Source organism: Canis lupus, chromosome 13 (genome assembly GCF_003254725.2).
Source record: "Canis lupus dingo isolate Sandy chromosome 13, ASM325472v2, whole genome shotgun sequence".
Taxonomy (NCBI): domain Eukaryota; kingdom Metazoa; phylum Chordata; class Mammalia; order Carnivora; family Canidae; genus Canis; species Canis lupus.
This window is the reverse complement of record NC_064255.1, coordinates 5,736,536-5,880,714: the sequence shown is the minus strand read 5'-3', so window position 1 is coordinate 5,880,714 and position 144,179 is coordinate 5,736,536. Positions and strand designations below refer to the sequence as shown.

Genomic DNA, 144,179 nt, shown 5'->3' with positions numbered 1-144,179 from the left:
AACTTGAGAATCATCTTCCCAGTTAGTGAAAAACCATTCATAATGTCATGTTCTCTGTCATTGATATTAGAAGTAGAAGGGAAGTACTTATTGTTTCATCTTGCATAAATAATAAAGGTAAGAAAAAGACAACAGTATGTATATTTGGTGCCAAAGAAAATATGGAGTTAATGTCAAGGAAAACTTAAATCTATAAAAGATACTCTGATTTTAACAATTTAGTAATTTTTAAGTGTTGTCAAAAGTATACTTTAAAAATATAAATGGTTAGGGACGCCTGGGTGGCTCAGTGTTTGAGCGTTTGCCTTTGGCTCAGGTCATGATCCTGGTCCTGGGATCGAGTCCCCCTTGGGCTCCCCTTGAGGAGCCTGCTTCTCCCTCTACCTATGTCTCTACCTCTCTCTCTCTCTCTGTATCTCTCATGAATAAATAAAATATTTTTAAAACATTTTTAAAAAGGTAAATGGTTACTGATGATGAATTCTGCTTTCTTTTATTTCTACCTCTAAAAGGCTATTTTCCTGCAGTCTGACAGGTTAAATTGCATTTATCTTTGTTGTTATTACCATTGCCAACACTATTTCTGTTTGTTTGCTTTGGTCTTTGGGTAAATTTCAAAGTGTTATCAGTGATGTCAGCAAGAATAGGAAAGCTGCAGCCATACATTACCCTTCTCATTATTGAATCTTATGTATAAGAACACTTTTGAAAGTGAGCTGTTGCTATAGGAGAGGGTACTGTATATGCTTTAGTATTTTATTAAATGATAGTTCTTGTACCATTTTGTCAATAGTATTAAGAAAAAAACCATCACCTGTAATCATTTCTTAATTATAACATTATAAAGAAAACTTGAAACTAGCTATGTAGTTTTATGTTAATTTTTGTTAGAAGGTAGTATTCCAGTACTTAATATTCAATCCACATGAATTCACTTAGAAAAGTAATACATACTGTAATGCAAACAAAGAAACGTATGAAGAACAAAAACTAACGATTTCCAGCCTTTCTGTCTTGGAGATGGGGTAAGAGGGTAGGGTAACAGTGATAGCAGTTTATTTTGTATCCTTCCATACATTTTTTTACACTGTAACTTGGACTCACAGAATACTCCAGAGGTCACAAATTCAAATTCTAACAAAGATCAAGAAAGTAACACAAACTAGGAGGATGAGGTATCAGCATGAGAATGATAGTAGAAAGTCCTGAGGCAGTTGTTTACCTAAGAAAAAAATGTGTCCTTCTCCCAAAAGAGATCAGCTCAGTAGGTTTGCATGCATGAATATGTATAGACAGACACTAAAATGTTTTCAAGGGAAGCCAAGATACTTATTATTTTTAGGTAAAAACTCAAGTTTTAATGTTGGAATTAGGTAGATCTTGTTTTGAACATATCCTTCCCACTTACTAGCTAAAAAATCTTGCACATCTTAAACTCAGTTTCCTCATCCATAATGTGGGGATAAGTAACTATTCTTAGGAGGAAGATTAAAAATAATACCTCATGAGTTCAGTACACTACATAATGCTTTATAAATGTTGACTACCTATGATTAGTAGTTGTCTGACTTTAGGTGTGTGGGAAGGGAATTGACTGCAGAGGGGCCCAGAGAGCTTGTTTGGGTAATGGAAATGTGTGTCTGGATTGTAGTGGTGGGTGTAGAACTTTATGTGTTTTTTAGAACTCATCAAACTGTATACTTGGAATTAATGAACTTTTTGCATGCAAATTAAACCTCAACAAAGCCAATTCTTTTTAAAAAGGTGACTGCCTTTCCCTTCTCTCTGTACTTCAGTTCCATCAACTATTAAAAATAGAGTTGACATAAGACGTTTCCAGCACGTTTATCTCCTAGTATCCCTTTGCAACCCCAGTCATAGGCCGCCACATTGCAGATTTTACTTGCTTAGAAACAAGAAAGAACGAACTACCTTTATTTGTCACTATTCTGTTATATTAAACTTACCTCGTATTGGATTTATCAATTTGGGTACTGTGCTTGGTACATTCAGTAAAGCAGGCCACTTGTCACTTTTTAGAAATGTTATAATGGGGATCCCTGGGTGGCGCAGCGGTTTAGCGCCTGTCTTTGGCCCAGGGCGCGATCCTGGAGACCCGGGATCGAATCCCACATCGGGCTCCCGGTGCATGGAGCCTGCTCCTCCCTCTGCCTGTGTCTCTGCCTCTCTCTCTCTCTCTCTCTCTGTGTGTGACTATCATAAATAAATAAAAATTTTTTTAAAAAAAGAAAAAAAATGTTATAATGTAACCAACAAGCTAATTACCTTCTGTTGAGTATAAGCTATGAAACTTAACCAAAAAATTTAGAAGCAAAAACATTATATAAATGAGAATAAAATACATTGTAGCACCCATTGTGTATGCATGTGTGTGTATACACACTCATCCTAACTCATTTTATGAGGCCAGCATTACTCTGATACCAGGAAGAGAAAACTACTAATTTCCCTTATTTATAGATGCAAAAGTCCTTTACCAAAATACTAGCAAACCAAATCTAGCAATATGTAAACAGGATTATAAACTATGACCAGATGGAATCCTTCCCAGGAATGTAAGTTTCAAAACAGGAAAATCAATCAGTATAATACACCATATTGATAGAATAAGTAACAAAAACCATAGGGGAATCTTAGTAGACACAGGGAAGACATTTAACAATAGCCAACACCATTTTCAAAATGAAAATGCTCAATAAACTAGGAATAGAAGGAAACTTCCTCAACCTAATTAAGGGTATCTATGAAAAACACATAGCTAACATCATACTTAATGGTGAAAGACTGAAAGCTTTCTCTCTAAGACCAAGAGTAAGACAAGGATGTCCACTCTCATTTCTTTAATCAGTGTTGTATTAGTTCCAGGCAGGGCAGTTAGGCAAGGAAAAAAAGGCATCTTAATTGGAAGAGGAGAATTAACACTATCTTAGTTTATAGATTTGACGTACTTTGTACATAATGAGGGACACCTCGCTGCCTCTGTTGGTAGAGCATGCAACTCTTGGTCTCAAGATTTTGAGTTCGAGCCCCACATTAGGTGTAAAGATTACTTAAAATTAAGTCTTTAAAAAATAGCATGAAAAAGAATAAAATACTTAAGGATACATTTTACAAAGTGCAGATCTTATACTCTGAAACTACAAAATCTTGTGGCTAGAAATGAAATATGTCCTAAAAGTGGCAAAACATCCTATATTTATGTATTTGACATAATATTCGTTAAGAATTAGTATTGTTAATACTCCTCAAATTGATGTACAGATTTAACGCAATCCCTATCAAAATTTCAATTCTCTTTGAAGGAATTGACAAGCTGATCCTAAAATTCATATAGAAATTCAAGGAATCCAGGGATCCCTGGGTGGCGCAGCGGTATGGCGCCTGCCTTTGGCCCAGGGCGCGATCCTGGAGACCCGGGATCGAGTCCCACGTCGGGCTCCCGGTGCATGGAGCCTGCCTCTGCCTGTGTCTCTGCCCCTCTCTCTCTCTCTCTCTCTCTCTCTCTCTGTGACTATCATAAGTAAATAAATAAATAAATAAATAAAAATTTAAAAAAAATAAAATAAAAAAAAAGAAATTCAAGGAATCCCTAATAACAAAAACAATCTTAATGAAGAAGAAATTTGGGGGTTCATGTTTCCTGTTTTCAAAACTTAATGCAAAGTTACCAGATGAAGACAGCATGATAAGTGAAACAGAATTGAAAGTCCAGAGATAAATGCTTACATTTATAGTCCGTTGATTTTCAGCAACAGTGCCAGCATAATTCATCAGGGAAAGAGTAGTCTTTTCATCAAACTGTGATGAAACAACTGGTTAACCATATGCAACAGAGTGAAATTTGACCCCTTCCTTAACTGCATACACCATTTAACTACAAATGGACCAAAGACCAAATGTAAGTGCTAAAACTATATAAAACTCAGAAGAAAGCAAAGGAGTAAATCTTTGTGACCTTGAATTAGGAGATGGATTGATTCTTAGTTATGACAACAAACTGCGAGCAACAAAATTAAAAATAGGTGAATTGGACTGGCTCAAATAAAAAAACAAAACAAAACACTGTGCTGCAAAGGACACCATTAAGAAAGGGGAAAAGTCAAATTACAGAATGGGAGAAAATATTTGCAAATCATGTATCTGATAAGAGGTTAATATCCATGATATATAGAGAACCCCTTCAGCTCAACAAAAAAAGACAAATCCAGTCACATATGAAATAGACATTTCTTCAAAGAATGTAAAAAAACAGTAAATACATGAAAAGAACTCAGCATCATTATTCTAAATTAGGGAAATGCAAATCAAAACCACAGTGATGCTATGTTATGCCCATAAGGAAACCTAAGATAAAAAGACAAACTATAACAAGTGTTGGTGAAGATACAGAGAAATTGGAACTCTTCACACATTGCTGATGGGAATGTAAAATTGTATAGCTATTTGGAAAATAATTTGGCATTTCCTTATAAAGGTAAATGTAGAGTTACCAAAAGACCAAGCACTTTCATTCTATGTATATACTTGAGACCTAAAAACATATGTACACACAAAAACTTAAACATTTATAGCTGCATTATTCACAAAAAGTGGAAACAACCCAAATGTTTGTCAACTGATGAGTGGCTGAGCAAAATGTGGTTTATACCTACAATGGAACTCTGCTTGACCATCATAATGGAGTGGATTATCGATTCATGGTACAATATGGATAAATCATGAAAACATTAAGCTAGGTGAAAGAAGCCAACATATAAAATCACATATGATCCCATTTATATTAAATGTCCAGAATAAGCAAACCCATAGAGATAGAGACAGAAACTAGTTGTTCTTAGGGGCTAGAGGAGGACAGAAAAAGGAAAAACTGCTAATAGATTCTTTTTTGGAAGGAAAACAGGCAAGTGATAATGGCAATGGTTGCATAGCTTTTGAACATACTAAAACCCACTGGATTGTATACTTTAAAAGGGTGAATTTTATGGTATATGAAGTATATATCTCAGTCTCTTATAAGAAGTATAAATCAGGGCGCCTGGGTGACTCAGTTGGTTAGTCGTCTGCCTTTGGCTCAGCTCATGATCTCAGGGTCCTAAAATTGAGTCCCGTGTCAGGCTCCCTGCTTCTCCCTCTGCCCCTCTCCCTGCACTTGTTCTGTCAAATAAATAAATAAAATATTTTTAAAAAAGGAAATATAGGTGTATAATTGTTTCTTTTTTTTTTTTTCCTGGAGTTCTGAATCCCTTCATATTTTCATATTTACTCGTATGAACCACAGGAGTCACAGGTAGGAACTTTTGAATTCTGATAATCTTTAGGGTTCTTTTCTAGTATATTTTGTGAATTCCTACATTAGTGATTCAAGCTATTTTAGAATAAAAATTGTTTCCATTTATATGAGCAAATGTCACTGAGATTTTCAACAGTAGGATTCATAACTATCTTGCATGTTCTTCAAGGGATTGATTCATTTTCTGAATACTGAGTACTTGTGTTAGTTTAGTATTTATACTTTGACTAATAGTTAATTGTTATCATACCCTTTTTTGAAGACATTTCAAACATAAGATCTTACTAATACCACAGGAAGTCTAAACATACAGAAACTTCATATTCCCAAATGTCTGTTAAGAATGTGGTTTGAAAATTAAAAGTATCTTTTTCTAAAAAGTAATTTTATAAGTGATTATTACTATTATTTTAAGGAGCAGGTAGGTTCAGACCAGTTCATTTACCTTTACCTTTAATTATGGACTATTAAATCCATAATGAATGGTTGTAATTAAAAAGACTGAAATAATATTATCCAAATACCAGTAAACAAAGCAGGAAAACATCTTTATCTCCCAGTGGATTCTTAACCTTTTTTTCCATGAAACATCTCATTATAGGTCTTTGTTAGACATTATAGAGCCTCTCTTGAGAAGAATGTACTGAATTTTTCATACACTTTGAAGGAATTTACAAACACCTTGGTCTAGCAAACATTTAGGAAAAGTGTGTGTATTGGTTTGCTTGAGCTGCCATAACAAAACATCACAGACTGAGAGGCTTAACACAAATTTATTTTTTTCACAGTACTGGAAGGCTAAAAAAGTCTAAGATCAAGGTGCCATTAGAGTTCATTTCTTTTGAGGTTTCTCTCTTGGCTTGCAGTGTCTTTCTCAGCATGTCCTCACATGACCTCTTATCTGCACAGATGGAGAGAGAGATTTCTAATATCTCTTAAGGAAATCAGTCTTTTTAGATTAGGTGACCACTTTATGACTCTTAACCCTAATTATCCCACTTGTCACATAGGGGTAGGGGCTTTGACATACAGATTTTGGGTGAAATAATTCAGTTTTAGAACAGTGTGCTAGTCTATACCTTACTTTGACCAGACTGAAAGAAGTAACCATTGGGGTGCCTGGGTGACTCAGGTCATGATTCCAGGGTCCTAGGTTCCAGCCCCGCATATGGCTCCCTGCTTAGCGGGAATATGCTGCTTCTTCTCCCTTTGCCCCTACCCCTGCTTGCATGCTCTCTCTCACTCTTGTTCTCTCTCTCAAAATCTTTAATTGAAAAAAAAGGTAACCATGTTGTAATGGCTTTTTCTTAAGTAAAAAGAAAAGAGGGGCAGCTAGCTGCCTCAGTTGGTAAAGCATGCGACTCTTGATCTTGGGGTAATGAATTTGAGCCCTATGTTAGAAGACATGAGATTGAGCACAATCAGAGCTTAACACCTAAAGATTCAAAAGTAATTTAGAAAAAAAAAAAAAAACAGAAAACAAAAGTAATTTAGAAAAATACTAATATGCCTTCACAACATGAAAATCTGGAAAGAAAGATAGATAGTCTAGGGAGGTTATTAAGATCTCAGAAATAATTTCTGGTTATTAAAATTCCAAACAGTCCCAAAAGTAATGAATGGCAAAGAAATATAAAGAAATTCAGTGGTTGCTCAATGACTTCAGATTAATGAACATATTCCCAAGAGAGAAAGGATAATAGATTGTAAGTGTTACTAATGTAGAGAAAACTCAGCATTGAGTTGAGCAAAAATAACTAAGAACAACAAAATGGTCTTTGAGACATTTATTTATAGAATAAAGAATAACAGAAAGGTATATAGAACTATTGCTTAGGCAGATAGTTAATGCTGGTAATGTTTACATCCCCTCTAACAACATGTGCTCTTTAATCCCAAAGGATAATACTGAGTAACCATTTTTTAAAATCTTCTTGAAGGATACAGGTGCAGAGATTATAGGAGTTCCTTCAGGTATTCTAAACAACTTTAAGAGTTCTGATTTAGATGTGAAAGTGATTCCAAGGAATGAGAAAAGGGAAGAAAGGTCAGAAGACTGGAGACAGAAAATGCAATTTTGATTTTCCAAACCAGGGAGTGAAAAGGATGAGAATTCCATAAACCAGCAGTTAAGCTATAGTGCTCTAGGGAAGATTATAAATAGAGAATAGAATATAGGAGAATATAGAAGAGTCTATAGGAGAGGAAATAGATCTTTAAGTTATATTATTTTTGTAAGAACAAGTTTAGAGAAACTATTTCCTTTTCTGATTAATAATCAAATTAGTAGAAATGTTGAAGACAGATGCTTGTTAATTTTTACAAGGGTCCTGAAATTGTCTTATACTCTTTGCACAATTAGAAAAATTTGGTCTGGATATTAGAACAATGAACTTAGGTTCTCCTGAAATGTACCAGCAGTCAGAAAATCTCCAGGCAGAAAGCTAGTATAATAATAGGACTCATTTTAATTTGTTTCCCTTCTCTCAGAGATTATAGTCTTATACTGTCTGTTGTCCAGTGTCTGAAATTTTTTCATGTTTTTTTCCAACTTTTTTAGTTGTTCATAGCAGAATTACTGATCCCATCACTAATTATTCTGTCATGAACAATAGCAGGAGTTCTGGGTCAGAGTTTTTAAATACCATTTTTTGTTGCTACTAAAAATGAGTCTCTATCTTCTGACTGGCTCTTGTTTGTATTAAAAAGGCTCTTGATTTCTGTATGCTGTATTTTATATCCTGCTACTTTACTAATTTTTAATACTGTTTGAAAAATAATACTGTTTGAAAACAGAAAAATATTTCTGTTGACTGTTTTCAGTTTTCCAAATAGATATATACAATTATGTCATCTACAGATAGATGCAATTTTACCTCCTTTTTTTCAATTCTTAGGTTTATAATTGCTTTTTCTTGTCTAATTGCATTAGCCAATAGTAATAACTATGATGGATCCACCTGTCTTCCATTCCTATTTTTAGTAGAAAAGTCTCTAGGGCTTCCCACTTGAATAAGAAGCTTGCTAATTTTACTTCGTGTTTATACATTTGTTTCTGTTTCATGTATTTTTTGTTATTTTCTCAATAGATTGTTGACTCTTTGAGACTAGGACTATGCCTCTTTCTTGTGTACTGACCTATTCGTCTATTTGAGCCCATATGGACTACGTATCAGATATGGACTAGGTATCTCTTACTATATGTTATATTCTCTGCTAGTCACTTGTCAGCAAAACAAAACAAACCCAAGCTATTTCCCATCACCACATCACACCACCCCCCAAGCCCTGCTGCCAAGATTAAGATCTGGTGGGAAATACAGATATGACACAGATAACACAAGTGTGGTAGATTTTCAAAAAGCAACAGTATTAGATACTATAGGAGCCAATTAACAGAATGACCTAATCTAGTATGGGGAAATCTGGAGATACCTGTCTAAAGAAATAGTATTAAAGGAAAGTCTAAAGACAAGAGAGAGACAGCTGATACTTTTGTAAGAGAAATCCGTTTCTGAAAAGAAGAAATAGAATAGAAAAGCAGATCACAAGATGAAGCTTTTGAAGTGGTTTGGAAGAACCAGACTGTGGCGTCTGGTAAGCCCTATTAGGATTTTGGGCTTTTTCCTTTAGTATAGTTGCAAAATAGAAATGCTGTTTGCTTTTGCGTGTATGTATGTATTTATGTTTGATAGCTGTTCTAACTGCACATAGAAAATGAGATTGTAGGTTGCCAAGTACATAAATACCTTGTAAATGCTGCTCATTAACTTTTGAACCAATGACTTTACCACTTACAAACTGTAATCTCTGTGGCAGGTGGGCTTTCATTCTGAAAGCTAAGTACTATTTTTTTTTTTTTGTAAACAAGAAATATATTCATTCTGAATTCTTTTTAAAAAGTAAGGAACACAAACTTCTTAGTGTCTGTAGATTTGACTTTTCAATTCATCCAATTACTAGCTTTTTGAAAAATTTCTAAATTGCTAGAAGTTTTGGTTTTCTTATCTCTAAAATTAACTGTTTTAAGGATGAGCTGAGGGAAGGTTTGTAAAGCACTTAGGATTTGGCTGGCACATATTTATCAAATCTTAGCTGTGTTTATTAGCTATTCTTTAAGAACTTCAGTTCTTAAAAAGAATAAATAAACAGAACATTACAAAGTAATAGGGATGCAGAACATAAATTTAGGCATTCTCTTAATAAGGACATCCTGATTGTTTAGGTGAGTAAACCATATCTTAGGAGAAGTAGTTTAATTAAGGTTCATGACTAAATAAATAGTAGAGCTAGGGATAATTTCTGGTTCCAGAGCTCAGGCTCACCATCGTATGTGGTGTGGCCTCTTTTCTAAAACAGTATCTCTTTTGGAAGACTCTTTCTCTCCCATTTGTTTGCAGTCAGAAACTGAAAGCCATCTTGCATTTTGGAAAGAAAAATACTTAAAGAGGGAGCTTGATCACCTTTGGTATTTGGTTAGTGGAACTAAAAATTTTAAGTAGTAATACATTATTTTCTGACTTAAGTGATGATAAAACTTTTTCTTACTTGAAAACTTTTTTCTAGTTAATTTGTTGATCCATTAATTAATTGGTTACTATTGTATAGTTATAGAAGTAATGTTTTATCAGACTATATGTTTTCTAGTACATGTTACCTACCTCTAAAAGGGACTCCTTGCAAGAATATCTAGCATGGGGATCCCTGGGTGGCGCAGCGGTTTGGTGCCTGCCTTTGGCCCAGGGCGCGATCCTGGAGACCCGGAATCAAATCCCACGTCAGGCTCCCAGTGCATGGAGCCTGCTTCTCCCTCTGCCTGTGTCTCTGCCTCTCTCTCTCTCTCTCTCTCTCTGTGACTATCATAAATAAATTAAAAAAATTAAAAGAATATCTAGCATGGCTGCATTTGAACACTGTAGGTATAGTAAGGAGATAGTATGTGTATATCCTCATATGTGTGGAGTTGTCTTCTCTTGGGGGGGGTGGAGGAAGGGCATTAGAATGTAATTTGATTTGGGGGAGCAGTCTGCTTATAATATCAAAATAGTTGTGTTATATAACTGTCATCTTTGTAAAAATACTTTTTAGAATGGCAGTATAAATAAAGTAACTCACTTAACTTGATGTGATACTCATAAGAAAGAGGATAGTTGTTTGATGTTAACAGAAATTTTCATTGATTTTTTTTAACTTCCAAATAGGATTTTTTTAAGGTAGAATAAATCTACGGGAAACTAGCAGTATCATGTTTTATTGTTTATCAGTTTTAAAAATCATTAATATTACATTTATGAAATTACAATATTTTTTGCTATTTGACACAATATTTATGAGACCTTTGTTTACTTAGAATGGTGGGAGATGAACTATATTCTCTTCACCTAATTTTTTAGTAATATTAATAAAAACTGAAGAAATCCACACCTGTTGTAACAAATTCAGTCAATGCTGAAGTGTAGAAACTAGATCTTCCTCTCTAATTCTAGTTCCAGAGTTTTTCTTCTACAATTTGTGTATACCCTAAGACTCTTTTATATATGTGTGTGTGTATAATTTGCTTATATAAATATATGCATTTAACTATGCATATATCATTTTAACGTTAAAATTAGATCACATTTCTAATCAGATCACATTTTAATGTTACTCTGAAACATATAGCTTAATGTACATATCTTTCCAAGTTAGTACATAGATAATCCATCCAGTTTATTGAATATTTTATTTTATTTTATTTTAAGATTTTATTTATTTATTCATGAGAGACACACAGAGAGAGATAGAGGCAGAGACACAGGCAGAGGGAGAAGCAGGCCCCATGCAGGGAGCCTGACGTGGGACTCGATTCCGGGTCTCCAGGATCACATCCCGGGCTGAAGGCGGCGCTAAACTGCTGAGCCACCAGGGCTGCCCTGAATATTTTATTATAAAGCTATATTAGTTTATTCGTTTGAATGCTGATGTAGGTTTAAATTGAATTCTTTGTTTTTCTATTTTAGAGAATTTTACTAAGCATTATAAGATAGGTAGTCTCCATTTTAGAGATGAAGTTAAGACATAAAGAGGTCAGGTAACTTGACCTAAATTAAATTACATAGCAAGTAAGTGGTAAAGCTAATATTAAAATTCTGCCAATCCAGTCCAGAGTCCAGTCGTAAATACTACGTTATGTTACTCTTTTCCTTCTGCCTATCCTTAGTCTATATACTGAAATTTTTAAAAAATCAATATATGAAATATATTTAATATTAAAACTTTCCTGAGGATAATTTAATATGCAACCTTAAGGATATTGGAAACGTTAGGGTCACAGATTATGCAGCTATAATTTGTGGTTGTATTTAACATACAAGTAGAAGGTTTAAGCCAATGCTACTCAAATGTTAATGTGCATACAAATCTCTGGGAATAGGGGTGCATCTTGTTAAAATGTACATTCAAATTCAATAATCTGGGGTGGGGCCAGAAATTGCATTTCTGATAAGTTCCTGATGATGCCAGTACTGCTGATCTGCTTGTTGAATAGCAAAACTTTTGGCAATTGATACTGCCCTGTGGCAAATCTTGTTAGTTGTTTTATTGAATCAGTTATTACATCATTTTATTTATGCCACCAATTTTTATAAGTTATACGTGCTAAAGAAATAGGTGAGTAGTTTCTAGTTTGAATTCTGTGTATGTAGCATTTAACATTGCTGGGAAAAATAAATCGTGGCTTCTGTAGTATTAATGCACAATACTTAATTACCTGTAATCAGATTTATTTATGTACTTGTTACAGCTTACACATCTATGTCACCATTTCTACTGTGTCATTTTTAATGGAAGGGAAACATTTATTTTCATTTTGAAGGCCATCACTGTGGTTGAACTAAAAGGTTGTTTTATGGCTATTATTTTCTTCTTTAGTAATAACATATTTTACACAGTTATAAAAGTAAATACCTGTTCAGTGCTGTGTGCCACGCACTGTATCAAGTGCTTAATTGACATGACTTGACTTCATCATCATGACCTCCCTCATTTATTCATTCATCAGCTCTTTGGGCACCTGCTCTGCTCTAGGAACAGTGTATGCAGTGGTGAGCCAAGTAAACACAGGTTCTGCCTTCCTAGAGCCGAGTGCACTGGGGGGTGCTGTATAGTCATCAAGCACTCATGGAAGTGCCATGGTTGTAAAAGACAAGTTGTTACTTACTATGCTTGCTATTGTCTCTATTCTTTCAACAATCAGAAAGAATCTTCCCCTTAGCCCTCTGAAGCTTCTCCCACCTAGCTTCCTCCCCTGCCCTACTGCAAGAATTCTTTCTCTACTAGCTGGATTCCTGAGCTGTTGTAATGCCAAATTCACCTAATGATTGGAGGGAGACTAAACTTTATAAGTAAAGATGAGCAGTTTGTACAAGAAAAGCAAGAATACCTGAAGGGACACTGTTCACATTCATTGAAGGAGAATATCCTCAGCACTTTAAATGGTAGTTTCAAGTGACTCTTAGTAACTTATTTCAGTTATTTGCATGCTTCCATGTCCCCAATTTTGTGATAAGAGATAGAGGAAATTGGTGGGTACCAGAGTAGGGTACAATTCTGTCCCTCCTCTTAAGCCTGTTAAGAGTTGTGGTTGAGAAGAGATTGAAAGATTTAGAAGACAATGTAAGACATTATTACATTTTTTATGTACCAACATGTACCATTCTTATGCAGTAACCACATTGTAGAATGATTGATGCATGGTCTTAGTAGAATGTTGTTTTTAAGAAGTATGTGATTCTAGGAGTCCCTAAATGGCCGAGTCACTTCAGCATCTGACTTTTGATTTCGACTCAGGTTATGATGTCAGGGTTGTAAGATCGAGCCTTGCCTTGAGCTCTGTGCTAGGTACAAAGTCTACTTGAGGTTCTCTCTCCCTCTCCCTCTGCCCCATTCCCTGCTCACATATGCTTTCTCTCTCCAAAAAAAGTATTCTCTCTTTCCTAATAATAGTTCTGAATTCTCTTTTGATACAGATATTTTTTTTCTGATATTAATCAGATGTATATATTTGATCTTCATATGTATCATGCTGCATTGTTGCAATTTCCAAAATGTTTTGTTATCCCTGCTACTACTATAATTTGCCGCTTCATTGTATTGTTTTGAAAGTTATTATAAGAGACTTTAGTTTCTGAATATTACAAAGTAGCACTATATAATTTTCTTTCAGAGGTAGAATCTGAAAAACTTTTATAAATTTTATCTTGGAAATTAGTTTATTATTATGTTTAATTTTAGGAAATGGTGCTCTTGCAGAACATTCTGAAAATGTGCATATTTCAGGAGTGTCAACTGGTAAGTCATTTTTTTGTAATGTTTAAATTTCATGCATGACTTATATGGTAAATATTGAAAGCCACCTGGTATCTTACAAAGTGATATTTGGCTATAAAAATTATTACTGCTTTTTGCAGCATGTAATAAGGAATGAAGTAACTGGAACATGGGGAAATTCTCATAAGATAAAATTGATACTTGCATGCCCATGGATTGATTATACTCTTCCAAACAGATGGCATAATTATTTTTTCATACAAACATTGAAGCAAAAAAAAAAAAAGTTATCTCAAGTTGAATTAGTATTTTCTTTCCTTACAAAGTTAAGTGAAATGAAATTTATTAAAATGTAATTTTAAATGCTATTTCTAGTACTAGAGCCTGAGAAATTAAGCATTTTGCTTGATTTTTTAATTTGAGTACTGCTATACATAAAATTGTTGTTCTTGAGTGCACGATTTGTATGTTACTAAAAAGCAATGCAACAACATATTTGTACCCATGAAATTCAGAAACTTGTTCAGATAAATGTGTTTTTCCCACTCAGAGGCTAAGACCGTATAACTTATTAATTATGTATAGACCTATAACTATTATAATTTTCATTCTTTTGTTTTGTTTTGTTTTGTTTATAATTTTCATTCTTAATATGCCTTTCTCAGCTTTGTTTCCATTTTTGCTGTATCAACTGTAATTACTTAGAGGAGCAAAGTCTTTTATTTTTGCAAATACTGAGATAGAGTTTCTTACCATTATATTATTATTTCCCTTTACTCTTGGTAAGTTTTATGTGGTTAAAAAATATTACACTTTGTGTATTTATCAATGTACTGATTAATTTATTCATGTCATCTTGTACTTTGGTTATTTTTTCCACACACGAAGCAAAACAGTTTTTTATTTTATACCTGATTTTATTTTATTTTTTTTAAAGATTTTTATTTATTTATTCATAGAGACAGAGAGAGAGAGAGGCAGAGACACAGGCAGAGGGAGAAGCAGGCATCATACAGAGAGCCTGAGGTGGGACTCGATCCAGGGTCTCCAGGATCACGCCCTGGGCTGCAGGCGGCGCTAAACCGCTGCGCCACCAGGGCTGCCCTATACCTGATTTTATATTCACTAAGTTAATAGACTTAAAACCTCTAAGAGTTAATTTGCAGAGCCAAACACATGGACAAGTATGGTTTTCTGAAAATGAAAGCAAGTGCCTTCATAGTCAGCTTAGACCCTTTCACAGTTTATGTCGCGGTTCTCTTGTCCTCCAGTTGTGTGATTCTACACATCAAGCAAAAATAAGCTTATATGAAAGATAACCTTAATTTTCTCCCTTTTTCTATTTTGAATAGCTAATGAGGATTGTGATTATGTTTCCAAGTCGTCACTATGAAGTAAGAAGATTGTATACAAACATTTGAACTTACACAATCAAATGACATTATCTAATTCAGGGATTTTCAAAAATTTTGGTCTTAGAAGGACCATGTAAATCTACTTGGACTTCCATAACAAAATACCATAGACTGAGTGGTATATATAACAGATATATTTATTTTCTCATAGTTTCAGAGGCCAGAAGTTCAAGACCAAGGTGCTAGAAGGATTGGTTTCTGGTGAGATCTTTCTTTCTAGCTTGCAAATGGCCCCCTTCTTTCTGTGTCCTCACATGGCCTTTCATCAGTATGCAGAGAGGTTCCTGGTGTCTTTTATTCTTCTTGTAAGGACCCTAGGTCCTATAGGATTGGATCCTACCCTTATGACCTCATTTAACTTCATTTACCTCCTTAAAGGTTCTGTTTCCTTTTTTTTTTTTTTCTATTTCCAAATACAGTAACATTGGACTTCAAAAACTGAGTTTGAAGGGACCCAATTTAGTCCATAACAAGGACTTCAAAGACATTTTTTTTTGTGTAGGTTATAGTTACTGATATTTACTGTATTTGAAATTAAAACTGGGAAATTGTTTTAAAATGCATTAATTTATTTGTAAATAACAGTCATGAATATTGCATAAAATAATTTTATAAAAAATGAACTTTCCAAAACAAAAACATCAAGAATGGCATTGTTTTATAATTTTGCAGTCTTTAAGGAACGGCTTAAGTGAATATAGCTGGATTCTCATATCTGTTTCTGCATTCAGTCTTTTGTAATACGTTATTTTGTTTGACATATATGAAGACAATTCAGTTGCACATTGATGTGTAGGAAGTCGTCAACCCCAATTTTTTTTTTTTTATTTTCAGAAGATTTACTTGAGAGAGGGTGCAGTGGGGAGGGGTGGAGGGAGAGGGGGAATCTGGAGCAGACTCCTCACATACCAGTCACCAGGTCTGGGTGAGGGCCACGTGAGGACCACAGTCAGCAGGTACAGGTGAGCCCCATGTGGGACCCAGAGCCACCAGGACCAGATGAGGCTCAGGTGGGGACCAAAAAGACCAGGTCCAGGTTGAGGCCCAGGTGGAGCCCAGAGGCACCAGGTCCAGGTGAGGAGCAGAGTGGCTCCTGCTCCTCACCTGGTCTCTTTTTTCCTCGGCTACTCTCTTTGACCGTGCTCAGTGCTCTTGTCCAGTCATTCTGTGCATTTTGGAAATTGTACTGACAATTTTAGAAATAATTTTCACTTGTCTACAGTTAGTGTTTCCAGGTAGTTTATTGTGCAAATCAGTACACTTTCAAAGTGAAAGGGTACACTAGTTGTAATTGCTCTGGCACTACAGACAGAACCACGATGGTCCTGGACAATGTAGGATATACAGTCGCCATATCTGTAATGAATAATATTCACTTAGCAGGTATTAAGCACCTAACGTCCTTACACCAAGAAGAGTGGGAGTAACTAATGAGTAAAATATTCTTGTCTCAAGGAACTTATTTAATGGAGGAAATAGGTATGTGTAAAATGTACCTCTAATGTCTCAATGTGGTAAATCATATGATGAATAATAAGCGTATTAGGTAAAACGATGAATTTATAAAAGGCCCATTTATAATATCTAGTGAGTAGTAAATGACAGAATTAATTTTTCTTATTTTATTATGAATAGCACCAAGTAATTAGTTTCTTCATATGAATTTTGAGAATTCATGTGAATTATGGGAATTATTTCTGATTGATAATATATTTTTGGTTCTTATGCTTGGGATAATTTGTTTCTATTTCTAATAATTCATTTTTGTCTTCCTCCTTCTCAGATCTTTGCCAAGAGAGTTCAGTCAGTCCTTTTGCTGGTTCTTACACTACGGGTTTTGGCATAAGAAAACATAAATTTTCAAAAAGTATATATTGAGTGATGTATTTTTTATTTTTATTTTTTTACACTCCGTGATTTTAAAATGGGGAAAAATTATTGGATAAAATTTTATTTTCTATATGTTTTTTATTTAGAACTTTTCATTGTCCAGAATTTCAAATCTGCTTTCATATATATGATAAAGAGAAAAGATAAATGGTATTTTTATAAATCTAATAATATGTGAAAATCATGAAATTATATCCTACACACTGCCAAGTAATTTAATTTTATATATTGAGAGAGTAGGAAGGCTATTTTAATATTCTTTTTAAAAAATGTCTAAATCAAATGTCTCATGTTCTTTAAATGTCTAAACTTTTAAAACCGCTAAGTTCCCGATCATCTGCTTCATAAAATGAGACATTTTTTGGGTCAGACTGATTTATAACAAGACCTTTACATAAATTAAATCTATTTGATTTTTTTTAATTTATCTACTTTAAACTAAATTTTACTTTTTGATCTGTGATACTTATTTCAAACAGGGTAATTTTAGAAATAATTTCATAATGCCCTCTCTATTAATTACTTCCAAATCAAGATTTTTACTTGTTTTTCACAAATTTTATTTATTCATTATACCAGGTTCATTAAACATTTAGGAAACATGGAAAAAGGAGCAAAAAGATTAAGGAAGTCACCCATTAACTCTGCATTATTAGTATAATTAATAACAGTATTTAAATGTATTTGTCCTTTTTCTGTGCATATCTTAATTATATATGCATTGCATTATAACTGATTTTGTCTTCTGCCCTTCTATTTAACATTTTATAGACTACATTTTTTTCATACTCATTATTTTAATGCCTGTATAGTTTCCATTCAGTGGCTATGTTGTGGTGTTCTTAAACATATCAATGGATTGTTTCCAATGGATTCTCCCTTCTGGGTCATGTTACAAGGGACATATTAATATATATCTAGCCCTTTTTTTATTCTGAGACTGTTTTTTAGCATAGATTTCTAGAAGTGGAAATTACTCTATCAAATCAAAGATCATAAATAATTTAACTTAGAAACCTTTTGAGAGATTGCTTTCAAAAAGGATTGTACCAATTTGTACAACTATCTGCAGTGAATGAGGACACTTACCTTGGGTATGATCATGTTTTTTTTCATTTAACTTTTCTATGTTTCTATTGAAGTCCTAACCTTTTATTTTCCCCAGACTGTTCAGAAATTTAATTGTTTACTTCTCTTTTTAACTCATGGCCTAGAGTTGTGACATTGCAAAGAATGAGAGAATGAGATTGGCTTTCTTTTATGGTTAGGCAAAACTACCCTGAAATTTAAAGAAGATTTTGGTTGCTAATAGGAACAGATGTTGGAGCTTGCTGCTTTCTCAAATAGAAAGTTTTTACATGTGAAGATTATCACATTGTTCCCAATTCATCATTGATGCAGCTTCTAAATGTTCCTACCTTATAACATCTGTAGCTGAGGTTAGCTTGATCTTGAGTCTACTTTATATTTAACATGGAATTTTTTGTGAAGCAAAGCCACATTTCTGATTGCTGAGAAAGAGAATATCAAGTTTGGAAGTTTCTTTCTTAATACGCATATTAACTGAATTAGCAGAATATATAAAATAGACTTCAAGTAGTTTTTAAGTACTCTTCTCCCTTTGTTTTGTCAGAATTTTTATTCTATTAAAGTCATCACCGAGGCATTTGGGTGGCTCAGTCAATTAAGCTCTCAACTCTTGGTTTTGGCTCAGGTTGTAATCTCAGGTCATCATCTCATGGGTTGTGGGATTAAACCCCACTTCAGGCTTCCTGTTCAGTTGGGAGTCTGCTTGAGATGCTTTCCTTCTGTCCCTCCCCCACTCACTCATGCACACATGTGCTCTCGCTCAAATAAATAAATAAATCTTTTTTAAAAAGTCATCACCTTTGTGTATTTGCATTTAACAATTTGTATTTTAGTACTCAAAGGCCTACTACGCTACTGATCCTATAAGCCTTTAAAACAAATAGTTATTAATTGTGGCCTTTTTAATTAGGATGTTATTTTCTAAATTGCAATTATTTTGCTTACAAATTAATTAGTAATATTTTGCATTAGTGTAGAGCACTATAGTAAAGTGGCTTTTGTTTTTAGCTACTGTTTTAGGCTTAAATACTATAATGTCGTATTCAAGTTTCCCTGGAAGATCATCCAGTCTGAAAACACTTCTGTTTTCCTAGAATTTTCAGATCTTTTCAAAGAAAATAAAACCTAAACTATAATTATTTGATAGCAGTTTTCAATTATTTTTTAAATATAGAGAAGTTGCATGAATAAAGCAGGTATGAGTGGTCCTTTGTACCTTTCCTATGTGATTTTAATATTTTCAATTATTCAAATACTAGACTTCCTACTAAATTTACTAATAAGAATTTCACCAGTTCTTTTGACCAATATTATATAGTGTATCTTTTACCCATGTTTTAAATGAAGAAAGGGAAGAAAGTTTATTATACTTTAGGTGATTTTGAACCCATTAGGATTTTTAGGATTTCAGAATATAAAAAAATAGAACATAATGTAAAGCCAAGAAACTCTCCCTCAAATGAATAAAGTGAATAGAGAATACAAGACAGAGTACATTTTTTAAAAAGTAATACATGTTTTAGGATACTATTAATTTTTAAAGGCATCGCCTGTATTCAGAGAGTTTATGAGATGCTTAAGCTTCTGGAGTAGAGCACTCTTTGAAACTAAGTAATGGTAGTATTATAATTTTATGTATTGTACTTTTGTATGTAGCATTGCATAGTATATAATTAAATATTACAGTGTTTTATCATACACTAATATATTTTATGTGAAGCATAGTTCTATATTATATAATCATAATCATATTTCATGTATTATAAAGTCTTTAATTGCAAAATTGCATATTTTATAGTATAATTTTATATAACATTATTATAAGAAGCAGTGCATAAATTCAGCATCAGAACAGGAAGTGTAAACACCAAGACCATCAACAGAACAGTTTGTAACATGACAGAAGTGTGTGATGCTTAGATGGTGGAAGCGAATCTCACCCACTGGGGTGAGTGGGCCAGATCCAGTGAAGGTATTAACACATTGCAGTCAAACATTTGACATTTTCTTTTTTACTCTGTAACTTTTTTACTCTGTAACTGTAAAAAGAATAATTCTTTTTCTACTTTGAGAATAATTTTTCAAAGTATGATAGCATGTTAATTATTTGTGCTTTTGCTAAAGCCTGAATTTGAATTGGGTGTACCATGCAGCTGTTATGCAAAAGCCAGTCACTTGGCAGATGAGCAGAGTGGACTTTGAATTTCAGTTGATTAATAGCTCCATGTCAGTTAAAGCTGATTTGATCTTAAGCTATAGTACTGGAAATACAGTATCCAGAACAAAGTAGATGAAAGTAGTAGTAGTAGTAGTAGTAGTAGTAGTAGTAGTAGTAGTAGTTCTTCTTCTTCTTCTTCTTCTTCTTTTTCTTCTTCTTTTTCAAGATTTTACTTATTTATTTGAGAGAGTGTGTGTGAGCATGAGTGAGGAGGAGGCTCAAAAGGAAAGGGAGAGACAGGCTCCCTGCTGAGCCTGAGCAGGATCCCAGAATCCTGGGATCATGACCCAATCCAAAGGCAGATGTTTAACTGACTGAGCCACCCAGGCACCCCTGGAAATGCTTCTTTACTCCTCTTCTAAACACATTCTGGATCGTATATTTATTTCTGGGTATCACTCTTAACAGTTTACTAAGACTAAAACACCCTATAAAAAAAGACGTGAGTATACTAAAAAACTATGTCAAAACTGATAAAGATGGCTTAGAAAATCATGAGCATCAAGGCCAATTTATGTTTGCTCAGATGCTGATTTCTGCTTTACCTCATCTATTTTTCTAGCAAGAATTGCACAGTAAGCTTCAAAATTATTTTTTTTCCTATTCAAGAAATAGAAGTAGTAGCTTGCTTAGCATTTTAGTCTTCTGTAGTACTTAAATTGGAAAATATAGGTACCATATCAATAGTTTTTATGTCCTTACAGGAAAAAATTGCCCTTTTATGCCCTTAAAAAAAGGTATAAAAGGTTGAATCTTCTCTATTTACCTTATCTTATGCTTTGCTGGCAAAATTCAAAATTACTCTTACAACTTAGAAATTTTAGGATAAAGCTGCTTGGATGGTTCTTTTAAGGTTACTCTCCTTATCTTACTCATATTGTGCTATGACCCTTTTGGAACTGGAAAAAACCGTATGGCTTTTTTTTTTTTTTTTTCTGTTTTTCCTCCTTTTCCTATATTTTGTGCCTCTTTTGACTTTTTAAAAAATACATTTTATTTTACTGCCATGTAGCTTTGGATCATTATGTTTGTTTGTTCTGAACATTAGTGACCTTTAAGAAACTAAAGAGTTACCTGTCTTGATTAGAACTAAAGACCACATGAAATACTTTGGTCCTCAAAAAACATTGTTTAAAATAATAGGAATAAATATATTGCTGCATTCATTCTTCTTTTTTTTTTTTCCTACATTCATTCTTAAGTATCTGTGCTAATGCAAAGGAGTATTCATTTAATTATAAGCAGCTGGATGTAGGATTTCTTGCTCAAAATAGAAATGTGTGATTTCTAGTACTAGGTTTGAAAATAATGAGAGTCCTGAGTGGGAGTGATAGATTAATATATTTTTTTTGCTTGTGCTGATTCTTATTTTTTAAATGACAATTAAAAACCTTCCCATCTTAGACTAGTAAATATTGTTGTTATAGTGCTAGTAATTGTTTCCATAAAAGAGGAAGTTCAGGGCAGCCCGGGTGGCTCAGCAGTTTAGTGCCTTCAGCCCAGGGTATGATCCTGGAGACCTGGGATCAAGTCCCGCGTCAGGCTTCCTGCATGGAGCCTGTTCCTCCCTCTGCCTGTGTCTCTGCCTCTCTCTCTCTGTCTATCTCTCATGAATAAATAAATAAAATATTTTTTTAAAAAGAGGAAGTTCAGTTTTCTGACTTTGCTGAAAAAATTGGAGTGAAATGTGGAGTGCATCTAAGGGAATACTCCCCATGTCCAGTGTCTGTCTCTTTCCAGTTCTGTCCACCTTCAGTGTGTTGACTATTCTGACATTTATACTGTGTGAGAGCTCAGCTCACATACTGGGTATTCAAGGAGTCTGGGCAACGAAAGGTCAAAGAAGTCAAAACACTGGGATGGGCAACAAACCTAGTAAAGTTCCAAGAAGAGAACTTTCAAACTGAAGTCGTTTCTTCGTAATGATGGGTTTGTTTCGTCTCCTGTGGAGGTTGTCAGGGTTTAGCTATGTCCTATAGGACAGTCTGACAAAGGGCCATTCTTGCGCTTTGTTCATCTGCAGATTCTAATGCTTACTTGATAACTTACCCGGTATTCTCAATGGCCCATAGACATTAAGAATACTATCATCTTCTGTTAGTCCCCTAGTCTTCCCTCCTTTCCCCCTTCTCTGTTTTGCTTTCTTTTGAAACATCTCCATAAGCCTTCACTACACTTACGCTGCCATTCTACCCCATGCCCTAAATGTCTTACCTATAAGTAAGTATTTGTTTATACAGGACCAAGAGAACTTTTTTCCAAAATAGATTACTTTTTATCTTTACTGAAATTCTGTTGAGGCAGCTCCCTCTATCTTCCTGATAATTATTCCAAGTGTCATAGGGAGCTTCATAGGTCAGTAGTGTGTCATATTGGTTAGGAGTGCAGCCTCCGAAGCCTATTGCCTGGGTTTGTATCCCTGTTGTGACACCTACTAGCTTTTTTGTGGTCTTAGGAAAATTGATTTCTCTGTGCCTCCATTTTTTTATTGTCTGTTAAATCAGAATAAGAAGAAGAGAATTATAGTACTAAGAATTAAATAACGCTAAGAGTTAAAAGGAAGTGCCTGAGAAGCGCCTGGGTGGCTCAGGTAGGGTGAGCATCCAACTCTTGATTTCAGTTCAGGTCATGACCTCAGGGTTATGAGATTGAGCCCCATGTTGGGCTCTGTACTCAGCAAGGAGTCAGCTTGAGATTCTCTCCCTCCCTCCTTTTGCCCCTCCCTCCATCTCTCTAAAATAATTTTTTTTTAAAGGGAAGTACCTGACAGCAACATTATCATTAGTCATGGGATCCACAGGCCTGATCACACACTCTTCACTTTGATTATATGCACAGGCCTTCAACTCATGAACCATAAACCTCTGACTTGGAATAGGAATCTAATCTTTAGCCTTGTGTTATCATACTTAACCTTTAAATTTCAAACTGCTGCCCTTCTCCTAAATTAACTGGACCAGTAGGTGTCTGGTTTTCATGCTAATCATCTGTCTGCATATCCTAATTTTCCATGTCTCAACGCCTGGTATTGCTCGCACAGGCACAGTCTTTTTCCATGTGTCGTGTGATTTCCTCGTCAGCCTTAAGAATCTTCTTTCTCACATCCTCTGTGGCCATTCCGTAGTCCCCTTTGCTTACTGCTTCTTTATCTAGGAGATGGCATTTTTTTAATAACATCCATTTCCATTGGAATTAAATTCTTCTCAATAGTGATTTCAGCATTTGGAATTGCTTTTGTATTATCAGCCATAATGGAGTTAATATTTATAAAAACACCATATTCTGAAAAGTGAGACAGCCAAATGATAGTGACCACCGCTGATTATAAATGCTATCTTTTGCTTATAAACAGACTGAACATATTATTCTTCTTGTTAGTGAAATTTCTGTGAAGTAAAATTTTACAGGTTAGAGGAGCTTCTGTATTTGCTTCTTAGCTGACCTCTGTGCCTCACCAGTTTCTTTCTTTGCATCACATTACTTCTTTTCATAGAAGCCTACCTTGGCTTGACTAGTGTCTACGGAATTGGGTCATTAAATTTTTCTGATTTGGAATGTGTTCTTTCTTTACTATGACTGCCTACTTCTGTTTTGTGAAAGAAATGCTATGTTAATATAGTCAAGTAAGCCCTCGCTGTGCTATACTTACATATGGCAGGGGTGTTTTTGTATGTGTGGGTCTCTTTGTGTCTGTTTAATAATGCCATATGCCTGTGTCATGCATTAAAATTAAAGTGCATTATATTATTCAGGACTATATTGTTTTGTATGTTCTCTAAACTGTTTATATGTTTCTTGGATTAAGTGAATAAGCATATCTTGTTCTTACAAAACTGCAATTTCCATGAGAACATGAATTCTCTAAATGCTCTTCTTGTGTGCCTTCCATATGTATTTTATGTACTTCAGTGGTCAGTAAAGCATAGTTGATTTTTATTTGCATCTCAGTTTTGTGGTTTACTAAAACCAAAGCACAAAGATTCCATGTCACTTGTAGTCTCAACTACTTGAAGTTGTAAAGTGTCAACTCTTGTCAGCTTTGAAAAGAAACGCAGTTCTTCATCTGTAGAACAGGAAATTGTCATTTTTGTTTCCTTTACAGGTAGTTCAGCTCTAATCATACATTTCCTTGCCTGCCTCTTTTTTCTTAGGCTTTAAAACCGTGAAATCTCAAATTGAAGGGCATTTCCTTTGACATTATGTTGGAGTCATCCTCTCCTCTCCTCTGCCATGTTTCCTATAAAATAGAGGTTTTTTTAACACTTCCTAATTTTGAAATGATTTCTTTAAATTTGATCACTATGGTGCATTAATCTTGCTTAAAACCATAGTTCTTTGCTTTTCTTTGAGAGTATTGAAATAGTATCAGGTTAAACATGAAGAAGTCTTGAGTATTTCAGTTTTGCCATTTTCTAAACTGTGCAGTGAGATCTTAGTATTTTCCAGCTGAAAACTAATACCAAATCTTATTGAGAACACCATCAGAGAATCTCTACCTCTTCATTCCTCAGTTAATTCTCCCTTTCTCAATTGATAACCGGATAAGTTAAATAGTGTATATATTTAGTTTAGCCTTTGAGTATAACTTAACCACTAGCATTATAAAAATGCCATTTTCTTTCATTTTTTTTTTCATTCCAGTTGCCCTCTTAGGACCACTATGAATTAAATAGGCTTTTTAGAGCTAATCAGATAACCTATTTACTACATAATCATAAGGAGAAGATGCTGTCCAATTGGAAAGTTACTGTCTTTTGAATGAACATTTGAAACCCTTTAGGCAGTTTCTGTTTCATTTATCAAAAGTAGAGATAGTGAATTATCATCATCCAAAATGCCTGAATGCTTGTTTATACCTAAAGATACTGACCAGAGTAAATTACGTGTATATGTTTTTTGTAAATGTTGTATTCTAAGAACCAGAAGTTGATACTGGTTGTTAAGAGATCTATTAAGCAAAATGAAGAAACACAAATACAATCACTTCTGGAAAATCTCACATTCTACAAAATTAAACACTAAACTAACAGGGCTTATGAGAAAAGTAGTATTGGTACAGATCACTTACAACTATGTAGCTTTGTTAAGGATAGCCCTGACAAAGTAGCAATCCAAATGCTAATGCAGTCAAATACCCCGACATTTATACCTAAAATCAGTCCAGACTTTGCATCCATATCCTCTGGGCTTCATATTTACTCCTTGAAGACATTTACTTCTAATGGAGAACAATTTAATCAAAAATAAAAAGTGTAATTCAGGCACCTGACTGACCCAGTCAGTAAAGCATGCCACTCTCGATTTCAGGATTGTAAATTCAAGCCCCAAATTGGGTGTAGAGATTACTTAAAATTTTTAAAAAATATTTTACTTTTTTACTTTTTAAGATTTATTTATGTATTTTAGAGAGAGCCAAAAAAAAAAAAAAATAGAGCATGCACATGTGAACTGGGGGGAGGGATGAAAGGGTAGAGAGAGAGAACCTCAAGCCAATTCCCTGCTGAGGGTGGAGTCCAACGTGGGGCTCTGTTTCACAACCCTGAGATCATGACCTGAGCTGAAACCAAGAGTCAAACACTTAACCAAATCTTTCATATAAAAAGATATAAAATGAATAATGCTAATAGAAATAAAATAAACTAAGAAAAACAAAATTACAGGTGATGGTAGATATTTGAGCTGAAGGGTTACTATGAGTTAGAAATGGGGAATCATTAGAAGACACTGAAATAATAAACTCAGAGGGGCACCTGAGTGGCTCAGATGGTTAAGCATCTGCCTTCAGCTCAGGTCATAATCCCAGGGTCCTGGGATCCAATCCCACATCAAGCTCCCTGCTCAGGGAAGAGTCTGCTTCTCCCTCTCCTTCTGCCCCTCCCCCTGCTCATATCTTTCTCTCTCTTGGTAGCTCTGTGTCTCAAATGAATAAATAAAATCTTTAAAAAAAATAGAGGACTCTGAGAAAATCTTTTGGAAAATTGGGGTAGATGTTGGGAGACAAAGCAGGCCTAAGTGGTGATAAAGGCAGTTTCAGTATTTGGAAATTTCTGGTTTTAGTCTATGTTAAGTCCTGATTTATTTCCTATGCTTGGAAATCCTTGAAATCACCTGTAATATTAAACTAAATTTCCTTTTTATTTGAATTAGGTGACTATTCCTTTAACCAGCTGATGCCTAAGACAACAAAGATTTAGAATATAGGATAAAGAAAGATTTGGGAAATACACTGTTCTGATCATGTTGAATTTGAGGTTAGAATGTCCAGTGGGCATTTGACTACAAAAAAAAATCTCTGGATTAAAGATCTTAAACCCATGAACTATATAGATTATAGCTGAAATTGTAGGGGGGAATGAGACCTTTCATAGAGAGTGAGGAGAGTAGAATGGGAATGATCTGCAAACACCAGCCTGCCAGAAGCTAGCTGAAGAGGATGATCTAGAGCTAGAGAACTAACATAGAATGGTCACAGATAGGAGAGCAAGAAGAAATGATGTCAGCAAAGTCAAGGTAGTATATGGTATCAAGAAAAAACAAATCACTCTGAGATACTCCAGAGAGATCAACTAGGATGGAGATTGAGCATCCCTGGGATTCAGCAGTGAGGTCATTGATGCTCTTGCCTGCTAGCAAGATTTTTATGGAGTTAAGAATTGGAAGTCTGGTTTCAATAGGCCAAAGAAAAAATGAAAAGTGAGAAAATAAGGAAAAATTTATGAGTATATCCTGATGAGCCATCAGAAATGCAGTAGAAATATATCATGATGATGGTAGATGGGGGTGGGTGTGATTTAGGGCTGAAATAGACTTTAGGGTAGCAACTTATTATTTTAGCACATAAGGAAACCAAGACCCAAAGAGGTTTAGTAGTTTATACAATGACAAAGCCAGTGAATAGCAGTTAGAACAGATAGCATCTAGGTCTTACTATTCCAAATCTACCCAGATACAGATATATATAGATAGATACGTACATAACATACGTATATATGTAGATCTATATATGTGCAAATTCTTAACCCAAAAGAGACAGAAAACTTTCTTAATGGTTTCTAATGTTAATCTTACTCTTGGCATTTGAATTTATTCTTTCTTAGAGAAAGGAATAAGCAATGGTTGTTCTAGAGTATATTTATCTACATGCCCAATGTATTGTACATGCAAAAAATGTGTTGATAAAAAGCCACCAGCTGGATTTGAAACAAAATGCCAAACTCAGTCATGTTGCAAATGTGCAAAATTAAGTCAAAATACGTATTCATAACCAATTAAGAGAGAAACATGATACTATAGTTTTGTTTTTAAAGCTCTTATTCAATTAGAAATGTAAAATACTAAATCTTAAAATATGCATTCTTATTTATGGGTGGTGTATCTTATCCTTGGGCAGTTGTATATACAGAAAGTAAAGTATTCACAGTTTTTTTTGAGCCATCCCTATCAGAACATAACATACTTAGTTTTTGGTATAAGAGCACCACCTATGGGTTTCTCAGGTATTCAGGGGGGAGAAATTTAAAACAAAACCTAATAAAACCTAGTAAAATTCTTCCTAGCTTTTCTCCTATATCAGCTCTATCCATTTTTTAAAGGCTAACAAATTGTCTGCTTTGCTCTAAGTTATTCATTCCTACCTGGTTTTGTTTTAGTATACTACTCCCAAATGCTTTGGCAAGAGCTAATGAAGAAAAAAAAAAGTCCTTATAAGTGCTTTAGGATATCTTTTTCTTTAATTATTATGATGATAACTCATAAGAGCAAAGTTAAAAGCAAAACTCTGGCACTTCATTGTCAGTAAGCTCACATTAGGGTAAATTCAATCCTTTTCTAAATTATCATTCATCAAAATTTTTTTAAAAAAATTTTGTAAGGGAAATTTTACTCAAATTGAAATTTAACAAGAAAAAAATTGGAAGCTTCAACTCTAAGTGTTGAAGTAAGATGTGCAGTAATATGTGTAATAGGCTCTTGATATATTATATCCTTGTATTCTGTATTGTGAGGCTATTTTCTAAAAGTAATTGAAAACAAGATCCCTTTGGTGCAATGTACCCCTAATTCCAGGGTAGACCCATTTTAGACATGAACATTTTTTCTTCAGTAAAGTATACTTTTTTAAAATCTAGATCACATTTTTTTCTTCAGGAAATGGTTTATTCTGCAGAAATGAAGATTGATTCTTTGAGCAATGTAGCTTGCTTTATTTTGATCATTATAGATAAAAAAAATTTTAAATTGCATAATATACTTATTATTCTAACCTTATTGAATAGACTGTAACCTCTGTTATAAAGGCCATTTTTACAAATTATAATCGTAATAGGAATACTTGCCTATCTACAAATTGGGTGAACTAATTTTTAAACAGCAGAACTCAAAAAGCATCAAAGTTCAGACCACATATTACACTAGGCACTTTGCTTGCATGGATTCATGTATTCTCTCAATAACTCTTTTAGCTAGGTATGACTGCTAATTATTATGAAAAGAGAATCTTCTCTTTTTGGAAAATAGGCAGTATTATACAGTTCTGAGATGTGCTTGTTTAGTTAGGCATGTAATTTTTTTTATTCTGAAAATTGCCCCCCATTACTTCTAATAACCGTCTCTATACCCATAGTAGCTACTCTCGTCACTTCTAATTTGCTGCATCTAATCTGCTGCTATTTTAAAAATCAAATAATCTAATATGTTGAATTATATCAAGTAAGAAGTTCTAAGTTTTTAAATTTTTGAAAGCTTAAACATTCATCATGTATTTTTTTGTAGCCGAATGACTATTTTTTAAATTGAGGGAGAATAAATTGTCACATTATCTGCTAACTTCTGAATAGGTCAGATGTGCACTGTATGTATCAGTGTGAGAGTTCAAGGTAGTGCAAGGAGAATAAACCAGAAAAGTGTTGGTAGTAGTTTAAGCATGTTCTGTATTTCTTCATAAAATTCAGATATCTAAACATAATGGTATTTTAATCACCTTTTCAAGCCTTTATTTTTAAAATAATTTAGGAATCATTTATCACCCTGTAATAAAATTTGAAAATAGGAACAAAATAAGTTAAAGAACTACTTTGCAGTAATTTTGAAGTATAATGTTTTGCTGTCTTTATCCAATCATCCACTAACTTCTTAACAATCCAGCATCTTACTATTGTGTTTGTATATACTTCCCTGAATTATTTTGTTAAGAAGACTATTTTAAAGTATCCAAAAACCAAAATGGTACTCTTAAGGATCTAAACACAGTAGTTTAGTAACCATGGAACTTTATAGTTTATAATAAATAAAGAAAATGAATTTAAAAGGTGAGTTTCAAAAAAAGATAGATGGATCAGTTGATCAATAGCCATGGCTAAACCTAGTAAATTAATCCTGACTCTTTAAACTGTTATTGAAAGGGGTCCAGTTGGAAAACTTCCATGCCTCTCCAAAATGTATACTTAATTAGAATGAGATAATTTGACCAAAAGGGAAGAAAATAAAATATCTTACTAGAATAATAAAAGATCTTTAAGGTTGATGATACTGTATTTTATTGTATATGATTTGATGTCTGCAGTGTGGGTTTGTTTTTGTTTGTTTTTTAATCAACACTGATTTACTTACTGCTTTGTTTTAAAGTATAATAATTAGCTAAGATTGCTTTGGCTTCTTCCAGCTTGTGGAGAGACTCCAGAACAAATTCGAGCACCAAGTGGTATAATCACAAGCCCAGGCTGGCCTTCTGAATATCCTGCCAAAATCAACTGCAGCTGGTTCATACGGGCAAATCCAGGGGAAATCATTACTATAAGGTAATTCTGATACCTTTCTGAATTACTATGTAATATTTTATTACAAAATACAAAATCAGTTTCCCAGTATTATCACTCAGCATGCAGTTACATAAAAAGACAATTTTCTAAAAATGTAATAAACTATAGCTACCAGTACCATATTAAGGGTAGGAATAATAGCCATTCTTCCCCTACTATAAGGGTGGGTGTTTTGGATATTTTCTGATGGTGGTAATGGATTTCCACTGAGCCATCCATATTCTTTTAGACGACCTTTTAACAAAAGGTGCACATTTGCACAATAGCCTGTTAGGATCAAGAGTGTAATCTTTGTGGGACAAATAAACAAAACTCACTAATCCATTTGGAGATCTAGCCCATAACCTTAGTCTCATTAGTAGAGTCCTCTATCTTAACAAGCTAAAACATGATTATAGTGTTTATCTACGTATATGTATGTATATAAAACTTGAAACAAGCTGATAATGTGTCTAGAAAAATCTCTTTTTTTATAACTTTGAAACAAAAGAACTTATGCTAGGATACAAAATGAAAGATACTCCTAGGAGAAATAAACAAAAGTTTAAGATTCTAATAAATATAAATAAGATTAAGATTCATTTTAAAAACATTTAAAATTCTAAAAAAGCATTATGGGAATAAGATATTAAAGAGAAAATATTCAGTAGAACTAGATAATGCTTGCCTAAGGACATTATATCAAGGCTATTAGAAGAAAAATTTTTCCGGAAAGGGAGGAAAAAAAAAAAATACTATGCCTCAACAAAGAACTATGGTTGGAACTGAAACACAAATTAGAAAGTCATGCCTATCACAGAGGCAGTGTCTGTAACAACACAAAGGCATCTTCAACATTCTTTCATTGGTAACATTTTTATAAGTAAGAAGTATGGGACTTCAGATTTAGAAGAGACCTGGCAGGTCATAGGCTCAAATCCGTTCTTACATTTTTTAAAAATAAGATTTTAAGTTTAGCCTATTTCTGTGGGGGTTTTTGAAATACGATTAATGTATAATGTTATATTAGTTCAGCTGTATGACATACTGATCAGCAGTTCTCTACATTATTCAGTACTCACCATAATGTCACCATCTGTCACCACACAATGTTACTGTAATATATTGACTATATTCCCTATGCTGTACTTTTCATCTCTGTGACTTACTATATTACAACTGGAAGTTTGTACCTCTTAACCCCTTTATCTATTTCACCCATCTTCCTTATTTATATCCCATAACTAATGAGACAGCCAGTGTCTCTTGAGAAACACAACTGTGTTCTATCCCCCTTCTTCTGTGGAAGCCATAAAACAGGGACCACCAACTGGTTTGTTTTTCTCTGGTCCTTTCTGCCCCAAGCCACATCTTCTGGAACTCTGGAGCTGAGCTTGTGTAGAAACTGTTGTCTGTGAGAAGTGTTATTCTCTTGCCTGATGAACTGGTAGCATGTGCCATTAAGATTATCCTTCTGCAACAGTGCCAGTGTTGGAACTGGGACAGTATGCCTATTTTCTGTTACTTATAGAATATGACTAAGTATAAACATGTTTACAAAATAGCGTTTTTACCATAGGGATACCACACACTGGATTTCTTTCAACATAAAGCTAGAGTTTTTGGAGATTTTTATCTCTTAACCTAAAAACTCACCCCCAAATTTGCCACCTACCAGCTCAATTCCATAAAACTTGGCAATTCTTGCCAGCATGGAGGAGGCTACATGGAATATTGCCATTTGATTCTGAACATGTATTGGACCCTTGAGATTTTGCAGAGAAACACTAAAACCAAGCAAAATACTGAAATGGAGAACAAAATTAGATTTAAGTCATACATCTAAAGGAAAACTTCCTAAGTTCCAGAAGAAGTTAATGAATTTGGATTTACACAGCCTAATGAGATCAGATGGTGATTTAATACCAAACTTTAAAAAGATCACACACACACAAAGTTTCACTTGTGAATATTGGTATAATCTTAAATTGTTCAAAAAAAATTATACCATAATCAAATGCAGCTTATTTAGACATAAAAGCGAGTCACTATTAGAAAATTTTAAATTTACCATATTAACAAGTCAAAGAAAAAGTATATGATTATCTAGAATAGACAGAAGTTAAAAACCTTCATTCTTGAGTTTAAAGTCAAATTAAAATATAGATCAAAGAAGGAAACTAAAATTATATAAACAATATATGAGCAATACTTAGAGCTCTCCTTTATGAAACTGGTTAAAGATGGTAACATGAGAGCATTTTTACCTCACTCTCCTCCCTTGAAACTTACCAAAATCAACAAAAGCCGTCTTATCAAGAGGATATAGAGGATTGGATTTTAATTCCCTGCTTAAAGCCAAGGACTGGAGTTAGTGTGTTTTGCTCAAGAAAGTAGACTTAGGGGAGGTGGGAGGATGGGGTAACTGGGTGATAGACATTAAGGAGGGTACATGATGTAATGAGTACTGGATATTATATAAGACTGATGAATCACTCAATTCTACCTCTGAAACTAATAATACACTATATATTAACTGAATTGAAATAAAAATATTAAAATTTAAAAAAAATTAAAAAATAAAAAGACTAAAATATTTGCATTAACCACTGATCACTACCTGAACTTGTATGGGGCTGAGAGCTTAGAGGTGGGAGGACATACCCTTACAAATAGGAATATAACTAGGTTACCTACTGATTCCATGAAGGGATCTGTAATCATCCGAACCACCACGTAAAGACCATTCTGGAATGGAGACCTAGGTGGAAGTGGCTACGAAACACAGACGGGAATACAGAAGACAGTGAATTAGAAGGAGAGAGGGAGAACCAGAAAAGCTTCTACAGAATGAGCCTTATTTCCAGAACGTATGGAAAATATTAATAGTAACAAAAACAGCCAACAAAATCCAAACACAGATTTACTCCAGACATGATAAACTTTATTAGTTTTCATTTATTTTAATTCCAGTATACCTAACATACAGTGTTATATTAGTTTCAGGTGTACAGTATAGTGATTCAGCAGTTCTGTACCTCACCCAGTGCTCATCACAAGTAGACCGGGTTTTTTTTCCTTAGCCTTTTTTATGCTGTGAACACTTTGGTAGTTAGTGAAACCTATAGATCCCTTCCTAAAATGTTTTTAAACTCACAAATCATAATACATATTATTACAAAGGGAACCAATTATATTGAAGTATAGCTATCAGATATTTTTACAAGTATGTAATATAGTAATATATGCTTATTAACATATTAGTAGGTGATGGTTCTAACAACTGTAATCTCAATGTAATTTTGAGTGTAAATAGTTATTCTAGATATCTATTACAACTTAAATGTGTAATTATATGTGATTTCTGCTGGTGACAGGTAATGTAAATACTATCATGGTTTGTTTATATTCGTAAGTGAAGTGCCAAATTTCAGTTAGAGATTAGTGAAAATAAGATTGTAAATGTTTCCACCAAATCTGGGAATTTGAGAGGAGAATAGAAACACCTAATACTCTTACTTGGACTTTATTAGAACAAAAGTATGTTTTAGTGTTTGAACTACAACATCTAAAGATAACTACTGAAAAAATAGCAATCTTGAGTATGTGGTAAAGTAAAAGAAACTGTAAAAAATAAAAAGAAAGAAACCTATGAATACAAAAGAACACAAGGAAGGAGGAAAATGAAAAATCACCTACAATAGAAAGGCTGCTCAATAAAAAATTCGTTTAACCTTTAAAAGACAGACTGATCAGGTTTATTGGTTTATTGACTGGTATGATCCTCCTATAAAGGGCTCCTAAGAACATACTTAAAACAAAACAAGCATAGTTTAGAAAAGAGTGATAGAAAAAGATAAGCTTTGGAAATACTGATAAAGAGAAAGCTAGTGTAGGAAGATTAGGAAGATTAACATTAATGGGATTGAGTTTAAGACACAAAATATTAGTAACAAATGAAATAATCCACTAAGAAGATAGATTCATGGTAAACTTTGCTTACCTTGTAACACAGCCTAAAATACACGTAAAGCAGCAAAATATGGAGAATTATTGACTGATCCATTTAGTGAAAGTTTATAAACATACCTTTAATCAGAATTCAATAGATTAAACAGAAAAATAGTAAAGATAGATTTGATAAAAATTAACAAGTAGGAACATGCGTTATATATGTGTATGTTTATATTTATTTCAATGAATAGAGAATATAAATTGTTTTCAAAAACATATGGCACATTTACAAAAAATTGATTATGTATTAAACCACAAAGGAATTCTGAGTTCCATTTCTAAGATTTTACATCATTCAGATTGTATTCTGTGACCACAATGCAGTTAAATTAGAAACACAATAAAAAATGGGGAAATAACAACAAAATCCCTGTTTGAAAGCATATTCCTAAATAACTCCTGCATTAATGCTGGAATTCACAGTGGAATTCATAAAATATTTTGGTAATAACCATATTGAAAATATTACAAAACTGTTAGAACACATTGATAGAGTACTTAGCGAAAAAATTACGGCTTAAATGCATTAGCTTAAAAATAAGCAGGATGGGAAATAAATGAGCTCAGCATTTACTCAAGAGTTTTGAAAGAAAACTACAGGGTAAATCTTAAGTAGAAAAAGTAGTAACATAAGGCCAGGAAATAATTAAATAGAAAGAATAAATAGTAAGATTCAATAAAACAAAAAAAAAACTGGCCTTCTGAAAACCTTGGGAAAATAGACAAATCTCAAGACAAGACTGAAGAAAAAAGAAAAGGTACTACTAAGAATGAACAAAAATGTCTAGAATTAAAAATATAATAATAAAGATTTTTAAAGTCATAAAGGAATATTATGATTAGTTTATGGTAACACTGTTACACAATTAGATGAATTGGATCATTTTCTAGAAAATGCTTAGTATCAAAATTGATTCAAGAATTGATTCTTCACTAAAGAAATTGAATCTACATCAGAAGAAGGTTCTAAACCCAAGTAGTTTTACAAAAGGTATCGGTTAAAAAATTTTAGTACCAAGGACCAGGATGTAGATGCATGCTTTCACTGCTTATAGTAGAACTCTGAATCAATGAAACAAGACAATAAATAGAAATTAGTGATACGAAAAATGGGAAGGAAAAGATAAAACCCTCCTCATTTGCCAATACTGTGCTTATCTCCATAGAAAATCCAAGCATATATATAAAGATCACAGATATGAAAAAAAAATTTTAATGTAAGAAAGTACTTTTGCAGCTTTATAACAAATTTTACTATCAAAATAAAATGATTTTCTATTAAAATTTAAATTATCAAAAAGTGACTCAAAAAAAGTTTAGGGAAAGCTGATTAAAATGAAAAACATGAAGAAATTAAAAATTTCTACTCTAGATCTGTATTCTAAACAGGCACAGGGCATTGGTATGTGAACAGTGTCTTTGTTACATAAACTACTATAACCCATAAAAAAAGGAAACCTGAAAACTAATTTTACTTTGAAATATATTTTAACAATCCTAAATGAAATATTAGCAAACCAAATCCAAGACTGTATACATGAATAGATATTGATTATTTCTTTTGTTCTGGACAAGGATCCTGCTTCCCTCAATCTTAAATATTTTAGTGGATAAAAGTGTGTTAAAGGGATTCCTTAGCTTGAATCTGACTAGCCCTCCCATAAACAATTACCAATTTGGATATAAGTTTTTAAATGACTACTCAAAGGTACTGGAGACTAATCAGAAGCTGGCAGAAACTGGAGGAAATTAAACTCTTGAAAGAAGGAATCCAGGCAGCCCGGGTGGCTTAGCAGTTTAGCTCTGCCTTCAGCCCAGGGTCTGATCCTGGAGATTCGGGATCGAGTCCCATGTCAGGCTCCCTGCATGGAGTCTGCTTCTCCCTCTGCCTGTGTCTCTGCCTCTCTCTTTCTCTTTCTCTGTATCTCTCATGAATAAATAAATAAAATATTAAAAAAGAAAAAGAAGGAATCCACATTGATGAGATATGTTTGCTTCCTCTTAGCTCCCGATGCAGAATGCAGTAGCTAGAACTCAAATAGGCCGCCACAGTCTTATGGGCTTGAGGTGGTATATTGCAGGGTGGACTTGAGGCTGTCAGAGTAGCTGGAAATTAAAAAGACAAATCCTAGAACGGAGAGAGCCCCAGTGTAGGAAGCCCTTACTTATGCATATAAATTATTCTCAAATTCTTTGCTCTTTTCTGAACTGTGCATGCCTAAGAGACACTAAGGAACTTGGTAGAAAAAGCTGCCCCAGATTTCAGTGGCTGTGCACCAAAGCTGAGGCAGAGTTTGGAGTTGAAACCTGCTGAGTTTGAGGAATTTGGTAAATACCTTGGGATTTTATTGAAGTCACAGAAATGTCATACATTATAAGTAAAGACAATGTCCTAAAATTAGGAATTCACCTAAGACTCAGGACAAAGCTAAACAAAACCTCCACAAGTGCAGGATGACCAGACTAAATGTTCCATGCTTGATAAAACAAAGTAAGTGTAAGAATCTTGACCTGTCCCTGAGAACACACAAAAACTAATTCAAGATAAATCCTAGATATGAATGTAAAATCTAAAACTCGAAAATACTGGAAGAAAACATTGTTTAGTATCTTGGTGTAGGCAAAGGTATTTTAGAGAGGACACTAAATGCACTAAACATAAAGGGAAAAATAAATTAGGCTTCATCAAAACTAAAATTAAAAACCTCTGCTCATTAGAACATACCATGAAGAAAATGAAAAGGCAGTCCATATAAACTAGAAGAAAATATTAGCATATATATATAACAGAAGATTTGCATCCAGAATATAAAATTAATTTTTATAACTCAAAAAAAAAAAAAACCCAATTTTTTTTAAATGGGCAAAAGACTTGAGCAGACATTTCACAGAAGACATGAGGATGGCCAGTAAGCACATGAAAAGATATTCAGCATTGTTAGTCTTCAGGGAAATGCACATAAAACCACATTGAGAGATGTCAGTTCACACCAACTAACTAATGGCTAAGGTTGAGAGGACCGACATCACCAGCTACTGAAGAGAATGTGGGTGTGGCTATCTATACATATATCTTACATATGGACATGCCGCCAAATAGATAAATGTTTATACTACATAGAGGATTTTTAAGTAAGAAAAATTTCTGTTGGATGAAGGATGATATAACAAAGCAATTCATAGGAAAAGAAATAATAAACATAGGAAAAGGTATTTCAATTTCAGTAAATAAGGAAATGCAAAATGCAACAGTTTTTTAAAAAACTGACTATCCCAATTTGCCAAGGTCATGGAGTATAAGATACTTTTATAAAACTCATTGAAAATGAGTTGGTTCTGGGAAACAAACTAGGGGCGGTGGAAGGGGAGGGGAGGTGGGGGTGAATGGGTGACGGGCACTGAGGGGGGCACTTGACGGGATAAGCACTGGGTGTTATTCTGTATGTTGGTAAATTGAACACCAATAAAAAATAAATTTATTTTAAAAAATGAGTTGATATAAATATTTCTGTCAGTGTCTGTCATATTTCAAGTGGAATTTTGTCTTCTGACCTAGCAATTCTACTTCTAGAAAAATTTGTTCTAGAGAAGTATTTGCACATGTAGAGATACATGTATGAGGATTCCTTAAAGCATTGTTCATAATAGTGGGGAACTGGAAACAATCAAATTATTTGTCATTCTTTGTTGTAGTTAACTCAGAGTATTTACAGGGGAAATAACCTGATGTAAAAATTCTTGGATAAAAAAAAATTCTTGGATAATTAATTTCATTATCACAGTTTAAGGCAGAGGCAAGGAGATAAAGTCAGATATTCCCTTCTTGGTAGAGACATGATACTGGAAAATAATATTTTAGTTTCTCTTTTTTCATAGCAGTAGCTAATTTTATATGTGCTTTTGACTTTTTTTGCTGTGTATGAGACCCATATTTTGTGAACTACAAGGTAATGTTTGACGATAACATAACTTATGTAAAAAAAAAAAAAAAAAGGATTCCCCAACCTAGGGATTTTTCACTGATAAAGAGTGTTCATTTTTACTTTGCTCAGAGTTGTGCTGTTTGCTCTTCTGAAAATGTAAGCTGTAACCTTTCACTAAGCAAGCAGATGAACCAGTCTAATCTAAGAGAAGGCTGACTTTCTCTGTGTGTACTTTAGTTTATCAGATTATGGAGTGGTGTCTCTGGTTCAAATACAGGACAGTTAGGATATTCTGAATTAGAAGTGATTTTTCCTAAACACAAACAGAAGAAAAGGACACAAGGTGCCAGATATTGACTGGGGATTTTATTAGAATTATTTTAAAATCTGGTATTACTTATGAAGAAGTATTATATGAGAGTCTAGGAAAGAGATATAAACATCAGGGACATAGAAACAGTGTTGTTTGCTGATGACCTGATTGTATCTCCTGGAAAACACAGGAGAATCAGCAAATATGGAGGCTTATAATAAAGTCCTCAGTTATATTGTATTATTATGCAGTTTTTTTTTCCAAATTTACCCTTATTAATAGCGTTTTCTGACTTTTTATTTCTAGTTTTCAGGATTTTGATATTCAAGGGTCCAGAAGATGCAGTTTGGACTGGTTGACGATAGAAACATACAAGAATATTGAAAGTTACAGAGCTTGTGGTTCAACAGTTCCACCACCATATATTTCTTCACAAGATCATGTCTGGATCAGGTTCCATTCTGATGACAGTATCTCTAGAAAGGGTTTCAGACTGGCGTATTTTTCAGGTATGTTTTTTTAAAAAGGAGAAAGGTAACAGAATTGTGTTGTATTAAGTACCAAGTCACTTTGGCTAGTCTTCTAAAACAGTATCCATTTAATTGGCAATTGAGACTGAAGAAGGTTCAGGTGCCCTAGAGCACAATCTCAAAAAGGTGTTTTGTATATTCTAATAAAATGATTATTTTTATAAACTAAGGTCAGCTTTCTTTTTAAATATTTAAATACCTTTATTTTAAAAGTAACTTATTTTTCCCTCAAGGGTTTTCTGATACCCTGAAAATTAGTTCAGAATGTATTTTTGTGTCTGAATTACCATGGTCTTTACAGCTTCACAGAAAAGACATATTCCATTTCATCTTCATGGTTTCTAGTATCAGAAGTCTTCTTTTATTATTCTGAATCTTTTCTTTCAAAAAGTGTGACCAGATCATAGATATGTGAATAAGTCAGATTATTAGAATCATATATACGTTTTGCCAAAAATCATTTTACGTCTTCTAAAATTTGTACTTGTCTTTCAGAAAATATGCTTTTTCTTCTCTCTTAAAAATAGTCTTTGTAAGGGACGCCTGATTGGCTCAGGGGTTGAGCATCTGCCTTCGGCTCAGGGTGTGATCCCATAGTTCTGGGATTGAGTCCCACATCAGGCTCCCTGGGAGGAGCCTGCTTCTCCCTCTGCCTGTGTCTCTGCCTTCTCTCTGTGTCTCTCATGAATAAATAAATAAAATCTTTTAAATAAATAAATAAAACTATTTTTAAAAAAGTCTTTGTAATACTTAGCTTCTGAAGCACATTTTTTGTTCCCTATTTACCAATAAATAAATTGTTAATGGAGAAGTATTGTCCTAAACATTGTTAGTTTTTGAGGACCATAGGATCTAATGTTTGATTTTCTTCCCCTGCTTCATTTTTGGTGTATATTTAGGATGGTACACTACAATAATTGGAATTCTATAGGCATTTCAAGTTTTTTTTCCCTACTATTTTGATGAATAAATTTATACCTTTAGCTCAGTTACATGCAGTGTTTTGCATTTGTGTGAAACAGTAGAATTATAAAATGTGAGTGTTATTACACAACATTTCATTACATCAACTGTATATAAAGTTAATCTTATAATTTTAGCGGAAATTTGGATCTGAATAATAGGATTACAAAATAGCATATGCTGTATGACACAAGTAGCAAAATATTGTATATACATAAACAAGAACTAGAAAAGATGAAAAATATGAAAAAATAATTTGAAAAGGTGATTATTGGGTGAATTTTTTATTTCAATGTCACTCTGATGTATATACAATAAAAATTTTAAATTTTTAATCAGTATAATCTGTTGGTTTGTATATCTTAGATTATTAAATGTTCTGCAGTAAAATAGCTCTCTACAAAAGCAGAAGTGTTCTCCTCCCTTTTTTCCCCCAAGTTTTTATTTAAATTCCCATTAGTTGGGACACCTGGGTGGCTCAGTGGATGGTTGTCTGACTTAGGCTCAGGGCATGGTCCTGGGATCCCAGATCGTGTCCTGCATCGGGGTCCCTGTGGGGAGCCTGCTTCTACCTCTGCCTGTATCTCTGCCTCTTTCTCTGTCTCTCATGAATAAATAAATAAAATCTTTTTATAAATAAATAAATTCCCATTAGCTAATACACAGTATACTACTAACTTCAGGAGTAGAATTTAGTGATTCATCACTTACATACAACACCCTCATCATAGCAAATGCCTTCCTCAATACCCATCCCCCATCTAGCCCATCCCCCACCTACCTCCCCTCCAGCAGCCTCTGGTTTGTGCTCTCTTCACTTAAAGTCAAAATACAGAGGTCTTCATGGAATAAACAATAGGTGTTTAATAAATTATTGCCTTTAGAATATCAATTTGCCTTTAGAATCTAATCTGTTTCTTAGATTTTTTTAAAACTTCTATCACTTGGGCTCAATAGTTAATATTTATTATAAAAATACCACTTGCTGTTCTGTATCTTTTAAGGAGTATGTTTTTCCCTCTCCTTTCCTCTCCATCTCCGTCCTCCCCATGCCCTCCCAGGGAAATCTGAAGAAGCCAACTGTGCTTGTGATCAGTTCCGTTGCGGCAATGGCAAGTGTATACCCGAAGCCTGGAAATGCAATAGCATGGACGAGTGTGGGGACGGGTCTGACGAAGAGGTCTGCGCCAGGGAAGCTGATACCCCAGCATCTTCTTCCTTCCAACCTTGTGCCTACAACCAGTTCCAGTGTTTGTCTCGATTTACCAAGGTCTACACTTGCCTCCCTGAATCTTTAAAATGCGACGGCAACATTGACTGCCTGGACCTCGGAGACGAGATCGACTGTGACATGCCAACCTGCGGGCAGTGGCTAAAATATTTCTATGGTACTTTCAGTTCCCCCAATTATCCAGACTTCTATCCTCCTGGAAGCAACTGCACCTGGTTAATAGACACTGGTGATCATCGTAAAGTCATTCTGCGCTTTACCGACTTTAAACTTGATGGTACTGGTTATGGTGATTATGTCAAAATATACGACGGTTTAGAGGAAAATCCACACAAGCTTTTGCGTGTCTTAACCGCTTTTGATTCTCATGCACCCCTTACTGTTGTTTCTTCTTCTGGCCAGATCAGGGTACATTTTTGTGCTGACAAAGTGAATGCTGCAAGGGGATTTAATGCTACTTACCAAGTAGATGGCTTTTGTTTGCCTTGGGAAATACCCTGTGGGGGTAACTGGGGGTGTTACACAGAACAGCAGCGCTGTGATGGGTATTGGCATTGCCCAAATGGAAGGGATGAGATAAATTGCACCATGTGCCAAAAAGAAGAATTCCCCTGTTCCCGAAACGGTGTCTGTTATCCTCGTTCTGATCGCTGCAACTACCAGAATCATTGCCCAAATGGCTCAGATGAAAAAAACTGCTTTTTTTGCCAGCCAGGAAATTTTCATTGTAAAAACAATCGGTGTGTGTTTGAAAGCTGGGTGTGTGATTCTCAGGATGACTGCGGTGATGGCAGCGATGAGGAGAATTGCCCAGTTATTGTGCCTACCAGAGTCATAACTGCAGCCGTCATAGGGAGCCTTATCTGTGGACTGTTACTGGTCATTGCGTTGGGATGTACCTGTAAGCTCTATTCTCTGAGAATGTTTGAACGAAGGTCAGTATCAAGACAAAACTATAGTGGTTGTGACTTCACAATAAACATGGTCCCAGTATTTGCAACAGAATTTTTAGCATGATCAGCAATAGACTTTGTTTTATACTGTTTTTTGAAATAGATGAATATCTTTCATGATTTATGAAATTAGTGTGAAAATACTAAGACTCAAGAGGCTAAACACATTTTATAAACTAATAAATACTTAGAGTTATGAGGTGAGAAAAACCAATCTGTATTTACCAGTTCCTGTTTTCAGATTAATCTGTTTTATAGGAACTTTGCAAGCTGCAGTTCTCAGTTGTAATTTTTTAATCTGTGTTTTTATAAATATGAATTCAACAACTGCAAATATTTGAGAACCTACAGTGTTCAAAGCATTAAACAGATGAGTAGAAAAATGAATAAGGCATAATCTCATAGGTACTTTACAGTTAGGAGGAAGGCATTGGTGGGTGCAATAAGATGACAAAAATATAAATGCTGTAAGAGCTATAAAACAAAGTGGTATAAAAGTCAAAAGATACCTAATCTGATGAGGGGATATGGAAAGGCTTTTATTGAAGAAGTATCATTTGAAATTTGTAAGAATGTAGATAGGGGAAAGATATTATAGTTGAAAAAATGAGCCTGGGAAAATGCATAGAAGTAGGGATGCCCAGCATTGCTTGGAAAAGTAGCACATAATTCAGCTTGTCTGGAGGCTAAGATACATATGAAGGGCTAAAAGGTAAAACTTGGAAGATAAGGCTAGTGTCATATTGTGGAGGACCATGAGAGCCATGTGTCAGAGTTCTCAAGTAAGAAATGGTTAAGTATTAAAGGGTGACCTTCAGGGAGGGTTTTCTTCCATGTGGTGCAGGATAGACTGGACCTGGGAGACATTGATGATGGACTGAGAGGTCTCTTACGTAGGAGGCTGTTGTGGAGACAGTGACCCTATGTTCCAGGAGAGTTACAAATAACGGATTTAGCTAAAGATTTCATGTCCCATACGGCTAAGCTAATAGATGCACACAAATGCACAGTATCAAAGTAATCATGCTGCATCTTTTCTTTGCAGCATAAGAGCTCAGCGAAGAGTCCAAGGTCTTGAGTTGAACAAGCTATGTCAGAAAGTGTATTGGCGACTCATTTCACTCTTTTACTTATCTATAAAACTAAATGTATTGAACTTGATGATTACTTTCACCTAAAATCCTAACCCCTTATGTTCTTAGGGGTTTAAAGATCTAATACCTTTATCTTTTATGAGGATTTCTAATTCATTAAAACTTAGTGATCCAGTGTCCTAGTGTAAAGCCCCATGAGGATAGACTGTCTACTGCATCTTTGTATTCTCAGTGTAGAAATGGTTTAGATTTTCAATAAATGTTGGTTGACTAAGCTTTAAAAATGGTCAAGTATGTATAGGTTCAGATTGTTTCCATTGGTGATTAAAGAATTATTATTTTGACTTGCCTTTTTTTTTTTTTAACCATTTTTATCCCCCTGTTTTCCCTCAAAGGTCATTTGAAACACAGTTGTCAAGAGTAGAAGCAGAATTGCTAAGAAGAGAAGCTCCTCCCTCTTATGGACAATTGATTGCTCAGGGTTTAATTCCACCAGTTGAAGATTTTCCTGTTTGTTCACCTAATCAGGTATGTTGCAGTTTATGATTTCTGTTTCATAAAATGAATGTTGTATTTATATGTATGATAAAGGACTTTAGTCAATTTTTGCAATCAAGTCAAGGATTAAATATGTAGGAAATTTTGAAATTTTGAAATTTTAATCATGTCATTGTATTTCAACATATGCTACAAAATACAAAATCTTTCATTCTTCTGATTTGATTATGTGATTCTTAAGCATTTTACTGTTAGGATTTGGTACACTAAAATTCAGAAGTAAAGTTTAGTAAGTTATTTTCTATTTACACTAAACACCTAAAGATTAAGAATGAATGTTAAAATTAGTATGCTAGTAATGTATTACCAGTTCCTGTTTTCAGATTAATTAACATGCTAGATTAGCTAGTTAATAAGTAAAAGTAATTGCAATGAAGTTGACATTTCCACCCGACTTGAGGGAAAACTTCTTCACTGCTAGATTTTATATTAAAGTGTTTAAGAATTCATACCATTTTCTTTAAATAGTAACTCATTCTTTATTAATATTTCTGAATTCTTTAAATTTCTATTAGTACTTTTTAAAAAAAAAGTCCTTTTCAGGAATGATGACTAGGTGGCCCAGTCAGTTAAGTGTCAGACTCTTGATCTCAGCTCAGGTCTTGATATCAGGGTCATGAGTTTAAGCCCCACACTGTGCTCCATGCTGGGCATGGAGCCTACTTAAAATTAATTAATTAATTTAAAATTTATTTTTTAATGCATAAATTATACCAGGGTTCATAAAGGCATAGGGATGGGGCACCTGAGTGGCTTAGTTGGTTGAGTGTCCAACTCTTAATTTCAGCTCAGGTCATGATCTCAGGTCATGGGATCAAGCCCCACATCCAGCTCCTCTCTCAGTGGGGAGTCTGCTGGAGATTCTCTGTCCCTCTCCACCCCCCAACCCCCACATGCACTTGCTCTCTCTCTCAAATAAATAAATATTAAAAAAAATAAATGCATAAGGATGCATATATTTCAAGATGTAAATTCATCCAGAAATATTTGTAAAAATCGATAAACACTGTTTTCCCAGTGATTTAATTCTGTACAAAATGGAAGACCACTTCCTTTCTGGTAAATAAGATTTCTTATTATAGTCTATCACCTTTATTTGAGTCTTTTAGGAAATATCTGGTGAGAATTTGTGGGGTTTTTAAAAATATTTTATTTATTTATTCATGAGAGACACATGGAGAGAGGCAGAGACATAGGCAGAGGGAGAAGCAGCCCCCCTCTCCATACAAGGCACCTGCTGCAGTACTTGATCCCAGGACCCCAGGATCATGAGCTGAGCCAAAAGCGACACTCAACCACTGAGCCGCCCTGGTGCCCCTAGAATTTGTGGTTTTAAAAACATTTCTTCGGATGTAATTTGCTAAGTAAATCATTCAGAAGTTCCACTGGTTGGAATTTTGTGTACAAAATAGGAAAAAGCTATGTTCTATTGACCCTGATATGTGGAAGGTTTCTTTTAGGTAGGAACTCAAACAGTGGTTAATTCCACCCACCCACCCACTCTACCATCTGCCACCCACCACCCCTATACTTTATGGCTGCCTTCAAGAGTTTAGCCAATTATGGAGTTAGAGTTAAGCACAGTCTACACAAGACAGCTCTCATCTATATAGAAATTACAAGTTCAGGGCTTCCCAAAATGACTTTCAGTTTTGACAATTTACTAGATACAACCCACTGAAAACTGTTATACTCATGGTTATAATTTATTACAAGGAAGAACCTAGATTAAATCAGCCAAAGGAAAAGACATACAGAATAGGATTCAGGAGGGTACCAAACACAGACCTTCTAGTTCTCCTCTCCCCATAAGTCAAGGTAGTGTTACTCTCTGTCAGGTGTATGACAGTGTGCACAGAATAGTGCCAACTAGGGAAGCCACCCAAGACTCAGGATCCAGAGTTTTTACTGAAGCTCCATCACATAGGTGGATTAATTGCAAATGTGGTTGATCAGTCTCTAGCCCCTACAGAGTTTGACTGATACTGCTGATCCAAAGCACCTGCCCTGCATCACATTGCTGGTGTGGCTTGGAGCCTCCACCTCAGACACAGCATAATCTGTATCTGGCTGGCCCCAGGCCCCAGGCCAGGACATCCCGGTCAGAGATGACATTGTAAGGACTTAGAGATCACATCCCAGAAATAGAGGGCAAAAGTCAGACCTCACCTTGGATAAGGTTTCTTTACTACGTACTATACCATTCTTGAGGTTTATAATTTACCCTTAGGAGGGAATTCTGCTTCAACGAAGTTTTAAAATAAAATAGGTTTATGAATAGTAAGCTAGATTTTATTCAGTTTATAAGATTAAACTTCCAAGTTTAAAATTTTTGGTAACAAATTCTCATATTTTCACAATAGTTTTTAAAAAGAAAAATAATATTCCAAATTACCATCCCATTAAAAAATAGAAATGCTTTCTGAAGAATGCCTTCTTACGCTTCATAAACTGAAGACATGTATAAAATTATTCCTTAAACATTCATGTGATCCCCTTATAGAAATCTAATGTTAAATTAATTTTAATTAAACAGACCTTTAAGCAGAAAGCTTCACTTTACTATGATGGACTGTAATGTGAAAGTCAGCATTGTTGATCTTAATGGAAGATAGCTGCATAAAAGGGAAGCTTATCTGCAGAACCTTCTGTTCATGGCTGGGTGTAACACAGTGCTCACACAAAAGCCTTAGAACTTGAATGCTGAGTGGTGAGGACCATGTGTATGGAAAAGTTCCTTAGGGATGTGAACCATTTAGGTTGTTTTTGTTTTTTTTTTAATTTATAATTAGGTACTTCTTAATTGGTGAAAATTGTATAACAAATCTGTATATGCTGATATTCAGATTTCTTACTGACAATATGCTTTACTAAGACTAGATTTTTAAATACTCTTATGAAAGAAGTTTCTTTGCATTCTCTGAATTATATTCCTGAGTTTATGTTTTATAAGTAAATTTAATACCCATCTTGAAGAGAGATGGAGAACACATACCATCACATCTTTCCTTTCCTTCTTTTCTTCTGTGAGGGTAAAGGCAAGAACTAACTGTTCATATTTGCATCAGGAAATTGCATCATCATTGAAAAGGGAGTATATCAACTCACTATTCTTTCCTGGAAATACTGTGTTTTAAGTACCAGATGCCATAAGTGAAAATGTATTTGTTCCAAGTTTGAATACTTGTTTTTATAACCACTAGATGGAGCTAAAGACTTTGAAATAAATGTTGTATGCCTTAAAAATAATCCATAAACGTATCCATCTAAGAAAAAGTAACTCTTCAAAGAATGAGGATATGACAATTTATGCTTAACGCTAAGCTGTAGAAAATAAAACTTAATCTTTAAAGATTGAGAAGAGCCCAAATGTCTCAAATCCAAATGTCCGAAAAGCTTATAGCACTATATATACCATTGTGTAGTGCTATAAACAAATTAAGTTTTTTAGCTTCTGTTTCCTGTGCTATATTACAAATTAATTATCTTATTTATGTCAATAAAAACCGACCTTTACTGTCCATTCAACAAATCCTTGAGAACCAACTGTGAAATATAACTTTCACATGTTTTGGAAAGTTTCAGTCTTGTAAATGAATCAGTCTTTCTGTGTTTTTAAGAAAAAAAAAAAAGGTGTAAAGCAGATAATGGGTGTAGTTTACCTTCCTAACTGGAGAAGTATCAGATAATTTTGTTTCACAGCTTTGGTGCACTTTTAGAATTGGATTACAATGTGCAGTTTTGAAATAAAATAGTTGTTGGGATGCCTGGGTGGCTCAGAGATTGAGCATCTGCCTTGGGTTCAGGGTGTGATCCCGGAATCCTGGGATCGAGTCCCATATCGGGCTCCTTGCATGGAGCCTGCTTCCTGTCTCTGCTTCTTTCTGTGTCTCTCATGAATATCTAAATAAAATATTTTTTTAATAAAAGAAATAAAATAGTTGTTGTAATTGATGTTAAATATCACTTTAAAATTGCATATATAAAATGAAATGTCAAGAAAAATCAAAGCAAATGAACAGAGGCACCTGAGTGGCTCAGTTCTTTAAGCATCTGCCTTTGGATTAGGTCATAATCCCAGGGTGTTGGGATTGAGCCCTCGTCCTCTGCTCAGCAGGGAGCCTACTTCTCCCTCTCCCTCTGCCTGCTGCTTCCCCCCCCCCCCGCTTTGTACTCTCTCTGTCATATAAATACATAAAATCTTTTTTTTTTAATTTTTAATTTATTTATGATAGTCACAGAGAGATAGAGAGAGGCAGAGACACAGGCAGAGGGAGGAGCAGGCTCCATGCACCGGGAGCCCGACGTGGGATTCGATCCCGGGTCTCCAGGATCGCGCCCTGGGCCAAAGGCAGGCACCAAACCACTGCGCCACCCAGGGATCCCACATAAAATCTTTAAAAATAAAAAAGTAATAAAGCAAGTGAACAGTGGTACAAGTTATAGATTAGATTTTATAATAGGGTGAACCTGTATAGATGAGAGACGTTAATTCATCCTTCATAGACCCTAACAATGAGTAATAGCATCTTTCATCATAACACATTCTTATTTAGAAGGGTGTTTTTTATTTTAATACCTCTTTGTTAGCTATCTTAATATCTTTTATTTTTTGTAGGCTTCTGTTTTGGAAAACCTGAGGCTAGCAGTACGATCCCAGCTTGGATTTACTTCAATCAGGCTTCCAATGGCAGGCAGATCCAGCAACATTTGGAATCGTATTTTTAATTTTGCAAGATCACGTCATTCAGGGTCATTGGCTTTGGTATCAGCAGATGGAGATGAGGTTGTACCTAGTCAGAGTACCAGCAGAGAACCTGAAAGAAATCATACTCACAGAAGTTTGTTTTCCGTGGAGTCTGATGACACAGACACAGAAAATGAGAGAAGAGATACAGCAGGAGCATCTGGTGGGGTTGCAGCTCCTTTGCCCCAAAAAATCCCTCCCACAACAGCAGTAGCAGCAACAGTGGGAGCAAGTGGAAGTTCCTCAACTCAAAGTACCCGAGGTGGTCACACTGATAATGGAAGGGATGTGAGCAGTGTGGAGCCCCCTGGTGTGAGTCCTGCACGTCAACAACTCACAAGTGCACTCAGTCGCATGACTCAGGGGCTGCGCTGGGTGCGCTTTACACTAGGGCGATCCAGCTCCGGAAATCAGAGCCAGAGTCCTTTGAGACAGCTTGACAATGGGGCACATGGAAGAGAAGATGACGACGATGTCGAAATGCTGATCCCAGTTTCTGATGGAGCTTCAGACTTTGATGTGAACGACTGCTCCAGACCTCTTCTCGATCTTGCTTCAGATCAAGGCCAAGGGTTTAGACAGCCATTTAGTGCAACAAACCCTGGAGTAAGGCCAAGTAATCGAGATGGCCCCTGTGAGCGCTGTGGTATTGTTCACACTGCCCAGATTCCAGACACTTGCTTGGAAGCAACACTGAAACATGAGACGAGTGATGATGAGGCTTTGTTACTTTGTTAGGTACGAATCACAGCGAGGGAGATTGTGTACAAGTTGGAGCAATATCCATTCGTTGTTTTGTAACTTTACAATTAAACTAGTTTTAATTTAAAAACAAAAAAGATGCAGGATGATTTCTTACTATCATATGTTAGCCTGCATGGTTAAATTAAACAACTTGTAACTCTATGAACTTTAGAGTTTACTATTTTAGCAGCTAAAATTGCATTATGTTTTCATTATTGTTCAATAATGTTCTTCCATTTGTTTCTAATTGTTTTTATCCTGGTACTGTAGTTCACAGTAGAAGTATGGCTGCTGAAACTCATCTGACTGTCAGTTTCTCTCTCCTATGTTAGAATTTGTTAGTACAAAATAATACCTTCTTTTCATTGAACACTTTATGCTTTTTGCCAATACATCTTGCAACTTAATATACCAGATGTTAAGGTTGTTAATGTACAAAAAAAGCCCCTTCTATTCACCTGTGTTTTTATCAGTGTAACATTTGTCTAAGTATTATTGGGTTTCATCATAATATGAGCTTGTCAAAGGGAAAAACCTTTGCCTAAAAATTTTTCTCTTACGTTTAACATTCAGTGATACTAAATTTAGGTAGAGTTAGATAAATTAATGGCAAAAACAAAACTTTTATAGATTTTCTAATGTTGACTTTAATACTCTAATATGGTACAAGCCAAATGGTAAAACCCCAAGTCATTTCTTTTTTCATCTCTATTTAGGGACAGAATTAAACAGATGAAAATATTCTACTATGCATTAAATCTTGAACTTTATAAAATATGTACAAAAATTGTACAAGATAAGTTCTAACTGGTAATATCCTTCCCTAGTACAGGGTTATGCTTGTATTGAACCCTGGGGATTTGCACTAAAATCATATCAAGGTCACAGATGAGTTTAGTGCACAAGCACTATCACTTTAAATACTGTCATTTGCTATCACAATGACTATATATTTCCATAGCTTTGTGGGGGGGGGGCATTTTTATTACAACGTGAAATTGCTTTGCTGGTTTCATATTTATTTGTTGTATTTAAAGACTGCATTATTGTAAGTGTGATTCTCAATATATTTTATTCATGGGGGAGGGGATCATGCTACATGTTGAAAAGCAACTTAAGAAATCATTCAGATCCACCCCCCCCCCCGTTTTTTAAGTAGAATGAATTACAAACCCCGCGTATATTTTTATTGTCAGTTCTTGTTTATTTATTCTTTAGCTGTCTGTTTTAGTAGCTTAATGATTGAGTATGAAAAATGTATTTGTGTGTGATTATTGCTATTTATTAAATTTTCAGTACTTTGCTGAATGTCATTTTAAAGCATGTTTGAGGTCTTGTGTATTTGTCGTGTTATGCTGTCAGGAAGAACTGACTGAAATGTTTTAATATGTATCAAGAATTAAAATCACTTTTTTTGTATTGCCTTGAGGTACTTTTTAAATCAAAGTTGCTATACATTTTTGTTGCATTTTAGTGCATTTACAGATTCCAGCCATAAGATATGCAATGTGTCTAGAAGAAAAACTGAAGGGGTGGATAGTCTTTTTTAACTACTTTATGGTAAAGTAGTAGCTTACACCAGCGTTCAAGGGTAAAAATTCCTAAGGAACTGAATATATTTGCCTTTGAGAACACTGCTTGTTTCTTATAAGATGCAATAACTCAGTCAGTTCTCTTTTTATTTTTATTTTTTTGATTTTCAGATGCATTTCAGACCCCCATAGGATATTTTCCTGGCAGAATTTGCATTACCAAATCAATCTTGTTTAGGTTCTACTAATAATATACTATATTATATAGGTTTCATGGTTTTGCTTTCTGGCATGTGTTTTTATTTCTTTTTTTAATTAACTAATATGTCTTCCTGGTTCCAACAGTAAAAAGTATCTCCCCTATCCCTGACACCCATCCTTTAGCTCCATTCCAAGGAGGTAAGTACCAATACCAGATTCTGTATGCCCTTCCAGAGATACCATGTAGATACATAAATGTATCCGTATATATATAAATGCCATATATAGTAATACAAATTGTAGCATAGTATGCATATTTTTTCTGTACCTTTTTTTAAGGGAAAAACGTATCTGAGTTTGAATATTAAAACTAAAGTTGAGTATTTCTGTTATTTGATATTTCCCATTTAAACCACAGTCTGTCCTGAATTTACATCTCCATTTTTTCCCCAGTTAATTCTATCCTGAAGTTCTTTATTAAATAATGCATTCTTTCCTTACTATTTGAAATGACTCTTTTATCATATACTAATTTACATATTACTTGGATATATTTCTGGACTCCTCTTCAATTGATCTACCCTTTTTTTATACTAGTTCTACATTGTTTTAATAAATAATGTTTAAATATTTCAAATATTCTTATTTTTTCCATTTGAACTATAGAATCAACCTACTGAGTTTCACAAAACAAATCCATTAGTACTTTTTGGGGGGGAACAGTTTTAATTTTATAGATTAAATTAGAAAATTAGACTAGAATATTTGACATCTATCATGTTAAAGCTTCTGTCTTATGCATGGTACATATCTTTAAATGGTGCCCATTCATTCAAGCTTTTTTTTTTTTTTTTTTTTTTTTTGGTTGCTTCCTTCAGACATGTTTCATATTTTACTTTATAGAGATCTTCTACATCCTTAAGAGTTTATTCTTTGGAATTTCATTGTTTTTGTTACCAATATTAAGGAAGTCCTTTCTGTTTATAATTCAGTCTGAATTATGAAGCCTAATGACTTACTTATATTAATTTTCTGCCCAGCTACCAGACTGCCATTTTCTTATAATTAGTAATATTATTTAATTATTTTGTGTTTTCTAGTTACACATTATATCTTCCGTTTGCATTCCTCTTTATATTTTAATTGCATTGTCTAGTACTTCAAGAATCATGTTAAATATATACAGTTAACCATGTTAGGGAGCATCCACTGATCCCTATATATAAGCCAAGAATGCATGTTGAATTTTATCATATGACTTTTCACTATGGAGATGATCACATGATTTTTCTCCTTTGGTCTTTTAATATGAATTTTATTAGTATATTTTGTAATTTTGAACCATTCTTGCATTCCTGAAATAAACTACTTGTCCATGTGTATTTTAATATGTTGCTAAATTATATTTTATTTCAGATATTTGCAACTGTATTGATCAATGAAATTAGTCTATAGTTTTTTTTTGTGTGTGTGTGTGTGTGTGTGCTGTCTTTAGGAGATTTGGTTATTAATTTTATGCTGGTGAATTTAGAAACTTTCCTTCTTTTCCTTTGCTCTGGAACAGTTTAAATTGATTGGAATGAATGTTCCTTAAAATTTCCATAAAATTATCTGGGTCCAATGGATGTTTGGAAAGTTGACCTTTGACAACTTTGTCGGTATCTTCTGTGGTAATTTGTCTGTGTAGTTTTTCTATCTTAGCTGAGATCATAAGTCATCCGTTTCAGCCAAGTTTTCAAATTTAGTTGCCTATAGTTGAACAAAGTTAAAGTTATCACTTTCTCTTTTGTGCAAATGGCTCTCCCTTGTGAATTATGTTTGCTCCCTTATTAATTAAGATAGCTAACAGTTGGCCTTTTAAAATATTTTTTGTTTCTTTCTCCCAGAGTGGCATGTTTTGAATGTTCTGTAATTTTTGTTTTACAATTAGCTGACTTCTACTGTAATAAATTTCCTACTTTTTGCTTTCCTTAGTTCATTTGCTGTTTTTTCCCTAACTCCTTGAGTTAGAACTTCATTCATTCATCTATATTTCCTAATTATCAATATGAGATTTTAAAGTGTAGACTTAATTCTAAGCACTGTTTAAGCTGAATCACTTAGATGTTTTGGTGTTGTCATATTTTTATATTCTAGGTGTTGTGAAGTTTCAATGTTGATTTCCCCTTGATCCAGAAGTTGTTTTACAGAAGAAAGTTTTTCTCCTTTTGTTTTCTTTGCTCTTTTTTCCTAGATAATGGGATTTTTGGTGTGAGTTGTAGTTTTATTTTCTGATTCTTATATTAATTTTTATTTTTACAGCACCAAGATGAGAAAATGTTGTATTATTCGGGGAGATTTGAGGAATTTATTGTCCTTTTTCAATTTTATAAATGTTCCAGGAACAATTTTAAAAAGTATATTCTCTGTTTGCAGGATACAGATTTTGATAGATATTACTCAGATTTATCGTATTATTTAGATCTTCTCCGTAGTATTTTGCCCTTAGTCTGCCAGATTAGTTTGGAAGAGACTAGAAACCAAAGAAGCTATGTTAGGGTGCTGTGGGTCCCAACCCTGCCTGAGCTCATGTCATCAGCTAGGACTGAGAACATAAGCACACGATGAAGGGGAGTCTTCCTACAAGCTCTTGAGGTTTTAGTTTCTTCTGCTGCTTACCACCATCCTCCACTGTTAAGCTGGAGATAAATGGACAAAGAAAAAGTACTGTACATTCATTTGCTAGGTATTCATTGACTACCACAAACCCAATGATGTTTACAAGAGTTTACCTTACTGCTCCTCTTTTCTAGCTGCCTTCTTGTTCCTTCACACCTTTACTCCTGAACTTAAAGGGAGAAGATGACAACAACTTCATAGGACCTGTTTTACTCACACTGTTTAAAAATTAATAGAAGCAGGCAGTAGAGAGAAAGGTTGGTTCTCAGAATAACTGCATCCTTGTTCAGAAATAGCATACAAGCTACAAGTTGCAGGTGGATATTGACATTGGTTGGACATTGGCTGATAACATTTTTTTCTAAGGTATTCAACATTTCAAAATAGAATGAGGCAGAGTAAAATTCACAGGATTTTAGAACTGGAAGGAATCTTTAAAAAGGAAGTAACAAATAAATGTTTTTTTTAAAGAAAGTAACAGATGACTAATCAATAATGTATTCAACTTTGTATCTTATAAACCATATATGCATACATACTTAACTATTATGTGATATTATGGATTTTTTTAAAAAAGGTCATTCTTTTGACATATTTTGACACCTACCTGATCTAAATGAGTATAACCCATGTTCACACTAACAAAGACAATTTCTAAGGGTCCTTTACCACCAGCTGCTTTTTCATTGTAGGAAATAATTTTTTTTCTTTTTTTTTAAAGATTTTATGTATTTATTCATGAGAGACACAGAGAGAGAGGCAGAGACACAGGCAGAGGGAGAGGCAGGCTTCATGCAGGGAGCCTGATGTGGGACTTGAACCCGGGTCTCCAGGATCACACCCTGGGCTGAAGGCAGCACTAAACCACTGAGCCACCTGGGCTGCCCTGGAAAGAATTCTTAAAGCACATATTTACCCATTGTTGAGTGCCTACCATTTGCCAAGTCATCTATATGTATCTTTGGAGCTTCACAGTCCTATGTAATATAAATAGTATATAAATATATTACTTCTGTCTACCCAAGGATGCAGCCATAAGGACAAATCTAAGATTGTCTGACCCAACAGTTGTCTTGTGAATGAGATGAATCATAAAATGAATATAAAAAAATTAAAAAAAAAATAAAATGAATATCAGTACAGAAGAAAAGAAAACACTTCAAATTGAAGCTAACAACTAGATTATTATGCAAACTCACTGAGCCTCAGCGTCCTTGTTTTAAAATAAGGATAATAATTGCTACCTCCTAAAATTATTGTGAGAAATAAGCTAAGATAACATTTGTAAAAGCCTTTGCAATGTTCTGGTCATCTATTGCTGTGTAACAAACTTCTCCCAAACGTTATGCTTAAAGCAAGCACAGGTATTCAGTTTGCTCACAAATCAATAACTTGGGCGGTGCTCTGTGGAATTGGCTCATCCTGTTTTTGGCATCCACTGGAGCTGCAGGACATACTCCCAAAAGAGTTCACCTCTATGATTGACAAATCTGTTGGCTATTGGCTGGGAGCTCAGCCAGGAACTTGGATCCTCTCCATGGGTACCTCTTCAAGGGCTGCTTAGGTTTCCTTGCAATTTGGGAACTGGGATCCAAGAACGAGAGTTCAAAGCACCTACAGAAGCTTCTCATAACCTCGTCTCAAAAGGCCCAGGATATTACCTCCTGTCAGTCAAATCACTGAGGCCAATCCAGATCCAAAAGAAATAGTAATAGACTCCACTCTCACTAATGAACATAGCAAAGAATTTGTGGCATCTAATCTACACAGCACAGTACCTGATACATAGGAATACTAACTTGCCAATGAATAAGAAAAACTGTTACAGTTCCAGCAAGAAGCTCAGTTGCCACAAGGATATCAAATCAACACAGCTCTTCATGTCAAGTAGTCAGTTGTGCTTATGTTGATTACAAATACAAAGGTAAAACAATACAAATTTAAGTAGGCAGTTGATAAAAGTTATTTTTCAGCTATATTTAAAATAGCCTCTATTTCAACATAAGTTATCTATAAAATATTTTAAAATTTATTAAAGGTGACATAGTAGATAAAAGCCAGAGCACCTGGATTTTAATCCTCCCCTGCTTCTTATTACATGTGATCTCTAGCAAGCCACTTAATCACTCCATACTTCAGTTCTTCATCTGTAAATGGAGCTAATAGGGCTGGTGGTGGATTAAATAAATTAATATATATAAAGCTCTTAGAGCAGTACCTCGCTTATGGCAAGCACTATGTGTTTGTTATTATTTCTGTTCGACCGAGAACATCTCTGAAGCTTGAATTAACTGAGAAATTGCATGTGAAACATCCTGGAAGAGTTGTGGTTTCTAAAGATCATGAAAGTGTGCTTACCCTGAATGCTTCTGAGTACAGCCACTTACCCTGGAATCGTAGAAGTGAATTGCAACCCAAAATAAAAGTCAAAATGAGAGCAAGAAAAGGGAGAAGAAACTACTACACCTCTCTTGAGATGAGTTGAAGGAATTTCCAAGATGGAGGAGACAGAGAATCCTGCCAAGGCAATTACCTTAGTGATTGAATCTGGAGTTAGGGATTATGGGACTCCTAGAACATAGTGATTTTCAGATCACTTAGTTCCTTCGTTGTAGCAAACACTGCTGGCTGCATACGCAATATGCAGCAGCAGAGGAGCCTCATTTTAAAGATGTGGGAAAAGGAAGAGGAATAGCCTCATATCTTGGAACAACTGTACAAGCCTTGGCTTGGCTACCTTGACAGCCAGTTACATGAAGTACCTGTAGTAAGCGTCTCAGTTACCCAAAGAGTAATACATTCTTAACTTGTCAACTGGTTCTTAAGTTGGGAGTAATAACTGGGTGATTAAATGAGATAATATACACAAGTTAGAACAGGGATGGTTAAATGCAGTGTAGTGCTCAATATGCATTGCTATGGTTGATGGTGGAGTTATCAATAAACTGCTGACCCTGTTCTCTGCCAAAGTAACTTTTTTTTTTTTTAAGATTTTATTTATTCATGAGAGATACAGAGAGAGACAGACACAGGCAGAAGGAGAGGGAGAAGCAGGCTCCCCACGGGGATGTGGGACTCGATCCCAGGACCCTGGCATCATGACCTGGGCCAAAGGTAGACACTCAACCACTGAACCACCCAAGCACACCCCCAAAGTAACTGTTTATAACTAAGATTTCACTTGAACAAAAGCTTTTCAGGATTAATAAATTTGGAAACCAGTGCTGGAACATCCTAGAATCAAGTCACCCCAGGCTAATCTACAGCACACATGATTTACTGATACTGAAATAAATGTATTTTGAAAAAAATTTACTAAGAGTGATTTCAAGTAAAGATAGATATCAGTAGCTTCCCATGTATCAGAGGGAGGCTCAAGCCCAAAGCTTAATATTTTCCAAAAGTGACATGGAAGCTTCACTAAGGACAAATACAGTGAGCTGGAAAAGCAAGGGCTTTGGAATTAGACACATCACAGTTTGAATCCTGGCTGTGCCACTGAAGAGTTTTATAACTGAGTAAATCACTTGATCCCACCAAGCCTTGTTGGCTCATCTGGAACATGAGATAACACCTACCCTTAAGGGTTATTACTATAAGGATTAAACAAAAGAAAAAGAAGGAAAAGGGACTATGCAGAAGCCTTTCCTAGAGCGTAAGAGATTAAAATTTAATTGTCAACAGTGCAGATTCATTTTCCAAATTAAAACAATCTTTTTTTTAAAATCTCCCCTCCACCATGTGGACATAGTAGGTAAATTATATTAGTAGAGTTTCCTGAAAGAGCACGTTTCCTACAGCAGCCATTGTCCTGTTTTCTTGATTACAGGACAACTTAATGTTTGTATCTCAATGAAAAATGGTATCTTGGCACAGACACCTATTTTATTTTACAAAGGTCAAAATGAAGAATTTCCATAGAGCTCTGAATGGGAAAGATGTCACATGCTATGGACGTAGTAACGTGTTGAGCTAGTATAAATATCAGACTTTCTGGGAAGTTCTTTCTATCCAGAAACTGGTAATAAGCAACATAAAAATAATTTTTCAACCTCACTAAGATAGGATCATGTATATTTCTATATTCTCTTCCAAGCTCTGATTTCAAGGAACATAGAAATTTCTTATCTAGTTTGGCTTTTAGATTTAGTTTTTCAAAGCTTGACTTAAACATAGACTTTCTGTTGGTTATTGTGCATTGTATGAGTTTTAACCTCATTGTGTTCTTATTTGTTTCCTTTGGCTGGATTTGCATTATTGCTGTTTTTTATTGAGATTTCACCATACAATATAATTTCCATTTCTATACCTCATGAGTTGCCATGAGAATTGTTAGCCAACTGTGCAAAACGATTCTTTGTAACCATTTTCTTGATTTGGAGTGAAAATAAACATCCATGTATTGAGTACTTCCTGAGTACCAAGCACAGTACTAGATGCCTTCCATATGTCATTTCTAATCTTCAGAACATATCTCTATAGTAGGTACTGTCCTCTGAAACAGCAGCAGCATCAATAAATGCCTTTGTTATTGATATTGGAAGGAGTGTAACTTTTGAGACATGAACTAATTCCTTACTGTATTTTCACAAAGAGAATAGTGGAGAAATTTTACTTTATATTTAAGGTTTTATGGCAGTCACATAGTAAGGATTTCTGTTATATATGGAACCATATTTGCTTTATTAAAAATAACAAAAAGATTTAAAAATAACCACTTCACAATCTAGGATGGCTACAATCGAACAGAGCAGGAATAACAAGTGTTGGCAAGAATAGAGAGAAATTGAAACCCTTATGCATCACTGGTGGGAATATAAGATGGTGCAGCCGCTCTGGAGAGCAGTTTGGCAGTACTTCAAAAGTTAAATATAGAGCTACCATATGACCCTGCAATCCTGCTCCTAGGTATATACCCAAAGGAATGAAAACATATGTCACATAAAAACTTGTATGTCAATGTTTGTAGTATCATTATTCATAATAATCAAAAAGTAGAAATAACCCAAATGTATATCATTTGACAAATGGGTAAAAGTGTGATATATCAAGAAAAGAAATATTACTTGGCAATAAAAAGGAATGAAGTGGAAAAACAGTCTACAATATGAATAAACTTGAAACCATTATGCTAAGTGAAAGCAGTCAGTCACAAAGGACCACAAATCATGACCCTTATTTAGATGAAATGTCTTGAAATCTGTAGTGACAAAATGATTAGTTGCCTGAAGCTAGGAAATGGGGGGTGGGGGAATTAGGATTGGTGACTTCTAATGTATACAAGTTTCTTTCAGGGTTGATAAAAATACTCTAATGAGAGAACATATATAAGGGCCTGAGCCCAGGCCTAGTGAATCAAATTCAACAATTAATTATTCCATAAATATTTGTGAAGGAATTTTATTTGCTCAATTTATATGCTCTTGAAGTCATAATGTAAAAACTTTGTTTAATCTGAAGAATATATTTTGTAAATCTAGAAAGTCATAATTTTATAATATGAAAGTACACTTGTATATTAACATGTCTGCAAAATTATGCATTAGTCATATTCAAGGGAACAAAGAAACTATTTCTTTTCCTTTCCAACTTTGGAGGAAGGATAATAACTATATATAAATAGAAATACAAGGTCATCGGGAGTGGCTTATCTGTTACTTATACAAGTTGCTAACAAACCAAAGGAAAAGTTGGCCTTTTCAAGAAGCCATCTAGTGGTTTATTTTCACATTTATAGTTATTTATTTTGCAACACAGTTCGTTACTTGTTTTTTACATCACTCAAATGAACTTCCTTGAAGGCAAATGTGTGAATCAAAAAGTAAGTTTGGAGCTCCAAAGAAATCTAAAAGAAACTTTTAACTGTAATCTGATTAAATGGACCAAATGCTAAAAAGTTCCTGCAGGGACGCCTATGTGGCTCAGCAGTTGAGCGTCTGCCTTTGGCTCAAGCTGTGATCCCGCTGTCGGGGGACCAAGTCCCACTTCGGGCTCCCTGCATGGAGCCTGCTCCTCCCTCTGCCTGTGTCTCTGCCTCTCTTTCTGTGTCTCTCATGAATAAACAAATAACTAATCTTTAAAAAAAAAAATAAAAAGTTCCTGCAAAGAATCCTGTACTGTGATATTGACAAGGCAAATGCGAAGGTAGTGAGCTCTCCTTATGTGCCGTCCAGAGGTCTTTGATTACACCGATAAATATGTGCAGTTTTCATTTTCCGGAAGGTCATAGGCCTTCCAGAAATCCCCTACATACACAGTTACGTAACAGATGGGTAGTTAGGTATTATCCTTGACCCGCCACAATATTTTCACGGTGTTTGTCATGTCTAATACAAAGTATCTCATCCAGCAAAAGAGTCATTTTCTCCTAGGAAGTATTTAAGATGAGCAACATTTTTAATGAGGAAGGAAGCTATACAACGCCATCACCTTATATGAGGAAATAAAAGTATAAAATGAGATGACATAGACGGTGCAGAGGTCAGAAAGCTCTGCTGCCAAGGGCGTGGGCCTAGGTGGGATCCGGTATGTAAGAGGGGCAGCACCCGGCCTGCTGTTTCTGTAGCTCATGCTCTCGCATGAGCGTCTCGCATCTACATTGATTCCTTCCATGTCTGCGGCATCAGTCTCAACACGGTTGTGTCTGCACAACTTTATACAGTGTTGGGAGGGCTCCCATAGCACCCGGGGGTTTGCTTTAGAGGTAGGCCACAGGAAGAGTGCCACTAAGTTGAAGATGACATTTACTTTGTATTATTATTTGTTATTTCTTAATTTAAATTTTAGTTCACATACGGTGCAATATTAGTTTTTGGAGTAGAAGTCAGTGATTCATCACATATGTATAACACCCAGTGTTCATCACAAGTTCTTCCTTAGTGCCCATCACCCATCTAGCCCATCCCCTACCCACCTCCCCTCCATCAACCCTCAGTTTGTTCTCTATCATTAAGATCCCACAGCTTGTTTCAATCTCTCCTTTTTTTTTCTCCTTCCCGTATGTTCATCTGGTTACTTTCTTAAATTTCACATATGTGTGAAATCATATGGTATTTGTCTTTCTCTGACTTATATCACTTAGCATAATAACCTCTAGCTCCATCCACATCATTGCAAATGGCAAGATTTCATTTTTGATGGCTGAGTAATATTCCATTATATATATATATATATATATGACTTTCATAAAGTAGGGAAACTCTTGATGAAGTTGACTTTCAGAATGAAAGTAGGTAAACTTTTCTGCAGATATTCTGCAGCTCACTTTGTATTCAAGTTGAAAGTGAGATTATCCTGGGTTACCTAGGTGGGCCCTGACTATAATCACAGTGCTTTATAAGAGGGAGACCGAGGAAGATCTGGCACAGAAGAGAAGCCAATTGTAATCATGGAGCCAAAGATTGGAGTGATGAGGCTACAACCAATGAATACTGGCACCCCCCCCCAAAAGTTGGGGAGGCTAGGAAGCAAATCCTCCCCTTGAGGCCCCAGAAGGAATAGCACTGCCCATAGTTTGACTGCAGTCCAGTGAAACTGATTTTGGATTTCTGGCTCCCTGACCAAAAAAGGAATAAATCTGTGTTCTTTCAAGCTGCCAGGTCTGCGGTGCTTTGTTACCACGGCCATAGGAAACGAAGAAGCGCTGCCAGAGCCAGTTTGTCCAGAGTGTGCCTAAAACTGCCAGCTTAGCATCAGAATATTCTAACAAAAAATAAGCAAACAAACAAAAACCACGTAGTACCAGACTGCATAGGAGATAAAAACATTAAAAAAGTATTTTCCTTGAGGGGCGCCTGGGTGGCTCAGTTGGTTAAGCGTCTGCCCCTTGATTTCAGCTTAGGTCAGGATCTCAGGTCTTGATCTCAGGACTTTGAGTTCAAGCCCTACATTGAGCTCCCCACTTTAAAAGGTAGGATTTCATTCCTGGATCATCGTTTATCCATTTATGTCACCTGAGGCCCCTGTGCAGGCGGGATCTGAACCTGGCTTTGGAATCAGGAATCACATTACAGGTAAATTACAGGTCCCAGAATGGCTTACCTCCAATCTTTACCGCTATGTGACCTTGGGCAAAAAATTTAACCTCTAAAGGCTCATCAATTAAAGGAAAAAAACTGGTACTCAATTCAAAGAGTTGCTGTGGGAATGAAGTAAAATAAGGCATGTAAAGTATTTGGCCCAGTCCTGACTTGATGTGAGTATTCGATAAATCTTAGCTGCAGACACTGGTATTGTTATTCAGGGCAACTATCTTCTTCTGCCCAGGGCTTGTGCTTCCGGGAGGAGTGCCCTCTGGGGCTGTGCAATGACCAGCTCGCTCGCGTGCACGCACTCTCTCTCTCTCTCTCTCTCTGGCCCTCCAGAGTCTGGGGATGGTTCCCACCTGCCACACATGCCATTGCTAAAAAGTGATAAAAAAAAAAAAAAAAAAAAAAAAAGTCGACCCTGCTCATCAGCACACAGACTTTGAGATCAGTCCTAGCAGCATCGTCCCCTGATGACCGTGGGTTTCACACTCCGTATGTGGCACCCTTTCCAAGCAGAGCCCCTCTGCTTCAGTGGAAAGACCAGAAATAAAATAGTCCTAAATCTCAGGGCAAGTCCTACTTGGTTTCCAGCTCATTAGGTGAACTCTAGGGCTATGCAAGGCACTCTCTAAATGAGCTTCTTTCCCTGTTCGCAGATTCACAAAACTCTAAAAGCACAGAGGGAGGGTCTTACAAGCTCCTGGTAACCTAACTCCTTGTTTTTCAGTTGAAGAGACTGAGGCCCTGAGGGTAAGTAAGCAATTTGACCAAGCTCACACCAGAAGTTGGCATCAGAACCAGGATTAGACTCCTAAATCCGATTCCTCATTTGATTTTCTTCAATTTTGACCTGTCCATGCTGCCTACTCAATGCTTTGATTGCTGATTCAAGTATAACCTCATTGCCCTGCCACAGACTTGGATCCCAGGTGGGACAGGGAACTGGGGCTTCCCGCAGGCCCCCGCTGGGCCATGCCTTCTGGAGACGCCCAGCACCGTCCTGTTCTTCTTTCCTCGGTGTTGCCCACATACCTGCACTGTGTTCTGTGGGTCAATCAGCCTGATTCTTTCCCAGCAAGAAGAATGCAAATGACAGTCTTGCTTCCCACTGACATAGCAGCTCTGTCTCCCAAATCCTTGTTCACTGTAGACATCTGTAAGGAGGTGGGTGAACAGGACAAAGCCAGGAGAGGCAGGCCTATTCTGAGAACATGCTTCCTTCAAGGAGCATGATTGTCCGGGCTCCTCCTGCGGGGGACACTGATGGCCAGAAAGGGGGATGACTCTTGCTGCGAGCTAACACTTCTCCTTAAACCTCCCCACTCTCTCTCATGTTGCCATCAGTGAATCTCCGTGAGTCACCCCCCCTTCTCCCTCCCCCCTTTTCTGATAAAAGTTTGAGTAAATGAAACGTGGGAAGTTTGTTTTGTGTTGTGTGGCAGGGCATCTCAATATCTAAAGTAAAGAAACCTTTGAAATCATTCCCCTGGACAGTTTTGGGAAGGATGTTGCAACCACCCGGACATCTCATCTTATTTTCCTAGGGTGGGTGTGTTATTTGAACACCCTGTCGGAGTTTCATTACATTTATAATTACTCCTTTCACCTTACACAACAACCTTTTGATAACAATTGTATAACTTTCTTGGGTTTCTTGTTTCTGGCTTGATGGCCAAATCTGGAACTTGAAATTATTGAGGCTTTCTACTTTTTAATCACTTAGATGTGTGTAATCTGACAGCTGAGGAAATGTGGCAATACCTTGCATTCCATTGTTGAAAATGTCACCCCTGAGGTCACATGTGACTGCCTCATCTCCAAACTCAAAGGTATCTTCCCAGCCTCTGTCAGTTGACTGTTGAAAGTGACAGAAGAACCAAAGTAAACCAGCCCCCACAAACAGCGCGAAGTGTAGAGGAGGGGACTTGGGGCATGGATGGTTTCAGAAGCTCCAACAATGTGAGAACCCAGCTTCTCGCCATCTCTCTTTCCCGTCCTCTGTGTTGGCTCTGTTCACTTAATGGCTCCCAGAACACTTCCAGGTTCAAGTGCAGCAGGAAGGGACAAGCTCCCCATCTGCTCGACCTAACAAAAGTCTTAGAATCTATTCTCATTGGGCACAATCAATCCGTCGGCTTGGGACACATCCCCATCCCCGCACCCCATCACTGTGAGGGCTTCCTGGTGGTTGGAGGATTTCCTGCCAAAGAAGCTCCACTGACTGTTATCAGAATAAGGACAAGATGAGGTGCTGGAATAGCAGGTGTCTACCACCCTCTCAGCCCTTCCCCAGCATTCGATCCCCGATCCCCGCAGCCTTCTTGAAATTCTGTACTGCTGGCCTCCCTCCCGCAGTGCTTCCTCCTCCCCCTTCTCTCTGACCTCCTCTCTTCGGTTTTCTTGTCCTCCTCCGCCCCTGTAGGGTGAGGGGTGGTCTGTGGCTTCTAGCCCTCTCGCACTTGACCTGCCATCACCCCCCCAAGCCTTTACACACTGTTCCCACGACCGAGACGTCACCCCTCTCCCCACCCCTCATCTCTTTGTGCCTGTGCCCTCTAGGTCCGGGTTCAAATGCTTCTTTGTGAACCTTCTATAGCTAATTTTCTTCAAGACAAAGTCTACCTTCCCTTTCCTCTAAACTTCCCACCCGGGGCGCATCCCGGCCCCTCGCGCTCCCTGTCGCGGGTGTGCGTGTCCTGGACAGACACGTTCCTCTTCGGGGGAAGGGATGAGGCGGATTTCTTTCCCCAAAGTGCCTTTTCTAAAGACCTTCCCTTCCGGGGACGGGACCCCGGGCTGGGCTGGGCTGGGCTGGGGCGACGGCGCCCTGGGGAGGGAGCGGAGCCCGCCCCCGCCCGGCCCTCGGGGTGGAGCCGCCCGCGCGCAGGGATAAGCCCGCGGGGCGCGCGGGGCGGGAGCCGGAGTCGGAGCCGAGGGGCCACTCTCCGGGCCGCGAACCGGGCCGCCGCGCACCCCCCACCCCCCCCCCCCCCGCCATGGCGGCGCCGTCGCGGCTCCTGATCCGCGGGGGCCGCGTGGTCAACGCCGACCTCTCGCAGGCGGCCGACGTGCTGGTGGAGGACGGCGTGGTGCGGGCGCTCGGGCGCCACCTGCTGCCCCCCGGGGGCGCCGCCGGCCTGCGGGTCCTCGACGCCTCCGGCAAGCTGGTCCTGCCCGGGGGCATCGACACGCACACGCACATGCAGTTCCCCTTCATGGGCTCGCGCTCCGTGGACGACTTCCTCCAGGGCACCCAGGTACCCGCCTCGCCGCGCCCGGCGCCCCGGGGGGCCTCCTCCGCCCCTTCCGTCCCTCCGCGCCCTCCGCCCCTCCGCGCCCTCCACGCCCTCCGGCCCCTCCGCGCCCTCCGCCCCTCCGCGCCCTCCGCCTCTCCGCCCCTCCGCCCCCTCCGGCCCTCCGCGCCCTCCGGCCCTCCGCCCCTCCGCGCCCTCCGCGCCCTCCGCCCCCTCCGCCCCCTCCGCGCCCTCCGCGCCCTCCGCCCCCTCCGCCCCTCCGCGCCCTCCAACCCTCCGCGCCCTCCAACCCTCCGCGCCCTCCGCCCCTCCGCCCCTCCGCGCCCTCCGCCCCTCCGCGCCCTCCGCCCCTCCGCCCCTCCGCGCCCTCCGCCCCTCCGCCCCCTCCGCCCCCTCCGCGCCCTCCGCGCCCTCCGCGCCCTCCGCCCCTCCGCGCCCTCCGCCCCTCCGCCCCCTCCGCCCCTCCGCTCCTCCGCCCCTCCGCCCCTCCGACGCCTCCGCGCCTCGTCGCTCCGCGCCTGTCCCGCTGCCCCAGCGCAGCCCGGGGACCGTCGCAGGCGCCCCGCCGAGGCCGAGCCAGGCGCCCTCTACTCCTCCCGGGGGGTGACCGCGCGAGTTGAGCCCCCCCAGCCCCGTGTACTCCGCTCCCGTCGCGGCCCTATTCTGTGGAGGCCCGCGGGCTTTCGTGGTATCCGCAGAGCCTGTTGGTTTAGCGGGCGCCCCCAGCCATCTCCCCGCGTTCCATCTCCAGCCAAAACCAAAGGAGAGATCCCTTCACCCAGGAGTTGCTGGCCTGACCCCCAAGGCCGCGGCCTGTGCTGCGTGCTGACGGGTCTGGGCAGGGCTGGGAGGTGCTCAGCTTCGCGGCCTCCACCCTGCACGAGAAAAGACACGGCCCTGACAAGAACTTGCAAGAGAAATATTCCAGGATGGGACTTGAGTTGTTCGGTTTGCCAGCATACCTTGTATCCGCCCGGGGCTCATCCCACCTAGTGCCCTCCTGAGCCCCCGTCGCCCAGGCCCCCGTCCCCCACCCACCTCCCCTTCCGCAACCCTTTGTTTCCCAGTTAGGAGTCTCTCCTGCTTTGCCTGGCCCCATCTCTTCCTAACCGGCTTGCCCAGGAGACGTCAAATAGGGACCTGATTCTCGCTGCTGGGGCACCTGCATCTATTAGCCCACGGCGCAGGAGGGTCAGGCCGCCAAACCCAGGTGGCCGCCGCGTGGGTTTCTCTAGACACAAAGGCCCAGGGGCTCTGGTCAACGAAAAGAACCTTAAGCGTTTCTCCAAAGCTCCTGAAAACGAGATCTAGAGGTGAACCAGGCTGCCTCACAGCGCCATAAAGTTAAAACCGCATTCAGCATTTTGGCTCACGCCAAGCCCTCACCCTCCTTGAGACTTGATTTTTGGGGCTGCAGGAGAAAAAAAAAAAAAAAAGCTCTTTCCAGAGTCGAAGTATTGATATCTTTAAGGCCTAAACCTTCGTGTGTGAAACAGTTTACTTAGTCCGGGTGTTGGTTGTGCAGGCTTTCCAAGCAGTCTGGACTCGTTTACCTCACTAACTTCTCTCAAGTAGTTTTATTCTCGACACACACACACCCCTCCACATTTCCCAGTCATGTATGATTGACTAGAACGTTTGATAGAAAAAACAACAATTTGACCCAGAGAGAGAGAGAGAGAGAGAGAGAGATCTGGGGTGGGCTGCTCAATTCAATAGTTGGAAAGCCTACTCTGAGTTACTAATTATTAACTTTTATCATCAGGGCAGTGGTCAAAGTTTTTTTGTAGAACATACCATTATCTGTTGTGAAAATTGAATATCCATTTTGCCCTTTAGTTAACAAGGAAAATTTCCTGAAATTTAATGAACTGATTTTTTACGTTTTAAATACAATTCTCAGATATAAAAGCAATACATGATTGTACAAAATTGGAGAAAAAGATATTAGGAAAGTAGGAAAAAATATATTACCTACAATCTCTGTGTTGGTGTATTGCTTTTACGCTTTCTAGTATGCTTTATTTGACATAACTGAGATCATATTATGCAAGTATGTACGAGTGTGTGTGTGTATGTGTGTGTGATACCTGTAAGTGAACTTTTGTAACCTGGTGCTTTCAGTTACAGTACACACACTTTCTCATATCACAGGCTCATCATTAACAAAGTGCTTTGCTGATGGCAGGGCATTCCATTGACACCCGTTTGCCAGGTGCAAAGTCGCTCCTTAGGACCAGCAGTTGCCAGGCCCACTAGCATCATTTCCCCTCATCATCTTCCCTTTTCTCATCAGGGTTCTAGAGAACCTGGGAAGCCCTTCACCTTCCCAAAGCCAGGAAGCAGAGTTGGAAGGCTCTAAAGGAGGAACATTGGGCTGCCCGGGTGGCTCAGCGGTTTAGCGCCGCCTTCAGCCCAGGGCGTGATCCTGGGGACCCGGAGTCGAGTCCCACGTCGGGCTCCCTGCATGGAGCCTGCTTCTCCCTCTGCCTGTGTCGCTGCTGAATAAATAAATAAATAATCTTTAAAAATTTATTTAAAAAAATAAAGGAAGAACATTCCTTATCTTTCTCAAGATTATCGGTGCATGCATGCTATAAGGCCCTGGAAGGTGGTTCTTAGTCTTCTGTCTGTTGTTCTTTGGACATTTGTGTATTCCTAAACATGGAGAGATTTACAGTTCTAAATGAGAAGGCAGATCTTTGAAGCATACTATGGTACTACAGTCATCAACATCTGAAAGAACTTACCCACCAGCTGATTCTCTAGGTGTTTCTATACTTAAACGTTGTCCAGCTATTAAACAAACAAACAAAAAAACATGTTCTTCATGACCTTAGGATCTTAATTAGACAGGATGGTCTTAATTAAGCAATATGGTCAGAGATGTTCAGGTCAAAGATTTAGCAAAGGCTAAATTCCTGTTGAACATTAAACAGTACTCCCAAAGACACTAAGTTACAAAAGTCTACTTCAGAATTGGTTGGATCCCAGGAGATAACCTCTCCTGCCCCCAGAAACAGAGGAGACTCCATAAAAGGGAACCAGATGGGTAAATATAGATAAACACGAGCATTAAAGAGCATTAAAGTATCGGCTTGAGTTCTGAAAGGAGAACATTATGGAATCACCTCGTCCTCTTTTGTAGTCTTCAGAATAATTCCCAAGGCAATGTTGGAGTTTCTGGTTTTGGGGGAAAAAGAAACAAAGAAGTCTTTTGTAGATGCTGCTGGTGCTGTATATTATATTGAAAACAATAGTATTAATAGTATTGAAGTAACATTTATTTTATTAAGCACTCACTGTGTGCCAGGCACTGTGTGAAACTGCATCATCTGCCAACAATCTCCGGTGCCATTATCTCCTTCTGCAATTGAGGAAACTGAAATTTGAGTCACTTGCCTAAGGTCAGACACCAGTAAGTGACCATGGGACTCTTCAAATTCCTTACTGCCTGCCATTGCTAGGGCTCTTACCTACTAGGCTCTCTTCCTTTCTGAAACTATTGGGAAAACGTGATGTTTTAGATTTGTCCTAGTGGCAGATGATGCAGTGAAAATGCTGGGTAAGTTGCAAAATAGAGCAGTCATCCTTGAGAAACACAGTAGCCCTTCACCTTCCCAAAGCTAGAGGTTATCAAAATAAATACACATCTCAGGCATTAGGTTTTTGAGGCATTTGTACATGCATTTATGGCCATACAGAAATGGGTACCTTACGTACAGAAAGCTATAAAGGAAAAATGATATATGATGCTTTCAGGAGATGGGCTCCAAATGTTTGCGTTCTGCATGCACAAGGCTGATCATTTATAATGTCTGACACATAGGAGGGATCCTGTTTGTGGTATCCTGGTTATTGATCACCAGATTGGGATGTGGCCCAATTTAAAAAACGAAATATAGGTCAACCAAAGGTTACATGTTTTGTCAATCTAATTTATGGCAGAGTTGAGTTAAAGCTTATAATTGATTTACTTAATTACAGGTAAAAGCTTTCTATCTGATGTAACTAATAGAAGTAATGTTCTGCTTTAAAGAAATCATATTTCATCTTGTTGGTCTGTACTACATGTACAGTGGTCTTCCTGTAATTCAATATCCATGAGGAAAAACAATGGGATTTTTTATTCAAGTGGATATTGTGAATTAGGTAAAGTTGAAGGAATTATGACTTTGCTTTACTACATTCTATGATAAGAGAGTAAATTACAAAAGCTTGGCTAGTTTTCATATATTGATATTCAGACATATATGCAGCTTGGAGTAGGTGGATTCACATTAAAAATCTGGCAGCGGGCAGCCCCGATGGCGCAGCGGTTTAGCGCCGCCTGCAGCCCACGGCGTGATCCTGGAGTCCCGGATCGAGTCCCACGTCGGGCTCCCTGCGTGGAGCCTGCTTCTCCCTCTGCCTGTGTCTCTGCCTCTCTCTCTCTCCCTCTGCATCTCTATGAATAAATAAATAAATCTAAAAAAAATTTTTTAAAAAGATTACTTTGAAAAATAAATAAATAAAAATCTGGCAGCATCAGTAACTGGTGGAAGGATCTTTTTTTTTTTTTAATTGGGAAAAGACGCAGAACACTTTTTTGTGTGTAAGACAAAAAGCTTTCAAAGTTATCAAGAAAGGAAATTATACTTTGCTCTGGAACTTTTTGGTAAAGTGCCATCAAGATGATTACTTATAATAAGGCAGTGGAAGGTATGTGATTAAGCGTGCGTTTGTGGTGTATTTATAGAATTTCTTCACCTTGTAGGAGAACTGTGCTTCAGGAAACTTGTTTGCAAGCCAAATCCCCTTTTCTGTTGCTTGCAGGAGCTCAGGGCTGGGCTTCTGAGGCTGTTTGGGCTGACTGTGTGACCTTGGGCAAGTCACTTCTTATATCAGGGTTATTAACATTTCCTTGTTTGTCTAATGATGCATCGGTTAGAAGAACAACTTTAATTTTAAAAAAATGTTGGAAGTAATAAAAACAATATGTTACTCATTATCCAGACCTTGGGAAAATGCTAGACCATTATAGATGCTCAATATATATTAGTTTTCTTTTTTTAAAAGAGGAAAATATAGTTGAGTGTAAAGAAAAATAATATTTAAGTCACCTATAATTTAACATTTTGCTTCCTGTGTGTCTTCATGCTTTTCTTTTTTGGGGGGGGGGCATATAAACATTTTCTACTAAATTTTGCATACTCTTCAGAGACAGCCTTATTCATCACATATTTCCACGGGACCTTGACTATCCTTGGAGAACGTGATTTCCATGGTTCTGTTATCCTTGCAGAGGCTGAGTCTCAGAGCTTTCACTCTGGTCTTGGTGTCTCTGTGCCTCAGACTTCTATTTCTGCCTGAGGATTTCACAGCCTGGATATCCCACAAGCATTCTGTATTCAGTATGTTCCAAACCAGATTTATCTTTCCTTCCAAGTGCCCCCCCCCACCGCCCCCCGCCCCGTGCCTCATTTTTCATTCTGTTTCACAAACTGTTAATAGCTCCCTCCCATCTTCTCAGTGGTGGACATTTGGGTGGTTTCCAGGGGTTTTTATTTTTGCTTCTGTAACAAGGTTGGAACATAAATCATCTCACAGATTCTTGATAATGGATTTAGAAATCACCCCTCCCCCCAGTGAAATGGCTAGACCAAAGATTATTGGATCAGTCTTGAAGGAATTTAATACATATATTCAGATGGCTCTTCAGTTTGTGCTCCGCGAGCAATACATTCTAATTCCCATTTCACTGAATCCTAGCTAATTGTAGCTGCTACCTTAAAAAAATCAATGCCAATTTAGTAGGAAAAACATAGAATTTCTTAATGTTTTTAAACAAGAATTTATTTCATTGCTGGTGAAGCTGAGATTTGAATATTCTTATTGTGCTATTAGTTTGCATGTTCCAGCTCTAAGAGTTTATAATTCTGATTTCCTTGAGTAGCTCTTTACTGATTACAGAGTTAATCTTGGAACTAATCAGAGGAAGAAAAAAAAATCTCAAAGATTAATTTGAAACCACTTGATGGGTTTTGAAACCATTTGATAGGGCCCTACTGAGGGTGTTGTGTGTTAGGAATTCCTTCCCCGAACTTTACAGAATCTAGGACTTGTCTTCCCTCAGTTTTGGTACTTGAGTTCTCCATGCCTTTAAGTGGCACTGCTTGTTTCCTTCCTCATTTGCCTGGATTAGATGTTTTTAATGTTCAACAAAGGTAGTGTAGAAATCAAGGTTTCCCTGATGCTGTTGTTGGAAAGAAAAACTTTTTCCTGTAACCTCTTAGGTTTGGTTACTGAGGCATGCAAATTAACCAACAAAAGACAGATTAACAAGAGAAAAGACAGGTCTTTAAATTTTTCATGCACTTGTGAGTTCAAAGAAAAAATGTGACTCAAGGGTTAATTAAAATTTTGGGTAATAAACCCACCTTAACAGGGGAAAGGAAGGGGGAGAAGCGCATGTATGGGAAAATAAATGACCTTAATAAGAGAAGAGGATTAGAAAGGGCACTTATGGGAAGACAAGTGGCTTTTAGGAAGACAGATGGACTCTTAAGAGAATTGGTGGGAGATATGATAGTTTCTGACAGGGTCTCTTGAGGTGTGGTTCACGTTTCCAGTCTCAGGTGTTAAGACACAATCTTTCCTGGTGGTGAAACTTCCTAGAAGGGGATTCATTACAGTTGAATTCTTTTGAGAGTCTTTGCTTTTAGGCAGATAAGGGAGTTCACCCCTCCCCCCCATACACACACATACACCTATTCTTAAACACCTTCAGTTCAAGATGGTTTTTATGGGACGTCTGGGTGGCTCAGTGGTTTAGCACCTGCCTTCGGCCCAGTGTGTGATCCTGGAGCCCTGGGATCGAGTCCCATGTCAGGCTCCCTGCATAGAGCCTGCTTCCTTCTCCCTCTGCCTGTGTCTCTGTGTCTCTCATAAATAAATAAAATCTTTAAAAAAATATTTTTACGGCACAGTGGACTCCTCTGGGCCCTGTCACTGCCATCTAATATGGAACAATCCTAAATAAGGATTTTTCAAGTTAATGGTTAGGTTCTATTATTTCAGTCAACAAATATTTCTTGGTAACCCACTAAGTGGCAGGCACTGTGGTTGGGCTAAGAGAGATGAGAACCATGGTGGTCTTTGTTCCCTTTTCCTTTTGTGAGGTTGCCAGTCCTGATGGCTTGCTGCATCACAAGGTATGTTTCTGAGCAAGCTATTTGACTGATAAGTGAGCACCTACCCAGAGTCTACTGCTCACTTCCACTTTGTGCTCTTCTTATCACATGTCAAGTCACAAATTGAGGGAGGACGCTTCTTCAGTTATGTTTCATTACATCTAATAGAGAAGTTGTTGTCATGGTAATCATGCATTCCCAAACCCTGAGAGTCTGTTTACACATAAAAACAAAGACCTTAAAAGCTAAAGGTAAAACAAAGTGTAATCTTTAAAAACAAAACAAACAAACAATAACACAAAAAATCAAGGGTCCCTGGGTGGCTCAGTCAGTTAAGTGTCTGCCTTTGGCTCAGGTCGTGATCCCAAGGTCCTGGGATAGAGCCCCAGTGTTGTGCCTCTGCTCTGCGGGGGGAAGGGGGGAATCTACTTCTCCTTTTCCCACTCCCTCTACACTCCCCCCTGCTTGTGTGTTTTTTATTCTTCCATCTCTCAAATAAATAAAAATCTTAAGAACACACACACACACACAAGAAATCATTTGAGGCAAATATAGATTACAATCTGTTGTATTAACAATCCTAGTTAACACTGATTAATTGATAGGCTTTGGACACAACTGAGCATTTAGCTTTCATATGCTCTCAGGGTCTACATTCTGCATTAACACTTTCACAGAAGGAACCAGGAAACTACATGGGTAGGGCTAGCAATATTTTAAAGAAATGTCATATTAACATGCAACTTAACACTGCTTTCCCATTTTGCTATTGTTAAAGTGAACCATCAAAATTATCCCATCTCCCACCTATTGGGGGAAATTCACTGATCCCTCTATTCCTTTCTCCTGTTAAAGAACAAAAATTCAGCTGAGTAAATTTGAAGATCTAATTGGTTTTATTAAGCGATTCCTAAATCAGGCAGCATGCCATCTGGCAAGTAGAAAGAAGCTACAAGGTATCTACAAAATGGAAGGTTTTTATAGAAAGGAGTGTGGGGAAGGAAGTTATTTGGGAGAGGGCGAGTGTGACAGATTACCTCACTGGTGCTGACCAAAAAGTTCTTGACTACATTTCTGAGGGAGACTTAAACTGCAATTAGGTTAGGTTTTAAGCTGGTTTGGTGACTTGGCCTACCATAAGTGATCCCATCTTGGGACTGTGGTTTTCTTTATAAACTCTCCCTTAAACATTTAAAGAACATTTATATACCAGGCACTGTAATGGGCATGGGGCATACAGAGGTGAAACTACATCCACCCAATGAGGATCTCAGAGGGATGGGATAAATTTCCCTAGACAATGCTGGTGTGCAGCCAGGGTTATAGTCACTGGATCAAGTAGAAGAGGGGCTGGGGAGGGAAGAGCAGGAGTAATGTCTTTCTCTAAGGTAGAAAGGAGCTCAGAGCTCTCCAACGAGAGGGAGGAATGGTGTCACTGGAGTGGGACGAGTGGGTTGGAGGCAGGTGACCCAAGAGCAAGCAGAGGAGTCAGCTAAAGTTCAGCCTTATGTGTAATAATTGTCTTTTTTTTCCATCCTAAGGGCAAAGGGAAGTCAATATAAGATTGGCAGTGGCAAGCATGGCTGGCGACGAGGTGACAGTGAAGAGACTACTGCTCTAGTTCAATTGGGAGATGTAAGATAGCACTGGGCAGCAGAGGTGAGAACACAGGAAGGAAAGAGATTCATGGAATTTGTAGGGTTGGGTGGAGAGCTGGGCTTCCCAATGGGCTGGCTCTGAGGATGTCAAGAAAAAGAGAGATAAATGTCAAGGAGTCTCCTCAGTCTGGCTTGCACAGTTGGATTAATGATGGTGTGGCTAATATTTCAGACTCAAGGACCCAAGGAGACAGGCAGTATAGACTCAAGGACCTTACAAAGCCGAAGGTGTTTCGGAATTGGAACATAAATTGGGGTAATAAAGTTGGTTTTCATAAGTCTTAGTGACTATGAGAAAGCTGAGAATTCAGTCCAGGGGTTTCTCCCTGAGGCTCAGATGTCCTCTTGGATTCCCTTCTGCTTTATTTGGGTTGATTGAGCAGGTCTTATGACTGATTTTAATGAGACAAAGTCAGTTGTTCCAAGATGAACTTAGAAATGAAAATTTGGTGACACCGTCAAAAGGAAGACAATGTTCGAGATGCTTTCTATAATGATTTACAACCTAATGCATTCTTAAATAGAACCTTGTGTTATATAACACTGTGACCCGGCTGTTCTTTGGAGTTTATCTCAGTTTATGTTCAACCACATTTGCATCTGATACAGCACATGTTCTCCTCCACCCAAAAGAAGGCTTTAGATAAATTGGAAAGTTTTCAAGGGAGAACAGCCAAAGTAATTAGGAGCTGAAAGAATTGATTTATGAGCCAAGATTAGATAAGGTAAATACATTTTGTTTGGCTATCTGACAAATAAAGTGGAGTGAAGTCAATCAACAGTAAAAACAAAGGAAACAATTCAGGTTCACTCAGAAATATGAGAGAAATGTTCACCCTTTACTGGCTCTCCCTCCCCTGCTGAACCTTTTTTCATTCCTCAAATGTTGGGTAAAGCCTGATGAATGTCTGCGTAGTGAACCTAAAAGCGTCTGATGGTAAAAGTAGTTAAACAGATACTAAAATATCTGAGGAGGGCTAGAAATGTGATGTTCTGACCAGTTGGTTTGCTGAATTAAGGAGATTATTCCAGGGCCAGTAGGTGTGTGCAGGTAAAGAAGCACTAGAGTAGGGCCCTTCCTTATAAATCTTCTTGGGACACATTATTTCAATAGCGATTGTCACAGTGATGAAGGTCAACTGAGCTCTGTAAAACTGCTTTGTTTGTGGCTTTCTGATTCACGGTCTGATGGGATTTGTTTTGTTTCGTAAGGCATTTGGTTTCCTAGGTGCTTGATTCATTTTATCAACCTCTGCATTTCTCAAAGTAGTGACTCACTGATGACCTGGCTGGAAATCAAATCCTACAAGATGGAAGAGTGGCTGAGGAAAAATGGCCTGCACAGGGGTTGAGGCCCAGAGTAGGCTGACGGTGCGACTTACCCCTCAGAGTCATATGCTCCTCTATGCTACCTTGGAGAAGTCATTCAACATCTCTGAGCCTCAGTATCCTCCACTATAAAGTAAAAACCATTCCTACCTCTCCAGACTTCAGCGAGGCTTAATTAAATGGGCTAATATGTATAAGATACTTACCCCAGGCCTGAGCATTCACAAGCCCTTCTCTGAAGAAGTAAATACCTCCTGGGAGGAGCACATCTCCTTCACACTCTATTTAGGGAATACAGATCCACTGCTCTGGCACATGGCTCCCGGATCCAGTGAAAGGAAGGGGACATTTCAGGTCTTGAAATAATACTTGGGGATTTTTGATAACCTTGGGCAGTGAAAGGACTGTGGGTAACCAGAGAGACCAGGGGAGGGGGAGGGAGGAGGTTCAGAGGAGGCTGGGGTGCAGACAGTGGCTGGCAGCTGTTCTTCAGGACCCAAGGTGGCTTGTGCCCCCCATGGTTTGGAACCTGGCAGATTTTGTGTTTTTTTGTACTTCTACCCACACCTCTCCCATTCACTAGAGCTTCTTGAAATTTGTTTCCATTCAGAGGCGAGGAGAGGGAGGCAGAGGAGGGAGGAGAAATAGAACAAGAAGAAAGAGAGGAGAAGTAAGTGACAGTCTCCTCTTTCTTCCCTGCTCCTGGGGGAGTCAGGGAGGTGGAGCAGGTGTGACTAATCCTTATTTGGGAGCTTTCAAATTGTAGCACCAGGAGTTTTGATCTACTGTCCTTTGAGAAAATGGCCCTTTGACCATTATCACATCTGCAGTCTGGCAAGAACACTGTCAATAGTCTGTACTTTATTTCCATAGCATACACAGGCGTTTTTATCATCTATCGGTAAAGTCTTTTTTTCTCCCTATAAAACTTGTGCATTGTTATAGAAAAGTTGGCAAATAATAAAAATAAAACTTAACTAGAGGGAAATTTATAGCAACCTGCAATCATGCCACCCAGAAACAGCCACTGTAAGTGTTTGTCTTGGCTTGGCCCTGTTGCTTTCCTGCTAAGTATTGGAATGTTCTGGGGCATTTATTGTGATTTATATTATCATGCCTCCCTTCTCTCTCTTGGGGGTCATTTCAGCCAACCTCAGGACCCCTCAGACATCTTCCCCAAGGTGAGTGTCACAACCTTCTTCTGCCTCAATTGCTCCTCAGTATTGGGTCTGCATTTCTTTCTGTGTGCAAATACACAAAGTGGACGTGTGCCACCCACTTGGGATGTTCCACATCAAACTCATGCTCCCTCTGCACGCAAGAGCTCCTTTCCCTCCTCTGCAACCATCAGTCATCCCAGTCAGAACTTGCTCACAGGGTCCTATTACCCCTGCCAACAGCTTGGCCTTCCTTTTGTTGGAACCAATGCTTCACATCAATCCTAGTCTAGGTCTTAATTCTGCCCTTTCCCACTTTCTACTGAGCGTCTGACTTTTCCACTTGAGTCCTTCCTCACAGTGACCCGGTGGTGGTGGCTGTTCCTCAAAGCACAGGCTCTGGAGCCTGATGACCTGGTTCCAATCCCGCCTTTGTCAAGTTATTTAAGAGTGGTGTGCTGGGTTTCCTCAACCCTAAAATGAGGCTAGTGTTCCCTGCTGCAGATCTGGTGAGGTGATTACAAAAATTAGAACATCTAGAACATCAGAATAGTTCCTGGCACATAAGAAATGCTCACTGCAAGTTAAATATTATTGTCCAGTTGGCAACCTCATGTGTGTGTCCTAGTGCTAATTTAAATCCACACTTCCTCTGGTCTGTTTATCCTTTCCTCTTCTGAATTCCTGGTAACCTTTCCCCTGGGCCTTTTCTAAGGAACTTAGCAATTTTTACCCCCACTCCACTTAACATTTTCTATACTACCACTTATTGTAGAAGTACACTCGCCACTTGTCATTATGAACTGATTATTTTATTATAATTACTAATGCATATTTCCATCCCCCCTCCAGATGATAGACATCCAAGTGGAGAAACTCTGTCTGATTATTTGTGGGTTCTCCCACCCCTCTCATTCCATTTAATGGCTTACACATAGTAGAACTTTTTTTTTGGTAACAATTTCATTAAGATATAATTCCTATATAATACAATTCAGCCTCTTAAGATATACTGGTCAGTTGTGTTTAGTATATTCCTAGAATTATGCAATCATCACCACAATCAGTGTTAGAACATGTTATCACTCCAAAAAGAAACCAAGTGCCCCTTAGCCATCACCTTGACACAACCCCTCCAGCCCAAGGCAACCACTATCCTACTTATGGTCTCTATGGATTTGCCTCTTCTGGATGTTTCATACAAGTGGAATCCTAGAGTATGTGATCCTTTGTACTGCCTTCTTTTGCTCAGCATGTGTTCATTCACATTGCAGCTTATGCCATTGCTTCCTCAGATTCCACAGTGTTCATATACCACAATTTGTCATCCATTCATCAGTGTGTGGACATTTGGGTTGTTTCCACTTTTTGACTATTAGGAATAATGCTGCTCAGAGTATTATTTGTGTACAGGTTTTTGTGTGGACCTATTTTCATTTCTCTGAGACATATCCCTAGGATTAGACTTGCTGGCTCATATGTTAACTCCATGTTTAACTTTCTGAAAAACTGCTTTCCAAAGTGGCTGTGTCATCTTGTTTTATTTCCGTCAGCAGTGTATCTAGTTTGCCCACATCCTGAATGTAGAAGACTTTTAATATGGAAAGAATGGAAAGAATAGTTCTTTAAGCTTGATTTTATAGTTCAGTAGACACTAAATAAGTATTTTCTTCTAATGTTCTAATTAACAACACTTTCTTTAAAAAAAAAAAAATGCCCTTCATCCTCAAGGAATGTCTGTGATACACTGCGAAGACACTTTAAGAAAGAAGGCAAAAAAAAAAAAAAAAAGGCAAAAAAATAAATAAAATAAAAATAAGAAAGAAGGCAGGAAGATTAATCTGCATTCAAATAAAAATACAGAGCCTGAGGATTTTGTTTCTAGTATTGTCATTACTGTCATGAACCAATGGGGATTTCTTAAGAAATACAAATACGTACTGTTTGCCTTGAATCAGGCAATGTTATCTAAAAGTAGAGATAAAGTATAGGATCCTGTACAAAAAGTGAGATTTGTGAGATCAAAAATAATTGGAGTGGGGCTAAGTGACTTAGGAAAAATAAAAATTTATTGAAGTAAGCAAGAATAGAGCTAATAAACTGGGTAGGACATGGGATCACTTGGTGTATCTGGGTGGCTTTACAGCGTTAACAGGGAGGGTGATGGGGTTGCTGGTGGAGGAACTTGGGAGACAGGCTGATGCCTTCTCAGCTGGTAAGTGCTGAATCTGAGCTTCCTGCCCTGGAGTGAGTCAGCCTCTTTGGTCAGTGCCCTTAACCACTGCAGTGAGCCTTTGTACCTCTGCTCTGTTTTCTTCACCTACCTTGTTTGACTACCGCAGCTCAAAGCACATTAACCACCTTGTGATTTTATTTTAAGTAAAATCAACTTCAGTAGTTCATCAAAGACACTAAGACAACTTTTAAAATTAATCATAAGTTACTATAATATAACCTATCAAGGAAAATATGAGTTGAGTCAGATCACGTGGGGCCTTGTAGACGATGTTAACAGGACTCCACTTCATTCCAGAGGTGGTGAGAAGCATTCAGTTTTAACCTTTGGAGTCAAGTGGTCACATCCATGCTCTGGAATGTACTTCTAGTTGCACTGAGGAGTTTGTATGGGAGGGAGCCGGAGCAAAACTTGAGATCTAAACATCAGGGTGAAGAATGAGAACAGGCTGAACTAAAATGGGAGGGAGAAGTGGTGATGGATTAGAGGTGCCAGCTGGGAGTTAAGGAGAGACAAAGGTCACCCGTTGGTGGTGGGGAATGAAGGGGAAGCGGGCACTGTGGGAGTCTCCCGCAATTCTGCATGGAGCATGGGGCAGGTGGAGATACAATTCACCAACTGGTTCTAATGAAATGGGATCTCACAGCAATAAACACAGTTTTCTGGAGAAGAAAAAGTTTTGCATCTTCTCCATTTGTTCATCTCAGGTTTTCCTTCTAGGCCTCACTCAGTTTTGTTTGGGCCATTTTCTTTTCATCAGATATGTCATTTTTCAGAAGCAGTTCCAGCAATTTTAGTATTTCCAACTTTAATTTGTGAAAAGTCTATTCGTGTCCCCCCTGGGTATTTATTTACTTATTTTTATAGATTTTATTTATTTGTGAGAGAGAGAAATCATGTAAGCATGCACAAAGGCAGGGAAGGGTCAGGGAGAGGAAGAAGCAGGCTCCCCACTGAGCAAGAAGCCTGATGTGGGCTTGATCCCAGGACCTTGAAATCATGACCTGAGCCAAAGGCAGACACTTAACCAACTGAGCCACCCAGGTGCCCCATGTCCCTCTGGGTCTTTTAAAAAGGCAGCATCATTGTGCAATTTTCTAGACTCATCAAGCTTGCCCAAGAGCTTGCAAATACGTAGCATTCAAGGAGATAAATGACTCAGCTAGATAATTGATGGCTAACCTGTTGAAATCTTCTTCTGATTCCAGGCTGCCCTTGCAGGAGGCACCACCATGATCATTGATTTTGCCATTCCTCAGAAAGGCGGTTCCCTCATCCAGGCATTTGAGACCTGGCGAAGCTGGGCTGATCCCAAAGTCTGCTGTGACTACAGCCTTCATGTGGCCGTGACATGGTGGAGTGACCAGGTGAACCACCAGGGGTCCATTTCTTCCATTTTGTCTCCTAGTCCTTGCTCTGTGCAATATCAAGAAACTGGTAATGTCAAAACGTAAGAAATGGTGATATCAGTTGCTTCCCTGGATGACTGGAAGTCAGAATTAGAGGGAGGACTTCTCCTTGCATATTCTTTTGTACCTTTGGAGTTTGGAATCCTATGAAGTATTATCAGTTGGAAAAACTAAAAAAAAATGTTTAAGCATATAAAGATGGTAGGATAAATCCTTTGTACTCATTCACAATAGCCTTTCCTAATACATAATCCATGAATTATAAAATCTTTTACTGTAACTTTTTAAAGTACTGAACGTCTCAATTTTAACATTTCCAGGCTCTTCTAAGTGATATTTTCCCACAGAGTAGAACTTCCATTAGAAATGTTTAATATCGGGATCCCTGTGTGGCGCAGCGGTTTGGCGCCTGCCTTGCCCAGGGCGCGATCCTGGAGACCCGGGATCGAGTCCAACGTCGGGTTCCCGGTGCATGGAGCCTGCTTCTCCCTCTGCCTATGTCTCTGCCTCTCTCTCTCTCTATCTCTCTGTGTGACTATCATAAATAAATTTAAAAAATTAAAAAAAAAGAAATGTTTAATATCTGGAGAAAAAACAAGGAAGGGACAGATCAGGAACATTTTGAAGATAGTTTTGAGAGATGTTAAAGTACGTTTATTTCTGTTCATAAAAAAAAGTGTATGTGTACTTTGGAAGAAATTTTTACTTTAATTTCAATCACCACCATATGTTTTTCCATATTGGACTTAATTCAGAATCCTTTTACCAGAAGGGGTTTCACACGGGTGACTTTATTTGAACTTACCATGTAACTTATGCCTGTATTTCCTCCTAAAAGTTGGGATTCAGGTACCAAATTAATATAAAACAAAGAATCTTTAACAGATAGTTCAGCAAACATAGTAGCAAGGTTTACAATCCATAGCAAAAGTTAATTTTTTTTCCAAAACACCATTCTAAGGGATGCATCTAATCTCTTTTGTGCTTTTAGGATCTTCTTGCTCTTCTCCTTTCTCCCTTCCTCCCTCCCTCCTTCTTTCCTTCCTCCCACTCTTTATTTTATAACAGAGCAAAGGCGATGATGTTTGCCCTTACAGTGTTTCTCATACTTTACTATGCAAATGGTTACTTGGTGAAATTGTTAAAATACAGATTATGTTCAGTAAATGCATTAGTTTGCTAGGGCTGCTGTGACAAAGAACCAGAGATTGAGTGGCTTAAACAGCAGAGATGTATTGTCTCACAGTCCCGGAGACTAGAAGTTTGAGATCAAGATGTTGGTAGGGTTGCTTCCTTCTGGTGGCTTTGAGGGAGAATCTGGTGCATGCTTCTTGCCGGCTTCTCCTGGTTTGCTGGTAATCTTGGATGTTTTTTGATTTGTAGAAGCACCACCCTATCCTCTGCCTTCATCTTTACATGGCATTCTCCTGTGTCTGCGTCCAGATTTCCCCCTTTTATAAAAACATCGATCATATTAGATTAGAGCCCACCCTAAGAGTGGATCTGCAGTGCCTCTATTTCCAAATAAGGTCACATTTTGAGGTACTAAGGTACTAGGGGTGAGGATGTCAACATATGAATTTTAGGGGGACAAGTCAACCCATAGTAGCAAGTTTGGAGCACGGCCTGAGAATCTGCATTTCTAACAAAATCCCAACTAATGCCAGTGTCACTGGTTCAGGTAGCACACTTTTGGAGCAGCAAGGCTTAAGCCATGGTGCCCGCATTTGGAAGCCCACCATGTGCATATGCTAAAATGTTTAAGGCATTTTTTTCCTGACTATAAAAATAATGTACTCAGTAGTAGAAAACTTGAAACTATAGAAAAGTAAAACAAAAACAAAAACAAAACAAAACAAAACAAAAAAAACAAATAACAAAGAAACCCCCAAAATGAAAAATGAGGCACTCTATATCATGTTCTGCTCCTTGCTATTGCCCCTTAACATATCTTGGACCTCATTCCATCACTTAACTGGTGACCACTCTCAACATTTTAATGTTTTTTCCATTTCTTTGTGGAAATGCTATATAAATATGTGTGTGTGTGTGTATAAATATATTTTTTCAGTTAGCCAGTCATCCATTCAGCAAATAGTTATTGAGCAGGCAGTCTTCTATATATGGCAGGGGACACACTGTACAAAGCCCTGGCTCTTATGGGGCTGCAATTCTAATGGGGAGGAAGCCATTAAAAAGTAAGTGTATAACATGCTGGGTGATAAAGCACCACAGAGAAAAGTAAGAAAAATTACTAAGGGAATAAATAGTGATAGAAGTGAGTAATCTAACAGATAACAGAGTCATTTGTAAACTTTGCTGGTTCAATAGGAAAAATTGCATTGTTTTATTTTGCACTTTTTAATCTGCAAAAAGGTTAACATTTTTTTCATGCTTATTAGTCATTTGTATTTACTGTTTGAATTGTTGGTAGTATTTTTTACCTGCAATGTTAAGACTTTATCTTATAAGGTTCATAGACAACAACCAAGAGAAATAATCCTATGCCTAGAACATATGTTGGGTGTGTGTGTGTTACCATATAGAAATTCAAACAATTTTATTTGGTCAAATCTACCATTTTTTTTATTTTGATTTTTTTAGTTTCTATTGAGACTTGAATTGGACCTGCAAGGGTAGTTCCTGAGCTTGTTTGGATCTCCCCTTGCCTCTTACCTTTAGCACATCTGAAGGCTCCTAAGGAGCCTTCCAGCCCGTCCAGAGTCTCTCACCTCCTAGGAGCCACCTGGAGGCTCAACCCACGTCTGCCTCCTCCACCTGAGAGTCCATCCTGTGGGTTTCAGACCTGAACCCCAAGCCTTACCTCATATTAGCTTTGATTCCTCCTAGAGACATCATTGCTTCTGTTGCTGCCAAAGGGCTTTGTTTTCATTTTCTAAAATAATTTCCTCCCATCAGGAGATAGATGCTGACAATTTTATGTCCAAGTAAAGAAATTAAGTACTTTTGGGCAAGGTATGAACACTTTCATGATTTAAAAGCATCATTCCAACAGCCCTTTATCAGATGAAGCGAGGTCTAACCTGGGGGAAAGAACAAGGCCTTAACTGCATTTTTTTCTGGAATTAAACTGTTCTTATTTTGCTTATTTCTCTTCTGAATGCAACATTTTGAATGTTGAAGAAAATGTTGAAATTATTATTAAATTAAAGTATGGCATTTTTTGGTGTGTGACTGTTGTTCCCTTTTAGGTTAAAGAAGAAATGAAAATCCTTACCCAAGACAAAGGTGTGAACTCTTTCAAGATGTTTATGGCCTATAAGGACCTGTACATGGTGAGGGATGAGGAGCTGTACGCTGCCTTCTCTCAGTGCAAGGAAATTGGAGCGATTGCTCTGGTCCACGCTGAAAATGGAGACCTGATTGCAGAGGTGAGCATTTGTATCTCAGAGCTTTGCCACAAATGAAATGGCCGTGACTTAAGCTGAAGATAGTTGGACCCGAGTAAGTGAAATCATTCTATGCATTGGAAGAATGGAAATTCAGAAACTAATGTTGTGTGGCTTGGAAATACTTGATTCGGTTTATTTAAGTCTGTGCTCTTTTTATTCAGGTGGTATATGTATTGGAATGAAGATTTCCCTTTTTCAAGTCTGCTATTTAAAATTGTCAACTCAAGCAGACCAGATCTCAAACATGTTTCTCAAATAAATACTTTGTGTATCCCAGCACTTTCTTTCTCTCTCTCTCTCTTTCTTTCTTTCTTTCTTTCTTTCTTTCTTTCTTTCTTTCTTTCTTTCTTTCTTTCTTTCTTTTCTTTCTTTCTTTTCTTCTTTCTTTTCTTTCTTTCTCTTTTTCTTCTTTCTTCTTTCTTCTTTCTTCTTTCTTTCTTCTTTTAGTAGCTCTGCCTGCTGGTTCAGAATGCCAGAGTATGGAATGAGCAGGATCTGATGACTTAAGCAGTGTATTAAGTGCTGTTTAAAGCCTCACTCTTTTCAGAAACTGGGTATTAAAATGTGCTCTGGAGGAATCTAGATGGTATTTATTTCTCATGTGAGTTCCATTTTTAATGCCCAAAGGGTATATCATCTGCAAGATTTAAAAAGCTGTCTCTTACCCTTTATATTAGCTGACTTTTTTTTCTCCCTAGGCTCAGCTCACTTTAAAGTCAGGGAAAGTGAGGCTGGGTGGTCAGGAGGCAATCAGGGATCATGAGAAGCAAGCCTGAGCTGTAAACTCAAGCAGACCAAAGTTTAAATTGGATGTTCCCGCTTCCTAGCTGTGACACCGGGCCAGTTATTTTGCCACTCGGAGTGTTGACTTCCTGCTTTTTTTGTAAGCAAGAAATAACATTTTGGAGTGGAAAAATGTCTGGTCCAATATCATTCAGTGGGTGGGGCAGAGGGTGGTGAAAACTATGATTCAATTAAAAACACAGCTGCTTATATAATATGAGTCACTTCAACAGTATTGGGAGTTCAAATATTTGGTTTTATTTTATTTTGTACTGAGCTAGTAATAAGAATGTGATTAGAGGGCAGCCCTGGTGGTGCAGCAGTTTAGCGCGGCCTGCAGCCCAGGGTGTGATCCTGGAGACCCGGGATCGAGTCCCACGTTGGGCTCCCTGCATGGAGCCTGCTTCTCTCTCTGCCTGTTTCTCTGCCTCTCTCTCTGTCTCTCATGAATAAATAAATAAAATCTTAAAAAAAAAAAAGAATGTGATTAGAATTAACCTCATATCTTTTCAGCTTTTCTTTTTAAAGATTTTTTTTAATTTTTTAAATTTTTATTTATTTATGATAGTCACACAGAGAGAGAGGCAGAGGGAGAAGCAGGCTCCATGCACTGGGAGCCTGACGTGGGACTCGATCCCGGGGTTTCCAGGATCGTGCCCTGGGCCAAAGGCAGGCGCCAAACTGCTGCGCCACCCAGGGTTCCCCTTTTTAAAGATTTTTATCCATTTATTCATGAGAGACGCACACACACACACACACACACACACAGAGAGAGAGAGAGAGGCAGAGACATAGGCAGAGGGAGAAGCAGGCTCCATGCAGGGAGCCTGATGTGGGACTTGATCCTGGGACCTGGGAATCATGCCCTGAGCCGAAGGCAGATGCTCAACTGCTGAGCCACCCAGGTGTCCTTTTTTAGCTTTTCAATCAAAATAATTTAATTGTGAAATATACGTATGAAAACCTAACATATACTAAGTGTCATGTTCATGTGGTAAAATTCTGTTTGTTAAATACACACATGGTACACACACACACACACACACACACCCCTCTGCACTTAACAGATCTGAAAGCTTGGCCATGTATTTAATTTAGAATAAGATAATGGTACTTGTCAGTAAACCTTCCTTGCACATGTGTCGGTTCCCACTGTCTTTGTAGGGAGCAAAGAAGATGCTGGCTTTGGGGATAACAGGGCCAGAGGGCCATGAGCTGTGCCGCCCTGAAGCAGTGGAGGCAGAGGCCACGCTGAGAGCCATCACCATAGCCAGCGCCGTGAACTGCCCTCTCTACGTCGTGCACGTGATGAGCAAGTCTGCAGCCAAGGTCATAGCGGATGCAAGGAGAGATGGTAATTCCTGAGCGAGAAGCTCACCTGTAGCTCAATGTTAGCTGAAGAGTGAAGTAAATCGGCCACAGCTCCTGCTTTGCTTATGAGAAGGTCACACATGAGTTTCTGCAGCTTGTCTTCCTCATTTTTATTAACATCCTCACTGTTTTCTTGCACCCTCTGCATGTCTAGTTTTACCCTCCTTTTCTGCTCATCTTCATGACTGCTTCTGTGCCTTAGGTTATTTCTCCACCATCCTGGAAACCTCAAGACATTTCCTTCAGCCACAGGTACCCCACTCTTTAATCCGCGGCCCGCTTTTTAATCTGATGGCTAAAAGCAAACTCTCCGGTTAGCTAAAGAAGCTTACCTGTCTCTTAGGCATCTCCACTGTTCCTCCTAGTACCTGAATCAGGATGGTACATAGTAGATGCTCAACAAATTTCTTTTAAATTGAATTGATTTTTGGGATACTTTCTTGAGTATTAGAGCTATTAAAGCACTTATCCAAATAGTATTTTTATGACAATTATTTTAATATTTTAAAACCAAAGCCCTTCCCACCACACATAATAGACACTCCTAGGATGTGCTAGTAGCTTCTATCGTATCATCTCATGTTTAAAAGCCAGGAAGTCAGAAATAATCTTATAAATCATCCTGGCTCTTTGTTTTCTTTTTAAACAGAAACTGAATTTTTAAAATATGGATTATAAAATTATGAAAATAGATTTGGCATTCTTTAATTGACGCTAAAATTAATTTTGTCAAAATTGCTTCTTGTTGCATGAATGTTCAATAGGGATTTTGTGCAAGTCGAATGCGTTTTAAAAATGTAATCCATCGACATATTGTGTTAAGACTAAACTCAGTTTCACACAGGAGCCGATAAGGTCTTACTATCAACTATTTCTGGTTACTTCTCCCAGGGAGAAGTATTATTATCCCCAGTAATATAATTTCAGTGTCAAAGAGCGCAGCACTTCAAAAAGAAAATACTGACTTTCTGCCACCAGGTGGCTCTGTTGCCAACTCTATGGAATTGGTCGCTCTGTAATTACTTGCTTTGTAAATGATGTACCATGTCCTATACAGCCTGTCAGTCAGGTCCATAATGTCAGAATATAATTTAAGAAATAGCACAGTCAGCAGAAACAGGCAATCTTAACCCACTTCAAGCTACGATTTTGACAGTTCTGTCAGGAAAAAGTTTGTTGATCTGAGGTATTAATTTTTTACTGGGATAAAATTCCATTAGGCGCAGAGTAAAAGTCTAGAGAAGGTTTTGGAGTAAATCATGGACAGAAAACTATTAAATATGGACATTTAAATTTTATTTTATTTTGGAATATGTAAAGCATTTACATGGTCCAAAAGTCAAGATTATATATATGTATTTTATTTATTTATTTATTTATTTATTTATTTATTTATTTATTTATTTAAGACTATATATTTTTTTTTTTTTTTTTTTTTTTTTTTTTTTAAGACTATATATTTTTTTAAAAAAATATTCTCAGAGAAGTCCTACTTCCTTCCCTGGCAACTCATCCTACACTCCATCACTAATTATTTTTATTAATTTATTACTGACCTATCTTTATAGTGTTTCTCTTTATGAAAAAAAATATGCCTATTCTTATTTGTCTTTCTTTCCTACTTGAAAGGTAAAATAGTATACCTCATATTCTGTATCTTGCTTTTTTTTCCTACTTGAAAATATGTCCTGAAGGTCAGCTTATGTTAGGTATAGAGAATTTTCTTCATTCTTTCCTACAGGTGCAGAGTATGCCACTGTATTTGTTCAACTTGTCCCCTACTGTTGGACACCTAGGCTGTTTTCAATCTTCAGCTCTTGCATATAAAACCACAGTGATGGCCTTATACATATGCTATATTATGCAAAATATGTACTAGTTTTCTGTTGCTACTGTAACAGAGTGCCACAAACTCAGTGGCTTAAGACAACACAAATGTATTCTCTTACAGTTCTGGATGTCAGAAGTCTAACACACATCTTACTGGGCTAACACCAAGTTGTCAGCCATGCTTATCCTTTTCCTCGAGGCTCTAGGTGGACAATCCCTTTCCTTGCATTTTCTAGCTTCTAGAGACCAACCATGTTCCTTGGTTCTTATTCCCTTGCTCCATGTCCAAAGCTGCAGTGGTGGATGGGGAACATTGCATTATTATACTCTCTTCTCCTGCCCCTCTCTTCTATTTTAAGGGCTCTCAGATTACATTGAGCCTACCCAGTTAATCCAGGGGAAAGTCCTTATCTCAAGGTTCTTAACTTATCACATCCATGAACTCTCTTTTGCCACATAGGAGAACGTATTAACAACTTATGGGGATGAGGACGTGGATGTCTGGGCACCATTATTCTGCCTGCCACAGGAGAGGATCCTCAGAGTAAAGTGAGACTGTTGGTTCAAAGGCTAAATGCATACATACTTTTTGGATATTGCTAATCTCTTTCCAAAGGATTGTAAATATGAAATATTTAAAATATCAACCCAAATATTCTGGTGGAGTCAGACCTACTGGGGTAACACTTGTGAAAATGCTCTAATTTACAACCATCAGAGGCAGCAGAGGTCCAGAATAAATTGGCAAAAGAGGTTTCCTACACCTGGCATATGAACTCTCACATGTGATCAAGCAGAAAACCTAAAGGCATAGGGGGTGGGTTGGCCATAAATAATGCCAAACTGTTCACATGGTGAATGCCTTTTACTCATTTATAATCTAACAAATTTTTAAAATCTAACATAAAAGAGCAATACACATCTATTCATTGTTATCATATTTAAATAAGAAATAATTTAGCCTTAGAAATTTATGATATAAACACATGCTATCTGTAAATATCTTTGCCAGCCCATTCTGTCATCAGGGCCTCACCATCAGAGTGTGGTCCCTAGAATGCAGCACTAGCATCCCCCGAGAGCTCATTAGAAATGCAGAGCCTTGGACCCCATCCCAGACACATTGAATCAGAATCTGCACTTATAACTAGAACCCCAGGTGATTCATATGCATATTAAAATTTGAGAATCAGTATTCCAAGAAGCACAAAAGGGATCCAATTATTAATTCTATATTATAGTAGCCTAGCGATACAATGCTACTAAATTTGATATTATTGTTGAATTGCCAGCTATCTACCCAGAAGAGAGTAGCATGAGCATTAATAGTTATATAACAACAACATTATTTAGTTGAGTACTTCATATGTGTCTGGCACATATTTTATTTTATTTTATTTTTTAATTTTTTAATTTTTTAAATATTTTATTTATTTATTCATAAGAAACACACAGACACACGCAGAGGGAGAAGCAGGCTCCATGTAGGGAGCCCGACGTGGGACTTGATCCCAGGTCTCCAGGATCAGGCCCTGGGCTGAAGGCAGTTCTAAACCACCGAGCCACCCAGGCTGCCCCTGGCACATATTTTAATATGTCTCATGTCATTTCCTGTTTTACTATATATTGTGTAATTAGTGCAATTTAATATATACTATTTTTTAAATTGTCATAACAATGCTTAAGCCAAGTTTTATCAGTTTTGTGACTGATAAAACTGAAGCTTGGAAAAGTGTGATAAATTAAGCCCCACCTGCCCAAAGACATTACTAGCAGACACACTCAGAAACCCAAACTGAGTTGAGTGGTGAATTGTTCTGCCAAAGCAACTGTGTAAAGTCTAGAAGGGAATCCCAATTCCTTAAACACATAGACACAAACCTAGGGAATCAAGAAACACACACACACACACACACACACACATACACAAAATCAGGTAAATATGATACCACCAGAGGAAACTAATCAAGCCCCAGTAACTGACCTTAACAAAATGGAGACCTATGAACTGCCAAATAATTCAGAATAATTCTCTTAAAGAAGTTTAGTGTACTACAAGCAACAGACAACTACATGAAATTAGGAAAAAGAGGCATGAACAAAATGAGAAGTTTGACAAGGAAGTATTTACCATCAACAAACAAAACCACAAAAATCTTTGAGTTAAAAAGTACAGTAATTGAACTGAGGAATTAAATAGAGAATTTCACAAGTAGACTCAACTATGCAGAAGTCAACGACCAGAAGGATAGAACATTTACCCATTCAGAATACTAAAAAGGAAAAAGAATGGGAAGAGTGAAGAAAACCTACAGGAATTATGAAACACAATGGAAAAAAGGAATTCCAGGAGAAGAGAAAGAGAAAGGGACAAAAAGTATATTTAAAAGAAGATCAGCTGAAAACACCCCAAACCTGGGGGAAAGAAATGGACATCCACATCCATTTCTTGCTGAGTCAATTTTCATCTTTTTTTTTTTTTTTAAGTCTTGGTCCTTCTTTTTGTGTCGTTTATTTTTTTGTCCAAGGGTCATGATCCTGGACTGCCTGGGTTCATGACTGGACAGTTCAGATGGGGAGTGTAGGGAGCGGGCGTGTATGTCCGCTGCTACTGTACAGGTCTGTTTCCTGAGCAGCTCCTGACCTGAAGGTGAGTCTGACAGTGAGCTCTATGAAGGGGAGTGGGGCATGGTCCCTGGTGAGCTTCCATTGAAAGTGTGGGGCTTCACTCTGCAGTATGGATTTCACCTCAGGAAGCTCTGTTCCTCAGGCAAAGGTGGGGAGATGCTGACTGCCCTTCCCACCCTCAGAAAAGTGCTCATCATGACTTCCTCTACTTTGAGTTCAGTTCAGTAGTTCTATTTCCTTCCCTCTACTTCCTTGTCTTCCTAAAATCTACCCATATTTCTAGTCAGCCATGGTCCCTCCTTCCTTCTCCAAGCAGCTGTGGGTCTTGCCCATGTTTCATATATCTTTACCAGGGTCTTGATGTGAACCAAGAAGAAAGAGATGGAAATGTTCGCTAGGCCCACCAACTTTAAGTTGAAGCCTGAGGTTTCCCTTTGTTCATACCTTGATGTTTTCTTTTAGCACTTGTGGGGAAAAACAAAACAAAACAAAACAAAAAGCAGGGTAGAGGAAAGAAAATAAAAACTTCATGTGCAAGCCATTGAAATCGGAGTTGCTTCTGACAGTTTGCAAGGAATTTAAATTTCATGCTTATTTCTAGTCTTAGTTCATCTAAATTGAGTAACTAGAACTAGGTTAGTGCTTATCCTTCATGTGAAAAGCCTCTTTTGCAAAAATGAGGTAAGGGAACCAGAAGGCTGTCCCTAGAACACTATCCTTTTTTCTTCTGGAAGCAAAATCTGCCTCCCTTGCTCCATACCCCACGTGTAAAGTTGGACAAACCAGCTATATTTGTGTCACATATAGAAGTTCCCATCTGCCCAGCCCCAGACCGCATTCACTCACCAGTCATGTCTTTGTCCAAATAGTGTATGTGTCGACATGTGTCATTGGTTTTAGTGACACTTTTAATTTTGGTTTGAGTAGCTTTGGTTATATATGTTCCTTTTCTCTGCATATTGGCATCTGGAATTATTAATGACCTTTCAAAAAATCTATCACTTACCTCTCCCTCCTCTTCCACTAGTACTTGTATGCACATGGATTCGCTGTTTTTCTGGTGCTTTATTTAGATTGGTGGTGACTCCTCTCAGAACTTACTTGATGCTCTATTTGGTGTACATCTGTTATAATTTGTCTCACAACTATGACTGAAATTTTTAATGCTTTTTTTTAGGTTCTAGTTTAACTTGTCTTAATGATGTTCAGCTCTATTTCATATCCATATTCCTGTCTTTAAGGTATAAATAGGACTCTCATCTGAACTTATTAAGAAAATGTTTTCTTTGTACTTCTCACACACAAAGAAAACCAAATTATTAGACACCAAACATATATTAGGCACTATGCTCTAGGCATTGGATTTGCAGAGGTGATTAAGTTAATTTTGATCCTCAAGTAACCTAGAGTGAACTGAGCTATATTGTGGTTGGGTATTTTTGTTTGTTTGATATGATTTAGTTTTGGTTTTCCTTACTGTGGAAAGCTTTACTTTCCAGGCTTACTGCTGCAAAATAGAAACTTCTGTTACAGAGAGGTTTTAGATGTCTTATTTCACAGTTTATTAAACTCTGCCTCCCTCCTCCCCCACCATGTTCCTCTTATGTTTTAAAAGATGGGGAGAAAGGTCCACATAGGGGTCCCTCTCTCTATGTGTGGTTGTGTTGACCATTATTTGTTAGAGCTGAACGAGAGTAAGTCAAATTTTGTTATCCCCAGCATGATGAACTGATGCTTAGTAACCACTGCTGTTCCTAAGAAAGGATCAACAACGCAGCTGAGTCAAGGTGGATCTGAATCTTAGACTTTCTTTTTCTGTATGTGAACATCTGAACACTCTCTTGTCCTTTAAATTTAGAACAAGCTGATTTACTTTATGTCTAATTGCAAAGCAGTTGAAAACTGGACATTTTAAAACATTTTTTAAAACGAATTGTGTAACCATACGGAAACTAACATTTATGGATCGTGTTTGCTGCTGTAACAAAGTACCATAGACTGAGCAGTTTAACCAACAGAAATGAATTTTCTTAAAGTATCAGAGAACCAAAGACCAAACTGTTGGCAGAGTTTGTTCTTTCTGAGGGTAGTGAAGGAAGGATGTATTCCAGACCTCTCTCCTTGGTTTGTAGATGACTATCTTCTCCCTGTGTCTTCACCTTGTCCTCCCCCTGTATGTGTGTCCTTCTAAACTTCCTCTTCTTAGAAGGGCTCCACTCATATTTGATTAGGGCTTACCCTAATGACCTCATTTTAACTTAATTACCTTTATAAAGGACTCTCCAAATACAGTCACTGAGATACTGTGGGTAAGAACTTTAACATTTGAATTTTGGCAAGGGGGATCCCTGGGTGGCGCAGCGGTTTGGCGCCTGCCTTTGGCCCAGGGCGCGATCCTGGAGACCCGGGATCGAATCCCACATCGGGCTCCCGGTGCATGGAGCCTGCTTCTCCCTCTGCCTGTGTCTCTGCCTCTCTCTCTCTCTCTGTAACTATCATAAATAAAAAAAATTAAAAAAAAATACTTTGAATTTTGGCAAGGGACATAATTCAGCCCATAACATGAAATGAACCCAGAGTCTCAAGATGCTAGGTACTTTCATATGCACTAATTTATTTGATTCTCATAAAATTGCCACTCTAGAGAGACACTGTTACCCCACCTCATAGATGAGAAAAACCAAGACTAAGAGTAATAACTCATCTTGCAATGTCACTAACTGAAAAGTAGGAAAATCAGATTTGAATCTGAATCTATGTGATCTCTGTTTTGCTGCTTCTCTGTATTTTCCTTCTTAATCATTTCCTTTCTTTGTAAATGTAATATATTGAACCAAAACAGAGCCCAGGAAGGCTCTACTCTATCTTTCTAGCTAGGAAAAATTGTTTTTATAGATGTGTTTGGCTTTTTGTTGGTAGCCAATGCTTCCACTCCTGGGTACTCATGCCACCTTCTCTGCATTTTTCAACCTTTTATAACAGATCTTGGGAGTTGATCAAGTGCAACGCGCAAATCTAGACAAGGTGTGAACATCTGCTCTATCACTTTCATCTAATAAATGGGTCAGAGGGAGTTTAGATTGCTTTGACGTGTTTCATTACTTGGCAATCTTCAGAATCTCTCAGAGGGAGAACTCCCCTAAGTGAGAGATAGCATCATAAGTGCAGAGTCTTTTTTTGGTTCGGGGCCAAACAATGGAGAATGAACCTGTATGGGTAGACAGGATACGATGTGAACCTTGCTGAGACAGTAGGTAGAGGTTAATGATGGAGATGTTCTATCTCCCGAGAGTTGTTGAAACCATCTAGTCTCAAATGTAATCAGGTGAGTACCAGACTAGGACAGATATAGCACTTTTCATTACCAACCCGCTAAGCGTAGTAAATGAAACCAGTAAGTGAAATTGGAAAATTGCTCAGCCACATCCACAAATGGCTTGTGGTTGAATAAAACGTTTAAAAATACATATTCTTTACCAAGAAATTAAGAATGAAGCTTTTCCTAGTACCATAATGTGTATGTATAATATGATATCAAAATACTAGGGTTCTAATTCTACTGTACCACTTACTACCTATGTGACTTGGGCAAATGAGTTTGTGTCATTGAGTGTCAGTTTCTTTATCTGTCAGACCAGCATGAGGGATGCCATGAAGATCAAATGAGACACATGACCTTCAAACTATATTTGCAAAGTATAGAGCACTATATGTATGTTGGATATTTTTATTATTACTTTATTTTTGGCCCAAATCTAATAAAGTCCGCAATTTTGCTGAATTATCCCATCTGATTCTCCAGTTTATGGCTTACCTAGGCCTCTTGTTTTCCTTCTCTTTTTTACTTCTTGAATACTATCTATTTTTTGAAAATATCTTAGAACCATTGTGAAATAGGAGGAAGAGTAGTTAGGAATTTTTACCCTTTATTTAAAAATTTTAAAGTATATTTATAGATGCTTAATGGGGAGACAGTTGAAAACAGCCCAATTAATGAAGAGCTTGTTGTATAGACCAAAATTGTGGCCTGTCACATTTTAAAGGTGCTGATGCCTTCCAAAGAGATTACATGTCATCTTGTTTCAAAATGGTCCTGGCAGACTCATGGTAGATGCTGAAGCTTTTAATTTTTCTGAGAGCTATTAAAATTGTAGAACTTTGGAACTGTATTCCCATCTCACCTTGATGGGCCAAATGATTGAATAGAGCATGTGATAGGAATCTTTCCTGTATGATGAAGCACCATGGAAAATCCTGAGTTGGCAGCTTGTAAGGTGATTACAGATCAACTCTCTGAGTTTTTCATCATCTGCGCATCTGTATGTTCTCTTGGGATAGGAAGGTCTCTTCATACCCACAAATCAGACATCCGGTCCATCCTTTTTCTCTCTCCAGGAAATAGTATGTTACCTCTTAGTTCACATTAAAAAGGATTGCTTCTTGTCCTATACACCAGAAGAGATACTAATGGTATTTCCTTCTTTCTGGAAGAAGTAAGAAACAAGGGAGATGGGATTTAGTGCAGAAAAAAAGAGAGAAAGAGAGAGAGAGAGAGAGAGAGAGAGAGAAATGGAAGTGAGGGATCTTAGCAGTATCTATGTTCTTAGGAGGTAACTTTTATTGACCATAATATTTTATTGACCATAATACTTGGTTACTCAATAAGCAGGGTTTGGTAGGCTTCAGTAAGCCTTATTTCATGATTTGCAAGAGGAAAGTGGCTGGTTTGGAGAAGAAATGATCTGTGAGAGAATGCTATATTCCAGTTGAATATGACATAGGCAGCTAGTGGCCATCTGCTGTTAGCACCCTCTGATGAAATGAGTTAATTTCAATTCTCTATCAGGATTTTCACTGAAATCCACTGTCTGATGGGCCAGAGCAAGCTAGTTTGATGTGCCAGTATCTCTTTACCCTGTGTACACCTCTAGGACTGCTTGGGCATGATCAGCTTGATGCCAGTGTATCTATTATTCCAACAAATGCTAATCAGAGATAGGATTTTGATTTTAAATTCAAATTCACTATGCACTATTAGCTTTTCTAACATTGTGTGCTCTTGATGGCCTCATTTACATGATTTTTAAAATGCATTTTTGGCTAGAACTTTATTATCTGAGTGTTCTTTTATTTAGCACAAGTTTTTGGAGGAGTTTTTTTTTTTTTCTTTCTTAAGGGTGTGAAGAGATTTCTTAATCTCTTTGCAACAGAGATATACCATGGTTGAACTCCATATGACCACATGATAATCGTTATTAGGATAGTATTGCATAGAAGTTAGAACCACTGAAGTAAAAAATGCCTGGATTCAGATCCTACTTCCTCAACTCCATCTATGTTATGTTGAGTGCATATAATGAACCTGTACAGAAGTTATTTAACCCCATCATCTTTACCCTCATCTTTTAATGGAGATAATAATATCACTTGCCTGGTAGGGTTTTTGAGATAACTTCATTAGAACAGCGCATATATCAGCCAGCATTGTCTAGATTATGCTGCAGTAACAGATAAATCTAAAATATCAATGGTTTACAACAGAGATTTATTTCATTCCTACTCATGTCCATCGTGGGTTGGCTCTACCTCGGTTCCATATTCTCTTCATCCTGAGACACAACTGAAGAAGAAGCCTGTGATTGTCTAAGGACAGAAGGAAAACATTGTGGCTTTAACAGCTTCTTCTTAGAAGCAGCACATGTTACTTCCATTCATATTTAATTTGTCAAAGTAAGCCATATGGTCAAGCCTCCTATCAGTTCGTGGGTATAGCATGCAACATGCAATGCACATTGACTGAAACATAATAAGTGCTCAATAAGCAGTAATTTTAATTTTTAAGTCCTGCTCACAAAAGGTAAATTAATAGTTTGAGATTCCTGTCATCTTTTGCTAGCACAGAGAAGACTAATATTTATGTGTTTGTCAGATGGTTCTCTTAAGAGCAAATGAAGGGACTGAGTGCTTCCTTTGAAATTTCCAGGGAAAGTGGTCTATGGAGAACCCATAGCAGCAAGTCTTGGCACAGATGGCACTCACTACTGGCATAAAGAGTGGCACCACGCAGCCCACCATGTTATGGGCCCACCCCTGAGACCAGACCCTTCAACACCGGACTTTCTCATGAATCTATTGGCTAAGTAATAATTTAGCAGATGATTGTGAAGTGTTTTGCCAAAATAAGGTATTCTATGAGTCTCATGTTTGAGCATAGAACATCTTGTCCTACTATCTGACCTTTCATTGACCTCCACTGTTCTGTTCTTGAGGTGATAAATAGGCTATGGGGAGGTCCTCAACTGAGACCAAAAAAGCAGTGGCTTAATTATGATATAATTATTATCAAAATAACCCCCTGGTATTTGAATAGGGAGTGTTGGGATGTCCAGGAATGATGTATTTCTCAAGAAAAGTAATCATAACTTCCCAGAAAGTAGCATCTCTGAAAATAGTTTGGATGGCTTTTCCTGGGGATAACCTACCTGAGGGCAGGATTTTGCCTTTCATCCTTACAGTGTCTCTTCCCTAGATCAAAACCTGTTGTATGTATACAGGCACATCTGTTTCTTGGGTTATATCACCACAGAGGAATATTCAAGAATATGGAGATGATAAGAACAAAGCATAATCAAGAGACCTGGTTCTAGGCAATAAATGATAGAAAAGGTGAGGAAAAATTAGAAGAGAGTAAAATTTCAGTAAACGTTATCTGATTTCTCTGAGAAATTCAAATACCAGACCCAAGTTAACAAAGAGATTTTCACAACCAAAGTTCAAGAGTTCATTTACCCTTTTCTTTCAGCCTCCTTCATTCTTCACATGTCTACATCTCCGAGATTGTTCACCAGTCAAAACAGGATATCTGTTGTTGGTGACATGAACATCCTCAGTCAGTGTCACATCTCTGCTCATCACAACATTGCCATTTGAACAGGAGCTGCCTCTGTTCATGTGGATCACTGAGCTTCATCTTTGTGTAGTGCTCTACTCACAAAGAATTTTCATTTACATTATTGCCAGTGATCCTAAAATAATTATTATTGAGTACATAACATCATCAACTTCTAGATAAGACTGAGCGTTGGACAAACTCATAATCACAGAACCATCCAGTGATGGAGCCTAGATCCAGTTTTTCTGACCTGAGCATGATCCTGCATCACACTTCTTACAATAATATTATTTTCCAAGGTGCTTCCTAAAATAGAGATGGGCATGGGTGAAATATGTACTTGAGAAATCCACTCATTCTCCATTACAGTTTTCTGACATTCAATTGAGAGGAGAATCAGGAGGACAGGAAAAGTTCTGGTAGTTTCCTCCTGACATCTTTTATTTACTCATCCCACACTCTCATGTGTTCTTCTTTGTCAGTGGTGATCTAACCACAACAGGAACGGACCATTGCACTTTCAACACCTGCCAGAAAGCTCTTGGAAAAGATGATTTCACTAAGATTCCCAATGGGGTGAATGGTGTTGAGGACCGGATGTCAGTAATATGGGAAAAAGGCGTGGTGAGTTTCACAGGATCTAGTTTGTTTTGATGAACAGTTTAGCCAGGATCTGTCTCATTTCAGGACCAGAGTACCACAAACCTTCACAGAAAAGCTTTTTGACTGTTTTTATTAGAGACTGGGAATGCAACACCATGACCATTGCCACCCCATTCCCCAGGATAATAATAAGAAATCATTTTCAACTCTGCCTAATTTAGTTTAGAAGATGCATTGCATCATTATGCAGACATTAGGAGGTAAATTTAGATTGGGTTCCAAGAGGAATACTCTCTAAGTCTATGAAACGTTATAGCCCTTCTACTTCATTTCTTGTGTCTTTTAATTCCCAGTTGGAATGATTAAAAATACGTGAAGGATTTTTATTATGTCCATATCTCCTTTTCATGAAATTTTTGTAGATGTCCCCTTTTTGAGGACTTTTGAACATCATATTTTTGAAACTGCTATACCAAGTCACATAAATAATAATAATCCAAAGTCTAGCAAAAGAGATTTTTTTTAAATGTCCATGATTTAAAAATTTCTCCCTGAGCATGGAGTAGAATCAAGGGGCTAAATATTCATGTGTTAACCTGTCCATCCACTTGACATGTGCAGTTGCACGGATCAGTGGGGAGAATTGCCTGGTCAGACCTGGGGCCACCATTTTCATGCCATTCTCACCCATTTCTCAGAAACCCTCCCTTAGATGACATGTTACTTCTCTTACACTTCAGAATCCCCTCCACATACCATTCCTTCTAACTCTAATCATTTACCAGTTCTTGCCATTTGGATTTCTAACATGTCTTCTTATTTCCACGCTCATATTTACTACTCTAGTTTGAGTCCTGTCTTTTGTTTGGATCACTGCAGTAGTCTCACAGCTGGTGCCCCTGCTGCCAGTTTCTCACTTGCTACAGCCTATGCTATACTCTAGTACTAGCGCTGCCTTCCAAAAACAAAGAACAATCCATGCTACTTTCTTCTTTAAAACCCTTTATTATTCTCCATTATTTACAGGATGATATTTGAACAATTAATTTACATGTAAGGATCTTCAAAACATCTCTCTATATATAGCCCTATCTTTTGCTAAACATCCTTTCAGCCCTTTTTACCTCTACCCTAACCCTAATCATTCCCAAATTACTCTTCTTCTCTTTCTCTTTGCTTAGATTTTCTTGCTAAAAGTTCAACCGTTTTCTCTGAACTCGTGCTATTAAAAAATGAGTATGTTCATTACAGCAAACTTTCGTAATATACCAAGTGTAGAAATGACTTTAAAGTCATTGAATATTTCTTAATAATGTACAGGAAACTGCTATTTTATGAAAGATTCAGATGGTTTACTCATAGGAATATTACTCTCAGGATGTAGTTTTTAATCATTTTGTGAGACATGGACACACTGATGATTAAATAAACCTTAAGGATGTTCCTGACCATATAAATGTACATAGGGATAATCTCCCAACATTTAAAAAGAAACATATTGTTTCAGAGAGACCACATTTATCCAAAGTTTGCCCATATGAAAATACCTTGTAATAAACTGTCTGAGATTACTGGTTCATGTACAGTTTGATAGCCACAAAATTTAATCTCTTGAGTTGATTTTTCCTCTTTCTAAAAGTGTTGTCATCTAATTTAAAGGCCTATCTTATTTTAACTCTATAATATTCTGCCTATTATCTACATGATCATCTCATAAATCCTAGGTCTGCAGTAAGTAAACCAGATCATAAATGTAGTAGGTGGTAGTCAACTCTAAACAAAAATTGGAAATCCTCTTGCCAACATTCAGCTGTTGTCTGTGTGATTCTGAGAAGGATGGGGAAAATTAGTGAGACGTGGCGGTTAAGCCTAGGTTTTTAAAAAGTTATCTTCAAGCTTCCATTTATTACATCATCCCCATCATTATAAGGATAGTTTAAGACTTACAAGCATCCACAGATGTATTTGGCTCCACAATATAAGAAATTAGATGCAGTTCTGTTTGGTTCTAAAAGATACGAGTTTTGCACTTTTATTGATAGGAGATTTTTTAATGACCAAGTATATGGTCATTAAAACAAATGCATTTTCTTTCTTGAATTGTTTTACAGCATAGTGGTAAAATGGACGAAAACCGGTTTGTGGCAGTTACCAGCACAAATGCAGCTAAAGTCTTTAATCTCTATCCAAGAAAGGGAAGAATAGCAGTGGGATCAGATGCAGATATTGTGATTTGGGACCCAAAAGCCACAAGGTAAGTCTGAGTTCTTATGTTCCTTAGCTTCTCCATGGAGAAAAAGCACTAACTTTCAAATAAATTATTTATTGGCCTCCACCAGACACTTCTTATTAGTTGATTTATTTAGTCTATTTTTGAGCCTGTGCACAAGATAAGAGTCCTGATGTACAAATGTTCCTTTGTTTTTCTTGGCACAGAGGATGCAAAAGTTGTGTTGCTTTACGGTTTCCTTGAGATGCATTTGTGTGTAAAACCCATATGAATTTACCACTTTAGCAGTAAGCTTGGCAGACACCTGAGTTCACAAGGAGGAAAGGTATAGACCAATGAAGAAAACAGGAGACTTACTTTGAAAAGGGCTGACTTGAAAACTCAAAATAATTACAGCCTTTTTAAAGCTTTCAGATAGAAAAATTCCAGCACAAAGGATGTCACTTTTGAGTTAGCCAAATTTTCCAGTTGAGTTCATCTTGAGCTTATCATTCCCAGTAGACTCCAGCTTTTTTGTTTCCGATTTCCATAATTCTGTGTTAATATTGCAGATTTGGCAATTTCCACCAACTCAGGAAAGCATTCAATAGAAGTTGAAGCTCTGGTAATTTCTCCTTCTAAAATATTAGCACAGACAACACCTGCATCCCAATTTGTGTCTTCCATAACCTTTGCATTTGTACTGCAGAAAGTCCCACATACCTTAATGTTGTCTGTGTGTGTGAGCACACGTGTAGACAGGGATACATAAGACCTTCCACTTCTACTGAATCGGAATTATACTAAGCAATATAAACTCTATAGTTTCTTGGAGGTGTTATTGTCACAAAGGCCCAACCTCCACTGAAATGCTCCTCTAGGGAACTGAAGACTACCTCTAGGGAACTGAAGACTGAAAAGCACTAGAGCTACCGTCCATTGCTATGAGCTTAAAAATAAGCCCTAGATATTCCCATAGAAAATGCTTATCTTTTGTAGTTTAACACTTCCTGGGCATTCATTGTCCTAACCCAGGCACCAGTTCACGTTGTGGACAGTCCATAGTCAATGCCAGCAGCCCTCCATGAACATGTACCAGCTTGATGCTGGCTTGAGGTCATGCAACACAGTACATGGTGATATGAACATCTTGTTTACATAAATGTCCTCTAAGATAGCAATAAGGGACAACTCAGGGTCTTTGTTATGATGTTAATGAGGAACTATTGCTCATGGAAGGACTAAATATCTGATTGTCAAACCATGGAGGCCTCTCTCCCTGAAAAAGAAATGAAGACAAATAGAACCAAATTCGGGGCAGCTTCTCTACTAGACTAGAAGAATTGTGCTTGGGAAGGCGAAGGAAAAAAAAATTACTTGGATTTGGATTAGTTTGTGGATGAATTGAACATGCTATGTTTAGAGAGTTCCTGATATTTTAAATATCACTCTACTTATGCTGTTGCGCACCCAGCAGGGGCCTGCCCAGCATCATTTCTGCTGTGATTCAAACAATTTAGGCTGCTGCAAGTACTGGGACAGATAGATCTTTTGAAATAATTTGTGGCTTAAGGAGATGATGATTCTTAATCAGAAAACCTCAGAAATTTCAAAAGGGAGAAAACATGCAGAAGAAATATTCGTGAAAAATGGTGTTTTTGGAGCATTGCATCTGGGAGAGTCCTGATAATTATTAGCAATCATTTGCATTTGTACCATTCTCAGTGTTTTAAAAACTGCTTTGATTTCTGAAACATGACTTATCAAGGAGGTCCACTTACAGTGATGGGAAGACCAAAGCACAATGGCATCTGTGATCCGTTGATACAAGATCCATTGATCCGGTGTTTCTGACTTTGCAAACTTTTATGTTTTTCATGAGATTTGGTACCATGCTATCTCCTGATACCAAAGCAAAGCACTTTATACTGTCCTTGCTTGGGCATGTTCTGTTTCTTCTTTCATTCAAATGGGCCAGGCACAAAAAGACTCTTTGGATTTGATTCTATTCTCTGTTACTCCTTTTCAAAGATGAGGGAGAAATGAAAATAGTCAATTGAGTGATCCAGCCTTGTTCCTAATAGTGTGAAGAGCCATGGGAGGTCATTCCCTGTGTTCTTCTTTTTAACCCTATGCCTGGCATCTGCAGCAACATTCACCTGAAGCTGTTTTCATTTGTGGGGGTGACATCAGCTCAGGGGTAAAGCATTGTCTTCCAAAGACAGCTGGACAAAGAGAAATGACCTGAACCTAGGGGTGTGAATAATTCACTTACTTTATTTCCACATATATTGTTGCTTGGGGAATATTTATAGGCTGTGATTATTTCTCTTTGAGTCATGTTTTTAGATGATATAAATTTAGAGCACTTTCGCACAAGTTCGAGTTGCTGATTTCTGTAACATTGTTTTGCCCTTCCTTTCCTATTCAGTTTTTGCAGAAGAGCACATAGTGATCCAGATGTTTACTTCTTATTTTTTCAGAGCTATCTATTACCTGCCTCGTGTCCCTCATTTCTAATCTAAGAATAACTAATCTAAGGTCAAACTAAAAAGTTTCTGTACTTTTAAGTTTCTATCTCTCTTTCTCTGATCAATTCTCTAGTATTTCTTAAATGATACTTGTCCTTCACTTTATAGCAATCATGATAGCAGATAATTAAATATTTGCATTTTCATATATGTGACTTTGGGGATAAAGATACGCATTGACGTTTAATTATTAGCACTATGTCTTCTTTACCTACCTCTGCTTATCGTGTCTGCCTTGCTTTGAGGGCTAAATGAAGACAGCACAGCCTGAGTACCTGCTGTGTCGGTTCTGGGTCCCAGCTCCATCCGTGCTCAGCTGGGGACCCAGGCAGGTCAGTTAGGCTGAGTAGCCCCTCTCTCATATGTAAAGTGAGATTATTCATAATTGTTATGCCTACCTCATCATATGAAAGAATTTGTGTGAAAATGTGTTATAAACTAAGACAGTGTTCCCCAGAGACAAGATTATGTATTGTTCTGGTTGCTTCCTATTTTCTAGTAGGGCTGGTGTCATTCTTTGTTAGCCATCTTCATTTTTAGGTATCCTCAGCTGTTTGCCTGAGGTGCCCAGCGAGGCTGATGAGCCAGAGGCTTCTATTTTTCTGACCCTCAGATTCTTTAAAAAAAACGAGACCTTTGTTTTTCTTTTCTTTTCTACTGTCCTTCTGATAAATGGAGAAATATTCTCTTTACTTGGCAGAATATATTGAAAGGATCTAGCCCTCTTCGGATTTCTGTGACTTCTTCTGCATCTCGCTTCTTCAACCCTTTAAGAATTTTCTCTACACCACCCTCAGGATGTTTTGCACTATCATGATTCATCCCTTTCAATGTGAAAATTGCAGAATGTGGGAAACAGGAGAGAAGGGGCAGTTGGAGAGGAGACTTCATAGAATAATGAATCTGGAAGAATATTTGAATAAGAAGAAAATGTGTTTATTATGCTTCTTATCAAAAGAGAGAATTTTGTGGAAACTGTCTGCAAATTCCTTATCTAGGTCGATCATAGCTCCAGCTTTCTTTATTCTTGGCCTGATTGTTATGAGAAAGTTGCTGGCTGTTCCTGAACAAAATTTATGCTGATGACCTCAGTGAGGACCTTTCTGAGGCATGACAATATTTTTAGCTTTCTCCAGCTGCCCATGCACCCAGAGCCTCCCGCTGGCCTTCGCCACTGAGTCGCTGCTGTGGGAGTCTGCCTCTACCCACCTTGCACACGGGGCTCTGCTGGCTGCCGCACACCCGCTTCCAGCACCAGACCACTGTCTTTACTCACTGACTTCCTCTCTCATTAACATTCTTGAAGTTGAATCCGGTTTTTAAAATAGACCTATTATTTCAGAATACTTTTAGATTTACTCAAAGATTGCAAAGATAGTACAGAGCTCCCCTATATGCCACACTCAGTTTTTTATTATTATTCCTGTGGTAGATTTGTTGTTATTAATAAGCCAATATTGAAATGTTACTATTAACTAGAGTCCAACTTTATTGAGACTTCCTTAGGTTTTTTATTTTATTTTATTTTATTTTATTTTATTTTATTTTATTGATTTTAGAGAAAGGGAGAGAGATTGTAAGCACCCACAGCAGGGAGGAGCAGAGGGGAAGAGAGAAGAAGGGGGAGAGAATCTTTGGCAGACTTTGCGAAGAGCATAGGGCTAGACCCAGGGGCTCGATCTCATGACCCTGAGATCATGACCTGAGCTGAAACCAAGAGTCAGTAGCTTAACTGGCTAAGCCACCCAGGCACCCCAAGGTTTCCTTAGTGTTTACTAATATTCTCTTTCCTGTTCAGAATCCCATCCAGGACACCACATGGCATTCAGTCATCATGTTTCTCTAGCCTCCAGTGGTCTGTGAATTTCTCTTTCTTCGTTTCTGATGACCTTGAAAGTTTTGAGGAGTACTAGTCAGGCATGTTGGTAGAATGTCTCTCTGTTATGATTTTTCTGATAATTTCCTCATTATTATCCTGGGTTATGGATTTAGGGAGGAAGACCATAGAGGTAGTGCCATTTTCATCCCATCCTTCCAAGGATCTATGCTATCAACACGACTTATCACTGCCAGTGATGACCTGGATCAGCTGGCTGAGGTAGAGCTTATCAGCTTTCTTCACTGTACAGTGCACTCATTTTCTCCTTTTCCAGATTATACTTTTTAGAAAGAAGCCACTGTGTACAGCCCACACTTAGGGAGTGGGGAATTATGCCCTAGGTCTATGTTTTAATTGATTCTACATCTTCAGGGCCTGGCCCAGTCCAGCACAGCACAGAAGCACAATGAATGTTGAATGGGTGAGCAAGAAGGACCCTCCACAGTACATGTAGGAGTCATGTGACTAAGAAATGTCAGCAAGCACATTATATGCTTAAAGTTGCTGAGAGCAAATCTTAAATAGCCTCACCACAAAAAAAGAAATAGTGATTTTGTGACATGACGGCTTTATGGTAATGATTTTGCACTATGTAAATCTATCAAATCACCTTAAATTTCCCCTATTTGTCAATTATATCTTAATGAGGCTGGTGAAAAATAAAGAAATGGCATGACAGAAAATTGGAAATACTATATTCAGTAGCAGTTACAGAGAGAGGAAAAGTAAGAAGCCTAGCATCTCCTCACCTTATGCTTTTAACTTATTGCAAGTTGTCAATAAATGATTTTTGAAAGAATGAATCAAGATGAATATAAGTCGAAAAGATTTTCCAAAGAGAGAAGGAAGAACTGCTCCCCTGCTCTTATTTTCTTTGTGTTTTCTTAAATTTTGAGATTGGGGAAGAGTGAGCTTGTTAAGCAGCTCTTATAGAGAAGAAAAGGAAGCAAATAGAGTTGCCTTCCTGTGAGCCTTCCTTCAAGTGGTTACTCAGCATGGGAGCACCGAGGTGAACACTGTGTGAGAGCCAAGCCTCACCTTTAGGAAGCTGACAGGAAGCAGGAGAGGAGAGGAGATATAATGGCAAATACAAATATAATATCAGTCTTAGGAGGAATGTGTTAAGAATAGCCATGAGAGGCAGGAGCAAGATGCCACCAAAGTTCAAAGAAGATCATTTTCACCTTAGCACTGTCATTGGTGTAGGACCACATTAGAGGGGAGAGTAAATGGGGCTTCTGGCTCTGAGTGTCAAGGCTAAAATATGAAGGCAAGATAAACCAAGGGTCTGGATGGAAAAGAACCAAGGCCAGGGATTACGTGAGAGAACAGGTTCAGGCTGTGGAAGGAAGCGGGATGGTGAGAACGTCATGGGCTGCCTCTCTATAATTTTACTTTTGTTTATTGTGACAGAGGCAATTTTAAACAGAGCTCATCTAGTGGAAAAAACATCGTTTGATCAGATGAACGTATCTATAGGATGTTTTTTTTTAAATGACTTTTATTTTACCTACCTGGTTTTGATATATAGCTGAAGGTTGGTGATGTGAGGGCTTTCCATCTGACCACACCGTTAGAGGTTGGCCAAAATTTTCCCTTGAAATTTCCCAAAAGGTTTTAGCAAAAACAATTGCTCAATTGACTAGTTAGTATCTCAAATGAGAGCAACATGCATTTCACCGCAGACCCTGAAGGGGGCGCCCACAGCCCACACTGAGACCCAACCGGGCGATTTGAGGTACTGGTTATGCAAGCAAAAGCCAGCCTCTGGAGAATGGATGTGTTTGCTAATAATTTTTGGCTTCATGGTACATAGATGTTTCCCTCTTTTTCTAAATTCTCATTATTTATTAATGGCATGTAGAAGTAAGTATGCTTGCAACACAATCTGTTACCTTAAAAATGGGCTGCATTATGGTTACTGAGGGCGACTAGAGCCAAGAAAAAGCAGTGCAGCCATGCCCTCTTTTTTTTTTTTTTTTTTTAAACCCGTGAAAAGCTGGATGATTCCAGGATGAGAAATCTGACATGTGGGATGGATGGTGAGAGAGAATTGGGAGTGGGAGTCTGTAGAGAAGGTTTGGACAACCTAATGAAAGATTACCTAAGATGTTACCAGCCTGTAAAAAGTTCCTGCAAAAATCGACTGCAGTAGCTCTTCTGTGTCATTGCACAATAAAAACAAACTGCATTTGGTGCATATGGAGCACCTTTTCCAGAAGTAAAAAGAATCTGCTGTATTCAGCTTGATGGCTCATTGAGCTAGTGTCTATTGGTTGTGACAGAGAAATGTGCCCTAATGCTTCACTACTTGGGTCAAAGATTCAAATTTAAGGACACATTCCTTATCTAAATGTTTGGCTTGTTTCTGTAGAACATTTTGGGACTCAGAGTCAAGGGGACGAAATCAAGAGTAGGATTTTCATGTGGTATCAGGAGAGAATCTTGTGGCATCACGTAGTCAAGAAGGAGACTTGTCAAATTAGCCAACTTGTTAAAAATCGTTTTAAAGAGGATGGCATGTAAGTTATTTGCAAGCTCATAGCAGCAGCAGTAACTCACGTTCTGGCAATTTAAGACTATCCTATGAGCCTCGGTTCTTCAGTATTCATTAAATAGCACTTAGTTACTATGGCAACTGTCCCCTTTCAGTATTTATGAGCTACAGGATATCTCACAGAATCTCAAGCACATGAGCACATAGCTAAACACATTGTGTGCACTGGGACATTTAATGAAGACTTTTAGCTAGACCATATTCTGCAAAGCAGGCATATTTTGCTCACAGCTATTTTCATTTATTATTTTTTAATTCAATTATAGCAGGCTTTGACCTTGAATATACCATTCTTAAAGGCATTGTGCCATCTCTCCTGCTTAATTTCCTTCCCTTTCTCATCGAAGATAGATATAAATGAATTTTACTTTATACTCAGTGAAGAGTAATGACTTGTCGCCTAGGAAAGTGCCCCTTTGGATTCTGGAGGGGGCCTTGTGCATGTAAGGAAGCAGAGGAAGAATGACGGTTTCATCCTTGGGTGATGGGGGTTGTGAGTGTGGGAGCCAGGAAGAGATAAGGGATAAAGTGCCCTTAGGCAAATAGTGATGGCTTCTTATTATAGCTATATCATCAGGGACTGTTTCACAGAAGCTTCAGGCATTTTGTTGTGGGTATCATTTGACTAATTTGTACACTACACTCTCCCTCTTCCTCAAAAGAAGCATGTACACGCACACATACTAGCTCACACGCAGCAACTGCATTTCTGTTTATAGAAGTCAGGTCTGCCTGGAGACTCTGCTTTTAATGCCTGTTTCTACTGTTTATAACTCTTTCTCTGGTTCCCAAACCCACACAGGAGCAGCGAATATGTGTAGGATTGAAAGGGTGGGAGGCCCAGGCCTTGTACCAGGTACGCGGGTAGAAATGACAGTTGATACTGTGATTTTTCACTGTGTTGTCTCGCATACACTTGGGGAGGCCACATGGTGTCAGATTAAGGTTGTCCAAGCCATGCTTTGGACAAAGACGGGGGCACCCTTCGTAGAGTAGTGGACATAGACGTTTACAGTAATTATGACCATTTTCCTGGCAGATGATTGCAAAGTATCCTGAGGAATAAGTGTCTTTTGCTTATCCACACAAAATCCTGCCCATCTTCCTGGTTCCTGGGGGCAGGAGCAGAAACGTAGTGTAAAGCAAAAGGCTTTGAGGTTTAATTCCTTTTACTAACTAGATGTGGCCTTGGGAATGTTAGTTAATTTTTCTGAATTTCGGTTTCTTCATTTGTAAAATAGGGATGATGATGGTGATGGTATTTATTTCATAGCATGGTCATGAATAGTTAAGATAGTAGAATGAAAAAAATTAAAAACAAAATAACTAAAATGGCCTAGTACAGAATTAATGTTCAGCAGTGCTTGGCATACAGTAGGTGCTCAGTTAGTAGTAGTAGGTGGTCAGTGGCAGTACTAGTCAATTTATTGAATAAGTGAGACCTATTATTAACTATAGTTCTAATTCAAAAGTCCTTGAAATAATGATTTAATTCAGACATGACTAAAAGATACTAGAATTATATTTCATACAGAAGTTACACCTCTTGCACACATCCAATTTTCACCAAGAATTACTAAAGTCAAGAAGTTTGGATGGATTCTTCTGGCTGAGATGACTTGATTAAAGGAGGACTCATAAGTGCCTCCAGGGCTGACTCCTTTGAAAAATTGTTTGCTGGGAAACTGTTCCAACAAAACCCCTAGGATTTATTTTGTGGCCTTCAGAAGACATTTGCTTTAAAAAAAGTTTCTGACTACCCATGAATTTGCTGATTACATATGGGTAAAGTTTTAACCACTATTTATTCCAACTTGTTTATTTAAACATGTTCTTATTCAACTGAACCTTTCAAGTGAGCTAGAAAATGATTTCCAGAAACTTCACTACTAATAGTGGCATTTTTTTTTAATTATAAAAGAAAAACAGCTTAGGAACAGATCACAGTAACCCATTCTATCATTGATCATTTGCCTTTGCCAGAGTAAGCACAGTTTATTTTAAGCATTAGGATTTGGACAAAAAAATAAGCACCAAAGGGGAGGTAGTTGTGTAAAAGGCATAGGCTTTTCTAACCAAGTGGCTACTAGATGTTTCTTTCTACACGACGTATATTATATATTTTTTGTGTTTTAGGCATTTACCTATCTTAATTACAGCTGCAGCCCTAGGTCTCAAAACAATGCCAAAACATCACTCATAGAAGCTCAGTAGTTATTTGTTGAGTGAATAAACCAGATGCTAATGGTCTTGGGCCAATGAAAAAATGTGTGCCTTAAAAATTTTAGATGGGCTTTGTTTATCTGTTTCTTGAACTGGTTTAATATCGGTTTTACATTTCTTCCCTTTGAGTTAAAGAAAAAAAAAATTCTTGGCACTCCTACCTTCTCCTTCCCCAAAACAGTGCCTGGCAAAGATGCATTCCTGAGTCAGTGGCCAGTAGCATTGCCAGAACTGGCCAGGACTGTGGCTTAAGCCAGGTTGGATCCTTTAGTGGGTCAAACAATTCTGGTTTTTGTCCAGATTCACTCTTAATTCTGGCCACTTATCTTAAAAACATGGGGACCTTGGTTATGAAGAAAACAAGACAGTGAAAATGGATCAAAAGAAATTTAATATCAGTACCTGGAAAGAATCCCAGGGTCCTTATATTCTTAAAGCACAGCAAAGAGCCATGGTTTTTTTTTTTTTTTACAAAGGCCTTTGTGGAAAGCATCTGATGGGAAGAAGATCACAATGGAAGTCTATTTGGAGACAGTGAGTGATGTGGGGAAGGGCAGTCTTTTCTAATGGCCTGAAAATTCCAAAAAACTTAATTGAAACCGAACTACCTTTTCCTTTTAAAACACAGGTTCTCAAAGTATGGTCCCTGGACCAGCAACATCCATATCCTTTGGGAATTTATTAAAAATGCAAATTCTCAGGCACTACCCCAGACCTGCTGCCCCAGAAACTCTGTGGGTAGAACCCAGCCATCTGTGTTTTAACAAGTACTACAGGAGATTCTGATGAATACCCAAGTTTGAGACCGACTGGTTCTCATAGAATTAGAGAAGACTTTGGGATTCATAAAGTCCAGTTAATTCCCTAAACAGAGTTCTATATGGCCTTGCTTGATTACTACTAGTTTTAAGGAAGTTACTACCTAACCAAACCGTTCAATCCTCTCTGGTATGGCTATAATTGTTAGGATGTTCTTCCTTTGATTGCATTAAAAGTTACCTCCTTCTAGGCCCTAAAACGTTTGCCTTTGGAGCTATGCATAATGTATCTGTGCTTTATTAAGACAGTTCATTCATTCCTTCCTTCACTCAAATACTTGAAGAAATTTATTGGGCCCCCAATAAGTATCCCAGCACCAAGTAAGTATTGTCAGCTCCCTCAGTAGCCCCTTAGGTCCATGATTAGCAGAGTCCCAGTGTCCTGACGATGCTCTGTTCACCTTTTCTTGACACACACTTGTCTGTCCTATAAAGATGCGAGTCCCAGAACTGGACATGATTCTGCCTGTAATACCACCAGAGCAGAAACATGTGAGGCTTTTATATTGAATTAGTTTTATATTGTTTTATATTGAATGTAGAACTTTGCATTTCTTGTATTACATTTTTTAGGATGCACCTTATGAAATTGCCATTTGCAGGTTAAAAACAGTGAAATGTAAGCGATTGCATGAAGTTCCAGTATCTTATCACATTTGTTCAGTCAGTAATTTAAAAACTAGTATTTGGTCTTCCTCTCTGATGTTTATGTTAAAATGACTAGGATTATACTAAATGACTGCCATTCTATATATTACACTCTTTAAGTCCACTTGAGCAGAGAGTAATTTATAATGTTCATAATTTTTAGAAGATGCAATATTTAATATAAATAGAAAGTGAAAAAAATAATGCCCTTGCATATTCACCCCCAACAACTACCTTGGATCTTGGATGTGATGTTTATTACTCCTATTTGTGTTTCTTTCTATTTGTACTATATAGAGATGCAGTCCCAGGCCACTGTATGTATGTACATAGATGTAATTTTGTATATTTTTAGCTTTATATGAATTGTCTAGTACTACATGTATAATTATGTGGCTTTCTCAGTACTGTCTTTCTGGGACTTATTCATGTTGAAATGCATAGGTTGTTTCATTCACTTTCCCTGCTATATAGTATTCTGTTTTGTGAATATAGCAAATTTGATTCTATATCATTTTGCTTGGGGTCATTTAGGACATTCCAGTCTCTCACTATTTCCGACACTGTGTACATCCTTGTATACATGTGTGAGAGTTTCTCTAGCACATTCATCTAGCCCCTGATTTCTTTGACATCAAATGCTGTCAAATTTTGCCAACAGAAGCATATAAAATTGCTTGATTTTTGAAACTAAATGCCAAACTCTCCATTTGTCCCCATTACATTTTATCTTGTTCCACCTTCATTTATTTAGTTATTAAAAACCATATATTGGGCCCCTGCTATGGTCCAGAGACCACAGGAGGCAGCTTACATTCCAGGTATTAGCTCTCACTGACAGAGAGATCTCGTCACCCTTACCATATATAAATGGAGGTTAAGGAATATACATATATATGTATGTGTGTGTGTATATATATTCATGCAGAGTGATGAGCTGGGAGTGCTGAGTGAGCTGCCTGTCTGCCTATGAATCCAAGGTCAGAGCTCCCTCAGGTTCTGCAGGGCAGCAGATTGCATGCTCTGTCCTTGGTGACAAGTGAGTACTTGGCCAGCATGTGGCATGGATCCTTGCAAATCTGCCAACATTCCTGGACATCACTTCCCAGCACGTTTTGCTAGCAGTGGGATTCCTTGGACATGAGAGGACAGTTGACTTGTTTGTTTGAAAGATGTCATGCGCTGGTGAACACCTACTCAGTGTCTTCCCAGGAGAGTGGCCTTTGCAAACCAGAGAGAGCTGGGGAAGGAGAGTCAGGCTACATTAGCTTTATACTGCAGCTGCAATTGGAGTCATATTAAACCTCTTGCCTGATTTCCTTTGTCTAACTTGATTTCTTTTTGGCTGGGAGGCAAATGGATCAATATTGTTTTTTATGTCGAGATTATGTTGCCTGAAGGAAATTTCCCATCGGTTCAGTGTGCCTGCTTTCAGCTCTGTAATTGGGGCTGTGTGCTGTCTGGGCAATGAGGGGCCTCCCCAGAAATGCCCACGAAGCCTGCCATCTGTGCAGAGCCCACCAAGAGTGCCCTTCTAGAAGGGGGTCAAGCAGGCTGCCCCTCTCAGGGCAGAGCTTGGCATTTGTGCCAGACTCTTTTGCACATGTTGCTCTGGCCACACACTCATATAGACAGCTTTATTTTATTTTTTTTTTGTGTTCTGCAAAGCTCTTTTCTCCCTCCCTTGTCTCTGTATCTTTCTCTCTAGTTGGCCCGCTCTCTCCCTCTACATAAATTCTTCAAAGTTAGTTTCTTTACATTTCTGTGATGTTTTCTTCCCGTCTTCCTTCTCCTCACTCCTTGCAGCTGCAATTCATGCCCTTTTCTTATCACCAGCAGAGGAAAATGCTCATACTTTGCTCTCAGTTTCATTCTTCTATGAGGCATTTAAGGAAAGCTAAGATTCTGGAGGCAGAATAATAATAAGGCAATTTACCCACATGAAAAAAAAAATTGGAGCATTTATCTGTGTGGAAGGGTTGCTGAATTCCTCATGTGGTAGGGCGAAGGAAGACAGTAGTAATCAGTTATCTAGAAACATATATTTATTACATGCTCACTCTGTGTAAGAAATGGCATTCCTGAGAGCCATGGGGGGACATAAATAAAGGTGTAATACCTGCCATCAAAGAGGCTGCATTCTGGTTGGATAGACAAGATATTCTGGTGGGAAAGGATAAATAACTCTTGGAAGAGGAAAATAATAGCACAGCAGTTCAAGAAGTGGGAAGGGTCTTGTGTGCTTCACTCCACAACAAATGAGTGGTCTGAATCATTGTCCTGAGTTGAGGTCATTGAGACCTCACAGGAGGCTGGGTTGGGCTTGTGAAAGGGCTTTGAATGAACTGGATCCTTGGGGTGGCTCTAGGTAAGTAGACAGGAGGCAATAAAGTCATCTAGATGGAGAAGTCAGGCAAATAAGGCGGAATGGAAAAGATATATTCAAGGGGCCGGAGAGCCTGGGCAGAGGGGTCAGGATGAAGGCAGTTGAAGGTAAGATTGGTCCTGGCAAACTGCCAAGGGCTCTGAGTGTTAGTTTAAGTATAGATTTTCTGAAGCAGCATGTGCCATTGAATGGCTTTGAGTGAGGGTTTGAATTGACCTGAATCTGTGCTTCTTGATCTTTACTTGGCACAGGTAGAAACTGATGTTATTTGTAGGGCATGTCATGGTGAAGAGAATTTGGAGACCAAGAGGAGAATGTAACATTATCAGTTTGTCTTGGTTTGGCCAGAACTTTCCCAGTTTTAGCACTGGAAGTCCCACATCCCAACAAATCCTTCAAGCTGAGCCTACACCAGGACTTTTGATCACAGGTGACTAGCGGACGAACTCTCCCCCCACCTGGTCATCCTGGAATCTGAGAGTTTCAGTCTTGCATGTAGGCTCATCAACTGGGAAAGCTTGATGACCCAGGACTTTAGGGTGATGACTGTGCAGGACTGGTTGGAGTCTGAGAGAATGGTCAGGAGGCCATTGGTGGACTCTGGCTTGAGGGGATAAGACCTCATACAAGATGATGGCAACAAAAGTGGTAGCAGTGGGGAGGAATTGGCTTATGGTATTTTTCCCCCTAAAAGGAAAACTCTTCCCTGACAACTTAGTGAAAGATAGGAAATTGATGTAGTAGAGGAGTCTACTACAGCTTTATTAATATATGACCCAAGCATTTACTGAGTGCCAACTGGGTGCCATATATTGTACCCTAGGCTGAGTGAGAATGTCTTCCCTGAATGTAACTCAGGCCCTGATTGGACTGATTAAAAAAAAAAAAAAAAAAAAAAAAACACTCCACATAATTAGTGTAAAAGTAGTCGATTGGGGTGTGTGGCCCAGTGGTTAAGGGGCATGAGATCTAGAACAGAACTGGACTGACTGCATTCAAATTCCAACTGTACCAATAGTATCTGTGTGACCCTGGACATGTTCCTCACCTCTCTGAGGCTCAGTTTCCTGCCAGTAAAATGTAGATATGTAATAACACCAACCTCTGAGAGTTGTTGAAAGGAGATAATACCTTCAACCTGATGCCTTGGCATATGAGTAAAACTTAAAGAGACATTAATGTCATTATTATCATTATCACACAAAATGATAAGACATGAGAGATTTACAAACTAGCAGAGAGGTATCAAAGTAAATGACCTTTAGAACTTGGGATCTTAGAGGGGCAAAGGCTTAGAGAAATCAACATTAGCCCCAGAATTCCAGTTTATTTTGTCAATCACAGTTTCACTCCTGTTTATATATATATCCTCCTCTGCACATTTAGTATGTAATTGGGAGGTCAACAAGGCACAGTTGTAGCAGTAACTTGCGTAAGAAGCCTCTTAGACATCATGTTGCACAGGACTGTTGAACATTTTTGGATGTCTGACTTCTCCAGGAAAGGCTCTCTAGATAATGATTTTGTTTTAGGCCCTTTATCCAGGTTTCATATACTTGGAAAACTTTTACAGTTTTCCTTCCTTCCTTCCTTCCTTCCTTCCTTCCTTCCTTCCTTCCTTCCTTCCTTCCTTCCTTCCTTTCTTTCTTTCTTTCTTTCTTTCTTTCTTTCTTTCTTTCTTTCTTTCTTTCTTCTTTCTTTCTTTCTTGACACAATCTTTTTTTCCCCTTTCTTTTTGTTATTTTTGCAAGTAAAAATTGTTCCTTTCAGCCACAATATATTTGAGCACTAGGGAAATTGAATACTTTTTAATGTTTATTAGTTATTGTTTTTTTTTTTCTTGTAGAGAAATATCTATTCATGCCCTTTGTTCTTTTTTCTTTTGGTAGCATTATATTGCTTGTCTCTCTATTTAAATAGTCTGTCATATTTCTTACAAACTCCCCCAAAGTTCTATTGAGGAATAAATGCTGTCATTATATGAAAGTGTTTCATGGAAACTGTAAAGCACTATATATATATATTATTGTTATTAAAAAGTTGGCCTTGTTCATAAGTTAGAATGAAGTTTATAACAAACAGGTCCTTGCAAATTCAGAAACAGGCATGACAGTAGTGTGAGCTTCATTCAGGCAGGGATTTCTATCTGTTTTATTCCCTACTGCATCCCCAAGGCCTAGAACAGTGCATGATGTGGAATCAATCAATAAATTGGTAATCAACAGATATGTGTTGGTAATCATTGGTAATTAATTGGTATGTTGGTAATCAATAAATATATGTTAAATGAATGAGTATAAGATAAACACTTAGATGGAAAAGGGTTTTCTACAATGTTCCACCCAGATGACTTCTTTATTTCACTTCCTTTTTTGCCTCAAACCAGAAGTGAATAGAAATGTAGACAGCTGGTAGGTCAGAGCTTTGAAATAGTGGTCTCACAATTCTGGACTTATGAAACTCATTTCTTAGCACCTAACTTTCTATATGGTAATAGTATAAGCCTCATTAGCAATTTTTACCTCATTTATTTAAAGTGATAAACCAGAGACAAGAAGAGTTTAATAACCCAAGCATGGCTTTCAGCAATATGATAAAAGGCCCAGGTTGTTTTGTTTTTCATATGAGAGCATTATTAGTTCCTAAATATATGGCACCTCTGAGTCCCTGCATCCCTCATTTGTTGTTCTCTGGCACCTATGAGAATAAATTGTACACAAAGACTAAAAGAAAACATGATGGTATTCCGTAAAATTGATTCATTCTTTGGTGGCCTATTTTTGGAGAAAGGTTTTGCATGGAAATTTATGCTGATGAGTATAATCTCATGTGTAGACTTACATTCACTATCCACCCAGGGGCCTGGTACCACATTCTTTTCTCCAGTTTTTCTATTCTGTTTTTATCCTTAATTATCATACCTCACAATTTGTTTTCCTTTTAAAGTGCTTTAGTACTTCTGGAAGAAGAAGGTGTACATTTTCATATAAATGTGCATTTTATTCAAGACCAGTGTCCTGGATAGATCTCTTCTAGTGGGAAACAATATACGGTGGTCAAGCACTTAGTATTTGACTCTTGATGTATGATATTAGGTGAGTTACTCAGCTTCCTTGAGCCTCAATTTCCTCATTTGTAAAATAGGTATTTAAAAGCAGCCCTCTTCCTTTGGGTTGTGAGGAGGATTACATAAAATAATGTATGAAATGATGCTAGCGTACGGTTTAACATATAAGCATGCAGTAAAACAGAAGCTGCAACTGAATGTGATTATTTATCATCGTCATGTTCACATTGGTGATTTGGCCATGGCTCCTAGCCACTGAGGTGCTATTAGTAAATGTAAGAGGAGCAAGTGAAAATGTCAAAGGTGAATGCTTTTGGAGGGCAAAAGATAAGGAAAAAGAGATCCCTGCAAGAAACTGTCCCACCCAAGATCAACCAGTCAGGGCTCAGAGAATACAGGTAGATATAAATACAGAGATCGGGATCCCTGGGTGGCGCAGCGGTTTGGCGCCTGCCTTTGGCCTGGGGCGCGATCCTGGAGACCCGGGATCGAATCCCACATCGGGCTCCCTGCATGGAGCCTGCTTCTCCCTCTGCCTGTGTCTCTGCCTCTCTGTCTCTCTCTGTGTAACTATCATGAATAAATAAAATCTTTAAAAAAATAATAATAAATAAATAAATAAATAAATAAATAAATAAATACAGAGATCGATATAGAGACAGATACTCATATATACACACACATGCACATATCTGCGCATGTGTACAAGCATACATATGTGTGTCTATATGCATATGCACAACCATATGCAGATGGGTATAGATATGTATGCACATGCACATGTGTGTATATATAATTGATCTCCACAACTGTAGGAGCCGGTTGGGGCAGTGTCTGCAAGGCTCCTGTCTTTGTGTCTGGCTCTCGCATCTGAAGTCCAGAGGCAGACGGTTGGGAGGGCAAGATGGGGTAAAGCGAGAAGAGCAAGGAAAAGGTGGAGCCATAGCACAAGCTGGGCCCCGTGGGGAAGATGGAGTGGGACCAGTGCCTGTCCTTGTCGCCTCTGCGCTTGGTGGTGTGGTGTGCGGGTCGCCTGGGGTCATAGGACTGAATGCCACCTGGCCTGGGAGTCCAGCAGCTGAAGGAGGGTGCAGGAGAAGGCCACGCGGAAGCCCTGGTGGCTGCGCACCGCTCGAGAGCGGGCTGCAGATCATCGGAGCTGCAAAGTAGTTTCGGCTTCACTTCCATTGCCCCCCCCGGAGGCATAGGGGCCATTTGCAACGGGGGTGGGGGGGGCTCTCTGTTTCAAGGCCAAGACACGGAGGTTCTGAGAGGTTAGGCATTCGCCCCAAATCGCAGCTGGAAAGGGCAGAGCTGGGATTCAGGGCGGGCCTGTTGACTCGCGTCTGATCTCTAACCGGGGTACGGGCTCCCGAAGGGCAGGGAGGGAAGGGGCACGCAGCAGGGCCGTCTCTGGAGTCAGGCCTCCTGGGCTCGTGGTCGGGCCTCTCCCCTGAACGGCAGTGTGCCCTGGGGCCAGGTGCTTATCCTTGGTTCGTTTCAGTGCCCTTCTCTGACCAGCGGGGACTGTGAGCCGGTGTGCCCCAGGGGGCTCGGTCAGCGCTTCGTGTGCCTGCAGCGGCAGAGCGCGGCGGCCCCTGCCCCCGGAACGGCCGCCCTGCCCCCAGCTTCTCCGCCACACCGCCTGGCACCCTGGGCCTTGAGCCTCCTGCCTGCTCGACCCCAGAGGTGACATCGTAGTGATGACGTGAGCCCTGGAGCCTCCCTCTGTGACGGTGCTTCCTGGAAACAAGTGCCTCCTGGGGGGGGGGGGGGGGTCACGTGTGGACTGTACAGCCGTCTGGCTAACGGGCCTCCGGGGCTGCTCTGCTCCCTCGGACAGAGCTGCTCCCTTGGACAGAGCTGCTCCCTCCGACAGAGCTGCTCCCTCCGACAGAGCTGCTCCCTTGGACAGAGCTGCTCCCTCCGACAGAGCTGCTCCCTCCGACAGAGCTACTCCCTCCGACAGAGCTGCTCCCTCCGACAGAGCTGCTCCCTTGGACAGAGCTGCTCCCTCCGACAGAGCTGCTCCCTCCGACAGAGCTGCTCCCTCGGACAGAGCTGCTCCCTCGGACAGAGCTCCCAGGGCTCTATTTTCCCAGGGTGGATGCGCCAGCAGCCCGCGCCACAGCTGAACTAGACGGTTAGCTGCCACCAAGTTCTTGCGCAGATGGAAGGCAGATAATTTCTATGAAAATTCTAAGGGTTCTGACACATCTTAATGATAATGCTCAGTACGTTTAATGAGAGGAACCTACTGCTTTCATCCTCTGAGCAGGGGTTGGGGTTGGAGGTGGGGAGGTGGTCACTGATGGCCTGAGACAGGGTGGGGGGGAGGGGGTCAGGCTGCCTGTGTCTTATTTCTGGCCTAATCACTTCTCAGGCAAGTTACTCCTCTCTCAGTCTCCACTTCCTCATATGGTAAACAGAAATCATAATGTGGGTTGTTGAGAGGCTAAGTGAGGTGATAGATGCACATGGAAGGACCTGGAATATAGTAGGTGCTTAGTGGGCAGTGGTGGAATCTAGAGCTTGCTGGAACGGTCTCCCTGTGACCCCACAACTTTTTAGACATCTTTCTTGCCTTCCTTTGCACTTTTAAAAAACTATTTCTTTTTTGTTGTTGTTTTTACCCCTCCTTCTCTCTCTCTCTTTCTGTCCTGGCCTTTAATTTTTTTCCTTTGGGGCTCTCCCTTGTGATGGTTTTAGGTCTCTCAAGGGCTTGGTGTTTTATTTTTGTTTTGTTTTGTTGTCATTGGAGGCATTTAGAGCAGGGATCAGCAAACTCCTTTTGTAAAGGACCACATAGTAAATATTTTAGGCTTTATGGGCCAGCGAGTCACTGTTGCTACTATTCAACTCTGCCATTGTAGTACAAAAGCAGCCATAGATAACACACAAATGAATGAACAAGCCTATGTTCCAATAAAACTTTATTTACAGAAATAGGCTGTGAATCTGATTTGACCTGCAAGCTATAGTTTTCCATCCCCTGATTTAGAGTTTTGGAGATTAAGATTCTTCTCACTGAACATTGATGTCCTCCGCTGGATATTCTGGACCTCCAGTTCATACACGGACACTGACTGAGGAAGCCTTTCATACCTCATTGGCTCTTGGTCTGTATTTTTTCACAGCACAGCCTTTAGACAGTAAATCAAGAAATGGTTAAAAAGCTTACATTGTTATTCACAACTGAATACCATTCAAGTCTGGAACATTCTAAAATTCCATTTAGACAGCTGGATCATAAGCAGCTCCATCAATTCAAAGTTGAGTGATGGTCCTCGAGCAGTCAGGGTTGGGTAAAACTTGCTAGCCGTAGGAAAAATGGAGAAGCACAGTATTGGTACGTGCTCTTTGTATAATTATCTGCTGATCCTCTCAGGCAACTTCCAAAAGAGCTTGGTGACCCAGCATTGTGATTAAACTGAACTGCTTTTCATCATTAAGGGGAAGCCTTTGAACTCACAGACCTAAGTTAAAAATCTGGCTTTGCCACATGTGAGCTGTGTCTTAGGCAATTTTAACTCTCCAGCCTCAGTTTTCTCATCCATAAAATAGGGATAATAATCATTATATACGAATCATCCCAGGCTTACTGTGAAAGTTGAAGGAGATAATGCTGTCATTGCCTATCAGAGTAAAGACTCCATAAATATTTGTTATGGTTATTATGAGAAAATGGTTTTTTGAATATTTTGGAGTTTCTGACTTGGGAAATGAAATTACTCGGGAACAGAATCATGCAACATTATGCTTGCCTCATCACCTTCCCAGGAATTCTAGAGGCCAGGCCTCCCTTCCTTGGATTGCAGACTAGGAATTCTTTCCAACTCCCTGGGGCCCAGCAGCCCAGTGTCATTGGCGTCACCTGCTTCTCCAGCAGCCTGAGCTCCTTGCGCTCTCACCTGGCCTTTGCGTCTTTCCTTCACTAACGCACCTCTCAGTTGTCAAGCAGTGATTTTCCAGTGTCAAACTACATTACATCTGCCAGTGTTTATGCTTACTACCTCTTTTTATTCCCCTCAGTAGGGATGGAGGGAAAATAGGTCATCTTCCTTTCAAAAAAAAAAAAAAAAAAGTAAGTTTAGAAGTTCCCCAGACATTTCTGGTACCCAGCCTTCTCTTTTTCCATCTCTTTAGAGAACTCAACTGTCTTTTCTTTATATTCCAGGCATTCCTTTCTCTCCCTAAAATATGGCATTAGAGCTGAGCATCCTAAGTACCTGGCTTAGTCTGAATTTTCAGGAGGGATACTGTGTGAATATCAGCCAGCATATTCCTGTGTAGAAAACCAACATCTTGTTTATTCTGCCCAAGTTATGCCCATACATAGTCTGCCAGATAATGTCAGCAGCCAAGGGCGAGGCCACTTCCCAGCACAGAGACAATGTAATTACAGGACCAAGTCCACACACCACCCCAGCAAGTTATTTTTAACTCTGACCAATATGTTAGGCCAATGGCCTTGCAAAAGCTAATATTCATACCTCACCCACATGCACTTATCTGTTCAATATTCATAGGATATACATTCTAGAATCATGCTAGCTTTTGCTGATTCATATTTAATTCCTGTTCCTTTAAGACATTAAATCGTTTTTAGTTCTCCACTGTCTGAAAACTAGTATATAAAACATGAAATATTTATGTTAGGTAATAATGTAGAAATTTACTAATAAGTTACTTTCAGATAAACAAATATGTCTATAAAATGCCTTCTGTTTGCTCAGTGCTGTGTGAGGCATGGGAAGTGAAGGAATGATACCTACTTCCAAGGTCAACTTGTGAAATTCAGTTTACCCAACCATGACCAACACCACCATTCGTGATCTGTATTTTATAACTTCAAGGACAAAAATAGCAGGGTTACCTGATCAGTTTATTTCTTTAAGTCAGCGTTGGGAAGCATTTTTATGAACCTGCATTAAATGTCTCGTTATGCCTTGAGCACCAATAGAATTCCGAGTTATTGTCCAACTTAGATTTACTAATGTGGCTGAAGCAATTCCCATTTTCTCTTCTGTGGGAGGCAGGTGGAAAAGTCTGAAAACAGGGTGGAAGATTGATGGGTGCAGTGAGCAGCAATTTTGCTTAATAATGACAATGTACTTGAAGTAGCACCATTTAGTGTTTCCAGAGATGTGGCTGCTATGCCCCCCATTTATATAACTTGTCAGGTCCAAGAAATTGACAGAAGAGGTAGTTTGGAATAGTTGGAACTCATGTCAAAAAAAGTATCTTCCATCGTGATCACATTGTGAATGACTGGTCAATTTTGGTTCAAGAAATTTCTAAGAGCATACTTAAATCACTTATTGCTAAATAGAAAACAAACTAGGAAACATTGGAAATTATGGGCTGAGCTACTTCCCATTTGTTTTCCAGTGGATGAAGAATGCTTTCGTTGGTTGAAGGCTGTCCCATAGAGCTTTCAAGGACAGCATTGTCTAGGGTTTAAGACCCCAACCTCCTATCTCACCTGACCTACAGGAACTGTGCAATGTGGGGTGAGTTATAAACTACCATGTGTCTCATCCTCATTTATTGCATGAGAATAAGAATAGCCCCTACTCCATAGTGTTGGGAAGATTTCATGGTGATTATTCTTTCCTGTGAATATATAAGGAGTCCTATAACCCAATGCAGACAGATGAGGTATAGTTTTAAAGAAACCACTAACAGACCTGACATGATTTTTTAAGACTTTTTTGGGTTCTCATGGCAATGTGATAGGACTCCACCTGTGCTATGACCAGAGTGGCCAAGTTGGAGAAAATATAACTAAATACCTAAACAAGTTATTTCTCTGGGGTCAAGAAGATGCACGTTGCTCTCAGAAATCCTCTTGCTCTCTACAGTGTTCTCTCCGAATGCACATAGATGATGTTGCAGTCTCCTGCAGGCTTTGCTTCAGTGACTTTCTCATCTAGAAGAGCACACGGCTCTTTGATAGAAAGCTATTTGCAAAGGAACAGAATGTTTTTCTGCAGCTGTGATGTGAGTGCTATCAAAGTTATTGGCTAAGTTGGAAAATAGCTTAATGTTATCTTCAGGGCTTCTGCTGCCCTATCAGCTTAAGCCTTGAAGATGTGTATAATTGGGATTCAGCAAGACAACCTTGACACCCTCTGCAGAGAGATGTGCCCTTTGATACAGGCTCAAAGCAACCTTAACAAAGAGCAGCCTTTCCCTTGGGGCAGAGTGACCGCTGAGAGCACCCTTGCTATGAATCTGCTAATGAAGAGGCAATGGCCCAGGAACCTCAGGCTCCCTAAACTGCTGGGTAGGCTTTGATCATTCCTATCTTTCCTGTCACCACCGGGACAGGCCGGCTTAACCATCATTAATTAGAGGGAAGGGAGTCTTAAAATGCTACTCTCCTGAGCTACCTTGCACATTGTTAAATTTGAAAAATATTTGGTAATGAATCTCGCAGCTCTTCGGTTTGGCTTACAACTGGAATCAGAGCATTGCCCCACATTTGCATCTGTGCTGCAGACACATCTGGTTGAACATAGGTTCCTATTGAATCACAGAACTTTAGAACCTTGCCTCAGAGTTATTATCCATGGGCTCTTCATTAAGGGATTGCTCTCTAAGGGACAAAGTTTTTATCAGTCAGGACCTTCCACTGCAAACAATATCAACCAACCTGCTCTCACTTAAGCGAAAATACACTCTATGGGAAGGCTATGGGGAGCTCACAGACCAAAGGAACAGTCAGTGCTGCAAGCTTGGGAAGGGTGGAGCCCAGGGCAGTCCTGGGCAGCCTGCTGCAGGGATTGGTTTGCATTCAGGAATGCACATGCCAATCATTTTTAAATTTTTTTCACTCTGCCAGTGATTCAGATTGCTAGGAAACAAAGGTAATCGCCCATCCCTTAGTTAGGTAAGAACATGGCACCATGCCTGTCTTACCCAATTATCCTCCAATGGGGAAGTAAAATGTCTTAAAGAAAAATTGGGGTTCTGACACCAGACAAAGGGAGAATGAAAGCCAAGGGAGAAAACTACAGTTGTTGCTACCCTGCATTTCTCAGGATGGAATTATGTGTGGGGCCCATTTCAGAACCAAAATGCACTGCAAAGCTCCATGACATCTGCTCCGATTTATCTCACAATGTTACTAAACCTTATGATGATGACGTATGACCCGTGGACTCAATCTCTCTTTTAGTCAGAATCTGGGTACTCATGATCTTGCTTTCTTCCAAAATGGTTTCTCAATGTCCCAAGCACTGCCAGCTCAGCAGGTGACATGAGACCCACCAACTCTGCAGGGGAGGTTAGAGGAGCCTGACTTTATCCTTCATGCCTGGGCCTGTGCTGCATCTGAGGAAGCCCCTGTGAGCAACTTATGAAAACCTGGGGGATGTTTCATCATTTTTCCATGAAGTTCTGAGAAAGATGCATCCACTCCTGTGTCCTACATGACAGTGTCCCGACGCGGAGAGTGAAGGGACAATGCTTAATGCTCACCTCTGCTCAGGACCCGTCATAGGGACAAGGCCTGGAGAGCAGTTGGGCTCAGGCTTCATGCTCAAGAAAGGCCTCCATTTTATACTCCTGAGATAATCACAGAAGATTTTTCTAAACATCCAGAGACACACTGCAAATATTGAAAGAAAAAGATGTATCAACCAAGAGAGATCTATTCTAGGTGGTTAAACAGAAGAGAGATGTATTAAAGGGCACTGGGTAGCTCAGAGAATCTCTAGAAGGACCAGAGGACCAGGCTGAGAGGCTCTACAGCCACGACCAATGCCCTCCAGGGCAACGGAGAACTTCAGTGCTTCCCCCAGGCACAGTTACCATAGGTGGCTTCGGGAGCCAGGCTGGGCCCCACCGGTAACCTTCTGTCACAGCGGGCCTGAAAAACACCATTTCTCCATCTGCATCTTCACCAACATGGATTCCTGTGACACCTGCATCCAGAGTCACCGGCTTGCCATCAAAGGCTCGTGTGAGGCACTATTTTGGAGGAGGCCGGATTCCATAACTGGGCCCCCGCTGCAAAGGAGGGTAGAAGGCATGTTCTTGGCTTCTGTCTTAACTGAAGGCCTCTGCCTTTAAGGGAATGTGTTCAAAGGAACAACAGGTATCCTTACAAAGGCAATTGTGTGACTTTGAACTTGCGTTCATTCCATTAATGGACCACATGTCCCACCCTGCACTAGTAATGAATAGATTTTAAATACATTTTGTAATAATTTTAGAAATCTCATGATGATACTATCTTGTTTTTTTTATTTAAAACAATTAAATGTTGAAATGTACCAAAATATTTTTTCTTATGGTGGGGTTGCATATATTCAGGATTCTCCAGTGAAAGTTATTCTGACCTCTCAGAGGTTGATTGATAACCAAACTGTGTGACCCTTGGGCAAGCTCTCACACAGCTTTATTTCAGCATTATCAGCAGGGACATGGGGTAATAATACTTCCCTGTGTACTTATTAGTGTTGATACAATTGGCATTGCTAAATATTGCTAGGTATTGATGAGCAAGCAGTTCATATAACTTAATAAGATGCAATTAAGAATGATACTTATAACAATTTATTTATTGATGTATGTCTGTATTAGTAATGAGCGTGTACAGCTCACCAGAAATGTTAAGTATACAATGGAACTCTGGGATTAGATGTTTGCCTCTCATTTAATTTGGTGCCCTATTGCAAAACCCAGTCACGTCCTGTAGGACAGTGAAGGCAGGAAATAAAACATACAGAAGGAAAATCGTGTGATTCTTTTTGTTCATTTCCTACCTATTTATTACATACCTACTGTGTGCTGGGGGTAAAGCAACATGATTTCAGTCCTAAAGTGTGCACCAAGTAGGAAAAGAGGGGCTTGTCAAGAGTTTGGTAGATGATTTAGCATTCAGGTAGTGCTAGGCCACAGAAGAAAGGCTCAGCTTTGCCTGGAATCATCAGGGTCAACTTCTCAAGGTCAGGAGTCTCTTCCTTAACCCCCCCCCCCACCCCCAGCTTTATTGAGTTGTAATGAATGTGGCACTAGGACTCTTGAGTGGCGTCTTAGGGAAGGTGGATGGGAGCAGGGAGAAGGGTATTTGGAGTGAAGAAAACTGCATGCACCAAAATCCGGAAGTGTGGAAGCTCCTACAGAAGTGGAGGACTGCAGCTGTGGCTGGAAGGCAAAGGTTGGGTGACGAGTGGCACCCTGCCAGACACCTTCAATGGTAAAGTAGAAGCACATTCTGTTTGCTGCTGGTGATACTGCCTAGATTTTACATTTTGTGCTAATTGGAACTCATTTACATAATGCCTTATTATAAAGAATCACTTAGATGTTGCCTAATTGTCGTCTTTCTCTTGCACTCCCAAGGCTGAGAAAGTCAAGGTCATGACCTTTATTTGGCAGAGGCAGAGAAACTTGATTTGACATTTCGCTGTAACAGACCTTTAGCTTTCATATTTGTTCTTGTTTGCATATTCAGTTATTCCGAGCCCACAAAAACACTTTACTTTGTATATTTCCTCTTGCTTTTGTCCACCTGCATATATATTTTCCTTGTAGATATACATACTTCGTATGTTTTTACATGTATTATTATGCATTTTTCATTTTCTTTGCCTCCTCGGCATATTTTTAATTCTTAATTCTTTCAGAGATGCCCGATATTCCATTGCATAATCATTAGGAAATTGTTATGCTTTGAATTTTAAATAGTTTAGGCAATATTGTGATGACAGTCTTAGTGTATAGAGCTTATTTCTTCTGTTAGATTATTTCCCTAAGAGGATCAGTAATTAATTGTTAACTTCCCATCAGTAAAATAGAATTTTATGATTTAGGGTTTCCCCTTATTTGCCTCCCATTCTTGTATTTAGTAACCACTTCAGCATGAATTTTTTATGCATTTTTCTTTCTCTATCTAGTGGTTGATATATCCATCCAGTCATGTTTATGTTACATTTTTACAAAACAAACCCCAGAGTGTGTAACTGTGATAGGTAGGAAAGTAGCAGTGCCAGACCATGGAAATATGAGAAAGAGACTGTGGTGGTCAGAAAAACTCACTTTAACCTGCAAGTTTGAAGCTCCTCTATTTGTTCCTTTGATTTATTTTCTTTGAGTTTATATCTCTCATCACCAACCCATAACTCATCATTACTCATTTTATTCTTAGTAACCCTTTAAATATTTTATTCATTTTCCTACTTTAGTGACATTACTTACAATTAGATTAGTAGCCTTCCCTCCTCTTTAGTGTTTGAAATTATTGTTGCTGTATTTGTAACTACCTCTTCTTCTTTTTATCTTTTTAACTTTTCTTTGTTTTTGCTTTTTGGGTGTTTTTTTTATTACTATTCATTTATTTATTCAAGGGGGGAGCAGGGGAAAAGAGAGGGAGAGAGAGTCTTAAGCAGACTGCACTGAGCACAGAGCACTCGATCTCACAACCCTGAGATCACAACCTAAGCAGAAACCAAGAGCTGGATGCTTAATCAATTGTGCCACCCAGGTGCCCCTTTGCAACTTTTCTTGGTATCATTAAGTTGGTTCCTAAGGCCTCTCTTTGTGGACAGTGGTGAAGAGTATAAGAAGGTAAGAGGGGAAACAAAGAGGCCAGTATGAAGTGTTGGGGTCACTCACATGACAGATGATGGTGGCATGGACTCCAGTGGGAATGATGGAGAGCAACAGAGGTGGGCAGGTTTGGGATTTATTATTATTATTATTATTATTATTATTATTATTATTATTTTGGAGATAGAACCAATCAATAGGCCTGATGATAGCTCAAGGGAGGAACAAGTGGGGGAGTTGTAGGAGGCATTGAAAATCAAGAATTCTGTTTGGACATGTTAGGGTTGGATACCAAGTGAGTACTTGGGTGTAGGATTCTGGACCCATGATTCAGACCAGCATTGTCTCATCCATTTCTAGGATGGCAGCACACAAAAGCCTGAATCCCTAGCTCCATCCTTCCAGATCAGGGTTGGGGGGCCTTGGGCGGCTCTTCCTTGAACTCAGCCTTAGCATGTTTAGCAAAGTACTTCTCTTCCGTCCATTCCTAAGAGGGCATGTAGAAACTTCTACCAGAATTCAAGATTATGCTCGTATTATTCACAGCTGCCAGATCTCTTCCCCCCCACCTCTTTCCACTAAATGAGATTTGGGGCAAGAAGACATCCAACATTTCCAAGTAGCCTGGAAGTCATTGATCATATTGTGTAAGATCGAAAGTATTAATAAACTCCTGAGAATGATGATGAATATACAAATGGATGACATAGACCCTGCTAAGAGATTATATTCTAACATATTTTGTTACTTTATTATCCTTATGTTTTCAGTTTCACTACAGACAAGGGAAAGAAATTCAAGGGATCCCTGGGTGGCGCAGCGGTTTGGCGCCTGCCTTTGGCCCAGGACGCGATCCTGGAGACCCGGGATCGAATCCCACATCAGGCTCCCGGTGCATGGAGCCTGCTTCTCCCTCTGCCTGTGTCTCTGCCTCTCTCTCTCTCTCTCTCTCTGTGACTATCATAAATAAATGAAAATTAAAAAAAAAATTAAAAAAAAAAGAAATTCAAGATACAATTCTCCTTGATAACTACCAAATTCAATCTGATAACTACCAGTTAGGGATTCCCTTTGGGAAGGGAGGGACAAGAATGGGATTTGGGTGAGAGGTAAAGAAGAAGCCTTTTGCATCTGCAAAATGTTAAAATTCTGTAGAGCTGGGGACTGGGTCAGTTCATCAGACTTATACATGTTGTAAAAATTAATTTAAAAATGTAAATGTGAGAGACAATACCTTCCTTTCACCCACTTCATCCTCATTAATCACCGTAAGAACTGATCTATTGGGTTTTTCTCTCGGAAAATGTAATTACTTTGTAATGAAATGTTAATGCTATGTTCTATTCTTAAAGTCGCTTGTTCAAATGATAAAGCTTAATATGGCTTAATAGAGTTGCTAAATTTTCTTCTAAAGTCATTCTTTTAATATTTCATATTTGACAGATGAACTGGTGATGATCTGGGGGGTCTTTGTTTTTATAAACAGGACTATTTCGGCAAAAACTCATCATCAGGCTGTTAACTTCAACATCTTCGAGGGCATGGTTTGCCATGGGGTGCCCGTTGTGACTATTTCCAGAGGAAAAGTGGTGTATGAAGCTGGAGTTTTCAATGTAACGGCAGGGGATGGGAAGTTTATTCCTCGCAAACCATTTGCTGAGTATATTTACAAACGGATCAAACAGCGGGACCAGGTGAGTTGTGCAGAAGTGGCTGTTACCAGGGGCTGGACTGTTACCTGTTCCTAGATGTTGGTGGTGGTGTTGTCACATACACCTCCTTTAACACATTCTTGGGATGTCAGGATTGATAGGAGAGTTTCTAGAAAAATACCAGTTTTCAAAGAAAGAATCATTATTGGATAGATGTCCTTTCTCATGCAGATTGGTGTGTTTCTTGAGGGTTTCCTCATGACCAAGTCAGGTTTCCCCAGGCAAGTTTAGGGTCTCTGGGGACTTTTGGTAATTGAGGTAGTCAGTGTCCAGAAAGCAGACACTTATGTTTTTATTAGGGGAAACACGTGTGTGAAAAGATGGGAGGGAGCCAGAAAAGGCTGGAAGAACCTTCAGACTGCAATTCAAGTCTACCCTGGTGAAGCAGAGAGAAAAAAGAGTGGAAGCATCCTAGTCTACCATACAATCTGAGATAGATTGAGCAAGGCCTTGGGGCAGCCCTTGAGCCAAGTCTCCTGTCAAGTGGCTACATGGCATGCTGTCATGTCTGTCTGGGAGCACACCTCATAAGAGGTATGGCTTCTGTGCAAAACTGTTCAGAACTTAGCAGTGAATGGCTCCTCAAAAAATGCTATTCCTTATTCTTGAATGTATGAAGGTTCATTCTAATAGCCGCGAGAGCAAAGGTGGAGTTTTGAGTTTAGGTAGCTCGAAATATGAATCCTACTTTGCCCTTCCCATTTCCTAGGTGTGTGGCCAAAAACAAGATCTCTATTCTTGGGCTCAGTTGCTTCATCTAGAGAATGATAACATTTCCTCCTTAACAAATTGTAAGACTCAAATGAGAGTTTTAAATAGAAGGCACATAGTAGGGGTCAGATGTTACTTTTGTCTCTTTGCTTTCCTCTTTTGATGACTAAATCTATAACAAAGTTCCTTCAAGACTTTGTAGTAAATCTGTTATTATAAAAGAGGTATTTGTTCATAATATTTGTTGGGCTTTCACACCTTTATTTACTTTAAAATGTAATGTGTTTTAAAAATTCATCTCACTAAATACACTAACATGTCAGAAAATTTTCAGATTAAAACCATACAAATTGCTGGACTTGGGATGGGAGGAGGCAACCTGTGCCCTTAATCCCCCATGGGGACAAGAGGCCAGGGCTGAATGGCCTTCCTGATTTTTATTGAGCAGGCTTCACTTGCTATGTTCTTCATCTGGCCATATAGACCATAGAGTTTGAAACCCTAGGATTAGTTCTAAGGCTTCTCTCTCTTCCTTCCATTTTAAAATATACCTCTGTTTTTCCAAAGTCCTCTGGCTATTTTTCAGTGCATTCCATTTGGATCTTGTAGTCTGTTTGATTTTTCCTCTTACGCCTTTGAGAAATTTTTACTTGTGGATTCTCAGAGTTCATTATACAAGATTTATCCTATTTGTTGTTTGTTTGTTTTTAATTTTTTTTATTATTTATTCATGATAGTCATAGAGAGAGGAGAGAGAGGCAGAGACACAGGCAGAGGGAGAAGCAGGCTCCATGCACCGGGAGCCTGATGTGGGACTCGATCCCGGGACTCCGGATTGCGCCCTGGGCCAAAGGCAGGCGCTAAACCGCTGAGCCACCCAGGGATCCCCTGTTGTTTGTTCTTAACACTTCCTAAAGCTTTAAGTAAACAAGTACTCCAGAATGTTTTCAATTCTCAGGGTGCTTTAATTCTTTATATACTAGATATCAGTCAAAATGTTTAAGATTATAGTTCATTTTGCTAGGGTTAATTTGTAAATGTTGACATTGATAGGTGACAGTGACTATAAGATAGTGACTCTAAGAATCCTATATGTTTCTGAACATTTATGTGATAGATAACAGCAATATTAACATTTGCTGAGTGCTAACCTAATGTAAGTGAGGGCTTGGGTGCTGTCACTGTAACAGCTCTGGGAGGGAAAGAAGTATTATTTTAAAGATTAGGAAACAATCTTCAAGAAATTAAGACACTAGGTCACACAGATAGAATGTGGCAGGGTCAAAACATAATCTCTGATTATCTGACTCCAAAAACTATAAGTGAGCAATAAATGATATCATAGATCACAAAGATTGAGTTAAATGAGTTAATGGGAGGTAAATGATACAGCATTTGGTGTGAAAAAAAATAGTCTCTCAAAAAAATAATTAATCTGAATTGGAGGCATCACTATCAGCTAATTCATTTATGAAGCTGCAGTAGTAATCCAGGGGATGAGCTGAGAGGGAGAGAGACCTAGGGAATCATAAGGAGGTAGAATCAACAGAACTGAGTGATAGGTTAGGTGACACTTGAAGCGGATTTAAGGAGCTGCTCCTGGCATTAGTTCCAGTTGCTCACCAGTAGGGATGCTAGACTAACTGGGGACACCTGATGGACTGTATTTAAATGGCTGCCTGAGTCTTCTTCTTGTAGAGAAAACGTTTGAGGCAGCAGAGATCACCAAACGACTGGCTGCATCAATTCTCCTTTCCAAATGATCATGTTATGTTTTGTGGCAAAATTCATGTCAATTCCTTTTTCAAGAATTCACTATCAATTTTGTGAGTTACTTTATTTTTGTAGTATTTTCTTCTGATATGATGAACTTTTAAGGCATTTAAGTGCATTATTGTTTTTGCAATTACAATAAGTGACAGTTATCATTATTGTCATGTGTTGTTCTGAGCACTTACTGTATCAGGTAGTTTATATTCATTATTTTACTTAATCTGCATCACAAGCCATATGGTAGATATCCTCATTTTATAAAAGAGAAAGCTGAGTCTCAGAAAGATTAAATAACTTTCCCTGGGATGAGCAGTAAGTAAACATAAAAGCCAGGATTTGTGATATGGCTTCTGACTCCCACTGTATTGTGGGACCTTCATAAAGCAAGAAAATAAGTGTGAAATTTAAAGCACAGGGAAATTCGTTATTTTGGAAAACACTGGTGTGGGAAAAGTATCAAATAAAATGGATAAAATGAGGTTTGGAGGTTGCCTGGAACCATTTCAAACATTATTTTTTCTCTTCATTAAGCAAAGATAATTTTATAGAAGAAAAATATCACACTAAGGTTAAGAAAGGGAGTTGTTAGGCATTCTAGATTTTATTTTATTTTTATTTTTAAATATTTTATTTATTCATGAGAGACACACACACAGAGGCAGAGACACAGGCAGAGGGAGAAGCAGGCTCCATATAGGGAGCCTGATGTGGGACTCGATCCCGGGGCTCCAGGATCACACCCTGGGCCGAAGGCAGGTGCTAAACCGCTGAGTCACCCAGGGATGCCCGGCATTCTAGATTTTAAACTCATGTTAGGCTATTAGAGCTCTTGCTTTGGTTTTTCACTTAAAATATTCAGGTTATTTTGTGAGTGAGGATAAGAGTTTGAAGGCAAGCAGAAACAGCACATACAATTTCTCCTGTGTGCTTGTTATCCAACCCAAGAAAATTAATCACTTACCATCCTGGACTCTCAAAGAACAGATGGTAGAGACACATCAGCTGCTCCAGAACTCGGCTGATCTGGCTGGAGTGTTGGTTCCTTGAGGACATCATCTTATATTTTCATGCCCAGTGCTTGGTACGTAGTAGGAATTTGACAAACAAACTGCAAATGGAAGGAGCAAAGACTATAATTTCAGAGGTCATAGAAAGAAATTTAAATTGATTTACCCAGAAGATTGCCCCCTAATTCATCCCAAATAGTGGAGTTGTCTATGAACTTGGTTCTTGTCCATGATTTTATTACTTAATAAAATTTACCAGCATTATGCCATGCAGCTATCACTGTTACTAGATATAGTAAAGAATTTCAAAGGAAAGAGGCAACATTTTTATCCAATTTGATAGCTTTAGGGAATTGTCACTTTATTTTAACATTTAAGCAACTGATCCCAAAGGGAAGAAAATTTAAATCAGAAGATGAGGCATCAAACTATTTGATAAATATAATAAAATATATATTTCAATTTTTAAAAAAGATTTTATTTATTTATTCCTGAGAGACAGAGAGAGAGAGAGAGGAGAGAGAGAGAGAGAGAGAGAGAGAGAGGCAGAGACACAGGCAGAGGGAAAAGCAGATTCCATGCAGGGAACCCGACGTGGTACTCGATCCCGGGTCTCCAGGATTAGGCCCTGAGCTGAAGGCGGCACCAAACCACCAAGCCACCCAGGCTGCCCTATATTTCATTTTTTTTTTTTTTTTTATAAAAAGTCACTTAAGGGAGAGTTTTGGGGAATGAAGGAAAGAGAAGAAAAAAAAGCAACAGCAACTTACATATTCAGGAGCATCTTAAAAAAAAACAAAATTGACTTACATACTGTTAATTCTTTAACCCCCAAAATATAGCTCTTGGCACTCAAATAGATTATATTTTTTAGAATGTTTGTGTTTAGATTTGTAATTTTCACCACACTTTGGAAGTTCAGACATTCTTTAAGTCATCTCTTTTTCTCTTTCTTTCAGTATTAAGCAACACAATCTATTCTGGGAAATCAGGGTCACATTGCATTTTATAGAGAAACAGGAATAGCTTCACGGAGCAATACATGGTTTCAGAGCTCTGCTGCCAAAGCTTTTAAACTTTTAAAGCTTTGCAACAATAAGCATAATTTGCCTTTTAGATAAGATAAAATTGAAGGGCTGGCTGATCTGGTCCTTGAAATGAGTGTTCTCCATTTCTGAAGTAACAGTGTGTCAATGTCTTTCTCAATGTGGTAGCTCAGAGAAAATAGCTTAAGAGATGTCATAACTGCCATATATCCTAATTTCCTCAGATTAATTGCTAATAATTACAAAAGGTGAAACCTCTGTCGGAGTTGGTTCATTTTGGCTCATGAGAGATACTTATGCGTCCCTCGTCCCCACTCCTCATTCAGTGATGTCACTTCAGTAGCTTGAAATCAGCTGTGGTGGGAGTCTTCACACCCCAGAAATAGGCAAGTGCTATAAGATAGGGCTTTTGGGGTGGTGAGAAAAGGGGAGGCAGAGCTGGTTATTAACATTTGCCAGCATACCACTGTATACGGGGACATTCTAAATAGTCTTTGTGCATTCAGCACTCACTCAGTAAATATTTATTGTTAACCAATTATGTCCCTAGCAGTTTAATCCTTACAACAACCTTCTGAGGCAAGTAGAGGTATCTCAATCTCATAAAGTAAGAAATTGAGGCTTAAGGAGGTCACATAGTTACTAAGTGGCAGTGTCAGAATTCAGACCCAGATTTTTCTACCTTCAAAGTTAGTCCTTTTATTCTCTGCTGCTGCAACATACTGATCACAAAGTTTAATCCCCATTCACACACATCGCCACCTGCTCCCATCTTCAGGATGTCACCCCTCCAAGCTCCCCTCCTGCACATGCTTACCCTCAGACTGGAAAACTTACTAGAGGAACCGGCCCTGAAATGAGAGGGCCCAGCTTGTCATACTGTTCTTTGAGAAATAGCTCAGCAGGTATGTCAAAGGTTAAATGGAAATATTTGGTGGATTGTAAAATATTATCAGAATGCAAGTTTTCCCTGTTACAGATCACCTCCGTGAACCTAAGGGTTACTTCTGCACTGGGGATTCACAGTCCCTGAAAAGCCCGGTTCAATGTATCCTGAGTGCCTCTGAGTTCACCAGACGGGCATGGATTTCAGTTACTGCTCATTTGGACTGTTTAATGTTGAGCCAGTGTTTGCTATTTGGAATCTGGAAGTTCTGTTTTGTTGTTTTTATTGATATTTTAAGTTCTTAGCCTCCGTGAGTGGCTCAGCATCAGAACCTCCTCTTCCTTGTCTCAGAACAGCTAGCATCCTGGCACTCTATCTCTGCAAACAATACAGTTACATTTAAAACTATCAACTTTAAAACTTCTTGTTTACCCTGATCAGCTAACCAAAAAGCATTTTGCAGTTATGCAGGTTTGATGGTAACTACAATTAATATTTTATTTGTTGCACTTTTGCATTTTATTTATTACTGCAATGTAATTCTTATTTTTATCTTTCAACTAACTCATCACAATGACAATCATCATTAAATGCTGTAAACCTAAACTGAACTTTCATCTACCAATGAAAACCACCAGCACCCTACCAGATGAGGTGCCATCTGTGTTCCATGTATTACTTAGGATAGCCTCTCACAAGGTTTTATCCTCAAGCCATTTTATAGGATTGTGATATCATCAAGATAGAAAGAACTGCTGGTGGGTGACATCATTGAATTTTGAACCACCTATACAGAGGGAATTTTGACCAGGCTATACAACAGGGGAAAACACAGTCGAACCTTCTGAGGGTATGTTTTCCATTAGGACACTGGTCCCTGGAGGTGCACCTTAAGAAAGCTGTCACATGATTATAGATAATATTACTCTCAAGTGTTTATATTGCCCAATATCATATGAAAAGTTTTAAGAAGTCCTACAGTTAAGAAATCTTTCACTCAACAAATATTTCTTGAGCACCAGGTACTACCCAAAGTCCTAGGAAGGGACGCCTGGGTGGCTCAGTGGTTGAGTGTCTGCCTCAGCTCAGGTCACAATCACAGGGTCCTGGGATCAAGTTCCACATTGAGCTCCCCTCGAGGAGCCTGCTTCTCCCTCTTCCTATGCTTCTGCCTCTCTCTCTCGGTCTCTCTCATGAATAAATAAATTAAATCTAAAAAAAAAAAAAAGGCAAAGTCCTAGGAATATAGGCTTAGATATTACAGCAGTGTTTGGTCTCAGAGACCTTAAATCCTACTTCAGTTTCACCTATAGTTTGCGGGGCTTAATTCCAAGTCTTTTGGGGACACTTATATCTCCCCATGATGAGGTCACTTAGCCACTAGAATAAAGGAGTCTGGAGATTGGGGGAGATCAGAGCTGGACCTAATATTTGGGAATGGTGGCATGTAGATTTGAAACCGTAAGTCTGAGGCCACCAAGGAACCTGTGTAGGCAGAGAAGAAAGGGAGCTTGGGATAGAGGTCTGGGGCTGCCAACCTCCAGATGCTGAGGAGCCTGAGAAAGAAAACCAGGAGAACATGGAGAAGAGAAGGCAGGCAGAGAAGAGAGCTGCCCTCTTTGTTCCACCCTCTCCTTCTTCATCCTGCTCTTCCATAAATGTCCTCTAAGAATTAGGTGTGGGGGTTTAGCTGGACCCTCAGGATGGAGCCTGTGCTAATCGCTGTACTCGTCCAGGATACTAGGGAATGAAGCCCACTTTGTTTCAGACCCGACCACTTAGGATTGCCCATGAGCATGACACACTGGTCTCACCAGATGTCAGGGGCCACGTCAGGGCTGGGCAGCTTCACACTTCAGATAGAGATTTGTTATTGTCACTAGAGAGAAGGAACAAGGGCTGTAGGTTAGATCTACCCAGAAAACAAACATGCTACAGAGCTTCTGAATAACACAGTGATGGCTTACGAGTCTCAGAACGAGTGCCATCACCTTTCCATTTTGTCACAATGGACATCTTTTGAGGCTCTGATTTTACACAGAGTGCAATGCCAGGGGCAGGAGACAGTACAAAGATGAACAAGATGTGGATCTGGCATTAAAGAGTTTATGTAACCCACCTCTCTAAGGATAAGAGGATATTAAAAGGTGAAAAGTATTGGGAGGCCTGGGACCAGAACTTAAATTGTCTTTGATTCCTGTCCAGTCATCTATCAAAAGGGATGACTGTGAAGTGTGGAGCAGCAAAGCCTCCCCAGAGGGGGTTGGTTTGTTTCTGAGGTGGCAGTAGGGGCCGGAGTGGTTAACGTCCCACCTCCATTCTGATGGGAAATCATGCCCTGCCTACCCAGAGCCTCAAGCAGAGAAAGAGTCGCACTGTGTGCACATTCGACCTGGACAGTCAGGTGCAAGATGCATGGTGGCCACTGTGACCAGAGGGACCAGCCAGGCTGCAAGGTGCCTGGTGATGCTGTTCGTGCAGTGACTGAGCAGCCAGATAGTGGTTCCTAGACAAGCATGCGAACTGAGACCTGCCGGCAGAAGACAGCTGGGCAAAGAGGAAGTACAGCTCAGAGGACAGATAAATGGTGAAGCACAACAAAGGAGAGTGAGAGAAACTGAGTCAGCCCAGGCTAGGACAATCCACATAAAGAGGAGACAAAGCTCAGATAGGATAAAGCTCCTTCCTGTCACACCCTTGGTAGGAATTGATTGACTCTGTATTGAGTATTTGTTATGGAAAAACAGAGTAGTACCACCGCACTGAATCTGCTGGAAGAGATTGACAAGTAAACAGATGATTACAGAAAACTGGTAAGTAGGATAGGACGTGTCAGGGAGGACTAAAGCTTCCTGGAGGGATGATCGTCTGGGCTGAGTTATAGCAGATGAATCAGAGATATTTAGGCCGAAAGAAGAGTGGTAATGCCACATGGGCAAAGGCACAGCCCTGGCAGGGGGTTCTGGGAGGGACACTGGTCACCTGGTTTGGGTCATGTGCTACCCCCTAGCCTGCAGCTCATGAGCAAGCTGACCCCTGAGCGAGGAGGGGGGTGCCTGGACATGACCTCCCTGCCTAAAGCACAGCTGTTAGCCACGACTCCCCACAGAGGAGTTGGGGAGAGACCAAACAAGTGACAGCTGAAAAGCACAAGCAGTAAAGTTCCGAAGGAACTGTTGGATGAAGTGGGAGACAGAGTGGGGCTGATGAGGGGTGTGCAGCATGAGGGCAGGTGACACAAAGACCTGCTCACTTCTGTCACTGGTGAGTGAGCTGAAATCCACCACGGATTTCACTGGGTGCCAGTGCCGAAAGGAAGAGAGAAAGGTGAGACCCTTCAGATTGTAGGCAACATAGGGAATTGAATCCTGGCTTTCTTAGCTGGGTCTGATGATGCTCATTAATTATGTTTAGTTGCTTTACAGCCTCAGTTGTATGGTCACCGTAGGTTTAAGTGATAGATCCTATGGTCTGGCTTGGAAAGTAAACCAGGGGAGGTAAAAACACGGAGACCTCCCAGAGAGGGAGGATGTGGTCAGAGAATGGGGTGTTAATGGGTTTAAAGTCGCAAGTGTGGACTGCACCTGGGCTGAGTAGCACAGATAGGAGGAAGCTGGGCCTCCACTTGCCTGTATGGATTGATGTTCCTCAGGATGACAACAGGATCCAGAGTGAAGAGAAGGACTGAGTTGACAGTGAGCCCGAATGGAAACCCAGCAAAGCATCTAAGCAGACACAGAAAACGGGCAGAGACTGCTGAGCGGAGGCCAGGGCTCCTCCCGTGTGCCCAGTGCTCAGGGTACGCCCGACACTATACTGCAACTCTCAGAGCTAAGGCGCAGCCTCTGTGTCGTTCTTCGTTTTGTCCTCTGTGCCTGGCAAAATATCGGGGCCGGCCTGGCAATAAATTTTGAAGGAGGGAAGGAAATTCTTTGTATCTGCGAGGTGGCTTTCATGCCCTCTACACACTCCTAGACGAGTGTGTAGACTCGGGCGGATCTCTCAGCCTGTCAGCTTCCCACACTGGTAAAAGGCAAAGCTAGAGTGCACGCTTAAGTGCGTCGTACGCCAAAGCTCACACGGTTGATCACTACAGTATGTTAGTTTTGGTGGTCAGAACAAGACAAATGTTATTTGTGCGTGTACATATTCATGCGTACACACATATTTACTAAGAGCTTATTCTATGCTATGCTTTATTCTAAATGATTTTTTTTAAAGATTTTGTTTATTAGATAGAAAATGGGTGGGGGGAGCGGCAGGGGAGAAGCAGGTTCCCCGTGGAGCAGGGAGCCCGACGTGCGAATCCATCCCAGGACCCCGGGACCATGATACAAGCTGAAGGCAGATGCTTAGCTGACTGAGCCACACAGGCGCCCTGATTTACTTTTTTTTATTATTATTATTTACTTATTTTTAAACTTCTTATGACCACTCCATAAAGGAGGTGCTGTTACTACTCCCAGTTTAAATCCAGGCAACTGAAACACAGCGTTAAGTAACGTGCCCAAACAGTCTGGTCCCAGCGCCATGCCCTTAATCGCTGTGGCTTGCTGCCTCTTGACTTGTCAGTGAATTTGTATCCATGTTTACAGGCAGTATGCTCTAGTTACTTCTTGTGAATTTCTTTGTTTACAAAGTCCAGATTTTTAAAGTCTGAGCAAGCACTGAACTAACTCAAACTGAATCCAGCAGGGGGGTCGGGGTGGGGGTTCCGCTGCTCAGCTGGCCACCCAAGAGGTGTAGTTAGAGATGTGAGATTGTGTGGATGGCCTATGACACACAGGGGCAGGTGAGAAAATAAGAAAACGCACACACAGATTGCTAAAATCTGCAAAAATGCTCAGACGCTTAGGAGAGGTATAACAAAGCAGCCTAGGAGTGAAAATAGGAGAGAGGGTCACAGGTTGGGAGGACTGCAAGATGGTAATAGAACTAGAAGGGCGTGAGGATGTTGCAGAAGCTCTAGTGCAATGGTTGGAGAGTGCTCCGTGGGCCTGTGTCAGACACAGCAAAGAGTGGGGCATAGCACAGGTCCCCAGGGGTGCCAGGAATTTCTGTGAGAGGGCACAGGGTGGGAGGCACATGACATGTCAATGTGTAAGATTTATTTTTGCTCTCATACTTCATCAAGGGAGCTGCATTATGCTTTGAATTCAGGAAGTCGATAAACCACAAGAGAAAAATGAACTGTTCTGTTTCAGACTTGCACACCTATCCCCGTGGAGCGTAAGCCCTACAAGGGAGAAGTTGTCACCGGTAAAATCTAGAGAGACTGAAGAAGACTCTGCAGCAGGGATGAGGAAACAGGCCGGCCCCTGAGCCGAGTGCTGTGGGTAAGGATGGTGGGCAAAATGGGTATTCCTGCCTTGATAACATATGAAATCAGCGTCTCTGTCTTCATTAGCATTTGAAGAGTCCAAGGTCAAGGTCAACGGCTTCAAAGTGACATAAGTCTGAAGGACAGGTTAGCCAAGGGGAGACTGATAAAAGACCTCTTGATGCAGAACACTTAGATGAGCCTCCAGTTTGAAGAAGGCCTTGGTCTAGTTAGAGATTTATTCTCTGAGATGTTGGGAAACATTCCGCAAAGCCTTGAAGTATCAAATATGAGCAAAAATTTATAAACTATTTAATTGGGGCTTTATCTGAGAAAAAAAATCTTCGTATTATATATGCAACTATTTTCTAGAACTTAAAATGAATGAAAAATGAATGAAATGTTGCTTTTTAGGGTGCAATTTTTTAGGTAAAATTACCTGGTATCATTTCATGTACTTCATTGCACACTTAATTTTTGAAATAATATTGTAGATATAGTCATTCTGAAAAAAATATTTCAGTACTTCCTCAGTTTTCTTAGTCTTTTGACATCCAAATATTTCTGTTTTCAAGCATCTATTGTCATCATTCTTGTCAATTTCCTCCCTCCCTCCTTCCCTCCCTCCCCCCTTTCCTCCCTTCCTTCCTTCCTTCCTTCCTTCCTTCCTTCCTTCCTTCCTTCCTTCCTTCCTTCCTTCCTTTTCTTCTTTCTTTCTTTCCTTCCTTCCATTTTTCAGTTATTTTCTGATCCAACACTGTCAGATGCCTATTCAGGAGCAGCTTTGCCATGATTTAACATCTCTCCAACACTGTCCACTGAATTCATGAAATCTACATGAGTTGCCAGTTTTGCAATTTCGCTAAACTCTAAATTCTTAAAATCTTGTGATGCTTTCAGATGTTTCAACACACAGCAATCTCCAAAAGACTTACTTGGCGACTCAGCGGTTTAGCGCCACCTTCAGCCCAGGGCATGACCCCGGGGCTCCCAGATCCAGTCCCACATCAGGTTTCCTGCATGGAGCCTGCTTCTCTCTCTCTCTGTCTCTGTCTCTCTGTCTCTCTGTCTCTGTCTCTCTGTCTCTGTCTCTCATTAATAAATAAATAAAATCTTTAAAAACAAAAACAAAAGACTTACTTACGCAAGGGGCCGACATAATGAACAGGGGTAGATGTTTGTGTTAATTAGGGACACTGTCAAAGGACTAGCTGTATATATAGCCACTTAGGAGTTGCACATTTTCATGTCAGGACAACCTATGCTTCCCTAAACCCCGTGCCTTGAATAAGGAGGCGCTGTGTATTTTGTGCTATGTTCCCTTTATTATGGAATGTTGTCATATCAGTGCTACACAGCCAAAATTTCAAGATGGTTTTTTTGTTTGTGTGTGGGGGGGTCATTTCCTTACTATTGGAATTGTTTTTCCCAATCCAGGAAGATTATGTTAAAAATTCAGAGGAAGATTAGCAAGAGGAAGACATTCTCTTGAATGCGGTAAACATACTATTAACAGCATTTATAGGAGCAGGATTAGTGTTTTCTTTGATTATAGCATTTCTTGGGGGTTAGACTTGAGTTCTGCATCTCTATGTGAGGGAGAATGTTACACTGAGTTCCTTTCATTCTGTTCAAAGGTAAAAATCAGAGAAAAGGATTCTGCTGTTCCCATCACTGTTAAGCGTTGTCAGCCCATGGAGAAGCAGGCCTTATTTCAACTCCCCACGTTCCTTTTGAAAAAATAATCGCTCCAGGCTTCTTTGATTTACTTTCAGAAGCAATCGCTGTCTTTCTCGCTGTGACTTTGTTGCTGTGTAAGATTGAAGATATAAATGAATATTATTGTGATGGAAAGTCAATAGAAAATTCATTGATGATACTTTAAAATGTCATCTTTGCTTGTCCTGGGTTTCTTACTTTGAGATTTTCAAAATCACTTTCTTGTTTAAGATTTTTTTAATGGCTACATATGTTTAAAAATAGCAAACTCTGTGGTTTTACAGCCTATGATAATCAATAAACATTTAGATCTGCATTTTATGTCTCGTTTTCTGGGTTATGTGTATCTGCTTCTAACTTGTAGGATTGGGACTCTGGGAGGTTGGTTTGGATTCAAAAGCATAATTTCCTATGTGACATCTGTTTCAGCAACTCCCAGAAATCAGGTCTCTGAGCAAACCTCATGTAGTTAAATTGGATATTCAACCTTAGATTAAGTACAAGGCAAATTATCCAATCACACTGATGAGTGAAGGATTTGGGAGAATTAAAAAGAATCAGCGCGGCTGAGAGAGGCTACAGTGAGACCTTCCATCCCCTGTGCTTCCGGGTCTGTCCTGTGATCCTTCTGTGTATGCAGAGAAGCTGAGCTTACACTTCTTCTCCTAGGTAACTAGGTCAAGAGGACTTTTTAAAACGTGGAGTAAAATCAGGGCGATTATGCTCTCATTGCAGATACGTCTGTCCCTGACTTACTCACTAAGGTCAGGAGTGCACCTGTGCCTTTGACGAAGGGTGATAGGAATCTAGTTTGCTCAATTATAATTTGTTTTGAACACACAGAAAAAAAGGATAGTGAACTACATTAAAGAAGAATCACAGGTCTTTTTTTTGCCAGCTGAGAGACGCCTTAAAATATTTTATTAGTATTCTCCTCTGCTTCGGTGGACAATAGAAGCTCCACAATAAAACATTTGAATCCTCCGAAAAGAAATCATCAAATCGCTTTCTTACCTAAAAGCCAATTTCCACTCATCCAGTAAACACAGCTTAAATGTCAGCCCTTCTCAGGGGCTTTCCTAGATTCAACGTGGTGGATCATGTTAGGTCATGTCGTCCTCACCAGGCCCGGCAGACGCCCTGTCCCAGCACCTGTCTTACTGCGCTACAGTCACTGCATGTCATTACGTGTCTGTCTCCTCCAGGATACTGAATGCTCATTCAGGGCAGGGTCAGTCTGGGTCACTATCATTTTCCCAGCATCTAGCAGAGTGCCTGGGAATTGATGGGTATTCAGTGCATTTTTATTAATGCTTAAATAAAGGAGGAAGCGAAGGAGTTCCTGTTAAGTTCCTAAATTGATAGAGATGAAGTGAGCGGGGACAAAGTTTGTGGAGTATTTTAGTGTAAGGTTGCTTTCAATGAAGGGCGTGATCATGATTCATGATCTGTTTGATAGATCCATTCTGGAAAATGAAATAGCTATAGGATTGGATTCTGTGTCAACAGAGTCATTTGAAATGAATGTGGGGATCCATATGTTGCTTTTATTAGGCTAGTCGTGATAATTCTAAATAATAATAATAGTATGAAGCCATAGGAAGAAAAGGATTCAAGGTCTTAATATTTAATATCGTTTTTTCAGGATTGCCTCTGGTATACAAAGTGAGATCCCTTTACCACTAAACGACTGCATTTTCAAGAGACCTTTAGTAATTTTTAAAATTAAAATGTGAGAGCGGGGTGAGAGCATGGTGTGGGTCTGCAGAGAGCTCAGGGGTCACTGGGCATGGGAGCTCCCAGGAGGTGCCCCCTGATCATTGGGAACCAACACAAACTGAAATGTTGGGATGGGTGGAGGCAGGCTCTCAAGCACCAACTGCAGGTTCAGTAGGTCCCATTGTCAGCATCTGCAGCTACAACTGGTACCCTCTTCTCCCAATGTTTTCTCTCCCCAACTAGCCCCACCCCCCATCCCCACCCCCACCCCCCACTGGACAGGAGGCAGCATCCTATAAGGGAAAGATCTGGGCCTGTCGCAGCCCTTAACGTCACAAAAACTAGATTTGTACCACTTGACTGAGATGACTTGACCTTCTTGGCCTCAGTTTCTCTATAGGTAAGGGGGGAATAATGAATACCTCCTTTGCAGAGGTCAGTTGAGAATATGAACTGAGATGATATGTGCAAACCTCTGGCTCTGCCACCATTGGAGGTCAGATTCGCCCTCTGCCCCTTGTCCCTCCCCCACACCAACTTTTACTCTCCTCCTTACCTCCTTTCCTAGCTACTTGCTACTGACCCCCTGAAGGCCCAAGTAGAGCAATTAGATTTCTTTTTGTCAAATCCACTCTCTCCCATTCCTTCTTTTTACATAGTATTTGTAGTCAAGGTAAAAAAAGCAATGGATCTATCATTTATTAAACACCTACTGTCTATAGAACACTAAACGAATCCCCTCAGTGTGGGCTGCCGCTGTTCCTCAGATGCACAGTGAGTGGCACAGTGAGCTGCTCCGTGAATTCATCTTGGGAATAAAAGAAGAAAACGATGGTGATGACAAGGGACAAGGAGAGAAATAATTCATCAATGAAAATTCGCACTACAGCAGATTATTATTTGTGTTCAGGGGTCAGGACTGCATCTCTAGCGTGTCCGGAGAGTTTCTAAAAATAGAAATGGCCAATTTTGAAAAATATTTGCCTTTATTTCAGACTGTATGATAATCTAATATGATAAAATAATTATTTTGCATTTATTGTGCAAAATATTTACAACTGCATTGTAATTGTAAGTTCCGTGAAGATGGGGATGGTTTCTTAATAGCTTGTGCCTCAAACAACACCAACACAATGTTTTACACAGGGTAGACCTTTACAATGGGTTTGGTGAGTTGAAATTAATGTATCACAGCTACAGGACTTAGAGGGAAATGTCTGAACTTGGAAAGGCTTTCTGAAGAGCAAGCATTTTAAATCCTGTTTTTTTGAAGGGGAGCAGTGCGCAGGTGAGCTCAACGGTCTGCAGTGGAGGTACCCCTGGGACTGGCCCTTGACTGGCCCACATGGACCATGGGGGTTTGCATGACAAGCTGCAGCAGGGCAGAGTAGGGAAGCAGCAACAGGGCTTTTTAAAGACTGCTTTTTGCCTGAAAATAGAATGCAGTCTCCACAAGAATACAGGACCTTTGGTTTTTTCTGTAATGAAACCGATAAATGTGCTCTTCCTTAATATGACCCTTATTAGGCCTCTATCAGGTGTCTGGCCCAGTGCTAAACTCTGTATAGACACTGCCATTTCATTCTCTCTGCGGTTCTATGAGGTAGATGCTATTATTATCATCCAGATTGAACAGATGAGACAACAAAGCCTCAGAGAAGATGATTACCTGAAGGCATTCAGCTGGCCTGTGGGTGACCCAGGATGTGAATCCCAGCCTACCTGACTCCAGTTGACCATGATAGCATATTCCTTGGTGAAGATTTTCAAAAGAACCCACTCCTGGATGATGTACAGTTGTCTGAACCTCATTAAAGCCAGAAAAAATCATGGCAGCCCACAATCATTAAAAGCCTACCTACTAAAATCCTACATACTTTACAAGTATTATTTCATACCATCCTTCCAATATCACTCTGAGAAGGGGACTGTCATTACCCCCATTTTATATGTGGTGAAATTGAGGTACATCCATTACAACTTCTCAGACCCTAGATGTTGTCACAGGATGACTGGAAAGGGGGTCTCCGGGGTGTATTAAGTACCAATCAGTTTCTGAACCACCAAAATGGTACTGGTGAAAGTGCACCATCTCACCTCTACAGCGCTGCTGGACACTTTTGCCAACTAAGTAATACATAACACCGGAGGAGCGGAAGAC

The 144,179-nt window shown here is 38.8% G+C and overlaps 2 protein-coding genes and 1 long non-coding RNA gene across 4 annotated transcripts in view; all 3 read left to right on the top strand.

The window, feature by feature from the left end:
• LRP12 (LDL receptor related protein 12) overlaps positions 1-50,513 on the top strand; it is a 71,725-nt gene extending 21,212 nt beyond the window's left edge. Inside the window, exons 2-7 of one of the 2 annotated variants that reach the window (XM_025450389.3) lie at positions 13,583-13,639; positions 29,889-30,024; positions 38,581-38,783; positions 40,829-41,933; positions 43,441-43,573; positions 48,222-50,513. In XM_025450389.3, the coding sequence (XP_025306174.1) occupies positions 13,583-13,639; positions 29,889-30,024; positions 38,581-38,783; positions 40,829-41,933; positions 43,441-43,573; positions 48,222-49,088 (2,501 nt within the window). In that variant the 3' untranslated portion in view covers positions 49,089-50,513. The remainder of the gene's footprint in view (positions 1-13,582; positions 13,640-29,888; positions 30,025-38,580; positions 38,784-40,828; positions 41,934-43,440; positions 43,574-48,221) is intronic. The other variant, XM_025450391.3, reaches the window with a different exon arrangement.
• A 13,980-nt stretch (positions 50,514-64,493) lies between these two features.
• DPYS (dihydropyrimidinase) lies at positions 64,494-140,615 on the top strand. Its single transcript, XM_035707109.2, has 10 exons — positions 64,494-64,769; positions 79,527-79,685; positions 82,940-83,119; positions 85,088-85,277; positions 95,736-95,892; positions 97,127-97,268; positions 99,359-99,501; positions 127,612-127,819; positions 138,465-138,596; positions 140,218-140,615. Exons 1-9 carry the CDS (start codon positions 64,509-64,511, stop codon positions 138,528-138,530), a joined length of 1,506 nt encoding a protein of 501 aa, XP_035563002.2. The 5' UTR covers positions 64,494-64,508; the 3' UTR covers positions 138,531-138,596; positions 140,218-140,615.
• Positions 108,884-110,303, top strand: LOC125752412 (uncharacterized). The gene is made up of 2 exons (XR_007401866.1): positions 108,884-109,180; positions 109,275-110,303. It is a non-coding gene; the product is annotated as an uncharacterized LOC125752412 (long non-coding RNA).
• Positions 140,616-144,179: the final 3,564 nt, after the last annotated feature.

Coding starts and splice junctions, on each gene's coding strand:
- DPYS (XM_035707109.2), top strand. CDS start 64,509: ATGGCGGCGCCGTCGCGGCTCCTGATCCGCGGGGGCCGCGTGGTCAAC. Junction 95,893..97,126: donor CTCATGAATCTATTGGCTAA/GTAATAATTTAG, acceptor CTTCTTTGTCAG/TGGTGATCTAACCACAACAG. Junction 127,820..138,464: donor GGATCAAACAGCGGGACCAG/GTGAGTTGTGCA, acceptor GTTCTGTTTCAG/ACTTGCACACCTATCCCCGT.